The sequence below is a fragment of the Parasteatoda tepidariorum genome, chromosome 8 (genome assembly GCF_043381705.1).
Source record: "Parasteatoda tepidariorum isolate YZ-2023 chromosome 8, CAS_Ptep_4.0, whole genome shotgun sequence".
Lineage (NCBI taxonomy): Eukaryota > Metazoa > Arthropoda > Arachnida > Araneae > Theridiidae > Parasteatoda > Parasteatoda tepidariorum.
This window is the reverse complement of record NC_092211.1, coordinates 50555117-50699295: the sequence shown is the minus strand read 5'-3', so window position 1 is coordinate 50699295 and position 144179 is coordinate 50555117. Positions and strand designations below refer to the sequence as shown.

The following is a 144179-nucleotide window of genomic DNA, read 5'->3' as shown; positions in this document are numbered from 1 at the left end:
GTAATCTATTTGCAGAACGCAAATTAATTAATTATGGATTAAACGTACTTACACTTCTTGGCTCTAAACAAAACTACTTTAAAATCGGATTTGAAAGTAAAACTAGCTATATCAACAAAACCTTTATAAGCAACAAAAACCAATCAATATTATTAAACTTAATCAACATTATAATCAAAACGAATAAAATTCAAAGGAAAAAATACTCTTAAAATATCGTTAAAACGTAATTCATGTAAACTGCACGGAGAAAAAAAATCTAGTAGAATTACCCTATTGTATAGTAAAGACATTTCTGGCAACAACAAAAAATAAATAAAAAATTCTAATAATAAAGTCAAAGTATAAGGTCATATGGTAATGGTTTCTGTTCATTTGGTAACGGTTTACAGGAAATTCTGATTTTTCAAAATCATAGTTCTTATTACTACAAATTTAGTTTAAAACACAAAGTAAATTTAACAGAATGTATGGTTTTTACGCCGTATTCTAAGGTATCACAATAAAATCACCTAATTTTACCGCGAATACCAACTTTTATTACATATTATAAAATAACATATTATTATTAATTTTAGCAAAATTCTTCGGTAAAAATTATCCTTCTTTTTGCTGTTCCAATAGATCAAGAAACGCGGTAAATGTTACCATATTCCGATAGTTTTCACCATACTTTTATTTTCTGTGTAAATTGCATGCTTAGAACTGTCTCTTTAAACGGAACGTGAATACACTATCAGAATTTTGGAGGCGTGTTAAACAAATTTTTTATGGCTCAAATTCGCTGTAGCTTTTTATATGGTGCGAAGTTGAACAGTTTTATTTCTGAAACTTGAATATACGATACTCTATTTCAGTTTGATACATTTTAACACCTTAATTAAGTAAATTTGAACTGTATTATAGTGAAAAACTCAGTTTATTTGGTTTAACGTTGAAACTATTGAACGAGTGAACGTACTGGATTAAGTATTTCTCCATTACACGTTGGTACCCACCACTGAAATTTTTAAATATATCCACCATTGAATTGTTTAAATAAAATCTGTCCCAAAGGCTAAAAGTTCTCTTGAAAGAAAAATATATTTTACTTTGTAGTATGATTAAAAAATGTGCTAAAAATATTATTAGAAATTAAAGGAAATATTGTTTTTAGAATGCGTATTATATGTTTCAATTATTCAGTAATTCGATACCTGCAAGTGACGTCATCATAGGCATCTGTCGATTTAGAAGCCAATCAGGTTCGACTCGCTTGACGTCACTTACGGGTATCCAATTAAATTCGATTTAAATCTCATGGTTAGGCATGATCACCTCTTCTCGAGTTGCAAGTACAAAATTCCGTTTAAAAATAGTGTTGTTAGGTTTAAGAACTATTTAAGATTTGCCTTTAAACTTCATATTATAATGCTTATTTCTATAAAACTTTAGCTTTTTTTCTTGACATATTAATTTATAACTTCAAAGAAATTGCTCTTAAAGGACTCGCGTTCCAATTCGATTAATTTCCGATTAAGATTAAATTAATCATTATTTTGCTGTTTACTAAATCAAGTGATTTTTCATGCTTCTATCTCCTACGATTTAAGACTTTAATGCGATTTTTCTTTTAAGCTTTTGGGCAGCGAAACGTAACAGAATCATTGAAGCAGAAAATAACTTTGCTTCGCTGTCCAAGTTGTCAGCATTAAATAGTTGATTAACTGTACATTCACTGTAATTATCATCCGATTTTACTGGTATCGACCGCTTTTATGAAGTACTCATTTACTCTCTATCTTATTCTTATTATTAAAAAAAAATTTCATTTTAGTGCTTTTTCTCCCTATTGAACAAGAAAATAGATACGAAACACTGGAGAAATAAAGTAAAAATAATTTTTATTTCTAAATTTAGTAAACAGCTTTTTTTCTTCTTTTTTTTTGTCTTTTTGGAAGTAACTATCAATTTTTCAAATAACTCAACTCATATTGTTACTCATTAAACTCAAATAAAAGTTCCTCCAAGTCACCAATATCTATTAGTTAAATGTTTATTTACCATAAATATCTTCCAATTTTACTATTACCGATCACTTTTATGTAAACATTATTCATTTTATTTCTGGTTGTTATCATAAAAGAAACATTTCTCTTTTCAATACTTTTTTAGTATTTTAACACACAGAGAAAAAAATTTTGATAAAATTACAGTAACGTATGGTAATAACATTTTTGATAAAAATAAAACCATAATTCTGATTAATAAAATCAAAATATACGTATTTAAACCATTGATGTGGTAATGGTTTCCGTTCATATGGTAACGGTTTAATGGAAATTCTGGTTTTCAAAATTATAGTTCTTATTAACATAATAAACAAACGAAAAACTGAAAAGTAAATTTAACCGAAAAGATGGTCTTTATGCTGTTTTTAAGCTATCTATGAGGTACCAAATTTTATCACATATGCCAAATTGAATCACTAATTATAAGATCATATTTTGTTGTTAATTTTTCCAAAATCATTACCCATCACTTTTATGTAAACCCTATATATATATGTATACTTTTATGTATCATATCTATAGTATAAAATATTTTGTATTATTTTCTTATGCTTTTAAAAGCAAGAACTGTTAACTGTTGTTTTTTTTTGTATTAAATTAAATTTCTAAGCATATTTCACGCAATGAGATCATGATCTTTTTTTTTGAACGAATATTTTTTAACCAGAATAAATCGCAGTATTAAATGAAAGAAAGATATCCAGAAACCGCAAATAAATTAACTCCAGATCTATTAATTTTTTCTTTCCTTTTAATTCTTCACCTCAGAATTCATTAATGGCTTTCTTTCGTGCTTTCACATTAAAATGCTTTAATTTCAGTCGGTTCCACTTGATTAATCTTTCGGATGATTAAAACTCCTCCGTTCCGCACTATTGTAGGAAAGCTTTAATTAAATCAATTCTTCATTATCTTTCCCTATTCAAAGTCTTTAAAGATCTTTTATTTTCTTAAAACACTTAGCTTTTAATGATTTGAGACAAAATTAAGGAAAAAAAATGATATTCAATTTCGTTGTCACCTACGGAGGGTTTCTTTTCTTCAGTTTTAAATTTTTTTTGTCAAATTAAAAAAAAAAGAAAAAAAATTTTTTTTAGTATTTTGTTAATGTAACGGCGTTGATTAAGATTTAATTAATTTTTTTTCTCCTCTTTATTTTATTATAAAAAATATTTAATTGTAACCTTAGATTTAATGACCTAAACAATACAATTAAATTTACATGTTTTTGTACCAATTCACTTTCTTAAGCTGATTTAGATAATTTATATAGTGTTTTGAATCAGATAAAATGAATAGTGAGTTTCTTACACTTGATTCAGGTAAATAATTAAAGGAAATCGTATTACAGCTTTCTATATATACTAGGAGGCTCCGCCCCCTGCTCGCTGATACTCGCCAACCCCCGAGAATTGCTACGCAATCCTATGGGGTTCACGCCGTGAACCATGGCTCGCTGCACTCGCTCGCCAATGAACACAATGTTCTAGCACAAATACATAGTATATTATCATCAAAGACATAGCTTACCGTATCAAATCTGAAGCGGGATCTTCCATAAAAAATAATTTTACATCTATTGCAGGGTTTAATTGAATAAACTGATGAATCTGAAGATATGATGCAGCAAAAGAATTAATTTGCCTCAATAGATCATATAATTGTTCCATTACAGAGCGTAAACATCCAGTATTGTTTTCAATGCGTCTGTTGGTAGCTTCAGTTGAATCAAAAATATGCAGCTGCCCGTATCCAGCATTATTTTGATCATTGTTATACAAAGGTGACACCATATAATAAATTTGACCATGAATCCGAAAACAATACGGTCCATTTCCAGGAGGTGGCTTTATGTGTGCTCCAAATGATGCAAAAGCAAGAGCAGAATTATATTCCCGGATATGATTTCGATAATTTCGTGCCTCAATCGAATTATCACTTAATAATTTTTGCAGCAACTCGGGAATGTCCATTAGTGTAGGCGAATTCATTTTTCCATCGTGGCAGCATTTCGTATATTTGCCAGAAGAATTTCTTTCTTTGGCCCAGAAGTAAGCATTACAATAACTACATTGTTCCGTCATTGAGCCAATATTATACTCTTCAACATCTACTGTTACAGCTTGAAAAGTTATTATTACACTTGATCTTTGCAATCTACGTCTTCCATAATATTCCTCAACACTTTCTTGGGCTCTTCGAACACGTTTTCTTTCATTACGTTTAAAAGCCCTAGAAGCTTCACTAATATTCTGCATTTTAAAGCGTGAAAATTCAATGCATTCAATACAAGCACTTAGACCTTTTTTAGACGTTTAGGTAGATCCCAGTAGAAAAATATCAATTCAACAGCAGCCTTTTAAAGCATTCTCACTTCAATTAATTAATTAATAAATTAAATATTATCATGTTTTTAAGGCATGAATCTGAATTGAACAATCTGATAATGCTCACTCTGGTTATTGTTTCCGTTTTTAAAAGCGCTATATGTTGAGCCTTGTTTTGCATGTGACATTTTTAGCAACAATCATTGGTCGATTTTCTAACGTTGCCATTCGGGGAGTTGTAATGAGGCTTTTTTTTGGTGCCGTGTAAGAGAAATATATATATAGATAACGTTGCACCTACATAATATTGCTACTAAAGGTGGAGATAAATATTGATAATGGTATCAAAACTTTTAAAAAAAATATCATCCGAAATTAAATGTGATCTTTTAAAACTTTACATTAACAAGTAATTCGAATCATATTCTGTGATAGAATTTCTCCATAATATTGTTTAAATTAGTTCCCTTTGAAAAAAAGTACGTCTAATTTTAAAATACTGATTTTATGAAAACATACGCTGAGAAAAAACGTATGGTTAAAACGGCCGGAATATGGTAAAATTTACTGTGTTTCTTGCTCTTTGGGGATGACACAAAGCTCGCTGATTTTTATCGAAGCGCTTTGGTAATGATTTTGGTATATTTAACAATAAAATGTCATTTTATTATATGTTATGAAATTTGGTAAATAAGGCAAAATTTGGTAATTTTACCTTAGAGCATGGCATAAAAAATATTTATTCGGTTAAGTTTTGTATTTTTTATTAAGTAAGTGGTTATAAGTGTACTATAATTTTGAAAATCAAAATTTCCGGTAAATTGCTACAATAGAAGTGGAAAAATTACCATGTGAATTGTTTAAATATCGCGTATATTAGTTTTAGTAACGAGAATTATGCTAGCTTGTTTTTTTTACCAGAAACATCATTACCATACAGTAAGGTAATTTTACCACAATTTGTTTTCCCGTGCACAAAGATATTTTTTAAAATGCTCAAATGTATAAAACTGCAAATGGTGCATTTATTGAAGGTATTTTTGAAAAACTTGTTTTATAATGCATGGAAAAGTAAAATAAAAAATTGTTTACACAAAAAAATATTATTTTTTTCATTCTGCTAAAATTAATATTGCTTTACGAACGACATTATTATTACGAAATTGCTACGAAAATTATTACGAAATTGCTTTACTTAACGACCGTGTAGAATAAATTAATATCCTATTAACAGTTTAAAAATCTAGCTGAACATGTTTCAACTACTAATTATTTAATGGTATTTAAATTTTAAAAAAAAGAGAGATAAAATCGGAAAGTTTTCATTTTTTGCTCCGTTATAACGTTTCAGTGATTGTAGGATATAAATCTTCGTAGTGAAAATTCTTAAAAGTGTTTTAGACAGACACTTTAGTTTATTTTTGATAACTTATAACGCTTAATGTATTTTAAATATTTTTTATTTTAAATTAAAACTAATTGACCCGTCAATGATGTAAATTGAATATTTTTATTTATTTTGTTATTTTATTTTAAATTTCTTTATTTATCTTCTTTAACTATGATTAAAGTGCTGTTATTTTTTTTAATTACATTGTTTATTTTTTACAAAATTCTATTGCTCTTTAACTTTCCTCGAGAAAATTACTCCTAAATACATATACATATATATATATATATATATATATATATATACGAAAATTTGCTAGCTTAATAGATTAGTTGGAATGTTGGCCTTTGCTAATACCTTACATTGAGTAAATGTATATTCTTTTTTTCCAATAATTCTACATAAAAAATGTGGATTAATTTAGTTCAATCTGTAACTTAGTTATTGCTTTCTTCCCTAATTACAGCAATAATAGTTCACATATATTTGCNTATATATATATATTCCCAAAATGAAGTAAAATGAAATGAAAAATGCGTTAAAATTAGAATGACACTAATCTAACAGTTAACAAATATTGCTAAAAAGAAAAAAATATAATGCATGTGCTTTTAAGATTTATGGCAGAAAATTATTGGTAAAAATTGCAAATTAAAATTTAGTGGCATATTTATTGCGCATTGTACGTGTAAATCTTATCGAAACTCATTATCTTAATAAGATTATCAATTTAGTAAACGTATTTTTAAACCATTGTCACGTCTAAATCAATTAATGGACGTGCATTACTGGGTAAAGCACTAAATTTTCTTCAAAAAATTGGAGTCAACAAAATTGTACGCATTATAGTGTAAGGTAAAAACATAATCATTAATAATATAATATATTTTTTTAAAAAAATTGCGCGACTTATTTTTCTTCTCCGTGCATTTTTATGAATAAAAACCGAAATCCCTTTGTCGCTGTTCATATGGGGGTGGGACAACCGATAGCATTCCGTCTGTTGCATGTCAGTATCGTACAGGGGACGATACACTCAAATTGGTTCAGTGATTTATGTGTCCCAAAACTTTTACTTCCTTTCAGCTGTTAGTGTGCATTTTTAATGCCCCACCACAGACTTCATTTTAAAAAAAAAGAGAAAAAAACATATAGATGTATACAACGGAAATGGAATACGGTGATCAGTACTGTATTCTACTGTATAAAAAATTAACAAAAAAATGGATAGGAAGCGTGTACAAAAAAAGTACAATGGGGTAGGGAGTAAGTATTATAGAGAGGGATTGTTGAAAAAAACGAGAAAAAAAATCGAATATCGTTGGAGTGCTCAGTAACGCATTCGGCAGGCAAAGGGATTGTTAACCAGGGTTAAATGACAGTTCTACCTTATAATCCTCAAAAAAATTCCCCCTTCTAGTGAATTTTTTAAGTGAAATGAGTGAAACATTCTGCTGCTGCAGATGCCACTTTTTTTACAGAGCGCTTTTGTGATATTTATAAATAAAACTCATCCCGGCCTGGTTATTTTTTATTTATGTATTTTTCTACAGATAAACTGTTAATCGTAATTTAAATGGAAAATTTCAAAATAAAATTATTAATTTCATTAAAAAATATACTTTAAATAAATGTATTGAAAATAATAAATAATACTATAACAGCGAAAAGTAATAATTAATAATATTATGATAAAAAGTATGAATAAGAATATTATGATTAGAATAATAATTAATGATTCGATAAAAAATCCCAAGAAACTGAAACGGTAAGATATTACCTAATTAAAAACTTCATTCGCTTCATAAATACGTAAAAAGGAAATTAATAGTCAACAAGTTTCAAGCGCTTAAAAAACAGGCGCTCATTTTCATGACTTGCCAAACGTGAAAGAGAAGAAACAAAAGTGATTTGAAATGTAAAACGTAAAGTTGCTAACGAAAAATGGAAAAATAAAGATGAGAAATAAAACTAGAAAAACCGCAGTTGCCAAGAGAGAAAAAAGATGAAAAACAGAACCAGGAGGGACAAATCAGAGTAACATGCAATTTTCACAATGAATTCTCGTAATGAGCGCCTATTTTTTAAGCGCTTGAAACATGCCAACTGTTATTTCCCTCCTATGTATTTTTGAAACGAATGAAGCTTTTAATCAGGGAATAACTAATTAAATTATGATAGAAAGTATTAAATAATAATATTATGATAAATAGTATAAATAATAATACCTGATAAAATAATAATAATTTAACAGCAATAATGAAGAATATTAAAAATAATAAAAACAATAATAAACCTTGAAAAAAAAAATAACGGAAAAAAAAACGATACCAATAAGAAATAATAAAAAAATAATGAATAATACTAAATGATATACATTATTTTGTGAAAGCAATGGAATCAATATCTTTAATACTGAATTGATGGCAGTTATTGAATCAATAACATCGATATTGATTTTCTGGTAACAATATAATCAATTTCAACAGCATTGATTGAATGGAAATGATTAAATCAATGACATCGATATCAAAAAAGCAATCTTATAAGTATTGATTCGACGGAAGCAACCGACTCAATTTTATGCAGTGAACACATAAATACTTCTTGCAATAATTTCATGACAAAATTTGCAATATTTAATTTTACTTTTATTCATCGGAGTTTGTCCTTTTCGCCAAAGTTAAAATAATTGTTCTCGATAACGAAATTTTAATGGCGATTACATAACCTTTAGCTAAATATTGTCATTTGTTGTTAGTGTTTTCAGCCAGCATCATAAGAAAGAAGAATCTGATGGAAAGGAAAATTGTTTTATTTGATCGTCAAAAATTCTTTTTTTAAATATATGTCGTTTTGCTTTTGTCTACCATTTAGAAATTAGTTTCTAGAAAGTTAATTTTCAGGCATAGTTACAAATAAAAAAAATTTAAAAAATGAATTTAGATTTTAAACATGGGTTGATTAGTATAATTTTATCTCAAGCCTTATACTTTTTTGTAAAATAGAGATGATAAATTAAATTTACCTGTATTTGTTCCAGTCATATTTATTTATGGTTATTAAATCATATGAGTTATGATTTAACATTGCACAACCAGCTTCATAAAGATAACGAATATTTCGTAATTTTTAATGGTATTGCAAGTGATACTCATCGATTCTGAAGTTTCATTAACAAATATTTAATCATTTTAAGCTCAAATTTTTTTTTTCTGAAATTGTAAAAATTGAAAAAAAAATGATAAAAAAAATAACAATGGAAAATCTTAATTCGAAAAATAATTGGAAATAAACGCCACTTTTTCCTCTTTTTTTTAAAAAAAATGTGAAGTAGATTGAAGAACAACTGCAAATTAGTTATGTTATGAATACATTAAATTGGGTTAGTGGATTTTTTTTTCAATTGTTTCAAGAATTTGCTTTAAAAAAATAAAAACAACAATAAAAAAAATCTTAATTTCCTTGTAAACAAGAAAATTAGAGTTGCTTTTTTCTTCTCTTTCGAAAAGCTGAAATTTTTAATAGCAAATAGCTTATAAAGCTTTTTAAATACTAGTTTTATCTATCAAACATTAAAAAAAATTAAAAATAAAAAAAAATTGTGATAATAATCTAAAAGCTCATTAAAATAATTGCGTAAAAATTATTGACACAAATTACTTATTATCATGATCGTTTTACCATGCCATAACGTTATAATTCAGATCTGTAAAATCTTTGTTTAGTTGACGAAAATTATTAATCAAATAATAACACAGAAATTCATCTAATTAAAACAAGGATTCGAGAACTTATTCATGTAACTTAAATATTATTTTCCATCATTTCATTTATAATGGTTAATTTAATTTTTGCGAATGAGGATCTGTGTCTTTACAAACAAAGGGTGTTAACTGTTTAAATAGCTTTTATATCATTGTGTCTCTTTGTTATCCAACAAATAAGTATAAATTATTAAATATAGCTCACATAACTGTTATCATAAGTAAAACTCATCAAATGTTGTTTATTATTTACACAGCTTACATATTATCGTTATAATTTCATATTCCTTTGAATTCTCAATATGGTTTCTACTCCATCTTCCCAAAGCAATACATCAAATGTAACAGGGGTGTTTTGTTTGGCAGAAAAAAAAGGAACTTCTGTACAGGTAACCCTAGCATCTGAGCAGGTGGCGTTATAATAAAAATAATGTCTACAAAAAAAAGCCCTAGTAATGCGAGATCGTAGTATATCGCTTGCATTGCTTCCATGGGAAAGTCGGGCCTCTTTCTGTGTTGCGATGTTCCTCGGTTCTGCTTTTGCATAAAAAGGAGATTGTTTTCCTCTTAGAGGGTCAGTAAAATTTGTGCTTCTGCTGTCACGATCACGGTTTCGGTTTTCAATAGAATTGCTTCCTTCTTCTTCCTGCTCTTCCAAAATATTGATAGAAAACTTTTACTGGCGGGCAATGTAGTTGTTGTCTTTTTATTTTTATAATATATTCGCTACCGAATGTCGCTAAATTTCTCTTGTGATTTGCGGTTATTTGATGAAAGTTTTTTGTTTTCAATTTAATTATTCATAAATAGGAAATTAGTTTTTAAATTATCGAATGCAGTTCTATACATTTTGTACATACATTTTTGTTTTTGTCTGCACAACAAATATTTATCTCTTGTTCTTGTCTATAGAATTTTTATTTTATTTTGTTCTTGTCTACAGAGGATATTTGTCCCTTATTCTTGCCTGCAGATCATATTTATTATTTGTTCTTATATATTCTTCTATTTATCTATTTATATATATGCTTATATATATATTTGTTCTTGTATATTCTCTTATATATTTTTTTGTGAACAGATTTATTTTCTGTTCTATTTTGCAAAACTTATACGTTTGGAAAAGATTAAATATTCCTTTTAAAATCTTTAAATAATTTTTTTTCTTTTCTTATAAAAAAAATTTCTTTTTCCACTAAGGAATCTTTTTAACTTATTGAAATGAAATAAATGATATTTATGCTGGCTTTATTTTAAACAAACAGGGTACAAGACAAATACTGGCTTTCAGCTCGCCAAAATTTCCGGGACATTTGCTAAATATTTTGAAATTAGCTTACTGATGAGTTATGGTTTCAATTTCAAAAAAAGTTTTGTCTTACTGGCTCTCTTCTACCATTTTTTAAACAAATGATTTTTAACAAAATTTTTTATTTAGGAGTAGCATTCTTAAAAATTTTTAAAAATAGGATTTTTTTTATTTTAGTTAAATAATTTTTAAAATTAGAATTTAAGTTTTTATATCTACATACTAAAGCTAAGTATAAAGCAAGGGAAAAATATTTTTTAGATTAAAAAAATAGCAATAATTTTAATGACTCTTTACTTATTTTTGAGAGACTCATTCGAAATCTCGGATCGTAGGGCTAAGTCTTTTTGGCTTAAGTTATTACCATGTTCAGTAAGCAAATCATCCTTCTGTAAACAAATCATTCCAGTGTGGGACTTTATTATTCTCCAAAAATTTTCTTAAAACATTTTCTTCTTCATATTGACCACTTTTTGTAATGAATTTAACTTTCCGCTTTATATTAAAGACCATGGAGTGCATAAATACTATATTTTCCTTTTACTATGAACTTTTTTAGTAAAAAAGCATTGTTTTCTATTTTTAACATTTGTAAAAAATACCGTCTTATGTCTTTGCGTATTACAAAACGACACATGCCATTAATGTTCTAAATATCTACTCCATAAATGTTCTAAATATTCATAACATACAGATTTATGAATTTCAAAAGAAAAATCACGTAATACAAGTATAATTATAGTATAAGGAATGCAGAAGCACCGTTGTCAAAATAATAAATTAATAAGTAAAAGAAAGCAGCAATTGAACTTAGTTATATTTTAGTTGTTTTGATTAATAATTAAAAAACGAGTTTTTAAAATTAAAAAATTATCATGGGGCAATTCAATTCAGTTAAGTCATTCATCGAACTTCATACAGGGATTGTAATAATTTTTCAAAAGTATATTTCCTGATCTTATAGAAATCGCGCGTCTTCACGAATGATATAACTTCAGTTTCTCTGTTTCGTTCTCTATCTTTTCTTGCCGCTTTCTTCAAGATGGATCACGTTCTTACAATCCTATCCTTACTCAATATCTATTTCATCCCACGAAAGCTCTGGATTGCTTGGGGGTCATGTCCATATTGCTTTAACACATTGTAATATTTATCTGTGTAATCAAATGAAAATTAAGGATTTCTATTTGGAACAGATAAGAAAAACAGATTACAATCAATGCCTTGATATTATTACTAAACAATTCTTTCCGGAGTTGTCATAATTTGTCTTTCGATAATCTGATTTAGCACTTTCACGGAGCATTCCGCAATTTCGCTTTGCACTATAGAGAACAAATATTGTTCTAAAATAATGGCGTTGAACAGAATCAGCATATGTAAATGTGCAAGATGCTACGTGGTCTTAAAGTAAAATATTTCAATTTAAAATAACAGTTCAATAGCGAAGAATACAATCAAAGTCAAAAATACAATCTAAGATAATTCAATTTAAATCGATCGCTGGGTCACAATCTAAGTCAAAAATGCATCTAAGATAATTCAATAAAAGTCGTTCGCTGTGGAATGTAACTTAGCTTTATTCCAGCAATTTAATCGTCAGTAATAAAACTTTTGAAATTCATAAATAATCATGCTTATTTTTTTCTTTTGACTCTCGAAATAGATTTTGCAGTGCATATATTTTTTAATAATTGAAACAGGCAATTAATCAGAAAATAGTAGGCTCTTACAATCTACTTTGCAAACGCTCTTTCGGAATGTTTTTTTTTTCCATTCATAGTCGTTCCCTCATCTAAGCTGGCATAGTGACATCATCTCAGATGGATCCATATGGATCTAAGGTGGCTGTGTTCCAAACGGGAAGAGGACCATCTGGCACTGCCTTTCTAAATCCCTGGGGAACTAGAAGACCCCCTCTTTTACTCTCTGTCTAATCCACTGACTTCTAACACCACTCTCTCATTCGCTGGGTCAGGGCCGACGCCTCTTTTGTATCGCAACAGGTGTATTTAGATCTGTGGACCAAAAGGGTGGGGGCGATTATGCACCATCACCCTTCGCTAAATGGAATTTTCGAAAGTTTAAGTATTTGAACGGACAGGTTATATGGTGGATTTGGCATGGTGTCAAAATTATGACTTGTATCATTTTTGTCTAATTTAATACACCAGCCATATTTTTTCAGTTATATTTGGCATGTCAATCAATAGTTTTTCACTAATACAGTCAAACCCCGCTATAGTAAACACGGCTTATAGTGAACTCCCGGATATAGTGAACGAAATGCTTAGTCTTGTGCCATGCTATACACGTATAATGTTATTTTTAGTGGATATAGTGAACCAAAAAAATGAGGAAGTTGGATATAATGAACTTTTTTCTGTCTTCGACTGATTTCCCCCCCCCCCTTTTCTTTGTAATAATTTTGAAATTTCTACTTCAAAATAAATACATATACCGATTTTTAAAACCATCTATAGAAACTACTTTTATGTGCTCGAATGGCAGGTTAGACAGGTTTAGAAAGCGGAATAACAGAAATTCAGGAAAAATTATCTGAGAGTCGGGAAGTGTTTCCATATCTGATGTTGAGGATTGCGCACCAGCTAAAGATTACTAATTTTTATTTGTACGCAAGAAATAACACACATGAAAAATAACACATTTTTTGCTACTACATAATATTTTTCAGTCATTTATATGAATATAATGTAATAAAAGGGAGGAGTTTGGGAACCATTAGTGAAATTCCCTACGTAACGGATATAGTGAACTCCCAGTTATAGTGAACCGAAATTTCGATCCCTTGAAGGTTCACTATAGCGGGCTGTATTTGATTATTGACTGTACTTGATATAATATAGTGAACTTAACTTGGAATAACTACGTAATTCTCAAATGCAATGTTTTTGTAATAATTTAAAATTTTGAAAAATATTTGAGTTGGGTGGTAGATTTGGTGTAGCAAAATTAGGGAGATAGCAAATAATATTGATAAATAATAGCAAGAGAAAAAATTTACGGTTATGGTATAATTGTGAACGTGATTCTTTGTAACAACAGAATTAAAACATCTCATTTCAGGAAATGCCATCTTTACGAAAATAACATTTGCAGACTTACATGTGTTTAACTTTGGACTATAAATAAGTAAAATTTAAAAGTGTATAAAAATTAAATGAAAAAAAATGAGCATTTTTAATAATTTGCTTTTATAAATCATTAAGACTTACTTCAAAATTTATCAACTTTCATTAATTTAATTTCTTTTTAAAGAATAAAAACTGGCTTTTATGAGGGTAATACAGTATGTTTTATTCATAATAGGCAGTTTTTAATTCCTAAAGCAAACTATTGAACTCTTAAAAGTTTATAAAAATTGCAGTTAAGTGTAATCAACACAAGAGTTATTTAAAAAAAAAATAGTTCTTAATAGTACAGCTTGACTTTTTTTAAACTGACTTATATTTATTTAAAATATACAAATGGTACGTTCGTAATAATAAAATTGTCTTACACTAGTTTAAGCCATCTTCAACCTACAGGTATACTGCAAAATTTCTGAAACCAAATTATTATATATTATTATTAATTAATTATTGATTATTAATTAATTATTTATGGTACGATTATTTATTGTTAATGATAATCATTATAATAATAATCAAAATAATAACTATTAATAATAATTAAATTAATTACATTATCAATAATATTAGGAATTATTAATATAATTGATATTTATGATTATTAATAAATATTTAAAAAATTATGATAAATAAAAAATAAAAAAAAATATTTATCATAGTCGGTATACGGTTTAACCACGCCTTAAATGTGATATTATTTATTTATAAAAGGGAGAATTAAAAAAAAGGTTTTACATAAAAAAAACTTGTTAGAAACCCATAGGGCTATTTTCTTTACAGAACCTCTTTTATCAATATGCAACGATTGTGTTTTTTGTTTATATTTAGTAACTTATCTTGATTACCGAATTTATCGAATGAAAAAGAAATTTCTAAACCATTTTCCTGTTTAGTATTTGTTTACCAAACTTTCCTAGTATTTGTTCACCAAGCATTCCTTGTTGTATAATCATTTAACGACTGTTTACTGTGACTTGGTTTGAAACTCATAATTGGATTTATGAAAGTATTGAATAATTTGTATTTTGTTTTAGTCATTATGATGTTTAAAAACTATGAACTGTTTTAAATAGCAAAATTTTTTGCAACATACTGAACATAAATAAACAAATAAGATAATAAAAATTTGTAATTTCACTTTATTACTTTATTTAATCTTGCAATTGGATTATCTAAAATAGATTAGAAGTTAGATCAGGGGTCTGTCTAGGTTTTTCTGAGAGGTACCTATTTTGTGAAAATTTGGACATAATTTGTGAAAAATTAAAAATTATATTTAAAAATCAACACAAAAATATGGTAAAAATATGGATTTATCGCTTCTTAAGGGATACAAAAATAAAATTGTAAGAAAAAGTATTTTGTGAAACTACCGTTTTTCCTAAAATTGAATTTGTGAAACTACCGTTTTTCCTAAAGTTGAATTTGTGAAGGTACCGCTAAACGGTAGTAAATTCGGCCTGGACAGACCCCTGTAGATATTTATCTATTAATATTTTTTCCACAAAACTTTGTATTTTATAAGGTAAACACACCTTTTTAAATCAGCAATTAATTAATTTTCCCCATTTTATTTATAATTAATTCGTGCATAAATTTTTGCTCCATAAATATCTTTTAATAAATTTGGTAGATAAAATAAAACTAAATAACTGGTACTTTGTCATTTTTTTAATCATTAATTTACGCCCAAGCACTTTTTCCTCTGTTCTTAGAAATTTGACTGATAAACGAAAGTTGGAACGTCTGAGTAAATCAAATTCTTAATGCTGGTATATTCCCCCCATTTGATTCAATTGTGTAGATTGACTTGTTTTAAAATAGATTTAAAAAAAAAAAACCTAAATACTGCCTTTCCCTTTTTTTTTTTATTTATCCTAAAGTATTGAACTTGATCCAAAAACCATCTTACCCATTTTTTGACATACGGTAAATATATTACTCCAGAATCAGAACCCTTTAGAAGAATGTGGGAAAGAATGTTTTTTTGGCACTATCTTTACTGGAGTTATTGCCATGCTTTTCGGCAGGAATCGGACAGGAAAAGGAAACGAGTTGACGGGACGGATGAAAGGCTTAGATAATATCGAGCATTTTGGAAATAAGGACCCTCGCCTACAGAATTTGGAATGAGCCGTCACACCTGGTTGCTTCCCAGACGTTGACGGCACTGCCATTGTATTTGTTGCGCCGCCTGCCATTAACGGGATGGCCGACACTGAGTGATTTTAGAGCTCCCCCTCCCATAACCAGCACCCTTCAGTGCAGGAATATTCCGTGGGGTGGGGGGAACTGATCATCTGGGAATAAGAAATAAAGAAAACAGAATGATTGAAAATATGTGAGAGTGAATAGCAGGGAAAGCGTGACGCGTGATTTTTTGCGTCACTTTATTTTTTGATGAAGATACTGTTTTGGAGATATTGTGCTTTCTTGTAATATAATATCAGATTCTTTTTACGCTTATTCCTTATTCTAGAGGAAATGTTTATGGAGGAAGGTTGTGGTTTGGAGACAATTACATTTTCAACCATGGGCTAATAGATAGGTTGTGGTTCTTTTTTCTTTTTCTTTTTTTTTCTCACTGACTTTAGAATGTTGTAATTAGTTTTCACATTTATTCTAAGTGTGTTTCATATATCCTGCCTTGAAAATGGACTTCATAAAGCTGTTTTTCGAATGCTCTGTCTTCAAATGAAATAACGCGTTTTCGGGAATAAAATCATGTATTCATAACTGTTGTCTGTTTTCAACAGTTGTTTTGATTGTTGGGTCAGTTTTATCGTATCTCTAGTCAGCGCCCTCTGTAGTAATTCAAAAAATATCGTGAAATTTTAATAGGGAAAAAAGTCACAGTTTTGTGAAAATGAAAAGCGTTTGCGACATAATTTTTTAAGAGGATGCTACAGCATTGAAGAAATTTTCCTAAAACATGTACAATAAGGCATGCTGAAAAGTAAAAACGTTTGTTAGAAAAAGTAAATAAATCTGTTTTTAAAGTTGCTAAACATCCCACATTAGCATTGCATTTAGATATAGATGCTTAAAATGTGTGACACGTTATTTTATGCCAAAAAAATTAATTAAGGTGCAGTTTTGGTGTAATTTTACAGTAACATTTCTATAAAATTTCACTTTCAACTTGAACACTTTATGAACCAAAAATAATACAGAGAATGCAAAAGCCGTTTAAGTGCCTCGATAAATCTATAAATAAAAAACAACTCCTCACTTCATGAATGAAACAACTCAGAGAAAAAGAATAATCATGTGATACTCCCTCCCCTAGAGCCATTTTCAGGGCTTCCTATCATGAACTGTCATTTCGAAATGTGATTGTCTGCATTAATGCATCTCTATTTAGATTCTGGCCCACTCCCATGCTTAATGAATCCTCGAAAACTAAAACTATTCAATTAGGGCACCGGTAATTAGCTTCCGTTAATTTAAATTTTTGCTTTTTCTCTTTATGTTTCATTGAAATGAATTAATTCAATTTTGGAGAGGATTGTCATTTTTTATAACATCATTCCGTGAAGCATTTATGTTTTGAAAAGGGAAACACCAGACTGTTGGAGGTATAATTGCTTAATTCGTAGCTTGGAAAAATCAAGTTTTTATTTGCATGTATGAGTATGTTCACGTAGGTAGTTCACCTATGGAGAACTAGATTGGCGGTTACCAGTCGCCAACGGGTGACCATTATAAACATGTCCACCAAAATATTAATCCCTAGTCTCCAAAAGTGGCGATTATGTTAGAGTTCTAATGTAAAAGAATAAAATACACGCGATTTACGCAGGTTTCATCGCAAATTTACGTGACATTTCAATCATTTTTCCGGCAGTTTTTTTCTATGGATTTACACATGTTCTTAAAATCTCGATGCTTTTAATGAGATCGTATGACACGCGAATATCGAATCGTACCTTTCAGTAATCACATAGACACGAATCACGATTTTAAAAAAATTATAAATTGATAACCAGCATGTTATAAAACATAAATTAATATCTGTTTTAAGGAAGCCTTAAGATAAAAAAAAATAATGATTTAAAATTTAAAAAAAAAATCAGATTTATATTAAATAAATTGATTTTTTCCCACAGAACAAATCAACAATCCTGGTGCTATGCGAACGCTTATATAAAAGTGGCTATCGGAAATGCAAAAGTGGTTAGTTACCATTTTTTATGACTGGTAGACAGCTGCTACTATTCTCAATTGCTAGTCTAGAGCTCTACCGTTACCACTTAAGTGTTGGAAGCTTCATATTGATATGGTACGGAAGAAATAAGCTAAACCCTTGGTGTTGGATATTTGGCATTGATAAGGTATAAAACAGTTCTGATTTCCACAAATGCAGCAGTGTTGATGATTTCAATAAGGTAGGGAAGAGTTTAGTTCTGGTCTTCCACAAATACCGTATACTAATTGAGACTTGATATCGATAAGGTATCGAAGAGTTCAGCTGGATTTCCACGAAATGCGTTTTGACTTGATGTCGATAAGTTTTGGGAGAATTTAGCTGATGCCGTTTTCTTTTAAATATTTAAAACTTGATATCGATAAGGTATGAAAGAGCTTATTTCTTTGGATCTCCACAAATACCATACAGTGTTGAGGAATTGATATCAATTAGTATGAATGAATTAAGTTTGATTCTTGCAAATACCGTTGTGTTGAAGACTTGGTATTGATAAGGTATGATAGAGTTAAGCTGGATTTCCACAAATACCGCAATACTGGAGACTTGATATCTATAAGGTAGAGGAGAGTTTAGCTGTCTACTTTATCAATGCCACTTAAGTTTAGGAGATTTGTATTATGTTGCTCGAGTTAAGATTTGATGTTCAGTTGTCCACATGTGCTACTGTCCTTTAAATATTTGAGACTTGATATCGTTATGGTATGACAGAATTCAGCTTAGCTGTCTGAATAAACCATTCCCAACTTAAATTAAAACAATAACTTAAAAGGGTGTTAAAGGTGTTATTTTAACCATAACTTATAAAGGCGTTAAATTTAACTATGCTTCCATTCAAATTTTTATTGTGTTATAACGTTCAATCAACTTGTGACGATATTATCAGAAACTTGATTTAAATTTACGTATTTAGAAAAAAAAAATTACTTTTGCTCATTAAAACTTTTAAGGTTTTTCGAAGAAAAAAAATTTACTTAATTCTAATGCTGTTTTTTTTTTATCTGCTTATTAAATTTCTGAAATTTGTTAGAACTGGTTTAAAAACTAAAGCGCTCATAGTTATTATTTTTTTTTCTTCTTTTAAAGGAAAAAAAAAACTGAAGTTTGAAGCGATTAAAACCTAAAGCTTATTTTACTACTAATTACTCAACCGCTGATGTTTTCTCCCCATTTAGAAACTAACTGAAAGCGCCGTTTTTTAATAACTATTTTTGAAGATTTTAAAAGTTGTACAACCTGTTTTTATGCTTCTTTGATAGAAATGTAATTTAGTTGGTTTCAACCTCCCATATTATTTTCAAACACAGATTTAAATTAAAAACTTTTTTTCTGTTTCAAACTTCGCTCCATTGTTTTTCGTTCTTTTCCTTTGGAACATTACATTGTTTTTCTGTAAAACCTGATTTACCTTCATCGAAGTCATTTTAAAACATTCGTATTTTATTATTTATTTTATTATTTATTTTTTTCCATAAGTTTTTATTTTATTTTCGCAATACGAAGACATATAAGAAATATCGTTTTAAAGTTTTTGAAAATTTACTAATGATATAATTCTTAATTCATTATTGCTTCATTAACAAATTAATAATCATTGATAAATTAATCAATAAAACTTCATTAATAACCATTTTCTGTAAAACAACCTTTAGCTTCACTGAAACAATTCAATATCTTTCTGCTTATTACAAAATTTTGCTACAAGTTTTCTAATGTATTTACTTTTATATAAAGCTAGTTTTATTTCAATATTTCATCTATTTTTTAAATTTATTTTTATATAAGAAGACGCAGTACAATTTTTTTTATGAATTTATTAATGATATAATAGTTAATAAGTGCATTATTTTATTTTTATTTAATTATTTTTGCTTCAAATGGTAATATTTTTCGTCACTGTATTATAGTAATTGCATATAACTGTAATCCTTTTAAAGTCATTAATAGGTATTTCAAAATGATTTCTATACTCAAATTTATTTTCGTATGATTTTTTTAGAAATATTTAATATTGAATTATACTAAGTTTTCGTAAGATAATTTTGTCTGCTAATTTAATTTAAGAATTTCTGTTATTAAAACAATATATATATATATGTTAAAATTTTTATTTACACTTAATTTTTCTATATTACTACGATATATTATTACGAATAACCCATGTAGACTATCATTTGGTTGCACTAAAAGTTTATTGCTTTCATTTTGTACAAACATACGTTTGCACCATGTCTGTAGCTAGTATAAAGTGAAATTGTGCATTAATTTTAGCTTAAACATGCATTTAAATTGTTTTTATTTCTATTCTCTTTATTTGTCCCTTTTTAATAAATTTTTCCTATTTCAAAATTTAAAAATTGTCTAATTTATCTTTCATTGGCCGTGTCTTTAATGTTAAATGCATTTTATTTTAATTATTCCTCTAATTTTGGCATGAAACGTAATTTAAAATTATTTCTCATGTGTTACAATTTCATAATTTTAACTTTCAAGCATCCAAAAAAAAAAAAAATCCTAAGCTTACTGGATATTATTTCTATTATATTAAAGCTCTGTTCAAAAACCTATTTAAACTAAAAATTTTCATTTATATCGAATATTGGAGAAAAATAATTATAAACTGGCTGTAGATAATTTTCCTTGCGTTATCATCTTTCGTGTCACAGCGATGTAGTTGCTTCGGCGATGAAATGATATTACACGTATTATCTGAACAAGTAGTTGTGCAAGAGAACTTTATCAACACGGGAAAGATTTTTTACACAAACTTTGCTGAAACTTCGGACCAAAGCATGTAAAAGAAGTTGAAATAAAAAGGGGTGAGTAAACAAGCTCCTTATTTGCAGAGGTTTAATTTTCTTATTTGGAAAGATTACAGAGATTTGTTGGCAAAGTCTGCGCCCTACTTTCAAAATCAGCACCCAGGGCAAATATATTTTTTCACCCTCATTCATTTTGATTTAAACGAATTAATTGTATTGAGAGAAAAAATTTAGTTTGCAAAATTAAACATTTTTAACTTACAAAGCAAGCGCCCAGCTATGGAATTTTAAGGAAATATATAACTTTTTAAGTTTACGGCTACAAAGTGTTTATTTAGTTTAAGACGTCGTGTTTCTTCAAATTTTATGAGACAAGGTAAAAACAGTTGCTTGAAAACAGCTGTCGTGGTGTAAAATACATGCCATTTTTATGCTTGAAAAAATATTTTTTTTCCTCTTAACTATTTTTTTTTTCTAAAACTAAGACGTTTTGTTTGGTTTTGATCTTGCTAATTATATTTTATAACTGTTTGTAAAAAAAACATTTAAATTAAAAATGGAATAATTTGTTTGTTGAAAGATAGCAAAAATATTTAAAATTAGCGTAAAGATAAATTTTAATTCCCTAAAAAATAACTTTACACTTACACTGATAAAAAAGAAAATCTGGTTTAAGTATGGGAGCACCAAAAAACCCGGTAATTTTTTCCGAAGTGCTTTGGAGATCATTTCGGTAAAATTAACAATAAAATATGGTTTGATAATATGTGATAAAATTTCCTAAATTTGGTTAAATTTGGTAGTTTTAGCGTGATACTTTAGAGTATGGCATAAAAACCATTTATTAGGTTAAATTTACTTTTCAGTTTTGTATTTTTTACTAAATGTGTGATAAGAGCTATAATTTTGAAAATCAGAATTTCTGATAAACCGTTACTATAGAAACGGAAAAATTGCCAAATGAATGGTAAAAATACAGTATATTTTAGTTTTTATTACCAGCATTAATTAAAAAAAAAAAGAAGAAAAAAACAGATGTCATTATTATACAGTACGGTAATTTTACCAGAATTTTTTTGTCCGCGTAACTTGTTTAAAATTAGCCATCTATTTTAGTTTAAAATGTTATGTAACGCTGGCTTTCAAAAATTCATATTTAATTTGGATCCCTTTTGAAGCAATAATTACAAATAAACCATCATTTATGTCGTAATTCAATTTAAATAAAATTAATGGATTTTGTAAACTTAATTAGATATATATTATCAGATGTCAAAACATGGTTTATCACACGCTTACAAAATAGTTCTTTCGACTTTGCATGCTTTTTCAGAAGTACACACTTAGTAACAAGTCACGTGTTAGAATTGTTTTTTTTTTTTTTTTTTTTAATTATTTTTAGTTATTTCATGATTGGTCTCGAGCTTTTCTTTTTAATTTTGATATCTTTATAATTAAAAATATCTGCTAGGATATGAATTAACCATAAACAGCCGCAGCATTCTCATTATATATCTTTCACAATGATGTATAAGATGCATTGTACATTGTTGTGACCCAACTTTCCTTATTAAACATAGTGCCACTCTGAATATTATTTTTCTTATTTGATCTACAATAATAAATTAAAATATATCTTCTTTTATTAAAATAAAAATACATAATGATGTAAAAATGATAACTTATCTATTGGAGAAATTTGAAACTTGTTTTTAAAAAAAAACTATTGATGGGAAGAAATTCCTCTATTATATCGTTTACTAAAAAAGTGGCAAAGAAATTTCTGCTTTTTTGGTTTTAATAATAAACACATAAATTATCTATCTTTTCTTATTTTTCTCCTAAAGCTGTATGTTTTAGACAAGAAGCTTTATTTAATTTACTAATACAGTTCTTTTTTGAATATAACAGCTTATTATATCTGAAATAATACATTTTAAATCTAAAATAATGACTTTTATTTCTTTTAAAAACAACTAATATTTATACAATATCCTTAAACTTTGCTCAAAGAGATAGTATAAATATCTTCTTTTTTTTCTGTGTTTATCTGATTAAATTCGTATATGATTTATTCAACACCTCTCCCGATTTACGCTTGAAAAGTTTGTTTAAAAAGTTTGCTAGTTTTTGAATAAACGTTAATCAAAGTTTTTTAATGATGTAAACCTTATTGAATCATTATTTTGATTTTACTGTTTGTTTCATAAAGGATATCTAATTGTGAGGCAGACATAGGTATATATATTAGGTTTTAAACTCGACATGAATTAATTGTATCAGTGCATTTAATTTCATTACATAAAAGTACATTTTCTACGCTGTAAGAAATTCCTGATCAAATTGCAGTGTAAAGTACCGGCCCTTTGTATGCATCATCCGTAAAATCCATTTTTACCGAAAAATATTATATCGTAATTTTTATTCAATTAAAGTGATGCATTGATTTTACGTAAAGTGTAAGAATTCCGATTATTAGTGTAAAAATTACGATTTATTAGTTTTTTATTCCTTAACATGTTCCAGTAAGAATGAATTTTACTGTAAAAAGTACCGTATTTTTATTAATTACGGTATCAAAATCACAATATGGTAATTTTTATCGTATTTTGAAGCGGAATTTTTTATAGTGTATATGTTTCACTTGGAAAAAACTTTTGAACCTATCCTATATTTTCCAGAAAATTGATTACCACTTTAGTTAAAAAGAAATTAATCTCTTAATTATTTTTACGTATTAAAGCAAGTAAAAATTTTAGTTATAACTTAAGTGCTCCATAGAATGAATTTATATTCACATACCACACTCAATAAGTTGTTTAAAATCAAAATGGAATTTACTAATCTCTACTTAAGCAACCGCTCAGGAATGAACCAAAGTATCTACCAGACAACTAACTTGTTGGTTTAAATTTAAACTAATATTTTAAATCATACATTTCTTGCTTGTCGATGAAAATTGATTTTTGGAATGTTTATTTAGGAATTATATCATTATTTCAAATTGTTCTTTCTATATTGATCACAAATTTCAAATTGACACGGTGCCAATCACTTTCTGGTATTACTTAGATGAAGGATAAACAGAAGCCGAACTTAATAATAAAAATAATTTACTGACCATTATTCTAATCGATCATTGACGTGATTATTGATACATAAGATCTATTCTCAATACACTGGTATTCACAATATACTGGTAACTATTACTTGGAATTGTAAGTAGTATTTAATTTTAAAGCAATGCGTAAAAGGTGAAGCAAAAAATAGCTAATCAGGATGATTATCCTATTTTGTGTGGTTCTATCAAATAAATGATAAATGACTCAAAACAGCTCAAAAGGCCAGCCGTCATTTGGGGTGTAGGGCCGAGGTAGGTACAAGATGTTATCGCTGGTATTCTGCTATAACAATGTCGGTCAGATATTGTAATGCTGGCGCTGCCTCATATGTTGGTTGCATTCATTCATCTTATTTAGTGTTTCTGATTAAATCTGGCGATAAACCATACGGTTGGCGGATATATGATTACGCCATAAGTATACGACTTTATTTATTAATTATTTTTTTTTTAACTATGCATTTAAAAGGGCAAACTTTTTTTTCTATTAGTTTATGAGCTACTGTTGTTGTGAGGGTGTTGGCATTCGTTATTTTTATTTTTTACATTTATTTATCTGTGTAGCTCTTTCTTATTTGTTCTACAGAGACGTAGTGGTTTCATGAAAGTGGTTGCTGCTAACAGTTAAGGCAGTTGTGTTGGGGCACGTTGTTAAAGTGTAGGAAACACTGTAATATAAATTTATTTATCATTCATTACTTTTGTTTTCCGATTTTTCTTATAGGAATTGTTTAAAATGAGATTTAAAATCTTGCAAACCCCACAGAATCTGAAATTTCTCTAGAATAATTAGCTACCTAATTATAGTTACCTAGTTAATAGTTACCTACACTGTAAAAAATTTCGGATTAAACGGTAAAAAGTACCGGCACTCAAAATGCTGGTACTTTAAGTACTTTTTCCTTCATTGCCGATAATAATTACCGTAAAATTACTATCATTAAATGAATATTACTGTAAAAAACTACGATATAATATTTTACGGTAAAATGGATTTTAATGCCTGATGCACCCAAAATGTCGATACTTCATACAGTAATTTGATCCGGAATTTTTTGCAGTGTAAAATGTACCTGAATATGCCTTATTCTCTGAAGGTACTTTATTTCCTCTTAAAGCACTAATCTAGCTTTGCAGGGACTTAGGAGGTAGTGCTGTAGTGCGTTATGAATTACTCCAGGGCTACAGTTCTTTTTGAGGTATTCTTTTGTCTTATGAAGTATTCGGGTGCTTTCTTCCGTAATTAAGTATTCTAGTACAGCAGCTTTTCTGTGAGGTATTCCAGTGCTACAATCCCTTATAAGTTGTTCTGATTCTGCAATAGCGTAGGAAGCATTCCTGTGTTGCAATAAAACTCACAACTTTTATGCTTCTGTTGTGAGTTTTATGCTTTAATGTTGTGAGTTTCATGCTTACTCTTATGCTTTAATGCTTCTTTATGCTTCGTTCCGTAACATGTTCTGATAAAAATGTTTATGGGGAAAAGTTCTTACCGTATTTTTATTCAGAATTTTGCAGTGTACATTTTCTATTTAAAAGAAACTTTTGACCTATCTGATATTTTTTAGAAAATCGATTTCCACTTTAGTTAAAAAGAAGTTTATCTCTTAATTATTATTACGTATTAAATTAAGCAAAAATTTTAGTTTTGACTTAAGTGCTCCATAAAGTGAATTTGTATCCACATATCTCACGCAATAGGTTGTTTAAAATCGAAATAGAATCTACCGATCTTTGCTGCGAAACAACCGCTTAGGAACGAACCAAAGTGACAACTGATTTGGGGTAAATGATAAAAAAAAATTATTCTACGGTGAAAAGTACCGGCATCCCGAGTGGCGGCACTTTTTTTGCCGTAGTTTGAAACAGAATTTTTCGTTTAAGTTTAAGTCGACTTTCACAGGCTTCAGTGCAGTTGCGTTCTTGAGAATAATGAAAGAATTCCAAATGACTCACATTTGAAAAAAAAAAATTAAAAATATACCACTGATTCTTTTTAAATTGTAGTATCATATTGTGTTTTTTAAGAATATTTAAGATAATAAAGTTGAAGTTATTATGAGCTATAAAATTCCTAAAATACATCTATGTATAATTATAAAACTTCGATTGTAGCTTATTTAAATGAAATTTTTTATTTTTGCATAACTCTTATGCTGATACCTACATTTTATTCGTTTAATGCATCACCATTTGGGTCAAAATATTTGATACCCCTCTTTGGATACACTTATTATACGATACCCCAATATAGTGCAGTTTGTCAACTTATTCAGTTTGCTGATAATTTGAACTGCAACACAGTTCAATGTTCCGATATTACGGGTAAAAGTTAACTTTTTTTTTTAAGCAGTAAATGTAGTAAGAGATTTAAACGCATTTCTCTTTCAATTCCGACACCGCTTTGCTTTTTGGCAGTGGCACAGTGGCCCGATTTTTCCCACTGGAGGAGGCTGGGATGCTTCAGATCTTCTTTTTTCTTCTTCTTTCTTTCTTCTTTTTTTTAAGAAAGAAGCAGCTTTAACTCTTAAAATAACTTTTTTCAGAACAATCTCTATCTTGGGTGGTTTTTGAAAATTAGAGGAAAAAGCTACTGCAATTAACTTACATAAGACTATTAGCATGTAACAGAGGATAATGTTATGAATTAAAACTCTTTAAATTTATAATTCACTGCACTGAAGATATTAAAAAACAATTTGGTAAAAAAAAGTCTAATTATTACAACTCTTACTTTATGTTTGAGTATAATAAGGGCACAAATGTTAAGTAGAATAGATAACAGTAGAATAGTCTTATCTATTTAAAAAAAAAAGAAGATATAATAGTCTTCTAATCTTTGCAATTTGTAGTTCAAAAATGTCTTTTATTTATCCTATTTTATTTTAAAATACGATTTTTTAACGTTTTTAGACTTTTAATATGTAACAATGCTATCATTTTTATTACAAACATTGTTAAAAAAATGTCCGGATAAAATTCCGGTCAAAAGGGCCAGTTATCTTTTAACTGTCAACTCCATTTTTACCGGAATATATAACGGAACAAAATATCTGATTGACCGTAATTATTACATTAATAATTTAAAATCATTGAATCACTCTAATTAAATAAATTGCTGTAAAATTTGCGGTATAGTATTTTAAGGGGAAAAATGAATTTTATGGTAAAATACATTTTACGGATGATGTACCCCAAGTACCGGTACTTTATACCTTAACTTGATCCGGAATTTTTTTTTCAGTGTAGTAGTAATGCTCACAGGGTTGTGCCTGAAGTCTTAGCAGGACTTGGGTAAACATATTGTAATGGGTGTACACTTTGTATATTTCAAAATTCTTTGTTAATTCTAGGAAACACATTGAAATTCTGAATGAGAAAGTGATGCAAATTATATTGACAAATGTAAAATATTACAAACTCATAAATATGCAACACTTAAAACCTTAATAAAATATTTAATTAAATTATATTGCAGTTATATTTAAATTTAAAAAAATTAAATGACGAAGAGTACTTGCATGAACTCATGAATAAAACTAATTTTTGACGATACTAAATTTTAGCTGCACAGGGCGATAACCCGGTTATTTTCCTTGGTAATTTTTTTATTCGTGAAAAAATATTGTTATGGTAATAAAACATAGTATATATTAAAATCATTGATTTAGTAACTTTTCCGTTCATATAGTAACGGTTTACCAAAATTCTAGTTTTTAAATTTTTTATTACCAATAATTTAGTAAAAAATACAAAACTGAAAAGCATAATGGAAAAATTAATTAACCAATTACCTTAAAAGCCACATTTGTGAAGCATTTTTAGAAACGTTTCTGAAAAGTGGTGATATGTATTAAAGTATTTATATAATTCTTCTTTGAAATATGTAAGAAGACGGAGTTTTCTAATATTTGAACATTAATAAACAACTGCCTTAAAATGCCATATAGAATAAAATGTTTTAAGGAAAATATACTAATGACCCATTGTTAGAACTGTCTCTAAAAAAAGAATAGATTAACAAATTTGTTACACAAATCCAAATTTTTAACATTTTAAGACAATTTGTTCATAATGACAAATGGATAAAAAATGTCTAAACGAAAAATATGATACTTTTTAATAATATGTACATAAATGTAGTTTATCTTAAAATATAAATGTTTTCAACGTTGTAGAAAACTATTCTTTTTCTAAGGAATTATTAATTGCTTCTAAAAGCTTGAAAAGAATTTTTTTTAACTCGTTCTTCTTGGCCACTTGCCAAAGAAACAGGATTACACCGGGAATTTTATTATCAAAAGTAAAAATAAAAAGTTTTTATGAATCATCTGGAACTTAACAACCAAAACTAAACAATTAAGCGTTTCTTCCATATTAAATGTTTGATTCGATGTTTTTCTTAGTTCTCAAATACCCGTAAAAAAATACAAATATAATGTACATTTTTCTTTTTTATTTTCATATTTTTAAACTATAAATATGGTTATTATGCAATCAAGAATTGTTTCCTTGGGCTCTTATTTATTTATTTATTTATTTATTATTATTATTATTTATTTATTTTTGGAAAATATTTGTGTTTCTATTAGGTTGATATTTTCGTTTTACAAAATATTAATTAAAATCACACAGAAGAAAAAAATTTGGTAAAAATACCATGCTGTAGAGTAATAAATTAAATGAGTTATCGAAAAAGTCGCCTAAGTAAAGGTTAAAACAGATTTTTGTTTTAAAAAAAGCTCAGTAAAATCTACGCGGAGAAAAAATTTTACTCGTATATTACCGTACTGCTTTGTAGACATTTTTGGTAAAAAAATAAATAAATATATAAATAAATCAAAAATAAACTGAAATTAAAAAAATTCTGGTTAATAAAAACAAAATGTAAGGTATTCAAACCATTTTTTTGTTAACTTTTACATTCATATGGTAATAATTTAAAGTTCTGGTTTTATATAGTTTTACTCGTATATGTCAAATTATATAGTTCTTAACGTTTAGAGGAGAAAAAAAAAACGAAACTTAAAAATAAATTTTACCGAATTTGTTTATATATCATGCTCTAAGATATCTTGCTAAAATTACCAAATTTCACCACATTTACCAGATTTTATTACATACTTTAACCATGTTTTATAGTTAATTTTATCGGAATCGTTACCGAAGCGTTTCGTTAAAAATTACCAAGCTTTTTCGTGTTCGCCTAGAGCCAGAAACACGGTAAATTTCACCTTACTCTAGTAGTTTTGAGAATGCTTTTTTTCTCAGTGTTCATTTTGTATTATTTACATGTACATTAAAACAAGTGAACATGTTTTTCTTGATCCATGTTAGCATGTGCAATTTGGTGAGGTGGTTATAAGATACTGTGGTTCAACTCAATTCGAAATACAGCAATATCAACTTAGAAAAAAAATTCTAAATCTTTTCAATTCTATGATAATTATTCAATTCTATTTTAAATTATTTAAATATCAACAGAATCACGTGAAATTTATACAAATGTAGAATTTTTAAAGCAAGAAATATAAATAAATAAACTTTTCAGCTAAATTTGCGAGCAATGATACGAGACAGAATACAAACAGTTTCATATTCTTAATACGTCGCAAATTATTCAAAGAAGTGATTCATCACTATATCCATCACTGGATCACCGTGTCTATTCCATACTGTGGTTCGAAATACAGTAATATCATCTTAGGAAAAAAAAATCTAAATCTTGTCAATTCTATAATAATTATTCAATTCTATTTTGAATTATTTAAATATCAGCAGAATCACGTAAAATTTATACAAATGTAGAATTTTTAATTTTTAAAACAAGAAATATAATTAAATAAACTTTCCATCTAAATTTGCGAGCAATGACAAAACACGAGACAGAATACAAACAGTTTCGTATTCTTGATACGTTGCAAATTATTTAAAGAAGTGATTCATCACTATATCCATCACTGGATCACCGTGTCCATTCCATGCTGTGATTCGAGATACAGTAATATCAACTTAGAAAAAAAATTCGAAATCTTGTCAATTCTATAATAATTATTCAATTCTATTTTGAATTATTTAAATATCAGCAGAATCACGTAAAATTTATACAAATGCAGAATTTTTAATTTTTAAAACAAGAAAAATAATTAAACTTTTCACCTAAATTTGCGAGCAATGATTAGAATGCAAACAGTTTCATTTTCTTGGTACGTTGCAAGTTATTTAAAGAAGTGATTCATCACTATATCCATCACTGGATCACCGCGTCCATACTGTGGTTCGAAATACAGTAATATCAATTTAGAAAAAAAATTTTAAAATCTTTTCAATTCTATTTTAAATTATTTAAATATCAACAGAATCACGTAAAATTTATACAAATGTAGAATTTTTAAAACAAGAAATATAAATAAATAAACTTTTCAGTTAAATTTGCGAGCAATGACAAAACACGAGACAGAATACAAACAGTTTCATATTCTTGATACGTTGCAAATCATTTAAAGAAGTGATTCATCATTATATCCATCACTGGATTCACCGTGTCCATTCCAACATTTGTCGTTGCAGGCACGACATCCACATCATACTCTGCAGATCTTTGATGGCGTCCAGATGGAATGAGAAAAAAGGGTTAAGACCATCTGCCTTTTTCGGATGACAGCACTCATCTATTTAAATGAGTGTGTTTTCTATCTTAGCGGGGAGCCTGTCGCTTTCAAGTCCCACGGTAGTCGAATGACGGAATATTTAGTCTCTCAGTCGAAAACCTTGACGTCAATTAACAGAAAGGAATTGTTTATTTTCATCTGGAATTAGCTATTTAATGTCCAATATTTGTTACAGCTTTCTTATGTAACAGCTTTGAAATTTCTTGTGGCACTCGAAATAAAAATCAGCTCGAAGTTGAATAATAATAGTGTTAAAAATAGTCACAAATAGTACGATCCGATTTCTTGGCCAAATTGATAGAAGAAAACTACATTTAAACGATAGTATCGTACAATTTAAGCCAATTTTGTAAGACACGCTGTGACATATTTCATTTTATCCACTGACCACGTGTAGAATTCTTGTCCTCAGTGAGTTTTTAATTTTACGCAACTCAATATGCGTATTTAAAAAAAAAAAAAAAAAAAAAAAAAATGGACAGAACTCAAAATTCCCTTTGACACAGAATTTTTATTAAACATATTTTTTTTGGATAAATTTTGCATTATTTTCTATTAATTCAGGTCAAAATAATTGAAAAATATTTCAATATAGCATTTTAATAATTTATGGTTATGAAATACAGCATGAAACACCGATGTATTTTCTGCATCAAAGGTAAAATCTTCCAAACAATAGTTATTCTAATTTGCACGTATTTATAGTTATTTCGATCTAAGAGAAACTATTATTCACCACTAAAATTTCTTTAATCTATAAAATCAGTTTCTGATTAATTTTTGAATATAAATAAATAAATAAATAAAAATTCGAACTACTTTTTTTTTATTTTACATTTCAGTACAAATATAATTCTGATAATTTAATAGATATTTTTTTTTTTTGGTAATCACAAGGCTCTATTTTTATAATTAAAAAATATCAAAATATATTTTTCTTGCTTGTAATTAGAACGTAAGAGAAAAAATATACAAAAAAACAGCGATGTCCCATGTGCGTCAAAGGGTTAAAGAAATCGATAGCCGTCGATGCCATTTCTCCCTTAAAACTTTAAAAAAAGAAAAATACTATTGGGTCTAAATAAATTCATAATGGGACGTTGTCCATTTGCCTAAATCACTTAGTACATTAAAAAAAAAAAAAAAAAAATTAGTCTTTTTAAAAAGTATTAAAACTTAACAGTTCTTTTTACAAGATTGTCACGAGTTCTATAAATTTATAATCGAGGGATTAAATTGACGTTGTGCGAATTTAGATTTTTTTGTTAGTGTTTTGAAAAAGAAGCGAAGGCTTAAAAAGCAAAGAAGAGTAAGTATGAAATTCCTCGTTTAATTGTTAAATTTGGATTGGACATTAAAGAACCACATTTGTTGCTGTGTCCATTTTCTGAAATACGCATTTAGAGTTGTGTCCATTTTCTTAAACCCCATTTTAAACTGTATCCTTTTTCTTAAACACGTTTTTCGTTCTGCGTCCATTTTCTTAAACACGCATTTTGAACTGCGTCCTTTTTCTTGAACATTCATTTTGAACTATTTCCTTTTCTTAATCACGCATTTCGAGCTATGTCCATTTTCTGAAATACGCATTTGAGCTGTGTCCATTTTCTGAAACACGCATTTGAGCTGTGTCCATTTTCTGAAACACGCATTTCGAGCTATGTTCTGAATAAATACCTCACCGACGATAGTAAAACGAAGCACACAAAACCACGGGCCGTTATTTTAGTTAAGAACCATAGGAATTGTGGTTATCATATACACGTCAGAATTATAAAAATTCGTTTTATTTCTAAAATTTCAAAATTTTGTGTGGTTATTAGAAAAACCGCCCAATATTTAGATATAAAATCTATTAGTATTACATTTTTCGTGGTTTATATTATTGTCAAAATAACATAGTTCCAGTAATGAAGTGGCCTCACTCTGAAATCGGCGCTCCGTAAGGAGTTAAAAATTTATGTAAGATTATGTATAAAATACCTCTATAAGTGGACGCAACGGCGCAGATCAAGTTCTATTGCCATTATATTTTGATTGTTTCTTCCGATGTAATGTTAATACGTGCTGGTCCCTTATAAAAATTTAAAAAAAAAAAAAAAAAAAAAAAAACACGCAGCAAGTCACTTTATACTTACTCAAAAGTTTCCTTGTCATCTGAATTAGATTTATATACTATTAAATAGAATCTAAATGCCATGATTACATTCTACGAATAAAATGTTAAATAATATTTATTAGAAAATAAAATTAAATTTACTCATCGATTGGGTAAAAGAGGGGCACATGATGATTCTTTTCTTAAAAATTTAAAAAATTCGATCTTAGTTGTTTCCTTTTTTTTTTTTTTTTTTTTTTTTTTTTTTTTTTTTTTTTTTNGATTTTTTTATGTTCTTAAAAGTGATTTTAATTACATCTAATTTTCTTTGTTTTCAATCTTCATAAAAAAATTTTCTTTCCTTTCATTCTAAAAAACTTCATAAATCTTTACATCTAAAAGTACTTATGATTATATTTCAAAATAATAATTTACTTTTCTGGCGCAATTTACTACAGTTGTTCTAAAATTCGGTGAAAACGCCAATTACATTCTTAATCTTCTTTTTGGCTTCGAAAATTCCAGCAGCATTTAGAGTTATTTGAAGTGATTTTTTTTTTTTTTAAATTCGGAATATTTTTTTTTTCTATTCAATTATATTTTGAAAACTGCAGTAATCCCTTTGAAAAAACATTTCTGATTTCTGATAAGAGAGTTTTTTTTTTTTTTAGCATTACACATTCATTAGACGGTCTTATTAAAGATAATAGATAACTTTAAAAAACAATAAAAGAAATCTGCATAATTATTCATTATAAACTAAAAGTATGACACATTTCAGTTTTTTTTTCTTTAATGCTTCTGCAAAACTAAAAAAAAATTTTTTTTAATTACAATTCAATCTTCTTACGTACATTTAAACATTAATTAAATTCTAATTATAACTTGATATTTTTGTACGCATAACAAAATTCAAACTTTGTTCATGTGAATATTTAGATAAGAACAGTTTAAAATATTTTTTTTTAAAATTTGCTGTAAGTTTTAATTCGTTTTTTTAAACGATGTTGAAAACTGAAACAATGTGAAAACGAAATACTTTGTTTTCTTTTCTTTTGTTTCGAGTATTAACTTCTGCATAAAATAAAAAAAATATTATTATTTAATTATAATTTGCTAAAATGAAGCACCTTAAATGCTATACCTGTCATAAAATTATTTTTACGAATTTTTCAAATGGAGCAAATTACATGGTAAATTTGATGGAGAAATTCTGTGGATTAAGACTTTCTAGCACTGAACTGTTAAAAACAGGAGAACCGTTGCTAAGCACAGGTCAGGATGGTAGAGAATCCTCGAGAAGGTTAGGGTCCACCCTGTGTTGTCGAGTAAATGTTGATGATGATGAATATATTCCTGTTTGAAAAATTGAATTTTTAAAAATTTGTAAAAATTCACTTGATTTCTTACATTATCCCTACACAATAATAAAATTATAATGTAAATCTAAGACTTTCCAAAATTAACCATGTAGCTGTACATATCTATAAATATCATTTGTACATAACTATATATTTGTACATAACTTTACATAACTATATATTTGTACATAACTATAAATATCATATCTAATTGTCGTTTTTTTCTGTTTTTTAGATACTCAGTTTGCAAAGAAATTTTTAGAAAATATAAAAGGTAAGAATACTATAACAATATTTACAAATGCTTATTTTGTATCCTTGAGAAGCTCGGCCAACCTGACATGCAAATTCATATTTTTTTCTGTCCTTTTTTTTGTTTTAAGTAAAACTAGTGGGCTGCGCCCCCTGCTCGCTAAAGCTCGCCAACCCCCGAAAATTGCTACGCAATCCTATGAGCACGCTTCGCCCGCTACTAACTTAGGTACATTGCAAATGCACAAAATTCTAAGAATTCAAAACAATCATTCAAATCCATATAAAAACTTCTTTTTTTTTTTGAAAAAATTACCTCTTTTTAGTAAATACTAAGTCATTAAAATAAATTTGAATTCAAATAAATGACATGTAATTCGTTAAACCTATTAGAAATGTGCTATAGTATAATTCGTGATATAAATCAAAAATCGTCAAATAAATTCGTGAAAAAAAGCGCTTTCGGCAAAATACTAAAATAGAGATCTATCGACAAAGACTACTCACTTCTGCCTAGCTTAATAGTATGAGATTGCCGCAGCTGATGCTCTCTGGTTATTTCAGTTTCCGTTTTTAAAAGCGCTATATGTTGAGCCACCTCAGCTAGATTTGGCATGTGACAGTTTTAGCGGCAATCATTGGTCGATTCGCCGTGTAAGAGAAATAGTAACGTAAACAAAACAAAGCAAACGTTGCCACCGGTGGAAAAGAAATACAGCCAAAATTTGGGAGCCACGTAAGAGAATTATATATATTAGATATTAATCACTTATGCACTGAGCTTAAGGTTAAATTATCCTGCTTGACTTTTTTAGTAATACCTAAATTTATTTCAAACAAAAACTGTTATATCCGATTTTATTATATCCGTTTCAGCTGTTTATTTATTTATTTTTTTAATTTTGTATTTTTTTTCCTTTTGTACGTAGGAATTGAACAAAAACAACACCAAAAAAACTGTACTCTTTGATTTTTCATTGCATTATTCGATTAAAAAAAATTAAAAGAATCTTTGTAGAATTCTTACTTTTATTCATATGTAAATGTTACTGTGAATGACCGAAATTGCTAGTTGTTGTTGACTTCCACCGGTGAATGTTGGAAATCACATAATCGCTTTGGTATATGTCCGAAATATATACTAGGTCTAGTTAAGTGCCAGTGTCCGGTATACATTTGCCCGGTATGCCCTACAGAAATGTCTTTTTAATGCCAAGTGCTACTACCCAGTATGCATTTAACTGGTACTCCGAACACTAATGTTTCTCCTAATCTATTCTCAGCAGATATTAAAATATCGAATAAATAAAATGATATCAACGAATAAATTCGTATAAAATCGGATATAACAATTATTTCGGATATTCATCAAAGCAACTATGTGATTGTTGACATTCACCGGTGAAAGTCATGGTTATTCATGGTAACATAAACACATAACATTATCGTTGATAAACAGTAAACAAAAGCTTAACTGGTCTTATAATATTTAAAATTATAAAAATTTAATTTTTTTATTATTGTTTGATGCAGTTAACTTTTTCGTGTCGATTCAACTCATTATATGTTAAACGTTCTCTGTTTGGAGCAAAAATAAAGGGGTGTTATCTTTTTTTCTTGTTGACATTTTTAGTTATCATCTTATTAGTGTTGACACTATATTTTGACACGTATTTTGTGGCTAATGCATAGCCATTAAATTATTATTAATTAATTATTATTCCGAAATTAAAAGAAAACTTTTGAATTTTTTAAAACTTGTTTTTAATTAAATTATAATATTATACTTTACATACATGCGTACATAAGTATGGAATTAATTATTCTTGTGAAAATTTTGATATTTACTAATTCTTTAATACTTAAAAATGATATTCACGTAACATATCATGACTTTTAATGCTTTATCACAACTATTATTAGTATAAAATTGTTTTTTGGTGCTTTTCATTTGTAATTTTATTCAGCAAGCGCATACATTAAAATATAATTTACTTTCAGATGAAAAAGTAAAATTTTGTGAAAAAGTATAATTAAAATTAAATTTTTCAAGAAAATCAGTTTTTATATACTTAATTTGGTTAATTTCTGAAACTTCAATTTAATTCACTTAACTTATATTGATGTAATTATTATTTTCAAAGCATTTTGTTTGAATTGTTTAAAGTTATAGTTCTTAATCTGGCGATGTCTTAATCTTATAGTTCTTAATCTGGCGATCTAATGAATCATTTTGACAAGTTAATAGTTTTCTGATACGAATCGTACTCTGCTAAATTTAAATCTTAATATATTCAACACATATAAAGTATTACGAATCACGATTAAGTCTAGCGTTGTTATTATTTCAACATTTGGCGAATAAACACGTTTGGCGTCATTCTTTGCTAAAATTCTTTGGGGTTATTGATCTAAATAACGTTTTCCAAAACTTTTACGGATTGTTAAAAATTGAATCAAACTATTTAAAAAAACAAATTTATAATTTTCAGTTCATTATTTTAAAGATAATGAAATAAGTGTGCTATTACATATTAAACTACCATTCGTTCGTTAATTCATCAGTTTTAAATTATTTCTTAATTTCGAAAATTAGAGAATTTCTTTCCTCATATTTCAATATTTTTAAGGATCAGCAACGTTAAATTGGCCAGTAATTCCTACTTCTTCATTTTCAAATTTTGCATACGCGTAACTTATATCTACTAAAATAAGTTCTTGAAAGTTTCATATTATAAGATGTTGTAGCTATTAAAAAAAACAATAATTTTAATACAAAATGCACGGCCAAATTATAAAACTTTAAAAAAAATGCTTTAAATTTTAAATTAGCTTAGCTTTAAAAACTTGTGAAGTGAAGCTATTTTCTAAAAAGATAGAACTTCCTTCCAAAATATATATGCTTTTTTTTTTTTTTTTTTTTTTTTTTTTTTTTTTTTTTTTTTTTTTTTTTTANGCAAAATTAATTGAAACGACAAATAAACGAATTTGAATTTTTAAGAAAAGAAAAGTTTTATTAATGAATAATATTATTTAAGAACAAGAACACACAACAATATATTTTACAAACTAAAACAAATGTGCATTACTTCTTAGCACATATTTGTCATTGTTAGTAACCAGACTTAAATTTTTTTTAATATTACATTTTCGTTCACCTTTCTATTATTTGTAAACAAACTCCAGAATTGTTTAACGCCAGAGGGCGGGCTGCATGCTTTTATCGTGACGTAACTTGTGCGCAGCTGTCGTCTTGAGCGGCGCTCTCTTCGCTTTGATTTGGCTGAGACACTCTTCGAAGGTCGCCCAATCGGGTGAGTAACCCGTCGCCAAGGACATCCCAGTGTACCGGTAACGAAACCCGACGATCATCATCAGGCAAAACAAAACTATACCTTTTTGGTTATTCGTCGGGCCGTTTTGCGCTCGTCGATGGCCCGATTAAATATGATAAAAACTGAAGAGTGACTTACTCTAACGTGTTAGTAACTAATATTAGTGTGTCATTGTGCTATTGGATTATTATTAATATTATTGCGGACGGATATGTGATGGATTTCATTTAATTGGATATTTGTTTACATTTTGTGCTTTTCACTTTTGAGGATTGTTGTTGAGCTGTTTTCAAAGGATATCATAACTTATAATTGTGGAAATATTCGTATAGGTGAGTGGGCGTTTCCCTTTAACTAAAATAACAATAATTTTGATTTTACTAAAATTTAATTTGTGTTAATAATATGTTTGAAACTATTTTGAGCAGTTGTTGAAAACTTGTGTTTTTGATTTTTTATGAATATTTCAAGAAATTTTTTATAGCAAGACACTCTTATTTTTGCTATATACTTTATAAAAATAATAATTTATTTCGTGAGGAAATAATTTTTTTAGTCGAGCTGTTTGTTTTATTATTTGCTTCTATTGAATTTATAATAACCAATTTTTACTGGAATTGGTTACCTTATTAATTTAGTATAGTTATTACTTTGTTAATTAATATTGAACAAATTTTTCTTTTTAACCTAATAGCATATAAAAAAATTTTTTTTTTCGTTTTGAAATTTTTCTTTGCTTATATCTAATTAAGTAATAAAATAGCATCATGTTATTTTTGTGTAAATTAATAGCTCTGATAAATATTGCATTTTTTTTTTATAGATGATTCTGTATTATTATAAATTTAAATCTACGTAATAATAATTATTATTATTTTACTTTTCTCAGTAAATGAAAACAAAATAAAATTAAAATTTGTGCAGAGTATTTAGATTGCGAATATTTTCGAAATAAAATTATATCTATAAGCTTTGAATATTTATTACTTTTTATTTATTTATTTAGAGAAAAATTTGTATTAGTAAATGTTACTTACCCGTAGTCTAACACTATATGTATCAAATATATCTCTAAAAGTTATAATATTCAGTTTATGTTAAAAATTAGTAATTATGTGAATTATTCAAAAAGAATGCTAAAATTGACAGACGAAACCAAAAATTTTAATTAATATTGCGTATTTTTTCATATTAATTATTTAATTTAATCCGATCGGAATTGTTGAAAGAATAATAAAGATTTTATTTATTATGTTTTGAGTCTGTAATCGAATATTTGCTTATAAAACGATACTTTTTTAATATTTTAAGTTGGATAAAAAGTAGAGTTAGAAAATATTTTTCTTATTTAAAGTTAAAACTGATGTTTCTTACAACCAAATCCACCCCCACCCTCCTTTTCATGAACCAAATAAACGTTACCTGATATTATTAGCATTGATATAAATTCTTGAATGAACTTCCAAATTCTCAGTTATACATTTATTTAAAAAAAAAAAAAAATTATGCTGCTTGCTATCAGCGAAACAAAAGGAAATCAGTAAAATATGCTATAGTTTATAAATCAGTAAACATTCTCCAGATATTTATAATTGATATTTGTTTATCAATATTTTAAAGCTGACAAACGAAGTTAATCTTCATTCTTCCATTCTTTGATTCTGTTCCAAGAATTTTGTTTTCGAAACGAAGTTTTTTTTTTTTAATACATATGTACATACTTTACATGTTCTTAACTTCGTGGTCAGCTTTTCTAACGATCGTGTCTGTGATCTAGTTTATAATTTTACTGATTCACTCCACCCAGTTCTAAATTATAATTTTGAAGGGAAAAAAATACAGTCTATAATGTTATTCATTCGGTTTCAATTATGCGCCAAAAAAACAGCCCTATAATTTTTAGGATAAAGGAAAAACTGTGTAAATGTATAATATGCTGCAAGTTTTTCAGCGAAGTTTCTCTGAATTGGCAGTTCCATGAGCTACTTTTGCGAAAGAGTTGCAAGAAATTTCGTCTGCTTTTCATTGGATACCGCAGTCGCCTAGCAACGCATCACGTGGCCTAGAAACAAGAGCTATTTTTACGAGTTGGCTGCTTGCTACAAAACTATGAATAGGATTAAAGAGAAATGTGACATTTTGCTGGGGTGGGAGTTTTCTCTGACGTCACATTCCCTGTTATGAGATAATGAGCAACAGGTGATAGCTGAAATGAATATGTGCTAGGGAAATTTCAGACACTGTCTTACGCTTTTATTTTAGTCTTCTTTTTTTTTTAAAACACTAAAAGCCTTGCATTAACAGAACTATTAATGGAGCACTTTTTAACAGTTGAATTATTAATGAAGCACTTTCCTCACTTTTTGGTTGAATTTATCTAATGTACGATTAAACGTACATTATAGTTAGTGCATGTGCGTAAATTTGTTTTGAAATTTTATGAACTTTTTTCATAGTTTTATGAAAATCGTAATTTTTTTTAAATTTTATTTTATTAAAAAAACTTTGTTTTATTGATTTTATTTTAATTGAAGCGGAAGGGGAAAAAAACTAGTTGCGAAATTGAAGTTAGTACATACAATTAGTTAATTAACTTACTTTTGCAAAACGAGTTAGTACATACAATTTTTTCATAAGTGGCTATATATGAAGTCCCTTTATGAAAAAATCGTCTGTCTACCTTTTTGCTACTTTAGAGTTTATTTATTTTTTATAACTGTCGATGAACAGTCGACCCAATTTTACTGCTACTAATGTTCAACCTTGTAATTTTGAACCCAATCACGAAGACAAGGGAATGTCTGAATCAAGTATTATAAAAAATTTGCCTTCGTGGTGGACTTTTTGATGGAACGAACCTGCATTTGCGTTACATGGAGAGGAAAACCTCCCACGGTCAGCCTGACGACAAGGGCACTCTAACCTATGATCCGTTAACCACTGAGGTTATTTTACGTCAGCACGTGATCGGTGTGAGGTGAGTGCGAAATTAGAATCGACCAGTCATTGCTGGGATTCGAACCCGGTTAACCTCATTGGAAAGCGCACGATCTATCTCCTGAGACATTTAAGTGCGTTCTTAAGATTTTTCGAAATTTAACTTCAGATATATTACCACTGCTGTACTCACGATAAAGTACTTTTCATTTTATTAAATGTGGCAGATAAAGTTACAATTAATTTTTTGTATTTTCGTGTTTCAAGAGGAAACTAAAATGTATCAGTCGTGGAAATGTCTGCCGGCTCATTGCTAACTGCCGACGCCATTTGTTAGAGTAATTTCAGTGAGCCTTCGCATTGTGAAGTGGCGTGAGCTGGTATAAAGAGCCCGGATTTCCAATTAGCCTACGACGTATACAAGTAAATATTTATTAATGTATAACATTTTAACAACAAAATATATCTTTTAAATAATTTTTTGCTACAAAAAAGTCTTTTTTTTTTTTTTCACTTTTCAGCGCCATTTGGCTAGCATAAAGAATACTTGAATAATATTAAGGATTTCCCATTTCACTGAACTCAGCATCAGATTTGTAAAAGCCGGAAGAAGCCCGTTTGCCCCCTACCTTATGAAGGGTGCAGTGATCAAAAAGGGGTGGGGGGAAAATAAAATATACGTGGGATTTCCCTCTTGTAAGGTAACTATTTTGCCTTAAAAAGAAACTCGGCGGAAGTGAGAGGGGATGAGAAAACTAATTTCAATAACTGGAACAGTATGGCATTGTGGTGATTGTAAAATTGAAATCAGTAGGTTTCTCAAACAGATTTCTCTCTTTTTTAACTATTGTGAGTCTTTTTTTTTATTCGGAAGTGTTCAATAAATTGCCTAATGTCTATGCAAGTTTATTAATTTTAGATGCCTACTTTTTTTTCTAATTATTTATTATTTATAACTTAGTTTTTACCTTTAAGAAATGACATTTTTTTTCTTCACAATTTAAATTATGGAGGAAAATAAATTAATAAATTCGATCGCTATAATATTTCATTCAATGTAAGCAGGAGTCGGTTTAGAAGAAATTTGGGTCCGTTAACGGACCTTTCACAAAATATCTTTTCATAAAAACGGACCCTTCACAAAATGATTTTTCTTTTAATCGGACCCTTCACAAATTTGTTTATCTTCATTATTATTTTGTTAATCGAATAAACTCTTTCCAGGGCAGAAAACAAGAAAGATGGATGTAAACGAATTAAGTTTTGTCTTCAGCAGACGATTCTGCCATTATTCGTCCGAAATGAATATTTTGAGTTCAGCAGTATAGGCTAAATACCAAATATTTTCATGTTGCATCTCTAATTTAGAAGCAACAATTGCTGTTTATTTTTGAAAATTTAATTTTTTTAATTATAATTTTACAGTGCCGAGCATAATCTTGTATCTATTTACAATTTAAAAACTTTTTGAAAAAGTTTTTTGCAATATCTGGGCCCTATTTGCACAAATTCATAAAACGGACCCTGGTTGAAAGAATGTGAGTAATTTTTTTCACAATTTCACGACAAACGAACTTTTCACAAAATGTCTGGACAGAACCCTGATAACTCAGTTTTTATCTTTAAGAAATGACAATTTTTTTTCACAATTTAAATTACGGAGGAAAATAAATTAATAAATTCGATCGCTATAATATTTCATTCAATATAATTTTTACTAATATTGCGGTCTTAATTATGCTAGTAGCTCACTATATACTCTATTTTCGCAAAAGCCCTATATGAAGCTGGGTGGTTAAGGATCCACAATTTCGTGGCGAACTATTTGATGTGGGTTAATGTGATAATGCGCACCGTCAGCCTACCCAGACAAGGTGGTAATGAAGCTGGGTGGGTTTGCAAGCCATCGGGAAAAGAACCCCATTCCTTCACAATGACAACCAGTGTCTTATCCACTACGCCATCCCAAGCTCAGCTGATCACTAAAGATGTGCTAATAAATTTAGCCCTTGAATTTGTGATCCCGTGATTTGCATAAACACGAATTTCACACTAAGTAAGAATTATATTCATTATTCAGTAAGTAAAATGTAAGGGATATATCGTGAATACTAGATAACTCACTCAATACATGTGTCTATAGATTTCGTATGAGTAAATAAACTAATTTTAAACTTTATGTTATTTATTTATTAATTTAATTATCATTATAAAAATTCTTAAATTTTGAGGAAATTATCGTGGAGACTAGATAATTCAATATAGTATCGTGGAGACTAGATAGCCTGTAGATTTTGCAAGAATAAATTATATAATTTTTTCTCTGAAATGAGTTGCATAAATTATAATGTTCAATTATTAATTTAATTATCATAAATGTTCATAAAATTCAAGGGGCATATCATGAATACTAGATAACTCAATATGTGTGCTTGTAGATTTCGTATGCATATATTTTTCGTATATCTATTTTTTTTCTTTCAAATAATTTATACGAATTATATTTTTCTCTTACTAATTTTATTATCATTCTAAAATTTATTAAAATTTAAGGAAAATATCGTGGATACTAGATAATTCAATGTTTGTGCCTATAGATTTCGTACAACCAGTTTTACCCAGAATTTAACTGTATGTATAGTAAAAATGTTGATTATTATTTTTTAGAAAGTCAGAATATTTCGCTCTTCAACTTGGCCTGACGATTTGAGAATGTTACTTTGTACTAAATTTCAAAAGTATTTTAAGTGGTGAAAACGAAATTCTATTTGCCGTCTTCTCACTTGTTTCTCATTTACTATCTCGAAGAGGTAGTAGCGGTTTTTGACTCCCCTGCATTTGTTCCGAATGACGCAACCAGATTGCAAAAATCGCTTCTGGCGGATGTAGAACTTTGAATACAAGCCAGGAACTAAGTTTTTTAACATTTCTTCTTTAAAAAAAAATCTTTTTCTAGGAGACAGTGTATAGCTATTTTCAAACATTATTTTGTTCTCGAGTCGTTAATATGGCAATAAATTTCTTTCTTAACTTGATATCTATTCCAATAACTATATTTCAATTGAAGTGTAACATATAGTATAATTAATTTCATATAACTGTTATGTTTGAAGGAATTTGAGCAATAAGCTACTGTTTACAACTGCTCCAGCGAGCATTTTTGATGTGCCTTGCTTATCTAGTCAAAATTCCAGAAATTTCGAAAGTACCAACAAAGCAGAGAAGCAATTCGATGTAAAAATGATACTTTTGGCAGAAATGTGACTTACAATGTTGCTCAAAACATGTTTTTTATTTTTAATTATAGCATTAATTTAATTATTACTGAAGTACTTGCTTTTAAATACCAGTAATTCCAAAATTGTTAACCCTCTAACAATATTCGATTTCGACTTGCATCTTTTACCACCCAGCAACTTTTCTTACTTTATTGGATAGAGAAGTATAAGTTAGAAACATTATCTTGAATAGAAGCAGCTGGAAGTGAATGTAATATTTTAGTGGCATGCAGCAACGGTAAAGGACAGAAGCACTAATGTGTGAGTCCACATAACAGTGCGTTATGTTTCTCAGCTAAAGGTGATCACCCAGCCTTGGAAGGTTTGGTTGCTGTTCGAAGCTAATACAGAAGCTACAGAGAACGAAATTCTCTGAGGAGAAAGTGAGGGACATTTGGACGCGAGGTACTAACGTATGGAGATCTAGGGTGATGAATGGTTTATGTCCATGAAAGTTGATTCTGAGAAGGGGAAAAAAATGGACGGAAGCGCTTGGACAGGAACTGTTTTTCCATAGCTTTACTGTGTAATAAATAACTCTCGTAAAACCCCGATTTTCCACGTTATTGATTGGTCAAAACAAACCTCGAAATTCAACAAATGACTACATTTTTGTAAATGAATCGTCATCTTTTGGATTTTGAGGTTTGTTTGCTTTTTACATTTTATATCCGTCGTTGAACAGCCGACCCGATTTTTTGGGTTTACGGCTACTGATGTTCAACTCCGTAGCCTTGTAATTTTGAACCAATCCAGAAGACAAGGAAACCCTGGATAAGTACCCCCAGAGGTATTGATTTGTTATGGGAACATGGAGGACTTCGCGACTCGATAGATTTAACTTACATCAGTCACCATTTACTACACGGGGAGTCTTCGGCCGATGGGGATCGAACCCATGACCTCTTGGACATGGGCCTAGTGCCCTACCAACCAGGCTATCCCGGTCCCAGGTTTGTTTGCTTGTAAATAATGGACATAAACCATTCTTCATTAGATCTTCATATCTAATCATAAGCATGTATGTTCACGTGAAATATTATTTAGGGCAACAAGTGACTAAGACATGCATTAAAATTTTAGGACTTCTGCATTATGAAATTTTTCAGTAACACTTTGGGTGGGATGGAATCACGTGTAGCGTGACACCAGATACAAAAAATGCTGTCTTCTTTTCCTTAAGGGTATGAAAGGTAAAAATATATATATATATATTATTGTTGATACTTTATACACTTAAAAAATTCAAAATCTCTGTAATAAAAATAAAATAAACACAATAAAGCTAGATTAAAGAGATAGGTGCCACTTGCCTTCGCCCACTTCCGTCAACGCATGGAGTAATAAAACGTGATAATGCGCTGATAAAAAAGTAAAGTTTAGACTTTAAAAAGCGCAAACACACACACGACCATAAAGTTATATACATATATATATGTATTATAAAAAAAAGAATAAATTTAGGTTGTATCTTTCTTCAAGTATTGTCTCCAAATTCCAAACAATGTCGTTTTTTTTTCCTACATGATATGCGGTCAGACACCTTCCAGAGTGAATAACATGGGGAAAACGTTTTTATTCGCAGAAATAAAATTGTAGTGCGGCACCCGTGTTTTTATGTTCCCCTTTTCTTTTCATATATGAATAAGTGGGGAGCTGGGTGTGGGTGAGGGCATAAACGAAAGAGAAATGTCGTAAACCAACCAATGGTTTATTGTCACGTCTACATAAATAATGAATTATGTGGCGGAATTTATGAAAGTGCCGTCGTAAAACGGGATCGCCGATGGTGGCAGTTCTGTTCTTAATTCCATCCAACCCACCTCGGTTTGTTTGGCTTAGTCTTCAGCCCTTTATATTTTGGATATATACATAGTAGCAAAATATTTCTTATCCCAGCATCTGGTTAATACATTTATTATATTTTCAGAGTGAATGCGATTTCATATTTAGAATCTCATCCAATGTCTCACCCAATGAAAATCCAATGTATCAGAACAACATTTTAAGTTTCAGATGTTTCAAAATTAACTTTAAATAGTTGATTGTCTTCCGAGATATAGCAAAATCTTTCAAAATTGACTATGGATTGTTGATCATCTTGCAAGATACTTTTTTTTTCTCCTTTCCTCCAGACGTGGACACGTACCTAGGTTTGTAAAACCCTTACCCGTATAGCCCACGTCTGGCTACCAGTCCAGCTCGCCACAACATTTTGAACATAGTATCTTGCAAGATACTATGGTTCACGGTTAGAACGATCTGTTGAATCATAATATGGGTATCTTGCACCTTATTGTGGTGCAAATTTAAGAGGACGCCATCCCACGTGAGGAACTTTTCATCATAACTAAAACTTTTCATTTTATTTTCAAGATATTATTATTATTTAAGTTACAAAACAATTTTTTTCGTACTCTTTACGCTATTTGCGTTCCATTAATGCTAAAATGATTGTAAAGCATACCATTAAAAATGTAAATTTTATAGTTGTAAAATTTTTTTATTCAGCCCACTTACATAATTGAGATTCTAGAATTTTCTAAAAAATAATTACCTACATTAATTGTTATCAGTTTAATTGACTATGTTTTCCTTATACATTCACTAGACCCATTAAACTTGATTAATTTTAAATTAATCTGATATTGCTAATCTTCAAGGATATCTTCTATCTATCCACGGGCAAAAATATGTGACACGAGCAAAGGAGGAGTGGGACATCGGTCACTAAACCGACCATCCTTTGCGACAACCCTTACGGCTATTCTCCACTTGTTGACCTCTTTAAGTACTGCAGACGACTAAATTTGATTTTGAGTCTCCACGTGTCGCTTGTGTTCTTGGAATTTCCAAAAGTAATTTTCAATAAAACGATTTTTTAAAAAAATGTAGAAAATGCTCTTAAGAAATGATTAAAAACTCAATTAGTGGCTTTTAAGTGGTGTACTTCTGAACTTATCGGGTTATTTATGTACGTTGATACGTTACCGTTAAACATGTTCGTATTGAAAAGACCGTTATAAGCTGATGTTAGATAGCTCAAAAACGATTATATATAAGTGCTATCAGGTACTCACATATAATTATTACTTTTGTTTTGCCGAAACAGTTTTTTTAATCCAGTTTATCAAATAGTGGCTTAATTGCATCGTCCCATTTAGGACTGTAAAAGCCACATTTTGACCTTCAGGACTGATAATTTTTTTTACAGTTATAATTTGTTTTCTAATGAGAATCACATATCATGTTGCTCAAATTAACTTGATTCTATTTTTTTCATCTCCGCTAATTGCTCGAAATGGTATTAAATTGATTTGAATGCCTTCAAAACAGTTAAAACAGCGAAGCAGCAAAAAGTTTAGTTAAACACTTGCAAATACGGTGTCTTTATTTTTAATTTCTAGATTTTAGCTAAGATGAAAAATCACGTTATCTTTAAAATTTCGCTGCAACTTAAACATGATGCTAAGGAAATGATTAGGGTCTTCATCACATCAATTTTCAATTTGAAGGTTAATATAGTTAAATGTAACATCTTATTTCACAGAGAAAAAAATTTTGGTAAACTTACCGTACTGTTATGGCAATGGCATTCTTGCAGTGACAAAACCATAGTTCTGGTTAATAAAACCAAAATATGTGGTAGTTAAACCATTCATAAGGTAACAGTTTGCCGGAAAACCTGGTTTCTAAAATTATAGTTCTTATTACCACACATTTAGACAAAAATACAAAACTGAAAAATAATTATAACCAAATAAATAGTTTTCGTGCCATACTCTTCTAAGGTATCATGATAAAAATACTAAATTTTACATTTATTAAGTTTTATTACAAATTATAAAAGTACATTTTATTGTTAATTTTACCAAAATCATTACCAAAACGAATTTTATCAATAACAAGATTTAAAAAAGCATGATATTTTTAAAAATGATTAATATAACTGCATTTTAATTTAAATAGTGTTCACTTGCTAAGAAATTGTAATTTCCTATATTTGCTTTATAACTTTAAAAGTTTGCAATTGGTGTAACCTTTAATTTAGTTTAAAGTCATAATAAATTTGATATGAGTGACATATTACTTTTGCATAAATGTTTTTTTTTCCTTCTCGCTGATGATGGAAAAAAAAGTACCTTTTATTTTAATATATATAAATTAATATATAATATGATATATATCTAATATATATTAATATAGATCTCCTTTATTGAAAGTATTAATTTTGCCGGGGAAAGTTTAAGGCTGGTAATAATTATTAAAAATGAGATAATTTTTTTTATACGCGTTAATTTATTGTTAAGATATTAATAATTTATACTGTAGTGGATTAGTTAACATGTGAAGTGCAAATAATTTTCACAAAAAGTGACTATGATCCAAATTACTATGCAAACAATTGCCTTTTTTTTAATGATACTTGAAAAGAACGGCATTTTTATATATGTTTCATTGAACAAATAAAAGCTTTAGAAGCGTTTGAGTGACTGTGATACTATTTTTACCATTCTAATAATTTTTCAATCTTTATTTTATTTGTTTTCATTATGAGTAACCTTAGTTACATTGGAGTAATTATTTTTGTTCGGAACATTGGAAAAGTTTATAATTATTTCAAAGTTATCAAAATTATCAACAGTCAATTTTATCATAAGTTTTATAATCCAAATTAAAACGCAATTTTTTTAAATTTTATTTTTTGTCATTCATCAAAGAGAAAAGCCATGTAAATGTATGTTACGCTGAATTTGTGAATTTGTTTTTTTAGTGTTCTACTATGTATTTTTATGTTGAATGATATTAATTTTAATAGAGTCAGTTCTTTTTTCTGTAAATTTTTTTTTTTCATTACAATGGCAATTTATTTTTCAATTAATATAATCCGATTTAAAATGTGAACAATTATTAAACTTTTTATTTAATGAAAATCTAATTATGATTTGATAATTATGATATGCATATCCATTCTATCATTCGTTATGACAAATAATTTTTATAAAAAGTTTTGTAAATAATAGATGAAAATACATTGATGCTAATGTTTCTTGCGTGCGTCATATTTTTTAAATGTTAAAATAAATTAGTTATAAAGGAATGATTTCTTTTTTGTGCAATTTATTTGCCATATATTTTTATCGAAACCATTATGATTTAAACTGAAGTATAAGGTGATACTCCTTTTTTTTTTCTTTTTTAAGATTAAGTATAATGCTATGATATATGAATGACATATACTTGCATGAGTCCTATCATTCATCTAACAAATAAGCTTTTAAAAAAAGCGGTGTAAATGTTGGGCGGAAATTGAATGGCGTTTGTATCCGGAAATCGCCAACTGTTGGCAATTACTTTTTCTGATAAATTGCGATGGAGACTTTGCTAAAGAACAATGACATTTTCTCTGAAACATATTGAGAAAATAAACCTAGAATGAATCGAATGTGTTTCTTTACTAGGGTTTGAAAAAGTTTTCTTTCATTTCATGAATAAAACGTTTAATGGCGCGAAAATTGAAAGCCTCCTTTCGTAATAATTGCTAGTTAAAGATTTAGGCTTTATGTGAACTTTCTTTTATCTTTAGATGTTTAAATTAGTATATTATCATGGTATTTTTGTAAAATTGATTAAGTCGGAATTCGTTTGTTTTATCTTATAAAAACATTCCTTACACTGTTTAAAATATTGCTTTAAATTGAATGATAATATCGATAAATTTAGGAGCAAATTAAATAGATAGTTCCTAAACTTAGAATCTCTTGTGGCTGAAATACCTGTCTAACTTGTACTCCTAGACTGTAAGAAAGCAGTTCATGATTACATTTTAGTATCATTGCTTGGAAGCGAATTATACACACTTATAAAAAGTTAAAAAGTATGAAAAGTCAAAACTACCAGAATATGGTAAAATCTGCTGTGTTTCTGGTTCTATGAAAACATCAAATAGCTCAGTAATTTTTATTGATGCACTTTTGTAACGATAATGGTAAGATTAAAAATCAAATATAATATATATTATAATATGTTGTAAAATTTAGTAAATTTGATAAAACTTTATGATATTTTTTCATGATACTTTAGAACAGGATATAAAAATATTTTATTCGGGTAAATTTACTTTCCAGTTTTATTTATTTATTTTTTTACTAAATGTGTGATAGTGAAAATTGTATTTTTAGAAACATGAATTTCCGGTAAACCGTTACTACCTGAACGGTAAAATTACCAAATGAATGTTACTTGATTAAAAACTTCATTCGTTTCATAAATATACAAATTGGAAATACCAATCGACATGTTTCAAGCGCTCAAAAATAGGCGCCCATTTTCAAGACTTTCCAGACATGAATGAGAAAAAAAGTGATTTGAAATATAAAACGTATAGTTGCCAACGAAAAATGGAAAAATAAGGGTGAAAAACACCATGACCTGCTCTAGGATTGTCTAAACTCACTTTTTCTTTATTTTAAACTTTAAATTATGGAGGTGAAAAGTTTCTCCCGTGGTATAATTAATACTTACCTCTTAATTAATACTTTCAAAAGATCGAGGTGCATATTCATGTAAACGAAAAGTTTTTTTTATTGATTAATGAAAAACTTTTATTAATTAATAAAAAATTAATAAAACCAAAGATATTTCTCAATTTGATTTTTGCTTGCAATTTCATCATAAATTCATGTTCTGACAAGTATCGACAAGTGTGTAGCGTCATCTTAATTAACACTTTTAAATGATCGAGGTACATATTTCTATGAATGAAAAGTTTCTATTAAACATCAACAGCAAATAAACAAAGCCAAAAATTTCTCTCAATTGGTTTTTCTGCTTGCAATTTGATAATAAATTCATGTTCTGACAAGTCTCGACAAGTGTCAAAAGAAACGCATTCTTACGAATTGTTTGACTTGAGGTCAGTGGCTTTCCGTGAATGACGGATATTACAATTGTGATAGAAATGTTCGAAAGCTGTAAATTTTAACATAGTAAACGGTTTCTGAATAGATTCGTCGCTTCGTGGCGCTTTCTTGCTATAAGAAATGTTTTCATAACATTATGAGAATATTTCTAGAGGTAGAAAAGTACTGATTCATGTCACTGATGATCGGCACTGATTCATCGGCAGAAATTGACTAAAAATATACCTTGCTAAAAATTTATCTAGTATGAAAAAAAAATACTTTTAGGATTCATATTTTAAAAAAAGGAAATTGTTAATACATTCTTAGTTTATTGTGAATTAATTCAAAACTAGCAGATATGGTAAAATTTACCGTGTTTCTGGCTCTATGGGAATGTGAATTTTTAAGTTTCGTTATGGTTTTCGTTTATTGTATCCGATGCCTGCATTAGTTGCCTTATTGATATTAACATACAGAAATTTAATATTTATCCTCTTCGAAATGTGACGGAATTTTAGTTGGCCCTTATTTTTTTTTTTTTGAAAGTGATTAATAATTAATCAGAAATGTTTGAAATATTATTATTGCTTAACTAAATGCAAAGCAATTTGATAACCAAACGAAAAGAAATAGATGAAAACATACATTGAGAAAATAAGTATGGTCAAAACTACTCGAATATGGTAAAATTTACGTTGTTTCTGATTTAATAGAACGCCAAAATGCTCGTTAATTTTTAACCAAATGCTACGATAATGATTTTGGTAAAATCAACAATAAAATATAGTTTTATTATATGTGATAAAATTTAGTAAATATGGTAAAATTTGGTAATTTTATAATAATATCGTAGAGCATGGTATTAAAACTGTTTATTTGGTTAAATTTACTTTTCAGTTTTGTATTTTTTACTAAATGTGTGGCAATAAGAGCTATAATTTAGAAAACCAGAATTTCTTGTAAATCGTTATCATATGAAAGGAAATTTTTTCAATTGGATGGCTTAAATATCGTATATTTTTCGTTTGACTAACGAGAATTATGTTTTTATTTATTTATTTCTACCAGAAATGTTATTACTATACAGTACGGTAATTTTGCCAGAATTTGTTTTACCGTGTATTCATTTATCTATTACTGGCATTAATATTTTTTATAAACCACCGGGTTATGAAGCTAAATATTCAACCCATCTTCAAAATAGATTGTTATTTATTTTTATAATTCAAAACTTTTGTTTCTATCCTACAGGTTTTGACTTAACTCCTGCATCAAAAAAATATTAACCTGATAATTTTTAATTGACATTTATATTTTAACTAAAGGCTTACCTAATGGTTGTTATTGCTCATTAACTCCCTACGTTTCCATCTGAACCATTTTTATTTATCGACGATAAACTGATTATTTTATTAAAATTAAAAATTATTTTAGGACCCCAAAATATTTTATTGTAAAATCACAGATTTGATTTTGCAGGTTAATTATCCAATTTTATTAGTATAACATGTGAGGCTAATAATTTTGCTCGGTTACTTTTTCACCTTCATCTACAAATTTTTTATTTTATTATCATTATTATTTTTTGTTGCTTTATTTTGTTTACTGTGAAACTTGATACATATTTTCGCTAAATGTACTTTTTAGCTAGTGCGGAATAATAATTCCTAATGTTGAAGAATTATTTAAAATAGCCATTTTATATTCATTTATTTAATAGTATATGTTGATTAAACACAATTTTACATAACATTTATTATGCATGTAAATATGACTTATTTACATATTAATAATTTTAAAATGATATCATACATTTTTGCGTAATAAGGTAGTATCATACAATTACTTTATAACATTATAATGTAATAACACTTTAAGTTTAAAGTACTAATCAAAATGAAAGTAACTAATGTAACAGAGAATAATATTAAGAGGGATGATAAATAAACATTACAGTTATAAATATACATTTATAACTGTTCTAAAAAAAAATTGAAAATAAGTACTTCACGAGTCTTAATGTGTTTCATGGCATAGGAATGCTCTCTCTAACTTTATTCATCTTTTAAGCCTAGTGACAGATTTTAAATATTAATCTAATAATTACAATGTTGCCGTTTGTTACCCAAAATACCAATTATAAATACAATGCCATTTACAGACTTTTCAACTTGCAAAATACCAAGGTAAAAAATTTATCCATAATTGACTTTTGACTCTCGACTATAAACGGAAATTATAATAAAATTTTTCCCTCTTTAGACACGAGTTTTAACTCTTATCCATCATTTTCGTTCGGAAAAAAGTAGGCCAAGTGTTCTCTTGCTATACGTGTCTAGCTCTTCTTAGAAACCAAATAAGATCTGAAGCGGAGGAGGTCAGGGCTAGCAACTAAAAGAAATATTTTTTTTTTCTCTTGGAAAATATTCCCTAATTATGGTTCCTGTAATGCTGCTGCCCGATTGTTTTTTATTTATCTATTTTTTTAAAATTATGCTAATTATCCATTTTTATGTTACCGGCTGTTGACCCCATCAAAAGTGATCTTGAAAAGTTGAAGGATATTATCTTGTTACCCGCCCCATCTTGAAAGCGAATCTACAATGTATCTGGTTTTGAAGTTTGATAAAAAAAAAAAAAAAAGATAATTATTTCAAATTAAATGAGTTTTTTTACTTTTTTTTTTTATCAACTATTGGTTCATTTAAAAAGGTTCTTTTCATAGTTCGCCGGTTAGTTTTTAAATTCTGACTCAGCTCAAATTGCGTGTTTAAGAAAAAGGACACAGCTGAATTGTCGATATCACAAGACGAATTTCTTTGCNAATTATTTCAAATTAAATGAGTTTTTTTACTTTTTTTATCAACTATTGGTTCATTTAAAAAGGTTCTTTTCATAGTTCGCCGGTTAGTTTTTAAATTCTGACTCAGCTCAAATTGCGTGTTTAAGAAAAAGGACACAGCTGAATTGTCGATATCACAAGACGAATTTCTTTGCATTCATTAGTTTATTCTTTGGAAAAAGAACAATACTCATAAAAAAAGTTTGAAGAACGGAATCGAATGTTATGCCCATTTTAAATAGTTATGCCAATTTTCTTAAACACGTATTTTGAGCTTAGTCTATTTCCGAAAACGAACATTTCGATTTATGTCCAGTTTCGTGAACATGAATTTCGAGTTGTGTCCATTTTCGTAAACAAATATTTTGAGCTGCGTGCAGATTTAATTACTCATAGACGATTTGTTTTAATTTTACTATTATTTACTTTTAAACTATAGTCTCTTTGTCTTATGTGCGTCTAATTATAGGGCTAATCTAAGACATTTTTTTTTCTCAAAAGATTGTAGGCAGAAAGAACTTGAGAAAAAATATTAAATGCAATTTTTTTTATTTCACTCTCGTTTTACTTTGTATTTCACACTGATCCGCTAGAATTCTCCCCTAAATTGACTATGGTAAACGCTCTTTTGAATAATGATTTAGGGTGAAAAGGGAAAAATCTTGTTGTATCCTGTGCATGTCTGCATATATATCAGGGGTCTGTCCAGACATTTTGTGAAAGGTCCGGTTTTTGTGAAATTGTGAAAAAATTACTCACATTCTTTCAACCAGGTTTTATGAACTTGTGCAAATAGGGTCCGGTTATTGCAAAAAACTTTTTCAAGGAGTTTTTAAATTGTAAAGACATACAAGATTATGCTCAACACTGTAAAATTATAATTAAAAAAATTAAATTTTAAAAAATAAACAACAATTGCTGCTTCTAAATTAGAGATGCAACATACAAATATTTGGTATTTAGCCTATACTGCTGAACGCAGAATATTCATTTCGGACGAATAATGGAAGAATCGTCTGCCGAAGACAAAACTTAATTCGTTTACATCCATCTTTCTTGTTTTCTGCCCTGGAAAGGGTTTATTCGATTAACAAAATAATAATGAAGATAAACAAATTTGTGAAGGGTCCGATTAAAAGAAAAATCATTTTGTGAAGGGTCCGTTTTTAAGTTAAAATATTTTGTGAAGGGTCCGTTTTTATGAAAAGATATTTTGTGAAGGGTCCGTTAACGGACCCAAATTTCGTCTAAACAGACCCCTGTATATATACACACTTTTTTTCGGGAACATATTTATTCCTATTTATCCTAACTTAATAAAATTTCAACTTACCTCTCATATATATATCTACAACATATATTTATCTACAAAAAACATACATCGAGTTCCTATTATGGATCGAGTTTCAAACGGAAATTCTTATTTATATTTCAACTATCTCCTTATTGACTAATGTGATAAAAGTTGGTACACATGGACTTGTTGGAGAACAGTTAATAACGTCGATTCCGTGATAGTTGTTTTCACCCCAGAGCACCTGTGTTTGCTAGACTCAAACATTTCATCCCCAGAGCCAAGATTCCTCAACCGGAAAAGAAAAGAACGCCGGTCTCTTGTGTTCCTTCTTTTTTTTTTCTAGAATGCTTCCTTTTACGACAACTTTCGAACCGGTTCTGTTTTCTTCACAATTTGGTTTCTGTAAACTCAAGATGGGGAGGAGGGTCTTTGGAAAGGATTGGAGCAACAAATCGTGACTGCTTGGAACCTTAAAAAAAATAAAAAATGGCGTGTCGGAAGGATTTCAAAGCGAAAAAAAAATTCCGCTATATGTTCGTAAATGGTAATGGAATGACTGCGACGAAAACATAACCTATCACTATTCAAGCGTAAAATTTACTTTTTTTCCCTTCCATTCTATTCCATTTTTGTTTTAGATAATTTTTATGGCAAAAGATTGGTCGATTTCGTAGATAAATAAAAAAAAAATTTTTTTTTTTTATTATTATTTTTTTTGTTTTGTTGTAGTACCTATATTTTTTTTTCTGTTTCACATAATTCTGTGAAAACAATTGCCTAAATGGCCTAAACTAACTTTTAAAGCTAAATAATTTTTAGGTCCAAAATAGCTTTTGTAACAAAATAACTTTAACTACAAAAATAGATATTTTGAATCCAGCTCTATTTTATGTCATCGAAAGCCTTCATCATTATTTATTGTTTAAATTAAAACTGCGTTTTTATTTTATAAAAAAAAAGGTATTTATGTTTCGTTTATTATTGAAAAAAATTATTTAATTTCATTGTTCGATATTTATTACACTAAAGCTTTTAACATATATGGATGTTTTTTCCACAACTTGGAAATATTTTATTTTGTCCATATCTGCACTTACGAAACTTTCCGCACGTAACAACTTGTATTTCATATCAATAATGATTTAAAACTGATATTTCTAAGCCATTTTCGTGATTATTGAGCAGTCTTAATTCGTAATCAGCTTCCAATTTTTATAAATAATTTCACTGTCAGAAATAAAACTCGCATTTTTGACAATTTAGCTATAGTTGAGCTGTGTTTCGTTATCTTTGAGAATCACTAAATCACCTGGTTTTTTGACGAAACATGAATTTCAATTATTTGTCGATTTACACTGTGTTTCCGCTCAGAATGTTCTTGCGAGCTCTCTGTGGTCATTCCAGACCCATTTTATGGAACGGTCTTATTTTTGTGATATTGTGAATAAACCACTCTTGATTTTGTGTAAATAAAGTCTTGTTTTTATCGTGATTTAGGAAAAAAATTTACTCATAATTTTTTTAATCTAAAACTACCGTAAACTGGTTTTTATTTTTTCCCCCAAAAGCCTGTTGAATGCGTAAAAATAAGGCCCTGTTTTTGCGTTAAAAAATTTAAAGCTGTTGTAGTTTTAAATAGTGAGTTAAAGGCTTTATCGTCTTCATTTTCAAAAGAATAGTTTTGTGAGTTGTCAACTCGATATTTAAATTGAAAATTACTGTCATGTGTTCGTTTTTTAAGCGTTCTATTGTGTGACATATTTTACTATTGTATCAACATTTTATATTTTTTTCGATAACACCTAAATTAATTCTTATGTCGTATTCGTTTAGATGAATATGATATCGTGGATGAATATGAATAATTATCGAATTGGAAAGGTTAAAAATCTTCAAAATTTTAGACGACTTGCATATGTTTCGATTTAACTTATCGTTGACAATATTCAACGATCGTAAAACCATCAAATCAACCTTTAATATCACCGGCAGCAGTTGTTTAGTAAAGTATCTGTTTTATCATGCCACCTACCAATTAAGTGACCATCAAGTCCGTCAGTCTTGCATTAAAGTGTAAATTCAAACTGTACGTACTCTCCACTTTCTTACACTTGTTTACAGGTTTTACAAAAACATCAAGCATCGATTGGCAGCCATTGTTTCAACATTGTGCTATTTGTTTGACAACACCTTCAAATAAATCCTTTTGTGTTAAGGATGATTCTAAAATTCGTGGGTGAATATGAATAATTACCTAATTGGAAGGGTTAAAGAACCTTTCATTTCAGTCGACACACATATGTTTCCTTTTTAAGTTATCAACGTTGACGAAATAATATACCGCCACAATTGCAACGATATGTATTTACCATTCTTTGATGCAGCAGCTTGGTAAGGGCAAAGTATCCGTTTATAATGCCAACTACCAATTAAATGACAATCAAAGCCTCCAGTCCTGTAATAAAGTGTAAACTCAAACCTGTCCGTAGACTGCGTCATTTTCCATTGCTAAGAATTCGATCAGCCGGAACCAATGTTTCGAAACATTCAGCCCACGTGACAGTCATTGAGATTCATTATTGCGTAAGATTTGAATTGTATTCATGGGGACATGGTAGCATTCAAAAGCACTCCACCCGACCGCTTTGCGGAGAAACATTTGTGACAAATGTTAGTGTTTATGCCAGATTTTTGCGCATATTTTTTTGTGTGCATAAGTCTCTTTTTTGTAGATTATAATAATTTTAATAAGTTTAGTTTAATTGAAAATCAGCGCAAACAGTATGCATTTCTTAGGCATAATAACTATGGCAACCAATTTTCGCCTACAAATTCCCACTGTCCCATTTTAAGGACAGTTCTAAAAATGCAATGTAAGCTTGCAGAAGTTTATTTTTCGGCATAATTTAATATGGATTATTTTTAAGTATTTTTTCGAATTTTTTTATGTGTTTTATTTTTAAGTATTCGGTTGTTTGTGCAATCTTTTTTATTTTAAAATCTCACTCAATTTTTTTTTATCGCAATGTCCAAAAAAAAAAAAAAAAAANAAAAAAAAAAAAATACGCCTTAATAATTTTCTATTTATATCGAGATAATTCGTAAATTCATTCCTACGAAGACTTTTTACTATGGAATCTTTCATAATTCCATGGATTCTTCCATAATTCTTAATAATTCTTTTCAAATTAAATAAAATGTTTTCAGTTGGTGTATTTTTTAATACCCTTCTATTTAATTTCGCTACATTTTATATTAACATACAAAATATTAATTGAAAAATTTTCACTTAGGCATCGAAAGGTTAATGTTTTGCAAAGGTATGTGAGCGGTGGTCGTTTTATGCAACAGATTATATAATCTTTCGTCGATCAACCATTCGAAGCGTTTCCATAACATTTCTGAAATCAACTGAAGTCAGACTTCGAAAGAATTGGCGGGGAATTTCCTGTTATGTCCAAGTTCTATCACCATTTTTCTCATAATAGAATTTGATCGCTTAAATGAAACAAAGAAAGAGACCAATGTGGAAAAATGCTTTCGAATATTTAGAATCGACAAAACTTCAACAAATTGAAAGAAAAAAAAGGGAAAAAACATAGGTTTTTAATGCATTAGTGAAATAACTCCATGATTACATAATTTTTTTTAAGAATGAGATTGAAATTTAAGGATTAAAATTCCAAAATGCTCTCCAACACTAGTACCACGAGAACACAATGTATCGCGAAAAATACAAATAAAATTTCCTTAGAAAAAAAAATAAAAATAAACATAAGAAACAAGAAAGGAAAAGAATCAGAGGCCCGTAATCTTGATGTAAAAAAGCTCCTGCTGGCTTGCTTTAAAAAACGGACAAGGCAAAAGATTCATGGAATTAAAGGCTTATGGGCAAAACGGACACGCTCCGCAGACTGCAAACAACTCAACAAAGAAAACGGTCGTCATCTTGGGAATGCATCAGAGAGAGAAAAAATAGAGAATTTGGTATTCTCAATGTTAGCCAATAACAGTCAAAATGCACTTAGTTCTCCAAACAGTTACGTTATGATATTCTCTTCATAAAAGGGCGCCATAGATCGCTGAAAAGATGTGAAAAATTGCCTAGAGGATATAAAGGAAAGTTTTAATGACTCTCAATTCTTGATTTTTGAATTTTATTGCGCTGGTACCTTTCTTGATTGACAGTAGAATTTTTATAGCTGAAGCCATAAAATTTTCATTCCAGTTTCGAGTCTTTTTCGTAAGGTGAAATTTTAAGAAAAGTATATACATAAAAGAAATCGATATTTTTTCAACTTAAGATGCGATGACGTTGTTGAATTTTCATAGAGATATTTTCTTCCCATCAATATTTTCCTTAGTATTGTTTCCAAATGCTTCTCAAGATCAAAAGGTTTCTACAAACCTAATCAAAAATAATGTTGCAGTTAATTTTCACGGCGCGATGGTTGTGATGATCAACAGATTTTTCTGAGATTCTAGCAGAGGTGGCCAAATTGTAGCTCATACGCCAAACCAACGCCTCCTATTGCTGAAAGCCTCCTCACGGTTTTTTATAGGTAGTCCGATCAGACCACTATGAAGGTAAACCAGTTTACAAAAGAGCCATTTAATGGAAAATCTGTTAAAAATTAGAAAGTGGTAGCAAATATATGTCTAAAAATTTGTTTAATTTATGAATATGATTGGTTTGTCTTATTTACTTGCCAACCACTATAGATTCAATTCTCAAATATATATGATAAATGCCTCTCATGTGCTATTAAAATAGAATTTGGATTCATGCGCACAACTGGTTCATTTTTTAAATAATCTGCGCAGACTATTTATAAAATTCCGTGTGGAGGCTTTCTGATGAAGGAGGTGATGGCGAAACGCGACGCATTTGTTCATTACGATTGGCATTTCAGTCAGTTTTGATATTTCGGAAAGAATTTTTTCTCATTCAGTTTTTGTTGACTAAATATTATATTTTACTTCTACAGCAGTAGTTAACCATAACTTTGCCGATCGAGGACACGAGATATTATGCAGTACACAAAAGGCTAAATAATTTAACTTAAAATTGTTAAAAATGATTTGAGAGATTATGTTTTCAGTAGTTGACAGAATGTTATCTAACTTTTTTTTCCGAAAGAAAAGTGTATTTTTCTGTTGTATTGCTACTTAATTTTGAATCTATCATTTCTGAATCAATTACCGTTTTTTCCTTTTACCGTCTAATAATCGTTTTTCGTGGGTGGTCAGCGAATGTGACACTGATGAATCAGCCCCGTGTATCGTTTCTGGTTGCTTGAAATTGTCATTTTTCACTATTATTCTCCTGTTCCATTTTCCCGTTGACAGCTGCGTAATATCAGATAGGCTCTCTCTCTTTTTTAAAGGAAAAGAAAAATCTTACTAAGTATTTTGAAAGATTGTCTGCCTTCCCCCCCCCCCTTCAGAGGCCATTTATCTTGATCGATTGGCCAATTTTCGGTGAAACATTATTCCTGATATGCCTGCTCGTGGTAGAAATATCACTGGAAAGAAACCGAATAAGAAATTCGATTTGGAATCGTAATAGGAAATTGTATTACTTTCTGCTGCTATACAGTGTTGAGATACAATTTGAGAATGGTGATGCTATCTTTTCAAACCGAAGCTTCAAAGCTTTTCAAACCGTCGCTTTTATTTGTATGTATTTTTTCTTCACCGGATTTATTCCGAAATCTATATAATTTATTATAAGCGCAGATTTTTTTATTCATTTATACTATTTTAAAAGTCTTCTGCTTGGTGTCTTATTAAAAAATAAAGTCCAAATAATTTTCTTTTTTTTATTATATTGCTATTGCCTACTAAATCCATATAACTTTCTTAGTTCTAACAATTTATGTAGCAGTAATATGGCAGTAAAAAAAATTATTTGGACAAATTTTTTAATGGGACACCACCAAGCAGAAGACTTTTAAAAGATTATAAATGAATTTAAAAAAATCAGGTTTTGTAATTAATTATATCGTTTATAATAATAAATTCGAAAGCAATGTAATTTATTATAAGCGCTGATTTTTTAAAATTTATTTATAATCTTTAAAAACTCTTCTTCTTGGTGTCATATTAAAAGAAAAATTCATATAATTTTCTTTTTTAATATTGCTATATTAATACTGCATAAATTGCTAGAATAAAGAAAATTGATGGAAAATATTAGTTTTTTCCCATCAAAATAAGTACAATTCTTTTCTGCATATTTTAAAATTTTAATACTTAAAGCCTGATTGAAAGGGTGTTGAGCCCATATCCAAGGGGTCATGAGTTCGACCCCCGCCTGCCGAAAATTCCCCGTGTAGTAAATGGTGACTGGTGCACGTTAAACCTGTCGGTTTACAAAGTCCTCCATGTTCTTATAACAAATCATATCTCTGGAGGTGCTGAATTGGAGATAGATCGTTTACTTGTTCAGGTAGTAATTACGATGAATGAATGGGTCCGCCCTATAAACGGGCTGTGACAGGTGTGTGTGTGGCTGAAGTCACATTCTTAGCCATAGATGGCACCACTAAAAAAAAAGGAACGCACTGTCTGCCTTAAATTTGCTTATTTTCACCTAACAGGCTTGCTGGCATTGTCAAGTGGCATTGCAAAAATACATAATTTCTAGCCCCGTATGATTTTTATTACCTTGAGTACGAATTAAGGAAAGTATTTTCCTTTTTCGGGTTTCGTGTAGCGTTGTATCCACTTTCAGTTCTTGCATCGTTAAATTATTCGATGTTGACCATTTAATCCCCATAATTAAAAAAAGTAAATCAACCCTTTCCTGAAGATTGTTTGCTTCCAAAATGTTTAATACTAAAGAATATTTTTGTATTACTGTCTGAAGTGATTTTCTAACCACTCATGACTGAAGATATGACCTTTATATTTTTCGCTAAACAATGAAATAAAAATAAAAAATAAAGGGTCGTCATTCGAAAATTCGCTCCTCATCTTTCTGTATGAGTTTATTTGAATAAAATACCTCGTTGAAGTTACGAATCACGGGTTGACGATTTATGAAAGCTGCTGTTGACCGCGTTTTTTGGTGTCGTTGGTCGTGTCGCCAAACCTTCCCTTCTGTCATCTCGCACCAGTGATCGAGTCCTATTGTTTTCCATGGACTGCAAGGGCATTTATCGCATTTTTATTCCATTTTTCATTTCACTTCGTGTACAAACATGCCGCTCGAAAGTGATTATTTAACTTTAGAGAATAGGGCCTTCCGCTCCATTTTCGGAAACCTGAACATAGACTAACTTTATTGAGTTTGTTTTTGTAGGATTCAACAATAATTTTTTTAACAGCGAACTCATTTAGCTTGTTTTATTTATACAAAATTATTAGTTAACCTTTATAAAGGGCTCCGTTTGGCAAAGGTGATTGAGTTCGCGAAATATTATGTGTTCAATAATTACTTAGAACATATAATATAATTTTTCCAATTTTATATAATCGTGATTGTAATTAATAGGCTTTTAGCTTTGAGATTGAATGTTTATTTTTTTTTTCTTTGATCATGTTCCGTACTGAAAAATATATGTCAACATTGCATGCAAATACAAGATATGAGCTTCATTGGATAAATGTGGATAGTTTTAATGACTAGACTCGCCAAGAGTCGCCAAATGTTGATTTTGATTTTCTTTCTATTTCTGTAAAAGTAAATGGTTTGTTAAAGGAAAAAAAAGGCATATTATATATAGGTACATACTAGTAAAACAAATACTATGTACAAAAATGAATTACGGGTAAAGATACAGTAAGTAAAAAATTAGTTGAAGTTAGTTTTACGGTTATTTAGCTCGATTCTGATTCCCACGACAACGATTTCTACACCTCTCAGACGGCGCATGCGCTAAGGGTCAACTGCCGAATCCGATATTATTGGGCTAGCTCCTCTAAACCAAATATGCGTTTCATTTGGAGCTCGTTTAATTTTTTAGGGAAGGAATTATTCGGGAATATAATAAAAATATGCCCATCCCTTTAATTTGCTTCTAAAATACAAATACAAGAAAATCAGAGCAATTCTGTCGATTGCAGCATAATCAATGTGGAGCAGCGAAGCGGTGACTTTGTAAAGGAGGAAAACAATGTGAATCTGCGAAGAGGGGATTTCATGTAGGCGAGCGTCAGCGCGTCGCTGCTGGCGGCTAGTCAACCTTGTAAATATAGCATGCGAATTCAAAGTCTGAGCTTTATCGGATATAAAAAAATTTGAATTTTAAATTTCCAAATACGAAGTTTCCTTTTAATTTCTATAAAAAATAAACGGTTTGTTTAAAAAAATAAAAATTAGAACAGTTATTAAGAAAGGGTAAAATTTGCTGCATAACTCTGAGTACTTATAAAGCACTATTATTATTATTAATAATAACTAGTGATTAGATTAATAACTAGTAATTACTTTTTCTTCTTGTATATTTTCTTTTCCCTGAATGTCTTAGAAATACTTGATACGTTTTACATTGTAATTTCAGCCCACGTTCATTTTTGTCTCCATGGTTACTAAAACCCTTTTAGTTTTGACGTCTATCTTAAAATTGTACTAATTTTAATAAAAATACCTCGTAATAGGCATGCGTCAATAGATGTAATTCACAATTATATTTGCTGCCTCTTTGTATTTTGGGTTTGAGGTTTTAATAAATCCAATTTTATTTGTCAGCGTTCGTATTTACGATTAAAAATCTTCACAGCCCGCTGTTGGCTCATTAAATTCTATGCATCACCCGATGTATTAATAAACTATATTTTACGTAAGTGAACCTGCATGAGGTAAAAGAGGTTACATTCTTATTTTTTTTAAAATTTTTATATTTATCATGCGAAATGTTGACTAAGCAACAAAAAATATATTAATTGTAGTAACTAAGTAATTGGCAGTTTAGTTTTCTTAATTATTTTATTGCAAAAAAAAGAATGTACATTATTGAAAAATTCCGGATAAAATTACAGTAAAAAGTAGCAGCATTCAAGGTGCAGGTACCTTTCATTGTAAAATCAATTTTTACCGGAACATGTTACTGAACAAAAAATCTGATATATCGTAATTTTTCCAGTAATAATTACCGTAAACTCACTAAATCACTCTAATTAAATGAATATTACTGTGAAAATTACGATATAATATTTTAAGGTAAAATTGGAATTTACGGATGACGCTCTCAAATTGCCGGTACTTTATACCGTTATTTGAGCCGGAATTTTCACAGTGTACTAAAAGGATGGAAATAGTTTAGTTTTATGTCTTCCTGTTTTTTAAGAATATTTAATTTTCAAATATAGAGAAAAAGTGAACATTATTCTATTTTTATAATTTAACATTTATCATAATTTAAATTAAAAAGAAAGAAATGTTATAAAATTAAAGACCGAGGAGCATGTTAGAAATATCATTGTTGCTCCAATTTCCATCTCAAAAAGAGGCCTTTTGGTACGTCATAACTTGTTACAATATTGCTCCAGTTTAATCTATAGTCTATCTATGGAAAGAACTCCATTGCCATTCGTCTGGAATAATAGCGGTGACCATGGTTACGAGGATTAACTATTTCATGTAGGGATGTTGGGTCAATATTTTAGATAGGGTTTGGTTCGGGTCAACGAGAGAAATGCAGTCAGGGGAGAAAGAAGCTCCCCCCCTCTTTGATATGCACTATTTCTTGTTTTCGTTGCAGCAAACTGCCTTAGACTTAGTGGCGAGGGGAGTTTTTTCTAAGGACAAGCTATAACTGTGCTCCAAGCTTAACCTAACTAACTACACTTAACCCAACTAGCTTAACTTGACTCACTTCTCCAGTTAACTATTCCAAATTAAACATTTTTTTAAAAAAATAAATCCAAATTTATTTCAAGCATTTTTGTGCCCAAGAAGCACTTCTAATTTTAAAAACAGCAAATTTGTAGTCATGGTTTTATTTCTATCATTGCTAAATTCATATGTATTGAAAGAAAAAAAAAGAAGAAAAAAAAAACTTCTTCCAAGTCTATAATTTTAAGTAGAATAAACGATATTTTTGTATATTGCTGCTAAAATGTAAACCTCTTGCCTCAAAATCAATAGAAATTGCTTTTTCTTGTCGTTTCTGAATTTGTTTCTAATAACATTATTGAAATATTTTTGGACTAATTTGTATCTGATGTTTCTCAGTGGCACTAATTAAAAATTTCATGATATCAGAATTAAAATTTTTGATTTACCAAAAAAAAAAAAAAAAAAAAAAAAAAAAAAAAAAAAAAAAAAAAAAAAAAAAAAAAAANAAAAAAAAAAAAAAAAAATAGAAGAAGAAGAAGAAGAAATGATAGCTTCGAATTATCGTAGTTTTCCGGATGTCTGTCAATACTGATTCGTAGACAAAAAAAGAAAGGCAAGCGATAGGCATCTTAGCTACGAAATCCATAAGTAATCCATTTCGTCTAGGAGGGTGGGTAAAAACTCACGTGAATGCGAAAGAAATTCCCACGAAAATGATCAAACGATATTTGCTGAGGAGAGATCTTAGTCAGATAAAAAAAAAAAAAGCAGTAGAACTCAGAAGATGATTTACGTTCGTTAAATAAAATAAACTCGTCTCACATTCACGTGATCTTTATTATTATTATTATTTTTTTAATACTCCTTGGGAGAAAGCTAGTTCACTTAAAAATGTAGTAATAAATAATATAATTTTATGTAGTGAAATAATAAAAACGGAAATGATTTACTTACATTGACAAAAAAAAAAGAAAAAGAAAACTAGTTTCACGTTTATGGTCTTAAAATAATATTATTTTTAAAAAAAATAGTTTATTAGCAACGAAATTCATTTAAATAAAACAACAACTTAAACTTTAAAATTTAATTTAAAAAAAAACTAGCTACACATTTACGGACTTGAAATAATATTATTATTAAAAATCTAACTTAAAAAAAGCGAAATTCATTTAAATAAATAAAATAAAAACTTAAACAATGTAATTTAAAAATACGTTTTGTCATGTAGTAATAAAAATAGCAGATAGTTGAGAAGGATTCACCAACTTTAAGTAAAACAAACTAAACTTATATTATATTATATATTTCTTATATTATATTATATATTTCTTATATTATATTACAAAATTTCTTATATTACTTGAATTACTTTATTTTGCATATATAAAAAATCAACATTGGTCCAAATATCTCCCCAATAGTAAAAAATAAGAACAACAAAGTTTTAAAAAGAATTTACATTATTTAATTGAAATAAGTTCCGCATTTACGTTTTAAAAGTAATATTAAGAGCTGAAGAATAAAATAAAATAATAAAACAAGAAAAACTCAGAAAAGTATTTAGATACTTTAAATAATGTAAACTAGTGTCATATCTCTCTATATAATAAAATTACAGTTGCCTTACATTGTAGTCAGACTGTTTTATCACGTGATCAATAAATTTAACTAAATAGTCTGGCACCGTTTTCCATTGTTGTCGGTGTGTTTTTATTGGCCGGAAAATTACATGGTAAAATCCACTTTTACCTCATTGACTTTCTTATTTTTTGTTTGTCATCAGCATAAAATTAATAAAAGTCATTAAGTTATTGTTTTCCTATAAAATAATTTTTATCCCTTATTATTTTTTAAATTTAAAGCATTTACTAGTAATATTTATTTTTCTTATTCTACTATTAGATTTTTGATTTTGATTCTTTTTTCTAAATTAAGAGTTTAAAATTAAGATAGTTGTAATTCCATGATTTTACCTTATTACGCTACATTTTAGTATGAACTTATTACCCGTTATGCAATTGTTATTTTTTTTGGTGCAAGTTACTCTAATATACTGGTATAAATTACAGTGAAAGATATTCGTTAAATGAATAGAGAATTTAACACGTGCGCCAATTGTGTAATCAGACTGTTTGTTTAGCGAAAATATTAAGTTTTGTATTTTTTTACTAAATGTGTGGTAATAAGAACTGCAATTTTGAGAACCAGACTTTCCGGTAAACCGTTACTGTATGAACGGAAAAAATTTCCGAATGAATGGTTTAAATAATGTATATTTTGGTTTTATTACCTTAAATATGTTTTTTTTTTGCCAGAAATGTCTACGATGCTGTACGGTAATTTACTAGTATTTTTCCTTCGTGTAGATTTTACTTAGGTGACTTTTTCTATAACTAAGTGAAATTATTTTCTGAAAATAGTGATGAAATTATTTTTTTGACATTATTGTTTAATAGTCTGAAGAAGTTCTTTTCCTTTTATCACCAAAAGTACTAAAAACAGAAATAATTTTTAGACTCTGTAATGCAATTTTAAAAGTCTGAAATAAACCGGTTTTCAACCTAATACAGAAAGAAAAAAAAAGGAAAACATAAGACGAAGAAACAGTTATTTTCTGTATGTCAGAAATAATTAATTATATAATAGTTAGATGAATGTTTTCAACTTATATATTCTAACTAAAACTAAAGTAGCTGTATCATTAATAAAATAGTGTTGCATTGCACATTTATTATAATACTAATAACATGGCTAATTATTATTATGGCCAAAAATAAATCACTTTTGGCTCTGTTGAAAAAAGAAATTGTCCGGACGTGATGAAATGTATTAGCTGTATAGAGAATTTAGTAATGCATAATGAGGTATGGAAGGGATAGTTTAAAGCGAGTATAAAAATAAAACAGCAATCATAAAAACTTTTAACGAACAAAAACAGGTTTCTGGCAATTTATCCTGTCCCACTGCTTATTAATATAGATTTTTGTCTGGTTGTTTCATTTTGTAAGAGTTAAATACATTATCTTAACTAGAGTGTCAGAAATACAGTCAGTATAATATCTTGAAATACCTTGTATACATTTTTTTTTATTTGAATTATTAAAAAATTCCTTATACTCCAAAAAGTATAACAAGAGGCTTACAGATGTACGTGGACAAAGTGCAATTGTAAATTAAAAATAACAGAACAAAAAAGCATAAGTTGTAAGCAAAATTGTGTAAAATATTTAGGTTTTCATTTAACAAACAAGGCTAAAACAGGTGGCCAAGAAATACCTGAGTGTCACAGTTCCTTTTTTAAGCTTTCTCTTTGACTTGAATATAAATTAAAATAAAATATAATGACACTTTCAACATCCTGACCACAAGAAAAAAAATTATAATTCACTAAATTAAACATAAATTAAAGTAGCTGTTAAAATTTCCATGCCCTGTAAGAATCTGTGTTAATTTAATGTCAGTAAAAAATTTCATACACTTTCCTACATAGTTGGAAAATTTTTTTAATCCACATAGCTTATGGTGAAGCTAAGGATTCAGTTTTCCTGTCCAAAACAGTTTTTTCAGTATTTCCAGCGTGACAGCGGGGCTGACATCGGAAGACCAATATCAATGCATGTCGCGTCTTTGGCCAACTGGTCAGTTCTATCATTGCCAAGATCACCACTATGGCCCCGAACATAAGAAAAATGGACTTCAGCAATACAATTTAGAGCGTACGTACAGCGTATTAACGGGAAAACTTTGTTAAAAAGGAAAAAGTCATTCAAAAATGGAAAATAATAGTCACTCATAAATCTATGTGGTTTGCTTTAAATTAAGTATAAGTATATTTAACGTGATCTAATACTAGAACAAAATTCAAATTAAGAATTGTTCTAGAGTTTGCGGGACAAATTAGGAAAAAAAATGAAGAATAAGAAGGAAACAACTGGTATAAATATTAGATTGAATATTTTTTTTTTCTTTGCCCATTTGTTCTTGGGACGGTTTTTTTTTCTTCTAATCCATACAAATCTTAAGAGTAAAGATTGGATTTAAACTTACAATTACAATTGTTTAAAATTCTATACGATTTTTATGTATAATATTGTTGATAAGTATTATATTCTGATTTGATCTAATTGAATATTTGCTTATAAATCTGATTTAATATCTTTACTCTGATATGCATGATTTTATAATTTCGCTCAATAGAATAAGCTAGTAGTAAAATTAATGTAAGAATTAGTGGTTTAATTTATTTATTTTTTAAAGCCTCCTTTAATATTAGGCCTTTTCGACTATTATTAAATAAAATAATAAATATTTACTGAAAGCTATTTTTTGCATGGAATTAATTTTCTTTGGATAAATGAATTGTATAATTGTGTGCAAAAATTTTTTGATTAGCTTAAAAAGTTCTCGAGATATGGCGAAATACAGAAAAAGTTAAATTAATATTAAGGGGACCGAACTTTGGATCGCTCTCCTGACCAAACTATTAGGACCCTGTTTTCTAGATTGCGGCTACTCTCTACATTTTGGGAGTCAGAAATCCGAAAAAGAGAGGGTTTATTCAGAGAAAGCATGTTTGTGTGTCTGATTTCATGTCTTAAAATATCGTGTGTACTAATTAATTACTATATTTGAAGTCACTCTCTCGAACCATTAAGATAGAGTCCTAGATTCTGAATATCCGATGATTGGAATAAAAATTATCCAGGAAGGTCTATTTATTTATATTTTTTACGTACTGTACATAATTTACTGTACTTGAAGTATTGTTACTGGATATAAAAACGGAATTCATTGATTGAATTCATTCGCTGGAAAAACTAAATTATTTCATCCTTCGCCTCTTCTTCAAAAAGGGTTGAAATAGATAGTTCTCTAAGAAAATATATAAGCTGTATATCAGCAAAATTTTGATTTAAAATCGATGCTTTAATTTTGAAGTATATCACCTTATTCAAGTTTCGTTTTGACCAAAAATCAAAATCTTGTAAACTAAAAACTGGATTTATTTACTCTGTGCATTAAGGGAAATCTTTTGAGAACACGAAATGCATAAAATATGTTATTCTCTTAAAACTGTCTACCGGCAGTATTTTCATTGAAAATCGATGCTTTAAATCATTTTGGTATTTATTCTTAAATACAAATTACTTTCAGACTAAAAATCAGAATCTTGTAAAATTTGTGACTAAAAACTGGATTTATTTATACCATGTATAATTAAAGAAAAGGTTTTGAGTATGAAATTCTTAAAATATATAATTGTCTTAAAGTTGTCTATCAGCAGAATTTTGATTGACAATCAATGCTTTAATAATTTTCGAATTTTTGTTTAATACAAATTACTCTCAGACCTAAAATCAAATTCTTGTAAAATATATAACTTGAAGTTCGAGTTGTTTGTTATATTTTATTATTTATCTAATTCAATACAATAAAGTAATGTCGTTTGTAATTACTAGCGTTTATAATTCTTTGTTCAATTCAAAATTAAATAAATAATTTAGTCTTGAAACTAGAATCACTTGGTTTTGATTTGAATTTTAAACTTTTTAAATGAAGTATTATGTTATTTAAATGTTTTTTCCCCCTTAATTTATAAATGCATAAAGTGCGCAATAAGTTTTATGAGTAACAACTATTTTTTAACTACCTAGAGGTAATGATTTCAAGCCAAAGAAAAACAAATAAATCTGGTCTGGTACTCTGGAATAGCTATGCAAATAGTAAGTCGTTTTTAATTATTCTTCCATTTATAATTATTGTTCTCGAAATAAATTGTGTTTATTATGGCTAAATATTTGAAAATTAGGATTTTCATGTATTTTTTTTATTTAATGATTAGTTTTTATTGCTATTAAATTTATCAACAATTGTTTTGTTGATTTGATTACATTATTGAGCTCTTTTATTGCTTTTAGAAAAAAATTATTACATCGAGTTCTGAATGAGGTTATTTAAATTGCTTATGAAAACATACAAAAGAACTATTTACAATTTTTTTTTCCAAACTGATTATTTATTTCTAGAAAAAGTTATAAATAAAGTATAAAATTACATGAATATTTTTAATTTGTAAATGTATTAGATTATTTTGAAAACTTCTAAATTTGAAAGAAACTAATTAACCTTTTACAAGTTATTATTTTGAAATTCGGTAAAGCATTTTTAAACGGCATTAGTTATAACCACTGATATCCGTTCAAAATACTAAAAAATAATAAAAAGAGAGATTCAGAATGCTCAGTTCGTAATTCAATTTCACCTTATTTATTATTTTCCTTATCAATTATTTATTATTGCTAATAAATAAATACATAAATAAAATAAAATAATAAATAAATAAATAAAAATTTAAAATATTAGTATTTTTTTGTAAATTTAATATTAGTTATGTCGATTATTAAATTTTTTAAGAACGCTAGGGAATAATGATAATAACGAAAGGTAATGTTAATTTTTTATTTGAAATTTTTCCCCTCATTTTTAATTTATCTGGTAATTTTTAGTTATAACAACTGAAATTCTTTCAAAATCTTGAGAAATAATAATAAAAGTGAATGGAGCTTCAGAATACTCAATTCGTAATTCAATTTCACCTTATTTATTATTTTCCTTATCAATTATTAATTATTACAAATGAATAAATAATTAAAATAAATAAAAATAAAAATAATAAAAATTAAATAAATAAATGAAATAATTAAAAGAAATTAAAAGAGAAAAGTAAATAATAATAAAAAAATTTTTTTTTTTTAATTTTTTGTAAATTGAATATTAGTTATGTCGATTATTAAATTCTTTAAGAAGGCTACGGAATAATGATAATAACTAAGTACAATAATAATACAATGTTACTTCAGAATACTCATTTCTTAATGCAATTTCATTTAGTTGAGTACTTGCTCGATTTTTGGCAATATTCTATTTGATCGCTCTTAAGCTATCAATGATTAATTTATAGAGACCAATCATTCGATTCTAAATGATAAACTGATGACCTATTGCTCGTCAATTACGACATCGCTATCAAACTATCAATAGTATCGTATATTTCATGAGAATAATTTTTATCTATCAAAAATTAAAGTAAAAAAAAAAAAAATAAACATGTTTACATGGATTGTAACTTTTAAAGACAAAATTTATGCTGCTCTTTTTAAATAACCCTTAGCTCTCCATTTCATTAATCATTATTGAGTTTATTTATTTATTTAAATATTCCTAACAAAACTTGAATTTATATAGCATCATTAGTATCGTTTACCTATGCCTCAGAATTGTATTAGTTGCCTTATTAATATTAGCGTGTCCAAATTTAATAATTTTTTACGAAAACTGACGAAATTTTAGGTAACCTTTATTTTACATAAGAAAATTTATATAAATTAATGAGAAATGTTTGAAATCTTATTAATATTTTAATAAATACAACGCAATTTGATAACCAAACGAAAAGAAATTGTTGGGAAAATATACTGTGAATAAAAAAGTATTGTCAAAACTACCACAATATGGTAAAGCTTACCGTGTTTCTGGATCTCTGGGGACACTAAAAAGCTCCGTAAATATTACCGAAGTGATTTGATAAAATTAACAATAAAATATGGATTAATGATGTGTGATAAAATTTGGTAATTTTATTATGATAACTTAGAGCATAGCATTAAAACAATTTTTTCCGTTTTAGTTTTTTTACTAAATGTGTGGTAATAAGAACCATAATTTTTAATACCAGAATTTTCAGTAAACCGTGACGGAAAAAGTACCGAATGAATAGTTCAAATACCGTATATTTCGGTTTTATTAACCACATTTTTTTAAACCAAAAATGTCATTACCATACAGTACGGTAATTTTACTAGAATTTTTTTCTCCGTATTTATCTTTCAGGATTAAAGATAAAATTTCTCTCCATGTTTTTTTTATTTCATAGTTATATGAACAGTCATTTGAAATAATGTCAAGTTTCAAATTCGTTTCTAATATATTGCATTTGTACGGTAATAAATACGTAATTTTGCTAGAATTTTTTCTCCGTACGTCCGTATTTATCTTTGAGGAGTAAAGATAAAACTTTTTTCTATGTTTTTTATTGCATTGCAATGTAAACAGTCATTTGAAATGATGTCAAGTTCCAAATTATGGTTCCAGTATATTACATTTGTTGTAAGAGTTTCGTCGTAAAACTTTCTCAAATTTTTAATATTTTACTATATTTTTTCATACAACAATGTGTTCAAGTTCATATTTCAACAATGATTAATGATTTGTGGAAAAATATTTTCACCACAATAGTATATTAATGAATTTATGCGTCATTAATCATTATGCTTTGTTTTTAAAATTATATGAGTTTTTGACTTTCTATTATTTTTCTGTAGAGTATTTTTAAAAAGAATAAAAATCCATTAATAACTATCAATAGCTGGAACAGAAATAACTGCTGCTAATTGACTTTGCATAAATCGTATTTTCAGTGTTCTTATGTCACGCAATTGGTTTTATTTAAAACGTAAAAATTATGGTCAATGGTAAATGTGTTCACTAAGTAGAACTCAATTAATTAATTTCAATTAAATTGTATTCAATTAATTTTACGTTATGTTTTATTTATTTTGAGTGGTATTGAAATAATTTCGAAGAATATAATTTTTATTGAATTAATAAAATTTTTAAAACCAAATTTTTATCTGTATAATTTTACAATTTTGAATTATTAAAAATGAAATTTTAATGAATGTAGTTTTAAACTCAATTTATATTGTTAAAAATATTTTACAAAAATAATTTTCAATCTATTTAACTAATTTTGAACTAGTTGAATCAAAACTACTAGTTTTTAATCAAGTTAGTTAATTTTGAATTTATAAATTGAGCTTTAACTATTAGGAGTATGTTTCAGTATTACATAAATTAGAAAGCTGTAAATTCTGTTAAAATGAAACATTGACATATTGTTATGATATATTTTTTTTTGTATCTATATAAAAGAGCTGAAACATATGTTTGATTAGACAAATGATGAAAACAACAAAATTATATGTTATTTTTGTTGTTTTTCTATTTTTTAATTTTCTTTTTTTTTATCATTTTGACCATTATTTTGAAATATAGCCTACAAATCTGCTTAAAAAATGAATTTTCTCAACTGAAAGAATAACTTCTGTCTTAGAAATCAGAACGCCTTGAATTATGAACATTTATTGTTTCCCAATACAAATTGGACGTTTAAAATAAAAGACCTCATTTAAACTTTTCGTTGCCCAGCAATAATTCTCAGCCTCGTCTTATAAAGTCTCGTTATACTTAATTTGTCAACTAGGAAGTCGTAACCGTAGCTAAAGTGTTATAGTTATTCTTATGACCACACCCTGAATTGCGATTATTTCGTTTAGCTTTTATCATTCTAAGCGCTCAGTAACACAACATTAATAAGCATTGTGCTAACATGCGTGTCTCGAAATATTGGGTTTATGCTAATTTTGTATGCTGCTTATATAGCGATTCGGCAATATCCGTAATTATTTTTCTAGATTTAATTTATAAATTCAATGCTGTGTCATTTTTGTTGTTCACTTAAGGTTCTCTGTGGAATGTATTTACCATCATGTCTATTGTAATTCTTTTAATAGAGATGGAAAAAAAAACCTTTTTTTGGAAACTAACTAAACAGTTCTTTGCTTGACTTAATGTCTATTTGAGTAAATATTTATAAAAATAGATCTTGCATAAAATAGTTATTCAAAATGTAAATGGTTTGGTCATTTATAAAAATAGATCTTGTATAAAATAGTTATACAAAATGTAAATGGTTTGGTCATGTTTCTACATAAACCTGAGAAATTTAAAGCAAAACAAGTATTTGATTGGAACCCTCAGGGCAATAGAAAAAGAGGAAGACCTAAAAATTCTTGGCTCAGGACGATTTTAAACAAATTGAAAACAATGGGTAAAACGTGAAGAGAGGTAAAATAACTAGCCACAAATGAAGAATAGATTGAAAGCTATGATAGAAGCCCTATGGTCCAATTTGGAGTGAAGAGGAATATGTATGTATAAAACAGTTAATAAATTATTGGCTCGTTTTTTTTGTTGTCTATTAACGTGAAGTGTTTGTATCTGGTCTCCCACAAATGACAAACGATTTAGAAAATCAATTTAAAAAAAGGAAAAAGGTTGAAATGTACGTTTTGCTGCCTGCTGCTTAAGAAACTAAAGGGTTTTGGTCTCAACAATTTTCATAATCTCTCTCTTAGTTTGTCACCAGATGATGCTTCTGATTGAGGTAAAATATAAAACAATGAATTTAATATAAGCACCATTTACAGCGCAGCGTTGAGCAATTTGTGAACTAAAGTGATAGATACCCGTACAAACATTTAAGTTAGAATGGTCTGATTTGCAGCTAGAAATTTTTTTTTCTCCAGCCTACTGTACTGTAAAAATTTGGGATTCAATTACTGTAAAAACTACTGGTACCCCGTGTGCCGCATTCGTAAAATTCCTTCTTACTATAAAGATTTTATACCGTAACTTTTATAATATTTATTTAACTACAGCGAATCAGTGATTTTACAGTCTTATTTATTTACAGTGATTCAGTGATTTTACAGTAAATATTGTTTTAAGAATAACGATATAACAGTTTTTTGCTCCGTATTTTACGCTAAAAATAGTTTTTTACGGTAAAAATTCCTGCACTCAGGATGCCAGTATTTTTTTACCGGGATTCGATTTGGAATTTTTTTACAGTGTGTGCAGCTATTTTACGAATTTTGAAGCTTTGCGAAAATGAAAGCCTTGTTTCTTCAGCTGAAGTATATTTTTGTCTTCATCTGTTTTTCTTTTATTGACATTTCTAATTAATTTTATTTATTTAACTTATTAGTTTTTATAAATTTATTAATTAAATTAACACAATCAATCAGTTATTAAATTTTTGGTTTAAAAAAATCAAATATATATTTTTTAATTTAAGAAAACCAATATATATGGTTTAAACTATTCATTTTGTAATTCTTTTGTTCATATGGTTACAGTTCATTGGAAAATTTTGGTTTTCAAAATTATAACTCTTATAACCACACGTTTATTAAAAACTACAATACTGTAAAATAAATGTAACCAAATAAATGGTTTTTATCGAGTAATCGGTTTTATCTCTATATAGTCATGCACTAAGGTATCATGATAAAATTACAAAATTTTACCACTTTTACCTAATTTTATCACGTATTATGAAACCAAATTAATTGATTTTTGTAAAACCCTTGATTTTACAAAAGTCCTTACCGATGCGCTTAAATAAAAATAACCGAGCTTTTTGGTGGTACATAGAGCCAAGAAACACTGTATTGATTTTTTTTTTCGGAAAATTTCAGAAAATAAGTTGATTTACAACTTCATTTTCCGTTTTAAGATTTGATTTATTAATTTTTTTAATCACTCTCTAGTTTTTTTTTTCTTTCTGTAGATACTTTTTTAAAAATTTAAACAAATGCGTATAAGAAGGAAGTAATTTAAGAATATTGGCTATAAATTGCTTTCTAGGCATAAAAATTGATAATATATCAAAATTTGCTTTTGAATTTAAAATGTATGCAACAAAAAAAGTTGTTTTTATTATCCAGGCTCAATGACCGTATAGTATTCATTGAGTTCGGTTATTCTTTCCCATTACTAAACATTTGCTAGAATCTATTCATTCTTCGTTTTTGAAAAATATTTTCTTTTTTTGTTCTTAATTTATATACGTTATTTATTGCAGCTAATATGCTATGGCTGGCTAATATGCTATCACTGGCTTGTATTGAGTTTATTATGAATTGAAAATCTAAACTATTGCTATTTTTTATGTTTATTATTTGGGGAAAATAGTTATTTTGGCGATAAATATTATGCTGTATAAAAGATATAAAATTTTCTTTTTCTTGAGAGAAAAATGGGTCAATGGAATACATGTTGTTATATACTGATGGAATAAATAATTTTGCTGTTTAAGGCTTAGAAAATAAATTCTGATTCTTTATTGTGATTGTTATAAAACTATGGATCTTTGGACCAGTATTGTATGAGCTAAAATTACTTTTATAAGGATTATATATTTTATGTTTTCCGTTGGTCTATTTTTGTTTTAAATTATGTTGTAATTATAGTTTAGGTTCTGGTTTTATAATGTATTTGCTTTGGAGATTTACTTTGTAATTTTAAAAATTACGGCATCATTGATTAAGGGGTATTGAACGCTTACCGTGACAAACAAAACGTAAAACGTTTTCAACAATTTATAAGTAATTGTAATTTTCATTTATTTTACTAAAAGCAATGAAATCTCTCATTTCTTTGCTGTGAATAAAAAGTAAACCTTCGGAATTTGTTGTGTTTTTTTCGACGTTTTTTTAAATTCTGTTTAATAAAATTTATTCCAGAGAAGTAAAAATTTACAAATTTATTAATTTTAGTGTATATTTAAATTACAGTGCTAGTAATTCATTATTCATTTAGAATTTTTTTCTTTAAATTATGTTAGTCTAATTTACTATTATATCTACAACTTACAAAAAAAATCTTATTTTGTACCTTTCTGTGTATACAGGAATGTTAAGTAAATAAACACTGAATGGCTTTTTATGTTATGTTTTTATGTTATATTTTATGTTATATTGTTATTTTTATGCCATACTCTAAAGTACCTGAATAATAAAATCTTTAAATCTTGTCAAATTATATTATGGTGGAAAATTTTCAAACATATAGCATAAAAAACTTATTAACTTCAATTACAGAAATTACTAAAATATTTTTCTAAATTCCGAAGAAAAAAAATTTTAGATTTTGCTTTTTTTAAATTCTATTATAAATTCGATTTAATACTGTGATGCATTATTTCCTTTGACCTCTGAAAACAATACGTTAGATCAAGATTTTTTTATTTTGTGGAAATCTACGCGGTGGAAAAAATTCTGGTAAAATTACCAATTTCATTTCTGGAAAGAAAAAAAAACATTACTTTTGATATTGAAAACAAAAACATACGGTATTTAAACCATTCATTTGGTAATGGTTTATTGGAAAATTCGGTTTTCAAAATTATATTTCTTATTACGCACGCTTAGTAAAAAATACATAGTTGAAAAGTGATTTTAACCTGATAAATGGTTTTTATGCCACGCTCTAAAGTATCATGATAAAATTCTCAAATTTTACCACATTTACCAAATTTTCTCACATAAAAATTACCAAGTTTTTTGGTGTTCCTATAAAGCCAAAAACACGGTAAATTTAACCATATTCTGGTTGTTTTAACCATATTTTTTTCTCAGTATACTAACAGGAATTTTAGATTTCGCTATTTATACACAAGCGTAATAGGCAAATCCCATAATATTAAGTATACTTAAAACTATACACAAGAAGTTATGTATTTAAAAGTTATGTAGAATAACAAGCTTTATATATTTGTAACAAATATTCATTTATAATGAATAAAACTAACGGAAAATTCAAATTAAAGTAAAAAAGATTGGCTAAATGTGAAGTCATTAAAATTTTGCAGCACTATCTCAATTATTTTTCATACATACATTCGTATTTTGCGTATATTTTTAATTTCGTCTACTGTCTTTTTTTCTTCTTACTTGATGACTGGATTGTTTCTTTATATTTATAGAGAATGTCGAATAAAAAAACAGTCTATGACGTCAAAAATTTCAAAAATCTATTATAATTAATCTAAAAGGCATTTATTGTGCAGCACACCCCTGGGGCAACCTAAATCGTTCTTGTACTTATTTCTACTCTCAATTGAGAATATTTAGTTTTTTTTTTATTTTCCTCCTCAGACAAACATCATCATTATAATAATTAAATTTATATCTGAAACAATTTCTTTCCTTATTTAGCATAGACCCAAGTCTTAATAAGCCAAGTCATCAAAAGACGATATGATATTTTTGAAATTTCCGAATACTTATCTAAATTACCAGAAGAAACTCAATTTATCCCCAGGTAAACCCGCTCCCCTAATATCGGGCCTCAGCCTCTTCGAATTACCGGTTCCGGGAACTTAATCATACATATATGCCTTGCAAATCATCATATGTGGTAAGAAAAATGAAACCAACTCATTTCCACCCACAATTTCTGGCCACATGTGTTCCGCCTCTTTTTTTCTTTACATAGAAATTTTTCTTCCTACTTTCGATATCACTTGTTAAGACTCTTGCCTAGACACCTGCTGACTAGGTCTATAGACCCGGGAGGCATAGACTTTTCAAAAAAAAAAAATGATTTTTTTTTTTTTTTAACGCTGTATGTGTATTTTTATTTTGCAATATACTTTTTTTTTTATTCTGCTGATTATGGAATCTCTTTGATTGTGTCAAGTGGTTGACGAAGGCTCTCTTGACGGGTGTGGTCATTTCCACCGGTGCTAATGCCTGCCGCCCTCTCTCTTAGCACTTCCTTCATCTTATCTTGAATGAATTTTTTTTTATATATTTTTTTTATTGTATTAATTATCGTCGGAGAAAATATTAGACACACTCAGTTCACCAGAGTGTACACTGAACACCGCCCGTACTATGTATTTTTAGAATTTTTTATCAAAAATAAAGTCATTAAAGGCTGGCTACATTTTATGTGTCTTGAAATGATTAAAAAGAAAAAAATACTAAAAGTGTTACCAGAATATTAAAAATCATTCTTAAAAAAATAATTATAAAATCTGAATAAAATGACAAATTTTTTTATTTATTTATGTATAGATAATTTTATTTGTTTTTTTGTAAATAATTATTTTCTTGAAATTTCAGAGATACATAATCCACTACTGATATACGGAGTGTGCTCTGAACACCGCTCTTACTATGTGGTTTTAGAATTCTTTATCAAAAATAAAGTCATTAAAGGCTGCATTTTAGGTGTCTCGAAATGATAAAAAAAATTACGAAAAATGTCGCGAAAACCTTAGAAATTATTATTAAAAAAAATAAATAAAAAGAAACATATGTATAAGTGATTCAATATGTTTTAAAATACAGATAATAAATTTGTTGTTTAGGGTATGTATTTTCTGTACATAAATTTTTTTAAATTAAGATACTTGTTTGACACGCGCATAAAAATTGTGAAATAACAATCAAGTGCAAAATTAAGTTCATCTACCTACAATTTTCTTAAACCCATCGCAGGCAGATGAACTCTTCTTATACACTGTTCACTTCCCGTTGTCGGAAATGAAAATACCACTAGAAATTTACCCACCTGTTTTGCGTCAATTTTAGATGCACATTTGTCTAAAATTATCTATCATAGGTAAAATATGCGTTACTAATAAAACGATTCGGGAATTAGTTCGATTGTAATGGCGTGTAGATAGCAGGATTTGATAATTTTTTTTTTTTTTTTTTAAGTTTTGGCCTTCCAAGCTTATGGCCATATGATTTACTTTTAAAAGTCTGTTTGATTGCAAATTTCATTAGTTTTTACATTTAAACTGCTATTTATTTTTGCGCCTCTTAATAATCGACTTTTTGAAGTAAATTTTTATGATTTTAAGTTCTTGCTTTTTTTAAATAAGCAAAAAGGTTTATATTTAACATTTTGCATTTTAACTCAAAATCGTGGAACTTTTTATTTTTTAAAAAAATGCAGTGCTTTGCATTATGAGTAGGGAGTGTTTGTAAAAATATTCGTAAGAATTATGCCGTATTGAAAACCTGAAAATTTGAATTTTCATTTAGTTGCCAATGGCCGGTATACTCTAAAACTTAGTAGCCACTTTTTCCTCACACCTAATGAGTTGGTGACCGAAATCGATAGGCCCTTAATAGCCACTTTATGCAAACTTTTTTTTTTGTTGCTTGTATTAAATTATCCAAGCCGGAAAAAAAATGTATTGTTTAAAAAATATTCACATTAAAAATATTCGTATCACAGTGAATTATTTTAAAAATAATTCGCATTAGAAATAATCTAAGGTTAATTCAATAAAAATAATAAATGTGGGACAAAATTTAATTAAACATTCTTACTTTAAGGAACTTTTTTATTTAAAAATATTTTGGGAGGCAAATTACATTTTAATGTGTACATAGTTATAATTTTAATGTGTGTGTACATTTTAACTATTTGAATTGCTAAAGAACCATAAGAATCTTGCTACCACAAACTGATGAAATCGGAAGGATCAAAATTTTGAATGGAGATATTAGATATTTTAATGAAAATTCTGTTCTTCCGTCTTTCTGCGTTGATGTATTTTTATTATTAAACAATTTTCAGAAAAAGAAAAAAAAAGGGAAAAATGGCCGGTGGTTTATTTAAGTCGCCACTTTTTTTGTTGACTTGTCATGTGACGAGTGATTGTTTTCTGGTCTATTCAAGCTAATGAATCGTGGATTCATCAGTAGTATAATTTTAATGAATTTTAACGAAAACTCTGTTGAACATTTTAATGAGAATACTGTTTTCCTGAGTTTTTTTTTGTTGCATTGATGTATTTTTATTACTAAACAATCTTCAATTAAAAAAAATGATAAGAAGCAGTGACCGGTTACTTATTTAATTTAAGTCACCACTTTTTCTTGTTGACTTGCCGTCTATCGTATATGCATTTAGCACAATTATTCTTATTATTTTCTTTATTTTGGCTTATTAAGTCTCAATTGTCAACAGGTAAAATTCAGTAATGACATGATCTATATTCGGCATAGGATATTTTTTTATAATTTGTTTTTAGACTTCAGAGCTCTAACAATAAAGTAACAGAGAAAAATCTAAATTTATTTATCTTTACAAAATAATTGAGTTTGTCTCCTTTTATTCCTGATTAATTTTATTGATATAAAAATAATATTGATGTTAAGAAAATATACATTTATTAGATAACCATCTCTAAGGAAATGAATGTTTATGTTCTAATTCTAACGCTTGATTGGAACTACTGATTATGACAATTACCTTTACAGTTCCGTTATTTAATATCAAATAAGGTAAAATTACATTTCTAAAAAACAATGATTTTTTATAATTTAAACTAATTTAACTAAAGATAACATTACTTGATAAAAACAATTTTATCTGCGAAATGTGGGTTATTTCAAGAAAAGTTTTTGAGTGTCAATGTATTTTAAAATTATTTCTTAAAATAATTGTTGAATTTCAGAAGGATTATTGTTTTTCACTGATATAGAAATATTTCAAATAAGCAACTTTCTCGTTTCGCGTACATGTACGCTACAGTTTATAAAATCTTCTAAAAGAAGTTACTTGTGTAATAGCATACTTGCCAACTTATATCGCTTTCAAGAATGATATTTTTAAAGTGGCAGTAAATCAGAAATGGATTCAAAATTTTTAGGAGAAATATTTTCATATTTTGTCAAAACTTAACCCACAAATATATTAATCGGCAACTATGTTATAGCAATAAGCGAAGTTTTTTAACATGTTCATTTGTTATTTCCTTACAATTTTTTCGGGTGCATTTTAACGATATTAAAAATGGATATACATAAGTAATGCATATTTTTATTTATTGCTTCCTAATTATAACGTGGTGCTAAGTCCCGTAGTGGACTGATCATAAAGATACGGTTCCCAGTAGAACACTGAAGTCCAGCATCACTGGCAGCGCTCAGTGAGCGAGTGGGTGACCATTTTGATCAGCCTGGGTAGTAACCGAGGGTGCAAAGTATCGGCCCTCGTTAAAATCTTCTCGACCTCCCGCGCAGGTTATCAGGCTACCAAAGCGGGGAAGCCATGTCTTCGGATCATCGTCAGGGATATTTTTCAGGCCGTCGCCAATAGCCCATTGTGTAGCCCTAGACACAACGTACGCATTATACTCATACTATTTGTCGCGTTATATTAGTAGTATTCGTTCTACTATAATATGGTTCTTTTCATGGTATGCTGTGTTTTTTATTTATTATTTTTCAAATAACGTAATAGCTTTCTTTCTGTCGCAATAAAAAATGGGATGTTTTCGTCGTACTTTTATTATTACTTCATATCATATATTCCATTATAGCATATCTTTACTCTAGAGTTTCATTATTTGTTTTGATTGTTTTTTGTACTTTTGAATATTTCTCACATGTTTGTTTCATACTTCTGCAATAAAACTTGTTATAGTGCTGTTATATATAACAGTAACATTGTAGTATTTTCATTATTACTTCCTATTTTTCATGTATTCTTCGATAGTTTATTTTTTATAGAGTTTCCTGTGTNCATTTTAATGAGAATACTGTTTTCCTGAGTTTTTTTTTGTTGCATTGATGTATTTTTATTACTAAACAATCTTCAATTAAAAAAAATGATAAGAAGCAGTGACCGGTTACTTATTTAATTTAAGTCACCACTTTTTCTTGTTGACTTGCCGTCTATCGTATATGCATTTAGCACAATTATTCTTATTATTTTCTTTATTTTGGCTTATTAAGTCTCAATTGTCAACAGGTAAAATTCAGTAATCACATGATCTATATTCGGCATAAGATATTTTTTTAAAATTTGTTTTTAGACTTGAGAGCTCTAACAATAAAGTAACAGAGAAAAATCTAAATTTATTTATCTTTACAAAATAATTGAGTTTGTCTCCTTTTATTCCTGATTAATTTTATTGATATAAAAATAATATTGATGTTAAGAAAATATACATTTATTAGATAACCATCTCTAAGGAAATGAATGTTTATGTTCTAATTCTAACGCTTGATTGGAACTACTGATTATGACAATTACCTTTACAGTTCCGTTATTTAATATCAAATAAGGTAAAATTACATTTCTAAAAAACAATGATTTTTTATAATTTAAACTAATTTAACTAAAGATAACATTACTTGATAAAAACAATTTTATCTGCGAAATGTGGGTTATTTCAAGAAAAGATTTTGAGTGTCAATGTATTTTAAAATTATTTCTTAAAATAATTTTTGAATTTCCGAAGGATTATTGTTTTTCACTGATATAGAAAAATTTCAAACAAGCAACTTTCTCGTTTCGCGTACATGTGTTGCGTACATGTATTAAAAACAAAGCTACAATGTTTTTAAGTATTTCATACAGTTTCGTTTGGAAAGTTCATTTATTTAGAGAGTCAAAGAAAAGTTCGAGAACTAAAATGAAACAAATAAATAAGTAAATAAAAAATTATGATAGAAGTACATAGAAACCATAATTTTCTCTTTTTATTTTATTTTATTTATTTAATTATTTTTTTATTATTTTTTTTACAGTTTATAAAATCTTCTAAAAGAAGTTACTTGTGTAATAGCATACTTGCCAACTAATATCACTTCAAAAGTGATATATATTTTTATATTTTGTCAAAACTTAACCCACAAATATGTTAACCGGCAACTATACTAGAGCAAATGAACGAAGTTTTTTCACATGTTCATTTATTATTTCCTTACAATTTTTTCGGGTACATTTTAACGATATTAAAAATGGATATACATAAGCAATGCATATTTTTATTTATTGCGTCCTAATTATAGCGTGGTGTTGAGTCCCGCAGTGGACTGATCATAAAGACACGGTTCCCAGTAGAACACTGAAGTCCAGCATCACTGGCAGCGGCCAGTGAGTGAGTGGGTGACCACTTTGATCTGCCTGGGTAGTAACCGAGGGTGCAAAGTATCGGCCCTCGTTAAAATGTTCTCGTTAAAATGCACAGGTCGTCAGGCTACCAAAGCGGGGAAGCCATGTCTTCGGATCATCGTCAGGAATGTTTCTCAGGCCGTCGCCAATAGCCCATTGTGCAGCTCTAGACACAGCGTACGCATGATAATCATACTATTTGTCACGTTATATTAGTAGTAATAGCACTACTATAACATTGTGCTTTTCATGGTATGCTGTGTTTTTTATTTATTATTTTTTTCAACTATTGTAATAGCTTTCTTTCTGCCGCAATAAAAAATGGGATGTTTTCGGAGTACTTTTATTATTACTTCATATATTCCATTATAGCATATCTTTACTCCAGAGTTTCATTATTTGTTTTGATTGTTTTTTGTACTTTTGAATATTTTCCACATGCTTGTTTCATACTTCTGCAATAAAACTTGTTATATTGCTGTGATATATAACAGTAACATTGTAGTATTTTCATTATTACTTCCTGTTTTTCATGTATTGTTCGATTGTTTATTTTTTATAGAGTTTACTGTGTGTTTTAACATTTTTTCCATATTGTTGTTCGTTTCTTTTTGCGGAAATAAAACTTAATGTGACGTTGCTTACATAGGCAATGTAGCTCAGCTATTTTATTTCTTTTAGGACTTTTTCCTTGCCAAAGTTGATGGGATGTACCCTTTAAAAATTTGTCAGAGAATTCCCAAATTATTATTTGAACAGAATAAATTTCCACTTCTCAAACAAAACATTAAAATTATCCTTGTAGTATAAAAATTTATTTTCCTTTATACTTCACATTCTTACCGCTTCCTATTTCCATGTATTGTTTTTTTTCCTTCTATATTTAAAAAGAAAAAGAAATATTTAGTTGTTTTACTATTAAAATTCGTAAATCATAACGAAATGTTCAAAAATATTTCCACTTTCAAAACTGGAATTTAAATTAAACATTACACAATGTATACTACTGTAATTCGCTTCTTACTCTTATGTCAAAAATTTAAAAAAAAAAGAAGTTTTTTTTCATTCAACTTTTTTTAATTTCGCAAATAAGTAAGAAATGTTCCATTTTCAAAACACGAATTTAAATTAAACATCGTCGAAAGAATTTAATCTTGTTTTACCTCTTACACCTTTTGATATGGTCTACAATTTAAAAAGGAAAATATTCTCTTTTTTTCTTCTCATTCATACCTTTGCAATTCCGTCACCCCAAAGAAATGGCTGTCAAATCCACATCAGAGAAGATCCGAACTCTCTCTCCGCGTTTTAATAACAGTGATGATAGCCAACTAGAATGTCAAATTTTCGAAGTGGGTGTGAACAAGATGGTGATGTAGTTCCGTCAGTTTATTGCACAATATCTCGGAACCATCAATCCCCCCCCTTACTATTTTTTGGATATGTTAATCACGATTTGACATGTCTCCATCTCGTCAGAAATGTTATAATTTTTTTTTAAAAATTTGTATAATTTCGTTTTTATTTTGTTTCTAAACAGTACGGTAACCGGACATATACCGCGTATGCCATACCTGCTAATTTTGCTTTGAGGAACTTGCCCGCTTCCGCGTTTACAGGTGGAATTTTTACCACTTTGAGTTTTGTATCCTCCCGCTGGCTTTGGGTCAATGTCGGATTTTTTTATTTTTTCTTCTTCCTTTTACCCAAAGGGATATTCGGTTAAAATGAGTAAAATGTGGTTATCTTGAAAGTTTTTATCTTTCTCTTCATGCCAGTTCAGATTCAATTTCATATTTTCTCTCTGGGTGACTATAAACTTGTTTTTTCGTTTCTCAAAAAATAAAAATAAAACAATAAATAGGAGCGTAATAATTCGCTACGTCCGACTATGTGTCACATTTTACTGGCAGACTAAAGCTATAACTTGTATCCCGTTTTAGCCTCGTTTTTCTTATTACGTCATAAAGGTTAGTTTTTAATTGTTTATTCATTTATTTATTTGTTTGTGAAATAACTTTAATTTAAGCGTTAATGATTAATTCAGACTCAGTTTAATCTTAGTGAATATAAACTGAATTTTATGTTGCAAAAAAAAAAAAAAAAAAAAAAAAAAAAAAAAAAAAAAAAAAAAAAAAAAAAAAAAAANAAAAAAAAAAAAAAAAAAGAAGAAGAAATAATAACTACTGTTATATATAAATTGGGAAAATGTAATATTTTGCTACGTGCGATTATGTGGCTGATTGAAATTATAAACTTGCATCTCGTTTTTGCTTTATATTTTTATAACATTCCAATGACGGCCAGACATATTTATTTTATGCCCTAACTTTAGTTTGATTCAACTTTGATTGTATATTGCCTATTCTTTTATGATCAATACCGACACAGCAGTACTATCAAGTATTTTTCTTTCTGTATAAGCTCTCTTTCACGTCTTTCGTAAAATAAAATAAAAATAATTAAATTAATGAAGAAAAGAAATAATTATAGTCATGTAATATATTTTGCCTATATGATGCACTGGACAAACTGACTTAAATTTATAATTTGATTTCGTGTTAGTTTGTCATACATACGTTTTACAAAATTGTATGAGTATATCTATATATTATATCTGTATATTACTTATATATATACTATAAAATTGTATCTTTAAGTCCTTTTGATTGAAATAAATTTTTTTCATTAAGATTTCAAACATGGAAAAAAATTATATAAGCTAGTGAGAATGTGAAAACCTGCATATATCAAGTTAAGAATTTCTGAATCAAATGTTAGATTCTAGGCGGTATTATATCATCGAAAAATGCTATGACATAAATGTAATATACCGGTGTTGGAGCTATCTAAAACTTTGTCGCACTCCATAATTTTCACAGAATTAGCAAAGAATTATTGGAGATAATAAATTCCATTTAGGCGTTATGGATTAGCCGCCATAATATCAGGACATGTTTATTATTTATCGGCATTTTTTTTATTTTATTTTAAAATTGCGCTTGTGCATATCTTATAAATAATTATTGAAATTTACCTTTTGATTTCTCTTTTAAAAACCTTTTTTTTTCTTCACCTTTTTGTGAAATTTACTTATCTAAGATGAATCATATGAATCAAAAAATTAAGATGATACTGTATTGAAAGGACTTTTCTTAATTCATACTTTAGTTTAAATTATCGAAGAATAATTTATGTAACAATTCATATTGAAGACCACGAAACACAATCTTAAAAGAAATATGATTATATATTTTTTTTATCTTCCACAACCTAATAAGCTATCTTTAATATTTTATTTTACAACCGGTCTTGACCCGATTCTGAGTTTGCAACTATCAATGTTCAACTCTTTTTTTTTTTAACTCAATCCAGAAGACGAGAACACTTCTGGATCAAATAATGGGATAAACTAGTCTACGTGGTAGACTTTTTGACAAAACTAACTCGCATTTGCGTTACATGGAGTGAAAAACCACGAAAACGTCTCACGGTTAGCAGCACTGTAGTCAGAGCGAGCCGGGAGAAAGATTCATACCAACCAGATACCCCTGGGATTTGAACCTGCTTCGCCTCACTGGGAGGCAAGCGCTCTTTTATCTGAGCTACCGCGACTCAGCTATCTCTAATAGTCAAGAATCGTTTTCTTCTTCTTTTTTTTCTTCAAATTACGCCAAAAAATGCTTGTTACTTTTAACTCACTTAGACACTTTAAACAAGGAGTTACATCTGCAAATATAAATAAAACTAAAAAGTCGAAAGCGGAAGAAAAATTAAATTGTTCTATCGTTATAATAAAAACGATAACGATACTAGTAAAAAAAAAATAGGACATCTTTATAGAGATGAGATAACAACAACAAAAGAAATCGAAATAAAAGGATGGATAAGAAATGTTTTCTTTAAAAATAACAATAAACGCTATTATTTCTCAGAGAAGAAATTATTAATGTAATGAAACTTAATATTTATTCTTAATCTTTAAAATAAGCGAGAATCGATAAGCAGCGTAAAAAAAAGGACAGAAAAAAACTATGGCACAGCAGAGAATGAAAGAAACGGAAACAGCAACATGAAGCAACGGAAACGGTTGGATGAATTAACTGCCCACTTCTATTTTAATAACCCTCCTACATTAATGTGACAAATTAACGAACAGAAACTGTGGATAGTTTTTTTTTCTCGTTCTCTTATGAATCGTTTTAAATGATAAATCCATCGCGAATCAACTTACATCAGCAAATAGAATGACGATTTATGATTTTGTAAATGTGACGTGTGTTGCACGTGTATTAAGAGAATAGTGTTACTATAAATTTTGAGTTTTACTACTTTCTGGAGTGTGTGTGGGCAATTAGCCAGAAACCTGTTTAAACGTTGCGCTTATTGTTTATTTAATTAGTTACTGATTTGTAGCTTTTTGTCAGATCAATGTACGATATGTATCAAGTACTTAACGTAAACATATTTTATACTGCATTTTTTTTCTATTGATCAAAACAAAAAGCACAAGTTAATGTTACCATAACAAATGTTATTAGTCGAATCAACTGACATCGCAAAAGGTACAAAGGTAACGAAGATTTGTGATTGCTTACAAATAAGTGATATTTTTGCATTAAGAGAGTAGTAGGTTTTAATTTTTGCTACTTTACAGAGCGGGCAATCAGCCAAACATCAATTAAAACATTTCGCTTATTACTTTTTTACCTTTACCTTTTATATTTACCTTTTATATTTTGAAGTCAATGTTAGCTCGAGGAATCAGGTTGCTTCATCAAGTATTAAATTTTATTTAATAACCGGCATGGAACAGCCGAACCAATCCTGAAATTACGACAATCAATGTTCAACTCTGTAGCCGGGTGCAGAATTCGTATCAATCAAAACCACCGATGGGATTCGAACTTATGCTCTCCTTATTGTGAGGCAAATACTTTATCCCTTGCGCCACCGTGGCCCATTTAAAAGTAAACACATTTTATACTACATTTTTTTTCCATCAAAACATTTTTAATAAGCACATTACCAAAAAGAATCCCCTGACCATCGGGCTAACCGTGGCCAGGTTTTCTTTTCATTATTACGTAAATGCAGTCGAGTGCCATCAAGAAGTCCTCTACTAAGGAGAGTTAGTTTTAATGCTTGATCTCGGAGTTCTTTGGGGTTGGACTCAAAATTACAAGACTGGTAGCTTCGGATTAAACCATTTAAGAATACAATTGCGAAAATGCAACATTTTGTTTTGAACTTATCTGATATTTTCTTGTGTTGGCTACCTTTTATATATTAAAATTATAATACATCGGATTCATCTAATTTCAGATCAAAATATATGCATATATTTACATTAATAATATGAATCTTTTGTTTCACCAACATAATTATGAAGAACGAAATAATTGAGTTACTATACTTTATCCTTATGGAAAAGTCCTTACATTTAATTGTCATAATTTGGCTATTATTCCTTTCATATGGTAGCGGTTTACCGGAAAATCTGGCTTTCAAAATTATAGTTCTTATTATCACACATTTAGTAGCAAATACAAAACTATTAAGTGAATTTGACCCAAAAAATGGTTTTTATACCTCAGGGTAACTCCCCAAATTAAAACCATATTATATTGTTTATTTTACCTAAATCATTACCTAAGTGATTCAGTAAAAATTAACGAGCTTTTTGATGTTCTCCATAGAGCGAGAAACGCGAGATAAATTTTACCATATTCTGGTACTTTAACCATACTTTTTTCTCAGTGTACCTACAGTTAGCTTTAAGGCACTTTTCTAGAACAAGTGTAGTCTATCAGCCAGAAACTCATTTTATCGTTTCGTTTATTATTTTTTTATTATTTATTAACTTGAAATCCTGTGCCATAATTAAGTAAGCACATTTTAAACTGCATTTTCTCCCTTAGTTCAAACCATTCCACAAAATTCAGCTACAAATAATACCGACGCTTAGATTCTGAATGAAAACAACTAATCACATCGAAACATAGTGATGACTTAAAACATAATGTTATACATTAATAGCAAATATTTACTTAATATTTACAAAAAATATAATAATGCTACGTTGAATTGGTACTAACGCTCAATATTGCGAATTTTAAATTTTGTTGTGTTTAAATAATGTTACTTCATCAAAAGTCTATAAATCAGAAAGACTTAAGGTAGTTATAGTGATAAGTCACATCCCAAACAAGGCGACATTTTTGCATCGAATTATTTCTTAGGTTGGTACTTCCATGTTTCTGGAATTTCCACCGCCGAATAATAGTCAAAAGTCTATAAATCAGAAAAACTTTAGATAGTTATAGTGATAAGTCACATCTCAATTAAGGTGACATTTTTCCATCGAATTATTTCTTAGGTTGGTACCTACATGTTTCTGGAATTTTCGCCACCGAATAATAGTCAAAAGTCTATAAATCAGAAAAACTTTAGGTAGTTATAGTGATTAGTCACATCTCAATTAGGGTGACATTTTTGCATCGAATTATTTCTTAGGTTGGTACTTACATGTTTCTGGAATTTCCACCGCCGAATAATAGTCAAAGTCTATAAATCAGAAAAACTTTAGGTAGTTATAGTGATAAGTCACATCTCAATTAAGGTGACATTTTTGCGTCGAATTATATCTTAGGTTGGCTCTTCAAATGTCTCTGGAATTTCCACCACCGAATAATAGTCGGGAACGTCATGTTACCTATATGAAAATCGTGATTTCTTTTAAATAACAAACTGTTTTTCTAAATAATTTTGATTATTATAACTTATTATATTACCTGTAGACCATCATATAATTAATAACTAAATAAAATATCTCACCAACCGATGTGTGACATTAAAGATCTAATATCTCCAGACGAGATTGATTTGAATAAAATATTCTATAAGAATGTATACATATGTTCAATGAGTTCATTAAACCATTTGGGAAGAGAGTAGGAGGCCCAAGTTATCAGGCTACGTGTCAAAAGTCACGTTTTTACTCATATTGAAATGAAAGATTCGACAGCTGTTCTTCTTTCCGATAACTTTTTCTTTTTCTCTAAGACATGCATGAGTTCTGCGGTTTTGAGACTAAGGCTGTTTTCTAAAAAATTGTTGTGTCTTCTTTAATAAAATTTCTAATTTTCACTGCTTGACTGTTTTTTAATTATTTATTTTTTTTAAAATTAATTATTCTGCAAACGGAAAGGAAATAATTTATAATAAGTATCGTGTAATTAACTCACATAGCTTAACTATTAATAAAGCTAAGGAGTGTTTATAATCCTTAGGAAGTTTGAAGTAATGTGTATTGTTTTGATCGTTATTATTATTACTGGTATAACTTATCTTATAATCATATATCGTGTAATTTATCTTTATAATTATTACTCGTATATATTAACTATTAGCCATAAATTATATACTCGTATAAGTTAACAAATTCTCTTAAAATTAACAAATATTACTCGTAAGCCAAGGAATAATCTATAATGCACTTTGTAATTAATCTTTTATTGTTATTACTACTCGTATAACTTAACTATCAATTAAGCTAATAATTTATAATGTACACTGTGTTGTTAATCTTTATTATTATTTCTCGTATAAATCAACTATTAGTAAATCCAATTATTAATTTATATACCATATAATTAATATTTATTACTTAGTAGTTTGCTATATCTCCAATGATTATATCTTAATGTTTATATCATGCTTATAATAAAATATAGCTACTAATTGAGTTAGAAAAATGAAACCTACGCAAAAAGTTGTGTGAAAATAGTTTTATATAACTTCATGAAATTGTTTGACTTCCCTGTTTCTACGTTGTCAGGAATAACTTGCTGAACATTATTTTTTTTTTCCTCCACAAAATTCAAACTAAAAATAATAAAAAAAATCTGTTTACTAAAAAGTAGTTAAAAGTAATATTAGTTAAAACTGGCAGTAGTGGTGGTAAAAGTAGTTGAGAAACTGGAGTAGTTAGTAAAGTAGTTTTGGGAGTTTTACCCTCCTATTTCAATTCAATATGCTTATTAATTTTTAATAATTATTTTGTTTAATAATTAATTAATTTATTTATTAATTTATTATTAATTTTAGTTAGTAAATGCTTATGCTGACAAGAACCCTATTCATCGGGATAATTTTATATTCTCGCGAATTGTGAACTGTACTTGTTTAAATAATATGTGTACTTCCTTTCATGGTATTGTTTTCTGTTTCAGAAATCAATACACATTGTATAATTTTTAAAATGCCAACAAAGTTATTATTTTATCAAAAATGTTTTAGGAATTACGATTTTTGATGTTTGAATTTTTGATTTATTGAATAATTTTGTATCTTCCTATGCGCTCATGATATTACTGTTAAATGAAATGAAATTTTCTTTCTAACTGTTTTTCCCAAAAAACGCTAATGCTCAAAACATTTCGGAATTTCTTTTCAACATCAGACCCAGAAACGGTGTTACCTAAAGAAGAGTTACCCAACTTTTAAAATGCCAACACAATCATTAGTTCATCTAAAATGTTTTAGGATGTTCGAATTTTCGATTTATTGAATAATTTTGTATCTTCCTATGCGTTCATGATATTACTGTTAAATTAACTTGAATTTTCTTTCTAATTGTTTCCCCAAAAAACGTTTATTCTCAAAACATTTCGGAATTTCTTTTCGACATCAGACCCAGAAACGGTGTTACCTAAAGAAGAGAGCCTTTTTTTTACGTGTATAATATGAGGGGCCCCCATCCTTTCTTTCACTGAGGGGCGTGGGGGGAGAGGGGGCAATGGAGCATTATGGCTGCTTGCATGGGAAAGCGTCCACCCCTTCTCGTACAACAGCTGTCTTGGCAAGAGAAGTATCAAGATTTCTTTTTATGCAAGGGACGGAAATGATGGAGCAGCTGTAATCGCTTCTCGATGAAGATAGGTTCTATGCGTCGACTGAGAAGAATGATTTTCTCTCATACACGCACCGCACCTGGAGTAGACCAGAGAAATCGTGGTTTTGTGAGGGTTTCGATTTATAAAACCACGCCAACCTCTTCAAATTTTGAAATAATATAAAAGAATATTCGTTAAGATTATGTGAAATTTATAAGACAAACGCGATTTTTTTTTAAAAATACATATTTGCTTTTGAAAATTCATATTGTCATGAAGAACGGAAATGTAAATACGTTGTAACCTTAATATTTGATTACAAATTTCATTCGCTTGAAAAATATACAAATTGGAAATAACAGGAAATTCCAGGAATAGGAGTAACTAATTGGAATTTCCAATTTGTAAATTTTTTTAAATGAATGAAGTTTTTAATCGAATATCATACCGCTTTAATTTCTAGGAATTATTTATTTAATGTTGCAACCTTATTTCATAGAAAGATCTTGGCACACTTTTTCTAAAGATAATGTTTTTGTGAAATTTTCCTATGCTTTAACCTTTTTTAAACTAGACAATATATTTTAAATGAAGAAAAAGAATACATCAAAAAAAAAACCCGATTTAATCGATAGTTGATTATCATAATATTATTTTNAAAAAAAAAAATGATTTAATAGATAGTTGATTATCATAATATTATTTTAATTTTTAATTTTCATGTTTTTATCAGAATAAAGCATCTTAAGATATTTTTAGGGTCACAGAAATTTATATTTATTATTGCTCTTGAAAATTTATATTGTCAAAATGAAGAAAAATGTCATGATTTATTTTATGAAAAGAGCTTGAGGCAATGTAGTGATAAGGCACACTTTTTCCTAAGGTGGTGTTTTCATAGAATTTTCCTGTGCTTTAAACCTTTCTTAAAGTGGACACATCTTTTATAAGATGAGAAAGTAAAAGAAAAACACGATTTAATAGATGGTCGTTTATCATAATATTATTCTAATTTTTAAATTTTAAATTCATGCTTTTTACCGGAATGAAGCACAGTAAGATATTTTTTAGGTCACTAGTATTCTACAATGGTGGTTCCCAAATGGTGTTCCGCGGAGCTCTAAGGTTCCGTGGAGACGTCACAGGGGTTCCGAGAGTTAAAATTTATTAAACTAGTAATGATTTTTCAAACCTGTAATTATATTTTTATTTAAACATAATTTATTTATTTGAACCATAATTTATTTGATATTTTGGTTATTTTTATAAAATTATTTAAATAAAACGCCAGTAAAAAGATATAGCAAAATTTATAAAAATTTGCAATAATATTTCTCGAACTTTTCAATTCAAAATGAAATGACCTAATTCAAGAATAAAGAACGAACTCTGATGAATATTATCAACGTTTATAAAAAATCTTCAAAAAAACTATAATTCAACTTATTTTATTCATTTTCAAGAAATATTTTGTACCAAAAACAAATTTAAAATTAGACTGGACTAGGCCTGCAAAATTTGGTATAAAACATGTTATTTTAAGAGTTTTATTGATAATACGATTATTGAATTTAAAAAAATTTCTTTCTCGGATTTTTTTTAATATTTTATTTTATAACCGTCGTTGAACAACCGAACAAATTTGTTTTAAAATAACATTTTTAGTCTTTTTTTTGTGGAAATGTACACGTTTAAAAACGTAATATACGTAATAAACGTAACAGCGGGTAGCATAAATATTGCAACGAATTTTTAGGGGAGTTAGGGCAAAACATCAAAATTAAAATTGCATAGGGTACCCATGACCGGAAATGTCTCTAATATGATCTGTTCGAAAACTCACGAAGAAACAGTTCATTATTGGGAAGCAGCGCCCCTAACGGCGTATGATGACATTTTCTGGCATGGGTGCCTATGAAATTTTAATTTTGATGTTTTGCCCTAACTCCTTTAGAAGTTCGTTGTAACCTTTATGTGACCCCTGTTATATATAACGTTTTTAAGCTTGTACATTTCGCCAAAGACTAAAATTGTCATTAAAAAAAAACCCATCAAAACTGTAGTTTTGAGAGAGGAAATTTAAAAATTTCATGAAGAAATATGTGTTCCCCTGTGTGATTTGTAGGGTAAACCAACCAGTGAAGGAACACTACCCAGTGAAGGAACATTTCATATATATTGATTAAAAATAAGAATTTGAAAGTTTTTCTTTTGATTGATTGGTAACAATAGCTTACTGCCAAACAATAGGAAGTCATCTAGTAATGTTTTGGATTTCCTGGTCAAATAGACTTTTCTGGGAAATTTTTTGAATTTGTTATTATCTCCGCAACACCTTGTTTCTTTGAAAAAATTATAAGGTGAGTGTTTGTATTTATATGTTTGAAGTGGAATTAATTTCATGTAATAGTTTTAATTTTCTCACTGTGGAAAAGAGAATTCAAAATATAGTTATTGAAGTTACGTTTTATTTTTTTTAAGCATCAAAGCATAATAAAGTACTGAGATAAGAGGATGTTTATTCACTGGATCACCAAACGATGAAAAACCAGTTAAGGAGCAAGTGTTCCTTTACAGGTTTTTTTTTTAAGTTAATGAAGGTAAAAGATAAACTTTAATTTTCTTGTACCTTTAGTGATGTTCCGCATCAAAAGTATGTTAAAAATACGNAATTTTGAAATAATATTAAAGAATATTCGTTAAGAATATGTGAAATTTATAAGACAAAAACGATTTTTTTTTTTAAAATACATATTTGCTTTTGAAAATTCATATTGTCATGAAGAATGGAAATGTAAAAACGTTGTAACCTTAATATTTGATTACAAATTTCATTCTCTTGAAAAATATACAAATTGGAAATAACAGGAAATTCCAGGAATAGGAATAGCTAATTGGAATTTCCAATTTGTAATTTTTTTTAAATGAATGAAGTTTTTAATCGAATATCATACCGCTTTAATTTCTTGGAATTATTTATTTAATGTTGCAACCTTATTTCATAGAAAGATCTTGGCACACTTTTTCTAAAGATAATGTTTTTGTGGAATTTTCTTGTGCTTTAACCTTTTGTAAACTAGACAATATATTTTAAATGAAGAAAAAGAATACATAAAAAAAAAAACCCGATTTAATCGATAGTTGATTATCATAATATTATTTTAATTTTAATATTCATGTGTTTTATTATCGGAATAAAGTATCTTAAGATATTTTTAGGGTCACAGAAATTTATAAGACAAATGCATATTTGCTTTTGAAAATTTATATTGTCATAAAGGAGAAAAATGTCATGATTTATCTTATGAAAAGAGCTTGAGGTAATGTAGTGATAAGGCACACTTTTTCCTAAGGTGGTGTTTTCATAGAATTTTCCTGTGCTTTAAATCTTTCTTAAAGTGGACACATCTTTTATATGATGAAAAAGTAAAAGAAAAACACGATTTAATAGATGGTTGTATATCATAATATTATTCTAGTTTTTAAATTCATGTTTTTTACCAGAATGAAGCACACTAAGATATTTTTTGGGTCACAAGTATTCTACAGTGGTGATTCCCAAATGGTGTTCCACGGAGCTCTAAGGTTCCGTGGAAAGGTCACAGGGGTTCCGAGACTGAAAATATATTAAACTAGTAATGGTTTTTCAGACCGGTAATTATATTTTTATTTAAACAATATTATGGTTATTACAAATAAATTATGGTTAAACAATTAACCATAATTTATTTGATATTTTGGTTATTTTTATAAAATTATTTAAATGAAACGCCAGTAAAAAGATGTGGCAAAATTTATAAAAATTTGCATTAATCTTTCTCGAACTTTTCAATTCAAAATGAAATGACCTAATTCAAGAATAAAGAACAAACTCTAATGAATATTATCAACGTTTATAAGAAATCTTCAAAAAACTGTACTTCAGCTTATTTTATTCACTTTCAGGAAATATTTTGTACCAGAAACAAATTTAAAATTAGACTGGACTAGGCCTGCGAAATCTGGTATAAAACATGTTATTTTAAGAATTTTATTGATAATACGATTATTGAATTAAAAAAATGTCTTTTTCGGATTTTTTTATATTTTATTTTATAACCGACGTTGAACAATCAAACAAATTTGTTTTAAAATAACATTTTAAGTCCTTTTTTTTGTGGAAATGTACACGTTTAAAAACGTAATATATAACAGGGGGTCGCATAAATATTGCAACGAACTTCTAGGGGAGTTAGGGCAAAACATCAAAATTAAAATTGCATAGGGTACCCATGACCGGAAATGTTTCTAATATGATCTGTTCGAAAAATCAATAAGAAACAGTTCATTCTTGGGAAGCGCCCCTAACGGCGTATGATGACATTTCCTGGCATGGGTGCCTATGAAATTTTAATTTTGATGTTTTGCCCTAACTCCCCTAGAAGCTCGTTGCAACATTTATGTGACTCCTGTTATATACAACGTTTTTAAGCTTGTACATTTCACCAAAGACTAAAATTGTCATTAAAAAAACCCAACAAAACTGTAGTTTTGAGAGAGGAAATTTAAAAATCTCATGAAAAAATATTTGTTCCCCAGTGTAATTTGTATGATATTTGTTTTAATTTCGAATGTTACTTTCTTGTTACCACGCCTTGTATACATTAATGCTTGCGAAATAACTTTGTTACCTCCTACTTAAATATCCGCTTAGATATTCTTCGATGGGCTCTCACTAGCAGAAACTGATAGCCATAGGAATTTCATTCTATATCCTTATTCGCGGTTATCGAACATCCCGTTAGAAAGCACTCTGTTACCTGGTAACCCATATTCCAGGTTACATTCTCTCATCGTCTTCCTGTGATGTTTTTTGCCTCTCAACAATCCCCCAGGCCATTCTCGTCTTCTTCGTGGACGATTAATAATTCCTAGGCATCTTTTTTTTTTTACCCCTTTCGTGCTCTTATCCTTTCCCCTTTCCATACCTCTTTTATTATTATTTTTTTTTGAAAAAAATATATATTATGGTCTCCGTCTTTCTGTTTCGTATTATCTCCCTCCCCTTTTTCGACAACGGAGGAGGGAGATTTCTTTTATCGTCTGAAGACGAACGGGTTACGGCTGTGGAAAAAAAGGGGGGGGACATTAAAAAAAAACTGGTTCCTAAGACAAGTTTAGTATCACGGTCGTATTATGCATTCTCTACCTTGCTTATTCATTGGTTTAATTCTTTGTATATTTTTTTACATGGAAAAGTACTTGTTAAAAGGAACCTATGAAAAAACTATAACCAATCTTTAAAAATAGGCTAGCTTTTTGTCTGTCCGATATAGCGATAGTGGCTTTCTATTATTTTTTTTTTCCTCTCATTTTTTAGTCATTACAAGATGGATCTCTTTTTAAAAACGAAAGAAAAATTTTAGATGTGAAGCTTTGGGTTTCGTATTCCCACTAAATCACTGAAAAACTTTGAAACCGGTTTTCGTTTTGTTTTAGTAAGTTTGATTGGAAAAAAAACTATCACGGCAGCTCAAAAAAAAAAAAAAAAAAAAAAAAAAAAAAAAAAAAAAAAAAAAAAAAAAANACGTTATTTGTTTATATATTTATTTACACTTCAGATTTTAAGTAAAATTTTTTTGCACCATTTTTTAAAGATTGTTATTACTATTTAATATCTGTTTTCCTAATCTATCTAAAAGTTTGAACATAAAACTTTCAGCTATACTTCTATTTAAATTAACTCATAAAAGTCATAGTTGCTATTTTCGATAATCTCTCTCTCTATATATTTCTTTCATGTGGCACCATAAACTCGTGCATTTCTCTATCTATTGTCAACACTAGATATTATTCATATTTTTTTGTTGTTTTCTTAAGTAATAATTTAAGTAGTGCTAAGAAATTAGTTATACTTTAAGTATTTATTTAGACTTATTTTGTTAGGTTGCCTTAAGAAATAATTTAAGTAATGTTGAATTATGTAATGTAATGTTGAATTATGCATTATGTATTTATTTATTATAATTTTATATTTTCATAGAAATAAAAACTTAGTAACGAAGTTATTTTTATTTGTGTGATTTCATGGCTGCCGGGTAGATTTTAAATTATTTCTAAAATTCAATGTTCAAAGAACATTGACAATATCATGGACATCTCTTGAAANTAAACATAAAACTTTCAGCTATACTTCTATTTAAATTAACTTATAAAAGTCATAGTTGTTATTTTCGATAATCTCTCTCTATATATATTTCTTTCATGTGGCACCATAAACTCGGGCATTTCTCTATCTATTGGCAACACTAGATATTATTCATATTTTTTGTTGTTTTCTTAAGTAATAATTTAAGTAGCGCTAAGAAATTAGTTATACTTTAAGTATTTATTTAGACTTATTTTGTTAGGTTGCCTTAAGAAATAATTTAAGTAATGTTGAATTATGTAATGTAATGTTGAATTATGCATTATGTATTTATTTATTATAATTTTATATTTTCATAGAAATAAAACTTAGTAATGAAGTTATTTTTATTTGTGTGATTTCATGGCTGCCGGGTAGATTTTAAATTATTTCTAAAATTCAATGTTCAAAGAACATTGACAATATCATGGACATCTCTTGAAAATAGTTAAAACTGAAATCAAACGACAACTATCGGGCAACAGCTAGACGGTGGAAAAATGTGGTTAATATATTGCTTAAAACTAATTAAGGTGTTAGGATTGCAGGAGGGAGTTGAGGAATTAAAAGTTTCAGAATTCGTTTATTCCTTGTTGTTTTGTGAGAAGCCGAGAGAGCTGGATTAAGATCATTAGTTTTTTAGTGCTGAACGTGAGAGCTGTATTAAGTTCACGGTCGTGGTCGCTTCTGTGTTGCCATTAGCAGTCGAGTGTATAAATGCCGACTTTGTGTGTGATCGAGACTGAGTAGAAACAACGTGATGAGGACAATGTTGTAGTCACAAATGGCTAGTCAGCTGTTCAATGTGGACCATCTGTTAAATCTAATGTTCAAATCTAAATGGGCGTGTCTGTCGTGATAGGCGTGTTTCCGGGTCACCAATGTGGAGCGTTTGTTATCGACAATGTCAGCCTTAATCTATGAAATGGTACCCTGACTTAGAATCTAGTTAACATGTCTTATATACTAGTGAATTGGAATTGAATAGTTGTAGTGGTAGCCACGCCAAGCCTCTCAAAAACATTTCAGATATACTCCTAGGTGTACTCTATAAGACTAAGAATCTGTCTGCCGAATTCAATACCCAAAAAATCTTACATCAAATGAGCACTTTGCGGACCTGCTTTTATTTTAACCAGAGACAGCGCGCTACCATTAAAGGCTAATCTTCCAATGAGGTGAACCGGGGTTCGATCCCGGCAATGTCTGGTCGATACGAATTCCGCATTCACCTTGCGCCGACCACAGTGCTGACGTGAAATATCCTCAGTGGTAGACGGATCATGGGTTAGAGTCCCTTTGCCGCCAGGCTAACCGTGGGAGGTTCTCGTGGTCTTCCTCTCCATGAAACGCAAATGCGGGTTAGTCCCATCAAAAAGTCCTCCACGAAGGCAAATATCTCCCAATACTTGATCCAGGAGTTCCGTTGTCTTTTGAATTGGGTTGAAAATTACAAGGCTACGGTGTTGAACATTAATAATCGTAAACCCAAAATTGGGTCTGCTGTTCAATGATGACGGTTATTAAAAAAAAAAAAAAAAAAAAAAAAAAAAAAAAAAAAAAAAAAAAAAAAAAAANAAAAAAAAAAAAAAAAAAAAAATCTAATTTTGTCTCAAATTTTAAAAAAAGATAAGATTGTAACCGAATCAGCCAGATCACCAGACTTCAACTTTATAGGCAAAGTTGGCAACTTTATAGGAAAATTTTTCTTTTACATCATAAAAGTTTAGTTAAGTTGAAACCACTTTTATATAAACTGTTGATATCTATGCATGCATCTAATCATGTATATAAAATTTTTATATTATTCATCAGACTGCTATAACACAGAGATAAGACACTCGAAAATGGTGCAAGTAAACATTTTACTGACTTCATTACTGCTAAAAAATGGTCATTTTAATCCACAGATTTTAACCCAATTGAACTTCCATTTAATCCATCTTAGAGGCATTGGTTTGTGCTAAACTTCATAAGAATTAGGCTTCCTTAAAAAATTCTCGTGTAGGGAGTGGGGCAAAATGCTAGACGATAAGTAACGAACTTCATTAGAATTTATTTATTTACTATTATTATTATTATTATTTTTTGATGTTTTCTTTTGACACGTTTACAGCTTTTCATTAAGAGTATAAGTAGTCACTCTAATAATTTTTCCAAATAAAGTATTAACATTTTTATGTTTTTTAAAATTTAGTTGTTTTATTTTAATAAGTATTTAAGTTAAAATGTATGTCTGTTCAAGTTATTTTTTGTCAACCTGTATACATAAATTTCATAATTTTGGAATTATACAATAAATGATCAAATCATAATAAATAAATAAAAATTAAAATACCCCTAAAACCAATGTTAACAAAGTGCAAGCCTACTCTAAAAACAGTAAAACTATAAAAGTATATGTATATTGGTCCTCAAATTATGCGCAGCACCTGAAACATTCTATTTATCATTGAAATAACCTGGTGGTTACATTCAGTTTCAGAAATATTTTATCATATTTTTACAATATTTACATCTAACTCATTGGTAGATGAAAACTGTTTAAAAGTAGCAGGGACAAAATTAAACCAGAAGATTTTCCACAAGGTTCAGGTCTGAGCTTTACTTTGGCCTAATTAATCAGTAACTTTTTCTTTTTTAAACTATTCCTGTGGGGATTTAGATGTATGGTCAGAAGCATTATCCTGCTGAAAGATACAATTAGTACCATTTAATAAGAGCCCAAACAGTATCAGATGGTCATAAAGCATCGTATTGTTCCGAGTTCTTTGTAAATTGCACAATCAATAACAATTAAGGGGCTTGCAAACCATTACACATTAACCTCCCATCCTTTGACTGAAGCATTACTTCGATACTTTTCTTAAGTCATACAATAAAGTTTGCAACCAACACGATAACATGCCATGCAACCATAGATCACGATATTCCAGAATATTATATTTTTCTCTTAATTCATCGATACAGATAGCCTTCTTTCTCTATTATGTTTAAATAACTTTTGTATTTTTTTAATTTTCCTAATTTTTGTATTAAGTGTTTGATTTTACTTTTCAAAACCGCGTTATGTAGAGTTTTATTTATTTATTTCCTTGCTGAAACGCGTCCATAATTAATTGTCCTTGGTATTGTTGTTGTCGTCCGCTATTAAGGCAGAGGGGGTGTGATTTTTCTTGTTTTCCAGTAGCGCCATCTATTGCCAAGAATTCAACTTCTGACACACCCATACGTCACACTCGTTTATAGGGCCAGCCCAATCATGCATCCACAGATCGTAATTTTGACCTGAACCAGAGAACGATCAATCTCCAATTCAGAACCCCAGAGGTATTGAATTGTTATGGGAACGTGGAGGACTTTGTGACCTGGCAAATTTAACGCGCACCAGTCACCATTTTACTACGGCCATCTGGATTCGAACTCCCGTTCTCACAAATGTTTGTCCAGCACCCTTCCAACCAGGCTATCCCAGCATGTCCTTAGTATTCAGAATCCTTTTTCGCATAGGTTATTTTATTTTGTTCGAATCAATTTTTTTAATTAATGCGTTGTAAGAATTACTTCCGAATTTTTTTTTTACCCAACTATTTCTCTTTTATATTTATCGGCACCTTTAATGTTATAATAGCGCTCACGCTTTTTAGTAATTCTGATGTGATGTAAAACATAGTAATGTTTACAGGTAGTTTTATAATTTTTCGATATTCACCTTATTCAATTTTAGAAATTATTTTGAATTTAATGGTAATGATATTTTGAAAACATTCTTTCAGCATTTGAAACTTTATACTTTACTCTAAGTTTCTGTGTATTCACCTTTTTTTTTTACGATAAATTTTAAATTATTTAATGGAGTTGAAATATCGGTAATCGAGTTATCTTCTAGAAATCCGTTTTTCAATCAAAATTCATTCTGTAAATTCAGTCATTAATGCAATAGTAATTTGTTAAGTGTTACTCGCAGAGACTATTTATTAAGTAAAATTCTTTTCCTTGACGCTTCTAATTTTATACGCTTAAAATTACGCAGATTTCAGTAGGCAAAAAAATTTAATATTTATAGATTCGCAGGTACTATACGGGTATCGTTTTGTACAGATTTAATAATAATTAACACTTTATAAATTAATTAAACAAAATATCCAAATCAATTGAAGAAAATATCAGCTATAAATGAGACTTCATCGGTAAATGATTCTTTCAAATGAAGTGTAAGCTGACTACAGTATCATAAGAAACTCTGCATGTTCTCTTTTTGAAGCTTTTATTGATATAAGAGAGATGCCGGAGAAAGCTGGGGAAAAAAATCTTTTTTTCTTCCTCTTATAAAAAATTTCTTATTAAAAAAAAAAAGATTTGAATTCTAATAAAGCACTTACTTTTACGAAATTTGATTTAGAACCGTTATTTTTCATACATTTTAAAATGACCACAAGTGTTAGATTACTTTTTTCAAATTTCTGAATAAAATGTCACCATTAACGGCTGAATTTTTAGAGCCCCTTGTCTTCAGTCATTACTGTTTTATATTAATGAGATAGGTAAGCTTAAATAAGAATATATTAATAACAATTAAGTTGATATACAAAAATAAGAAATGCCTCGATATGATTTGAAATTTTAAAGTGAAAATTAGTGATTGTGTGATTACTAATAAATTTTTTATTTTATTTTTATCTTTAATATTCACGCGTAATTATTAATAAATATAAAAGTATATTGTTGATAATATCTTTATACTTCAACGTTTTATTTTCACGAATCGACCATTTCTGCTAAGAATTTTTGGGGTGAAAACACTAAGTAATGCGCACAACTTCGAGTAATAACGTAACAGACAAGTTCAACGGCCTTGTGTCAAGTTTAGTACTACTAAATTTTAAACATTTTAACAAATTTGCTGTTACAATGTTTACTACCAATTTATTTGTAATAAATGTTCAGAAAATATGATAGTTTCTGCTAACCTAATTATTTTTATAAAAAAAATTAAAAATTTCGAACTCTAGATATCGAGATCAGTAGAACTTATAAATTTTGAATACTTTTCGAGAAAAAAATGCGCAGGAGAAAAGTGACATCGCAACGTTCGGCCAGTCACCTCTCTGCCTCTGCCGCACCAAGCTAGCTCACAGAGCACCTGTAAGGAAACCACGTGATCGCCGCTACCGCAAGGAACGATGTGTCGTTCCTCGCGCAGACGCAGTCGGAATTCACCTCTTGGATGGTTTCAGTTCAGTCTTGTTTCTGTATCGTCAAAATTTCGTGTGCTATTTCGCAATAAAATTATTTCCTAAGTTTATAAACTGTGCTCTATTGAAATATAAACTCAAAAACACTTTGGATTAATACACTCTGAAAATGCAGGACTACACTAGCCCGGATGTTGGGTGAATGTTTTGTTTTTTTCTACATCGTCCCTCGTCAGCGACGATTCAATCGCGGTGTGTTTGTGTTTAGTCCCAGAATGGGTCGGAACCGCTGCGCTGAATCGGTGCTTTGAAATGATGTTTTCGAGGAGTGCTGGGCCTATTTTAGGTGAGAAATTGAAATCGCTTTATCTAATAGTGTTATTAAAGCCTACCATGATACAAAGTGCTGATAAACTTAGTTAGTTTTATTGGAAATAATTAATATGATTTTTTAGTGTAGTGGTATCGTCGACGTACATGTAGATCTCGCGCCAATGGCACGTCCCCATCCGTGACGTCGACATTTCTCGGGTCATTCTCTGCGGCTAGAATGAAATGAATTTACGTGAAAAAAATAAGTTTTTGCTAAGTTTTAGCATTCATAAATTAGATTCAATTTCTTTGTGAAATACTTATCTGAACACAAAAATCAGATATTTAATTGTTACATTTTGTTTCGTTAGAAATGTGATTTGTTATGGAATGTTTATGTTGTGATTTGTCCTGTAAATATAATTAGATTTGTTTGCTTAGTATTTATGTTACGCAATTTATTATTTTATAGTTAAAATTACATTATTTAAAAAAACTGACGTATCGAATTAATTGATAAATTCGCCAAACAAGCCAAGGTAATTTGCAACTTGTATTAATATTCCTCAACTTCCTTTTTTTATCATTGAGTTTATTTTGCTTTAATGACAAGATCACGTGATTAATTTCGAATGCATTTTATTTAAATGTCTGCTATTTGCTTCACAACGAAAAATATTACATCAACAGCAATATAACTTCTCAACTCTATTTTTGCTAATAGTTTAGTAAACAATTCGATTAATTAATTAATCATTTTTTACAGAGCTCTAAGCTGACGCGGAGAGCTCGTCGCACTTTTCTACAATATAAAATTAAATATTCAATCGAATTACATAAATCAATTTTCATCTGATTGTATTTATAACTTTGTATATAAAAAATAAAGCTTTTCATTTACAACAAATTGTAATGTTCACTATTATTCCTTACTCGTTTTTAAACACATTTCCCTTTGCAATTATGCAATGGAATGTAAAAATTATGATCCTTATCTTTTATGATAATGTTTGCAATGAGAGCCTTAATCAGCACTAACTATGAATGGTATCTAAAGATAGCTTATTTCTCATTAGTTTTGCAAAAATGTTGCAACCTGTAAGTTAGACTTAATTTTTTTCTTCCTGTAATTTGTTTTTCCTTTAAACCTTTTTCACATAAAGAACTGACCTTTCTGCAGGGGCATAGCTAAAGTTTACAGTGCTAGGGACAAATCTGTCTCATAATATCAGGGTCTTTTTTAAATTGTTTTTACCTATAAACAGAACTGTCAGGTATGATTTTGTGCTTTAAAACTAATAAGCAATTAATGCTTCAAAGATATATTTAAGGCAGTTTATAATTTATTTTAGATATATTTAAATGACAGATATAAGCAAGGAATTATAATACTTATTTAAAAAATGCTTAAAGATTATTTTATGAAAATTATACAAATATCACACTTTTAAAATTACGCTTTACTTATGAAATAAGCTTCCCTTAGATTCTAAATGTAGATTCTAAGTATTTAATAGTATTTTATATATTTTAATCTAGCAAACCAGTGGATCAATTTATATGGATTTTTCTCAGCTTGTTGTAAAGGAAAACCCATACCATTCTTGCATGTATAAGCTTCATAAAAAACTTTTTTTGGAATTTTAAACCTGACAGCAAAAAATCTAAGTTCATTTGTTAAATTCTCTGTCCAGAAGCAAGATTTGCCGCAAAAAAGTTATAAGGGTATTTTTATTCACTTACAATATTGACAATAAAAGAGAGTTTCAGAAAAATAATAGTATATCAAATAGGAAATTTCATTTATTATACATTTTATTTCTAAATTCATTGTTTAATTATGTTTGGCTTTAGTGTATTTATAAACATGAATTTGGTACCCAGTGCCATGTGTCCATTCTAACTATGTCATTCCCTTTCTGACTGCTCAACCTTTTTAATCGCTTTAGTGTTTTAAAGAATTGTAGAATGCATGCAACTTAAACTTAAGTGATATTAACAGATGCAGGTTTTTGACTAAGATGATGTTTAACAGGCGAAGTGTGTTATAAGAAGAGTCCTATTAAAATACTGTACTAGTAAACTTTTTCCTAATGTTCAACAAAAATAAATAAATAAAAAATTTGTGTGTGAAAAAAAGGTGATAGGTATTATCACTTCCTCCGAATTTTGAAGCTTAATTGTTATAGTTCAGATTGTGTAGATAAAAGGCTGTGTGTTACATCTCTTTGTTTTAACAGTTAATAAACTTTTTGTAATTCTTATGTTTTATGAACTTATCATTTGTATTGCTTTCATTTTCCTCGATTAAAGTAGTTAGTGTCAGAGTTGGCATCATTTTAACCACTTAAATTTTTTTATTTTTTAAATATCGATTTAAATCCACTTTTAAGGTTTCATCTAATCGAATAATGATAGGGGATGTATATAAACTACATTTGACGATAAAATAGGTACATTTTTTAGAGCTGTAATTATTAAATGTCAAAAAAAGTTTTAAGAAATCTGATTTAAATCAAAAAAAGTTATTCTTAAAATTAAAAAAAAAATCTGATTTTATCTAATTATTTTTTAAAAAAATTATGATTTTGCAAACTTTGCTTAGTATGAATGAATGTATTATGTTATTGATCCTATTGTGTTAAAAATTCTTGTGAAAAAATATTTCTTTAAAAATAATTTTTCCATGGTGTAAAACAAAAACTTAATAATAATAGTTTGATTGATATGTTTTTTTAACACCATAATCTCAATTTTATATTTTGCAATGTGCATACCAATATTACGTTTTAAGATATATTTAATATTAAAATGTTGGTAATTAAATCTGATATTTGTTAAATAGAATGCAAATAGATTTTAAGTGGTGAACCCATCAATTTATTTTTATGTTAACTGAGCATTATTATACATTTTATTATTTTAATATCAGTTTTGGGATCAGCAGTTAAAGAATTGAATGACTTAAGGGCCCTAAAGTGGAAATTGTTTGCATTTGTTTATTTTTGCAAACCTAGAGATGGGATGAATAATTTAAAAAGGATATGTTAAGAAATGTATCTAGTCAACTTCAAATCACCCTTCATTTTAGTTTTTGAAACGCCATTGTAAGTTTTAAAAATAAATTATGAAATTAAAAAAACCTCTAATGACGGAAATCTTGCATAGCATTTTTATTTGACCCATTTTTGGCCGAAGGTGCTTAGATGCACCATTTCTCTTGATATATATTTTTCTTGTTAACACTGTGTCGTTTATTTTTCACTTATTTTATTTTTCTACTATTAAGGGTTCAGAAGATGTCTGTAAAATATTAATAATTAATAGTTCAATTCTAGTAAACTCTTCCTGTTAAGAAAGTTTTTTGAACTTGAAACAGTTACTGACAAATTCGACTTTTTGAAAATATTCCATTTGAGAAAAATCATATATTTTTATGAAGGATTAAAGTTTCAAGTACTGTAAATAAAATAAAAATAAAACATATGTCTTAAACTAGTGTTCAACTGAAAGATTTTTATATTGATTTGGCCAATGATGCAATGTACACAGCATTTTATTTCTTAAGTAAAATTTTTTTCCTACCCCGAACTTCTTTTTTTATTGTATTAGTGAATTAATGAATATGATTTAAGTATATTTTGATGAAAATAATACATTTTATGAAAACTCTTATCGTTGGCCTAAAATGGGTTAAAGTGGTGTGTCTTGGGTTTTACGGTCCAGGGTAAACTTAAATATATGCACTGCATTTACATATAGTTTTGAATGAAATAAATTAATAAAGGAAGGTAAACAAATTACAATTCTGTAACTCTGATACAACGAAAAACATATTATAACTTTAAAATAAACGTATAAAAATTATTATTTAGAATATTATTAACTGTCTAGTTATTAATTATCAGTTTGTTATGTCCTGAGTGAGTTCTCATTTCATATCCCTTAATCACAGCCCTGCTTATTTATTTGGTGAGGGTGGAAAAAACCTATTTACCACAATATCAGTTGTATCTATTGCCACAATTAAGTGAGCATCACTAGTGACAGTAATAGCTTTCTTTTTATTTATAAATACAAATTTTTTGTCATATTTTTAGAAATTTCACGCTTTAATTAATACATATTTTTTATTCTATCAACAGGCCCAGCCAATGAAGTTTTATTTAGGTATTTTGACTTGAAATGAATATATCGCCCAATGTTAATTTGGAAAGGATTGAAGAGGCTGACCTCAAACTACAATTTCAACTGTAAGTATATATCCAAAAAAATTAGTGATATAATTTCGATAAAATCTAAGCCTTTATTAAGACTAGATATTATCTTAATGTGTACCTATAATAATATGATAATTTTGTAGTACACAATATCAGTAGTGCCTATAATATATAATAATTGTGATAATATAATATTATTAATAATATTACTTTATATTATATACCCAATAAGTACCTATAATTTCTGGCAAGTTTTCTAACTCTTTAGTGGAATATGTATGGCGAATGAAAGTCTTATGCTAATTATTCTGTTATTGTTTACTTAATAAAATATGAGAATGCTGTGTATGTCAGTTGAGGTTTTCCTGATATAAATTTTTCCTGGTTGACTGTTTTACAATTTCTCAATTTTCACATCCTGTACTAACTCAAATTTTAAAAAGTTCAGTGCACAGAATTTAAAGGTTAACACCCAGAATAATTTTTGAACTTTAAATATATGTTAATTAGTTAGTGTAGACATTATTTTAAATTACAAAAAATTAATTTTAAAAACTTACTTTCTCAAAATCAGGGTTGGCAAGTTTTTGACACATGACGGTTTTTACCGGTTTATACCATGGTTTTTACCGTCATGTCAAAAACCCCTCTGTCAAAAATGTCAAAAACCCATAGTTTTGAGAAAACTGCATTTTAATTTAAGTTTAACTGCTTATGATTTAAAATTAATTCATTTTTGGGCAATAAAATTAGAAAAAAAGTTGCTAAAAGATATTTAAGAACAGATTTTTGCATTTTCCCAACATGATTATATCAAATCATACTNTAAGACTAGATATTATCTTAATATGTACCTATAATAATATGATAATCAGGGGTCTGTCCACGTTGAATTTACTACCGTTTAGCGGTACCTTCACAAATTCAGTTTTTATTCAAATTCAAATTAATCACAAATTTGGTAGTTTCACAAATTCAACTTTAGGAAAAACGGTAGTTTTACAAAGTACTTTTTCTTAAAATTTTATTTTTGTATCCTTAAGAAACGATAAATCTATATTTTTACTATGTTTTTGTGTTGATTTTTTAATATCATTTTTAATTTTTCACATATTGTGTCTAAATTTTCACAAAATAGGTACCTCTCAGAAAAACCTAGACAGACCCCTGATAATATTGTAGTACACAATATCAGTACAGTAGTACCTATAATATAGAATAATTGTGATAATATAATATTATTAATAATATTACTTTATATTTTGTACCCAATAGGTACCTATAATTTCTGGCAGGTTTTCTAACTCTTTAGTGGAATATGTATGGCAAATGAAAGTCTTATGAACTAATTATTCTGTTATTGTTTACTTAATAAAATCTGAGAATGCTGTGTATGTCATTTGAGGTTTTCCTGATATAAATTTTTCCTGGTTGACTGTTTTACCATTTCTCAGTTTTCACATCCTGTACTAACTCAAATTTTAAAAAGTTCAGTGCACAGAATTTAAAGGTTAACACCCAGAATAATTTTTGAACTTCAATATATGTTAATTAGTTAGTGTAGACATTATTTTAAATTACAAAAAATTAATTTAAAAAACTTGCTTTCTCAAAATAAACATACCTATTTTTTGGACAGACTTATATTCTTGTCTTTAAAATTTAAGGTATATCTGCAACCAGGAATCTTTTATGATTTGTAAATAATATTGTAATTTATTTTATTTTCTTATGATAAATAACCTTTTCAGCTGTGACAACTTATCAATTGCAAGAGTTAATGTTAAATTATTTAAGAAATTTTTTAACTCACCAAACTAAACTCATATCAGAAAAAAATTTGACTATTGCCAAGCAAAAAATTCCTCAAATGATTAATGTTTTGATGTCGTATCTATTCTTAATCAGAATAAATTAAACCTTTATAATAAATTACTATCTTTTCAGCAACAAGTGCCTTAATGAAAAACGCCGTAGGGAGTCTGCCAATGACTACCTAGAAGAGCTAGCAGGCTTCTTTTCTGCTAGCGCATCTGACATGTGCTCCCTCTCCATCAACAGCAGTAATAAGTGTGCCATATTACAGGAAACAGTCAGCCAACTCCGTCAAATTAAATTAGGTATGTTCCTTTTTATTAATGAGACTGATAAATTTTAGCATACAACCATTACCTGAAAGCAGTATTTTTTCTCTGGGCTCCTATTTTTCCCAGTAAACAATGTAAATTGTTTTTTATGTTAGTAATGCTCTCACGTAAAATTTTCTTTGCAAAGCATTTATTTCTCTAAATAAAATAATATAATCTAGAATTTTTTACATTTTTTTTAAACATAGGGTTAATGTCTCTCATAGGGTTAAAAAAATTTTTTTCTTATGGAAGAAACAGGTCTTGCTCTAACATTTGCATATCTATTCACATATTTATAACTCTACACATTTATTTTTTATGTACTAATGATAATTTCTCATATAAATATTTAAAAACATAAATTCATTGTTAATATCTCCAATAATTTCATGTTGTTCATTGCAATTTTTAACGTGGTATTTTTTATTTAAAAAATGAATGTAAAAACTCAACTTTATTTTTAATAAATGCAAACAGCTATATATACCTTTGTACACAATTTTAAATGTTTTGCTTTTTTTGCCTCATTGGAGTTCTTGATTTAGAGATTCAACTGCTTTTCAGATTTAGTTGATATAATTTCGATTTCAAAATGAGCATAACTAATACAGCACTGAAGGACATTCAAGAACACTTGAAGACACAGTGCAAGATTCAAATCATTTCTGACAAAATTTATTATAATATGTCTGTTTTTACCTGCAAGTGACTTTTTTTAATGGTTTTTGTATTTTTTCCCTTGTTCCATAATGCTTTTTGAAATGTTTTCACTGAAAAATATATAAATTTTTAATGTATTTTCGTTTCAGAAGAGTGCGGTTCAAGTGATGACCTTCAAAAAAGTGAAGTATCTTCTAGCAATCCTAATATTTTCGGCACTGATCTTTTAGCTCCAGTGTATCAGTCAATGCTACATGTAAGAATTCATTTTTGAAGATGTCATTATTTTTTCATGGCTTTTATGTTTAAAAAGTCTTGAATATATTATAATAATAACAATATAACTGATAAAATACTTGTATATGTGTACTGCTGATTTGTTGATGTATATGTAAAATAATATTGTGTAGTGATTCTGTTCATACACTATAGCATGTTAAATTCTCCAATAATAAGTTATGATATATTCTTTAGCAAGGAACGTACATAATTCTCTATCCCGAATAGAAAGAAGAAAAAAACGCTTGCAAATTACTAGCTAAACTTTATGTGTATACATATAAAATTATTTCTTTTACCTATTGGCAAAGTGGGTGTGGTATTGGGTTTGATGGCGTGCACAACTTATTTGGACGTCATCACACTTTTCAACTGTGTTCAAGAGTAATAGTAAACAATGTGCATGCGTTGCTATGGCGACCGCTGCAGTTTTTCTTTCTATTTTCACTAGCAGGCATTTTTAATGTATTTAGATAAAAATTTTAAAGTATTTTTATATTCTTTTTACTATTAACTTTTAATTACTGGCTTGACAGTGATTTCAATATAAATATGAAAAAGGAAAATTATTTTGTGACTTCTTGAAACACGTACATAGGCAGGATTTGAACACCTATCCAACGACAAACATCAATTGAGACAGTTTTTGCAACCCATGATTTGAAATGTGGCATTTAAACGGAGTCAAGCCAGTAAGAATAAAGCATTTGACCAATGGGTAACCAGTGATCCTAATAAGGCAATCGCAACTCTTTCCTTTTTTCTTTTTTTATAACTGAAGCAGGCAAAAATATTTCTAAGTATCAAATTACATTGTTGCATTTCCTTGGTTCAGATCAGTCCTAATTAAAATACCTAAGGACCAGTAGTTTCCAAAAACTAGCAGAATTGCTCAATACTAATACCCGCTTTTTGTAAAGTAATATATCAGACATATACTGGGAAACTGATTTTTTCTTCTTTAAATAAAACTAAATTATGATATCAGACAATATATATACAGTACACTCTCGATTATCCGTGCTCATTCCGGAGACACACAAAAAATATAAAGAGAAACATTTTCAAGATTCAAAAAATTTGATTCATGAAGTTATAACACTACCAAATTTTTGGAAGCAATATTTGTAATTGGATTGCAGTATATGGAATATCAGCAGCATGGTCAAAGGTAAAATCGTCCACGTTATCACGATCTTGAAGAAAGATCATACCGCTTGATGAACAATCCTCTTCAGATGTTCAAGAAAAATATAACAGTATTCTCGAACAAGCCAAAAGAAATCTANACTAACAACATACATTTCCAGAATAATTTAGAATTAGGTAAATGATAGCGATGCCAACTTGCTCCATTTAGTGGGAATACCTTTTATATATATATATACTTGCTTTAATAATAATGGCCTACCATTGCGTTTAAGTAATTCAAATATTCATATTACATGTTATTTTATTCAGATTAGTTTATGGTGAGTCTTAAAGTAGTGATGAAATAAAACAAAATTATGCATGTCTTAAATTTTAATTCTACTACTTTATGAATTCTTTAGGCTAAAATTAAACAGATTGCTCCCATACATTAGCTTTAAAGTATTTCAAATTTAGGTATTAATTAAAGATTTAAGCATAAGTAACATTAAACTATAGTACAAGATAATCATTGAAATATATTATTATTGAATTAAATTTATTCCTAAGTTTTATGGCTAAAGTACAAACTAAATCATAAGTTATTAAAATGTGTGATTCACTAATATAATGTAGAAACAGAAATACATAAGGTAATATGCAGAAAAAATGAATTAACTATTTTGAAAATAACTAAGCACTTTCTTTAATCAGCTTTACTTAATTAGTTTATTAAAGTGGAGTTTTCTATCGTGGAATCATATTTAAAACAAAACCCTTATTAAAATTATGTTTATTATTTTGTCAATCTTATTAAAGAGCAGAAATTGCCATTGGTCGTGACGATTGGTGCCACATTTCTTTCATACTATTGTTCTTTTTTTTCTTCTTCTTTCCATTTTTGTTATTTATCAGTTTCTAAAGTTATCAGTTTATTTCATTTTCTTGTTCTCTTTTTCCTCTGTTCTTATTCCACTCTGGTAGGTTGGCACAAATTTAATTTTAGTTTTTAATATTCTATGGATAAATCTGTATTCTATAAGGTTTCGACTTGATAATTTGCATACTATATAGAATTATATACTAATGGAATTATATACAGTTAAGCTATTTTTTTCGTATTCTTTGCAAATTTTTTTTCCAGTTCACTAATTTTGTTTAATTTATAGGAAAATTTGATTGACAAGAGTATTTATAATATTATTCACGTTGGAGATCACGCTCGCTTTAGTAGCAACTTGTTGCCTATGTCTATAGGTAAGAATAATGATTTTCTTTTCTTTATTTTACTATGCAAAAATAATTTTACTGTAAATTTAACTAACAGATGTCTTTAATGGTTAATTTTTATTTGTCTTTTCTTTATCTACTGTCATTATTTTTGTTCAATTAATCATATACTAATTTATTGTTATGAAGCTTAAATTAATAATAAGGAGTTATTTTTATTAATGTATGTGTAACTATGTTGTTGTGATGTCCCAAATTAAATTTTTATCTAAAATTTTAAATCACAGGATCACTTGAAAATTTTTAGAAGTCAGAAGGTTTAACAATACCATTTAAGCCAATATATTTAAGCAATTTTCTTAAAAAAGCAGGGTTCCCACTGGGCTGGGAGAACAGGGAAAACCTATAATTGTCCGGGAATTTACAATTTTTTTACAAAAACCTGGAATATTCCTATATCAAAGCTGGAAAATAACTAGTCTTAAAATTGTCAGTAACAGTAATCAGTTATTTAGATTCAAGTTAAATAATTCTTACATCTATTACAATTATTTCTTGTAAAAATTTCACGTTTTAGTTAAACTGAAATGTTTCCATCCTTATTTAATAATATTTTTTTACACAAAAAATCTAATATTTCACATAACAAATAAAAGAATCAAAGTTTTCTGGTGAAAATATGGTCTCAATTTTCATTAGAATTTACCTGGTATACCTAGAAAAGTCAGGGAAATTTTTTTTGCAAATTGAGTGGGAACCCTGAAAAGATTAATATTTAATATCAGGACTTGCAATGTACCTCAATTTCGAATTTCTTTTTGAGATTTATATTTGTGTAATTCTTTCATTTCTCTTTATTTCAAGATAAAAATTTATCAAAATCATGTTTTATTATTGTCCTAACATTTCTATTGTAACTAGAAGGCAAAGTTTGTAAATTACTTACAATAAGATTGTAATATTACAGGTAACGGTTTCGGTTGGTCTGAACCAAATGAATCGGTCAGTAAAAGCCGATCTTTCAACTGTCGCTTTTTGATTAAACCTCCTGAGGATCAGGAGGAGACTATGGAAGAAAAGCAAACTCGGGTTTCACAGTATGAAAATATGCAGATTTCAGCAGTACTTTTACCTTACTCTGGAGAAAAGACAGAGACAGATGACTTGGAAGCAGGTATACATTTGTTTTAAATCCTGTTTTTAAATTTCATTCATGTAACAACTTCATTATATTTTCAAAAAATTTAATTCTTAATCGCTGTCTAATTACTGCAACTCTGATATTTCTGTCATATTTTTCAGAATTTGACTACTTGAATTTTAGTTAATTTTATTCTATATATATATGTGTGTGTATGTGTATTGTACTGATTCCAATCTAGACTAACTTATATGTTGCAATAATAATAACTAATTTATTATTATTGCAACAACATTTTATAAAACGATGAGAAATTATTATTTGTATGTCTGTAAATTTTCAAAATTATGTTCTGTAGGCAATGTGCTTACTTTCTTCATTACCCCCTAAGAAGAAAATATAGTTTTCCTTAGCCTGGTGCATCGAAGTGGCCTTTTTTTCTTTTATGTCTTTACCTTTAATTTTTGTATAGAGCATATTTTTTCTAGTAGGGTTTAACAAATCTAGATGAAAATGTTATAGGATTTATAAAATTAATGTCATTATATGCATGGTTAAGCATAAAAAATATTTTAGTATTAATAAAGAATACAAATGAGAAATACAAATTATTATTTCTTTTGTCAGTTATTCAAAACCTCTAACAATTTCATCAAGTAAACACCAATAATAATGTTTAATTAAATCAAGAAAATTTTTCAAAATTTTTTTCTTTCTATTTCATGATTAATATATTTTTTTCTCTCCATTTTCTAATTAAATTTGCGAATTTAACTTTTTTATTGATTTTATTTCTTGAGTTATTTAATTTAATTTTTTTTCTTTAGATATTCAAAATCGTTTAGTTTGTGTTGCTAGGAGATTACCACCAAACGAAAAAAGCAATCTTCCCGCAACCGAACAGTTTCTCACCCGTCTTGATCTTAGGGGAAAGATAATATCCATTGATACAAGGTAAATATCATTGTTAAATGATTTATTTTGTTCCTTTATTCTTTAGTGTTTCCCTTCCTTAAAGTTAAAATTTTTTTTTTCAGTGGTGTTTCTGCAACCTACAGTCAATATTTAAACAAAGATCTTGTTGGGTGTAGTATTCAAGAACTCTGTCATCCGGATGATTTTCAGAAACTTGGTCAACATTTGAAAGAAAGTACGTTACTACACATAATTGCATTATTAGTCTTTTTTTTCTTCTTTCATCTCTTCCCTAATTAAGCTCGCTATCAATTTTGAGAAGAACTTTTTAAACTAGACGTAATTAAATCTATTGACTAACTAAATTTCACTGAATATTTTATGTTTCTTACAAATTAATTTTTAAAGTTTTTGCTTAAATTTGTATGTTGAGTATATTTTATTACTCAATAAATGTGTTTTCTAATCATTATTTTTGTTGCACAATTTTTTTATTTTAAGGCGATGCAACTGAATTTTGGTGTGCAGCCTAATAAAATTTGTATTAGGCTGCACACAAATCTAATTAAATCAGTTTTGTTTTAGAGAGTTTTGTGCAGTTTAACTTATTTTATGTAGTCTAGTATATTTCCTTTAGCATAATTATAAGTTTGTCTAATAGTGTAAGTCTAATAGTAATAGTGTCTAATAGTTTTCAGATTTAAAATTAGAAAGTAGTCTGTCAGAATTTGAAAATAATCAAATGATATTTCTCATAGAAATGATTAGAGGACTCTTAAAATTATATATATCTATTATCCAAAGAAGATTTTTCCTTAGTTTTTCGTATCAAGGACTTGCAGTCCTTTTAAAATTAAATATATCTATTATGGTTTATCTTTAGTTTTTCATATCAAGTACAGAAAACATTACAATTTATACAAATATTGGTGCAATTTTTACAGCCCTCCAGCAAGGCAGCAACACCAGTGGCATCTATAGACTTCGACTAGCTCACGAAAAATTTGTTTTTGTTCAAACAAAAAGCAAGCGTGTGAATTTCAACCACATGGCTAGCAGTGAACAAGAAATTATAATAGCTACACATACAATTTTAAGGTATTCAAAATAATAGTTGTTTTAATATTCTTACAATGTATTTATCATTATTAATATATTTTTTTAAAATAAATTTGTCCATTTCTATATTTGTTTTAACCAACCAACTAATTTGTAAATAATTTCTAATTATGTAATTGTGTACTGGACTAATGCAATTACTTGACAATCTTAATAATAAGTTAATTCCAGTTTTTTTTAACATAATTTTTAGCATATTCAACAAATAACTTAAATTTATTCATGAAAAATTTAAATGAATAATTTTTTCTTCTTCTTTTTATGTATTGTATAACTAAATATATCTATTACCATATAATAATGTAAATAGTTTTTTATAGTATTAAAAATAATTTTTTTTTATGAATTTTTTAAAATAATAAATTACCTGGACTTTTTTGCATTTTGTTTTCTATATTTAGGTTTGTACTAAATCTAAATATATATTTTTCGTACCTGTAGGAAATACATTCCATGAATTATAAAACTATGTTCCCGTTATTTTTAGATTAAAGTTTGATGTTCTTATTATTTTTAAAAACAAAAACTAAAGTTTTCATTAGGAATGTTTTGATTTTATTTTAAAATATTGTCTATTAGAACATCATGTTTTAATTTAGCTGGCAAATACCTATTTGTAATGTTTATAAGTTGATTCCCAGGTTTTTATTTTTAAAAAGCAAACAAGCAATTGAGGTAAAATTACTGTAATTCCTTTTTAAAACATCTCTAAACTTGTTTCTAATAAAGAATAAAATGTTGAATTTAGAAAACATAACCAAGGACAAAAAGTAAAGTAAAAGAACCTTATTTGAACCTCTTTACGAGTAATGTTTGTCCAAGTGCATTGAGGTCGCAGAGAAATTTCTATTTATGAGGATAGTGCTGCAGATGCACTTAAAAAATTTTGCTAGATTAAGAATTACTTATTTGTGTAAGGATACGCAACACAATATCATATTTAAAAGGAAAAAAAAAACATTGGAATAGTCTCATTTAAAACTTTGTTTTGCATTGTAATACTTCTTTTTTCAGTTACAGTAATTATAAGATTTAATGCTTTGATCTAGTTACAAAATTTGCATAAGATTTTCTTAGTCACAAAAATATTGAATTCCTAGAGTTCCTAATTTTTGACTTTTGGTATCATTCTTTTATAAACAAAAAACTAGTTTTTAAATAACACTCTTTTGATTTGATTAAAATATGTGTGTTTTCAACATCAGAAATTGAATGTTTACATTGTATGGTAATATACTTTAATGTTAAAAAAGAATGAAGATTATTTTAAAAAAAAATACTTTGGATAACTTATATTTAAAAACTTTTTTCATTGTGTTAATAACATTTCTTTTTAATTACAATATGTTCCAAACTTTTATGTTCTTATCCTAATTATTATTCTTTGTTTTAAAGGGATAGTGATCATTGCTTAGAAAATGCAGTAGCACCCCTAAGAAATAATCCTTCTCCTGTTAGTGCTCCTTCATTAGGTAGCACTATGAATGGAAACTCTTATTCATTTTCCTCAATGAGTCCTCAAGATTTTAATTTTAATGACATTGGGATGGAATTTTTACCATCCTCTAGCTGGGATTTAGGAGCTGGAGATGCACAGGATTTGGATGTTCCAAGTTTACCCAATACCCTCGGTGCTCCTTCCACTCCCGTGAGCAACAGTAGCAGCATCAGCTCTGGTGCTCAGCAACAACGGACTCAACACCCCTCTGGCAGTGCCTTCAGTCCAGAGCTTGTCTCCGGTCGGGGATCCCCAGCGATGCAGTCACCAGCTCAGCTGAGCACAACAGGAAGTCCAGCCCCTGGCCGAGTGACTCCTTTTTCGAATAACTTTGCCTACAGTCCTGTGTCATCACAAACTCTTAGTAGGACTTCCTCGCCAGCCCCAAACCTCATAAAACGGGAAGAGCAGCATTCTGCTGCGAGCAGTAATGCTGAACTCTCAAACCTTAGCCCCATAGGTGGCTTGATTAGTGATAGTCAAAACTGTAACAATGCTACTCAAAAACTTCGCAACCTCCTCACTCATGGTATGGAGGAGGCTGATTCCTCTGTTCCTAAAAACATTTCCTCCGATAAAATGGAGGAAGTGGTTAACACTGAAAATGGATTTCCATCCAGAAATCAAACGGATGGTATGACTTTGCATAATGAAAATATTATACTACGCGAACTTCTCAACCAAGAAGATGAGGATATTGTAGATGAAGCCGCTAAAAATTCCTCTTGTGATTCTAATTTAAATATTTCTCCCGAACTGGGTTCAAATGATCCTCTGCAAAAAAGGACTATGAATAACAACAACATGTTGAGAAAGGTAAGTAACATGGGTGTTGCTTACCTTAAATAGATAATAATTCAACTAGATAATATTAATAATTTCAGAAAATTATGTGTTATTTGATATTTTAATATTGACAGAAAGTCATAATAATACTAAGCTATATTTAAAATGGGGTTGTAAACAAACTTAAAAATTGATCAATCATTTCACATAGAGTTCGGAATCTTGTTATTTTAATACATTATTATCCATGTGGTATGTTTGGCAGCATGCAAAATTCAAAAAGTGGAGGAATTCACGAATTTTTTAACTGCTCAATGTTAGTAATTTTGTTTTCAATTTTTTATTGCTTAATTATTTTTTTTTTAAAAGAGAATGTTCACTAAAAAAATTGAATTCAAAATTATATTTCTCAATAAAATAATTATTTACTTTTACTCTGTGTGCATCACAAGTTTTTTACTTGTTAGAATTTATTTTACATTAAAATTTTGTATTATGTGATATCATAAGAAAAAAGCATTACTTTTTATTAATAATTATATTTATTTTGATAGATCTGTTTTTTGATTTTTTTTAAAAAAAAAAAGGAATATTTTTGAAATAAAAGTTTGAGTTTTTCTTTTTTTAATTTTTTTTAATGCATTTCATTTTTTCCAAGTTTGAAGGATTTAGAAGAATAAGAAGGCTTTAGTGCTTAGAACACTAATGTTTATATGAAAATTAATCATTTGCTGTCAATATGTCTAAGCACGCTTGCTTGCAACACTGCATTACTTAAATTACTGTGCTAGTGGCTCTTTGCTCAAAAAGGTTGTGCAGCCCTATGTTAAAATCTGAATTATGTAACATTGCAGTTTATATGTTAGAATCTTTTTTTCTTTGTCTAATTTTTCATTCAAATTTTCTACCAAGGATCCAGTGCTTAGAACAGTAATGTATTTATAAAAATTAAAGCATTGTTTCATTGCTACATTAGTAAAACATGTTTAAAAAACCTTTTTTTGTTAAGATCTGATTTGTAAAATATTTTTACAAAAAAACAAGTGTTAGTTGCATTTGGCTGATATAAATTAAGAGAATAAATTTAATTGAAACCTGTTCTAGTTAAATCTAGTTTAACCATAAAGGGTAGAAAAAGAAAGAAACTGAAAAAATTTTTCTACTACCAAAATTTAAAAAAAAATAAAAGGTTACAGCATATATAAATTTTTTAAATGTACAGTGTCACTTGTTTATATCTAAAATAATTCTTGAATATTAAAAAGTGAAATATTTGTTATTCAGGCAAGATCAACTATTGTGAACTTGCTAGGTTTTTAAAACCTCAAAATGTTTACAGCAAGTACCATAAAAACATAAAGTAATTGATCCTCAACACTTTTACTAGAAAAAATTTGAATGCTGTGAAGTAAAGTCTCCAACTATTTAAATTATCAAATAGAGTTAAACCCGCTAATGATGAATGTGGAGGTGCTGCAATATTTGCTTGTTTTAACTGAGTGCTTTGGAAAAATTGGATTCCTGAAAAAATTGAAAAAGTTCAAGCATATTTACTAAATTTTAATTAAAATAATTAGTTTATTTAGTTTTCTATTCAATATTAAACGGGTTATTTAATTGTCGTATTATGTTTTTCTTGTATTATTGTTTTTGGACAATTCTCATCGCCTGAAAAAAATTATCACCCGCACCTTTGCTCTTTGAAAAAGTTCACATGTTTGCTGAATTTATGATGCAATACAAACTTGAAGTTGTCTTCAAAACTGTTGAATGAATTGTTTCAAGAAGGGTTTAGCTAAGCTGGAGCGGTGAAAGTTTGTAGAAATTTTGTGAATCACAAAAACATTGCTCACTAACACCAGGGTTATTCGCTATACTCCAACAAACATAAAATTGTATCGACAAGTATTTTAAGTTTGTTTGTTAAATCAGGGCTCATTGTAAACAAATTTGACTGTATTAACTAAATTTCTACTCAAAGGTATTTGCAAAGATTATTTTTTTGTTCAGGATTAAATATTATTCCTAATTATTGGAAGAAAGTTCCAACCGGCAACTGTCTGATTTTTGTGAAACAAATTAACAAGTACTGTGAAACAAATTTATTGTATTACACAATAGCCAAAAAATACATCTTTAAAAGGACTTTACTCCACAGGTTCTACTTATTTTAGTTGAATTCACTGAAATATAATTGAACTTTCGAATTACTTCTTGGATAATTTAAAAATAAATGAAAGCTTGATAACTAATAGATATTACCTATACCTATGTAAAAGTTACATTAGATCCCACAAAAGAGCTAATAAGCTATTAGTATTTAGCAATTGATATTAGTATGTTAAATTAACATATAGCGCCAAAAATAAATAATTTTAGTAATAGCAACTAATTGATAACTGACTGATAGCCAAGTAGCTGACTGACATTTCTTATTGTCCTTTTTATACTTAGGCAAATTTAGAAGTAAATTCAAATTCTATTAATTTTGGAATTAAATATAGTAAACAGAGAATGTGAATTTGAAGAAGTTTTCTCCCGAGCATTTTGGGCTAAGTACATAAAACTGATGCAACTGACTGTGATTTTAAACAAAACACTATGAGGATATTTTTTTTCATGTAATGAAACTCTATGAAAACTTATATAAGGGGTATGACAAAATATGCTGGTCATTTTTTTAAAATAGAAATTGTTTTTTTAATTAATTACTGCACACTAAATTATCAAATAAAATATCTAAAAGGTGTAATGCATTATTATAGATTTTATTTAAAATAAAACAATTAATAATTTATTGAACTCAGTACACTATTGAAATTGACAGTTCAAATTTTAGATAAAAAAATGACATTTAAATTTAAAATTATAATTATTTTCTTTTATTGATTGCCACGCAAACATTTTTATTTTTACTATTCATCAATCAAAATTTTTAATATTATACAATTTTCCTTTAAATTTTATTACTGGTAATTCATATTATACATATCTCACATTTTGACTTTTGAGTTGTAACTTTATTTTTTCACTTGAGTAGTTCTTTATAATGCAGAAAAAAAAAGTATTTATTTAATTATTAGTTAATTTCTTTGCATCCAGCAAGTATTTTAATCAGTACAACTGTATGAATACTTTTTTTTCTTTTCCTTAATTTTTTTGGTTGTAGATAGCTTATTTAACATTGCCCTTATCCCTGGTAGTAGAAATCTTACAGCACACTAAAAGAATTGCTGATTATCAGCATTACCAAATAATTATTCATCTAAGGATTTTCAAAAAAAAAAATGAGATTACTCCTTCATAAAATTTTCTTGTTCGTTCGAAAATTAAAACTTATTTATGCAGATTTTGCTAAACACATGTTAATTTTGAAATTATAACTTTTGTAAGACTGTAGGATTACTGACAAATTTGAACTTGTGAAAAATCATACTGCATATTTTTTAAAATTTTTTTTTAATGTAAATCAGTAAAATCTATTAATAATTCTCAACTTTTGCATATTTTTTATAATACCCAATAATACAGCATGGGTAAAACCTTAAAAATTCAAAAAATTGGAAATTAAAACTCCTTATAAAATTTGGGGTTTCTCCATATTGTGCCATTTCACAATAAGTATCAAAAGCTTTGGCCTTAGATGATTAAAAAAAACAAAACATTTATGAATATTTCAACAAATTCACAAGAGCTACAAAAATAGCATATCATTTACTAATAAGCATTATTTCATATAAATACACAGCCTTTAAAAAACCAGCTTTAATGTGTTAAGGAACCAATTTGTAATCAATGAAAATCTATCTTCCTGTCTAAAGCTAGAATCAATGAAAATCTTACTTTGACAAAAGAAAATGATAAACTAACAAATATTCCACAATCAACACAAACGAAGCACAAATGCATGAAAATAAATTTGCTAATAAATTATACAAGTAATATTTACAATGAAGGACACCTTTATGATATTAAGGTAAACTAATAAACATTGAATGATTAACAATAAGAGAAACACTATTGTCGAGCAACATTTAATACTTATCAATTACTGTAGAAAAACATTTTTTGATACATAGACTGACTAAAAAATTTTGCTTAACACTAATTTTAAGCACAGCAATAGCTATATCTCAGATGTATAATAATAATAAATTAGCAGATGAATTATCCATGTGATATTTACTCTGAAATACGCAATTGTGGTACACATGTGAACTTATTAATAGGCTATGAACAACACTTAAGGCAAACAGAGTTTAGCAGTTATCGAAACCTATGTCCATAACAATAAATATGCTAATAAATTATGCATTAGTAACACAATCATATTTATTTTACAATAATAGGAAAGTTCAAAAATCAATGCAAAACAATTTGGTACCCAATAGTAAGACAAAATCAATCTGAATATAGTAGCCTATATATGTTTTAAATGCATATAAACAGTCAAAATACATGTGCATTATCATATTAAACAAAATGATTGAAGTTTTATTGTTTGTGATATTTTATTGTATTTTATGTCTGTTGCTGATTATTTTTTTTTATTTTAGAGCATACTTCCCAAGGAATTTAATTTTGATGTATAGAATTTGACCTATTTTATTATTTATCAAAGTCTATATCTTATAAAATAAAGCTCCCAAAGAATTAATTTTAATATATAGAATTTGCCCAATTTTATTATTTATCAAAGTCTATATCTTATAATAAAATTATCTGGTAATAAATTTTACCCATTTTTTAAAATTGCATTTACCTACAAAGTATTTCATTTTACTAGCTTCTTAACAATGGTGAGGATAAAAGCTTTAAGAAAAATCAAGATGTACTAATTCAACAACTTCTGAAGACAGAAGGAAAAGTGGGTGAAATTTATTATACATTATAATTATTATTATTTAAATGTGTTTATGGGGGCTTAATGAATACTTAATTGAATAAAAATTAAAAATAGAGTTACAAAGGAAAATCAATTTGAAGCTCAGGATGTAAATGTGGATTGTTTTAACTTAAATGATTTATATATTTTTTAAATGATTCATCAATACCAAATCCAAAAGTAATTTATTTTATTCATTTATAGAAACAAATCATTTGAATCAGTGTTAGAATAATAAATTCAATGAGAAAATCTTATCATTAGTATAAAGTGCATTACTTTTCTGTAAATGAAAATATCTATCTCATTTTATCAAAAGCTATTTACAAGTATGAAAAGCTTATAAAATGTTTATAAATAACTTAACACAAATAACTGCTTTGATCAAAAGATTTTTATATAATAAAATTCTGCAGTACTAATGTAAGATGAACATTAATTTTTTTCTTTAAGGAAAGTCATAATTAAAAATTTTATCTCTTAGTAAACTTCACCATAGTTTTGCCATTTAATTGGATAAATTTAGCATTTTTAAAGTAGCTCACAATTTTTTAGGTTTCAGCCTATACCACTTTAGGCTATTTAGAAAAACTATGTATATCTTTTTGCTCAGTTTTACTGCAATATATATTTTTTTAGTTGAGAGTTTTTTTAGTTTGCCTGAGTTAGACTAGATATTTCAGTGTCTAAATTTTGATTATGATAACAAATATCATTCTTAATGTTAATAATAGCATTCTTATTGTTATTAAATTTTTTAAAAAAATATCCTCTTTAACATGATTAATAACTTAAATATTTATGATCTAAATAATATCCTGTCTCTAATTAAACTAATATTTTAAAATTGTGTGTAGCCTTTCAATATATTTTATCACTAAACTTGACCCTTATTTATGTGCAAAGGCTGTGCATAATAACTTAGCAGAACTCTAAATCATCCCTATAATATAAGAAAAGGTATATTTAATTTGTTTTGTTGAACTACATTTTTCTTAATTAAATTATTTACCAATTATTTTGAATAATTTTTCTTCAGTTTCTATACTTTTAACATGTATATTAAAATTTCATTGTCTGTGTCAACTTTTAAATTGTTAATTATTAACTTTTTTTTAACAATTTAATTCTTTTGTTACATGCAGTATTTACATTATTGAAAAAGATCTCAAATTACTGTAAGCAAGGGCTATTGTAATGTTTTTAGTTTATCTTTCTCAAATTAAGGGTTTATCTCTGTTCTTGATTTATTATATAAACTAATGAAAAATAAATGTCAATTTGCCAGGTTGCCATCAGCATGTTTCTATATAACTCTGATTAGTTGGATTATAACAGAGCTCTAAGCTCAGTTCCTCTTTTTTAAAGAGTTGAGTTGTGTAAAAAAATAAAAGTTTTATTCTAAGTGTTTGGCATCAGGCTAAAAATCAGTTTTCAGTTTGAATAGAGTAGTTTTCTATTTGATATCTATCCATTATTTAATATTATGGATAGCTTAATTAATTTTATTAAACATCATAGCTATTTCAAAAAGGTAATTGTTTTTCCTGAATTAGCTTTTTTTTTGTTATTTTAAATCTTGTTTTTTCTATGCTTAATATCTTTACACTAAATTGAAAAAATTATGTTTTCCTAAACAACTTGTATATAAATTTAAATCCCTAATTAAAAAACCTGCATATTTAATTCATGTAAACTAAGCATGTATTATTATTTAAATAACAAAATTAATTATATTTATACTTCTAATTTAGGTTTATGTTTACATTTTATTAAAAAAATTTATATTTATATTGTTTTGAAATAGCCTTCTTATAAAAGAAAAAGAAGTGTGTCTAAATTTAAAATTTCCAACTGGAGTAAATAATTAATTAAAATGATAAGCTAATAAGAGCTTAATATCTGCCCAGCAAAATTCAAAGCATTCCCTAAAAAATTGGGAATGTTAGTATTAATTGCTAATTTTATTTGCACTTTATTGAGTGATATAAAAATATTAGTTTTAATTACTAACTTTCAGTTTTTTATTATGAACTTTCAGTTTTATTTAACTAAAGGGTTTCTTTAAAATTATGTGGACAATAATTCAAGGAATTTTTTTTAAATGTACGCCATTTTGAAAGTTTATTTTTTGTTAAATAGGTAAATTATGCAAGTTTTCATAATTTTTCCATGCAACTGCTATACTAGTTAAACTTTTATGAAGGTCTATGTTAAATTCTTAGTTAAGAAAGAATTTTGTTTCCTTATGAATAGTAATATATATTATAATTTCTTTTTTGTAGGTATCTGGAGATCTTAATTTAAGACTCGATGTCAAGACAGGGTGTCCATCACCACGATTAGGAGCTGACTCTAACATGAAAAGGAAGTCCCCCGATACACCCATCGATGAATCTGCTGCCAAACGACCAGTCCCTCAAAATCCTCATGTACGTTGTTTTTATTTATATAATTTTTCTAATGGGGCGGGATGAATTTTCATTGAATTGTAATTATTCTACCATTTTAATAGCTTATCTTTTCTTTTCAAATTTTGTGCAAGTTTTTTTTTTATATGTTATTTTTGTATTCTCTAAANTTGCCAGGTTGCCATCAGCATGTTTCTATATAACTCTGATTGGTTGGATTATAACAGAGCTGTAAGCTCAGTTAATCTTTTGTAAAGAGTTGAGTTGTATAAAAAATAAAAGTATTATCCTGAGTGTTTGGCATCAGGCTAAAAATCAGTTTTCAGTTTGAATAGAGTAGTTTTCAATTTGATATCTATCTATTATTTAATATTATGGATAGCTTAATTAATTTTATTAAACATCATAGCTATTTCAAAAAGGTAATTGTTTTTCCTGAGTTAGCTTTTTTTTGTTGTTTTAAATCTTGTTTTTTTTTATGCTTAATATCTTTATACTAAATTGAAAAAATTATGTTTTCCTAAACAACTTGAATCTAACTTTAAATACCTTATTAAAAACCTACATATTTAATTCATGTAAACTAAGCATGTATTATTATTTAAATAGCAAAATTAATTATATTTATGTTTCTAATTTAGGTCTATGTTTACATATTATTAAAAAAAGATATATTTATATTGTTTTGAAATAGCTTTTTTTTTAAAAGAAAAAGAAGTGTGTCTAAATTTTAATTTCCAACTGGAGTAAATAATTAATTAAAATAATAAATTCAAAGCATTCCCTAAATAAAAAATTTGGAATGTTAGCATATTTACTAATTTTATTTGCACTTTTATTGAGTGATATAAAAACAATTAGTTTTATTTACCAACTTTCAGTTTTTTATTACTAACTTTCAGTTTTATGTAACTAAACAGGGTTTCTTTAAAATTATGTGAGCAAAAATTCAAGAAATTTTTTTTAAATATACGCCATTTTGAAAGTTTATGTTTTGTTAAATAAGTAAATTATGCAAGTGATCATCATTTTCCCTTCCCACTGCTATACTAGTTAAACTTTTATGAAGGTCAATGTGAAATTCTTAGTTAAAAGAAAATTCTATTTTCTTCTGAATAGAAATGTATATTATACTTTCTTTTTTGTAGGTATCTGGAGATCTTAATTTAAGACTTGATGTCAAGACAGGGTGTCCATCACCACGATTAGGAGCTGACTCTAACATGAAAAGGAAGTCCCCCGATACACCCATCGATGAATCTGCTGCCAAACGACCAGTCCCTCAAAATCCTCATGTACGTTGTTTTTATTTATATAATTTTTCTAATGGGGCGGGATGAATTTTCATTGAATTGTAATTATTCTACCATTTTAATAGCTTATCTTTTCTTTTCAAATTTTGTGCAAGTTTTTTTTTTATATGTTATTTTTGTATTCTCTAAATTGTGTTAGGTTCTTTTTTGTTCTTCTTTATTGGTGACTATTAGTTGTTTGAATGTTTTCCATTTGGTAATGTAACCTGTTGAGTGAAGTTAGAAAATTTTCAATAGTTTTTTATTAATTTCTGCAATATTGCTACTGTGGTTAAGAAGAAGTTTAAAAAAGTGATGCAGTTGCAAGTTTTAAAAAAAAAGTGATACATCTTAGTTTGAGTATTGACAGTGTTTTTTATCTTTAAAATATACTGTTAATTGCTGCTTTTGGTGATTTTTTGACAGAATTTAGGAATAATAAAAAGTTGAAATAGTGAGTTTCTTTAAAAAATGAATGAAGTTATTAAGTTTTAAAAAGTGTTTGGGATAAAATTTTTCAAGCTAATGTACAAATTATTTTGGTCACTTTTTTCCAAATTGATCACTTTTTTATTGTCTTATTGATATGACATTTTCTTGAACGGAACCCTGTTCTGAAAAACCAACTTTCTTACCTCAGAATCACATTGCTACAGATAGGCAGTTCCTGGCATTTATTTAAGATGCATTAAATGTTTTTGTTAGTTTTTATAGTGTTATTATCAATAAAATATGGAGAATTTTTAAAAATTAATAAAAAAATATAAGAAATTGTTAGGTATACTATAAATTATTATTTGAAAATCATTAGCTTTAGTTAGAAAAGTGTTGAAAACCTCATTAAATTCCAGTCTTTTTTTTTCTATTTATGTTTCAAGTTTGTAAAAACAAAGAAAATAAATAAACAGTAATCCTTTTTTCTTCCCTTAGTCAAATAAAAAGTGTGTTATAATAATTCATTTCCTTATTGAACCTATTTTTCTCTTAAACACTATTTTTTTAATGGCAAAAATAATATGAAAGTAAAAATGTAATACTATATTGTATAAAACTTTCAAAACTATATTGTATAAAACTTTCAAAGTTGGTCAAAGGTGATTCAATACAATAAATGTAAAAAAAAAAATCAATCATTGAAATTACTTGAAAGCATCAAAAAATAATAACTCGAATACACAATACAAAATCTGTCTGCCGTAACACCTTGTTTAAAATTTATAATTTGGAATCCTTGAGAAAATAAATAGTTAATAGCTGTCTATAAAGCAACTAATAAACGACATAGGTTCACAATGAAACATGTCAAAAAGTTATCTGCGAATATGCGACTCATTCAAGTGTACATGGAAATCCATAGAAGTAACTGTTGTGAAAGTATATTAAAGAAGCACATAGATTTACAATGAAATCAGCATAAAACTGAGCATGTCAAAAGGAGATTGCTTAAAATGATTAAATGTGTGATTCAAAATTTTGTATCATAATTATTTCAAAAATCAGAGAGCTACATAGATTTTGGATTTAATTTTATTTCTGAAAAATAATTACAAACATTTTTTCTCCTTAACAATCAATCTTTGCCCAAGGTTCAGAATTTCAAAATTTTAATGCAGATTTTTTCAGATATGGCTGACTGAAATTTTGCATAAGTTGTGTCTCTTTGACCAATAAACATATAAATTGTAAGAGTTTAATGCCTTAGAATTACATTGTTCATTACATAGTTATTATTTATTTCTTTATTTTCTTATTTCCTTTTATTTATTTTAAAAATATTATATTTTATTATCTGCACAAATATTGAATTTTAATCATGCGTGTATTCAAAGAAATTTCAACTCTGGAAAAGAAAAGACTAGAAAGAGATCAAATATTATTACTAGCTACCATTTAAAAAAAAATTTTGGGGGGAGCCGTAGTCTGGAATTTAGTCTATGATAAATTATGAAGAAGCTTCACTTAGTTTATTTTTTGGAGTATCTGTTAGTTCATGACCTTTATTTTCCCTTCTTTTATAGGCTCGTCTGGCTGGACAGAATCCCATGCTGGCTTCAATGCTGGCACAAACACCTCGTACAGCACCATCTGTACCAACTAGCATTGCTAATGCAATTGTGTCACAACTACCACAAGAAAGACTGCCAAAGAATCTTGAAAAGAAACTGGTCCACACTCCTTATACAGGAACTTCAAGTGATACAACCCCAAATAACCAATATAGTTTCAGTCAAGTACAAATTGGCTCTCGTAGTCTGTTGTCTACTTCATTGCAGCAAGAGGTTGTTACAGCCGATTCACGTGGCCATGTTACCTTAGCACCGCAAACTTCAAACTCTGGTTTTTCGCAGTTGCAAAATTTCAATTCGCAAAATATAAACCTACAGATAGGTGGCTACGGCAGCCAGTTTCCCACAACTTCCCAGCAACAGTCTAATATCCAAACAGCCAACATGATCTTAAACACCATAGCTGAAGCTAGTAAAGACTCTAAAACAATAATTAATTCAAATGATCCAGATTTATCCGATATTCTTGATCAGGTAAGTGAAAATTTTATTTTTTATTCGCTAATTACACTGGGGAACAAATTTTTTGTTGCATTTATACAACTACTTGATTTTGCCTGATTCAAATGTAGGAATTTCAAATCTAAAATTAGTTTTGCTCCTAAAGCTACAGATTTTTTCTTAATTTGACATTTTTGATCTATTTTTTGTCTAAATGTACAAGTTTAACAACATTATATATAACAAGAAATAGCGTAAATGTTGTAGTGAACTTCTGGGACAGTTAAGGCACATCATCGGGGTTATAATATAGAAGTCCGTAGTGGCCCCTGTGACAGAATTTTTTCGGGCTTTCTGCGACATACCTCTCTAATACTAATATCTTTCTGCAAGATACTTAAAAATAACAAATATGCATGTTACTAATCTAAAGTGACAGAAGCGTTAACTTCAAAATAATAAATAACAAAAATCAGATCAAATAAAATAATTTTAATTGAATATGAAATATTTTTTTTAAATTTTAATATTATAGACCATCTTCTCGCATTTTGTAGGAAGATAACACACTAATTATTTCCTTTTCACATTTTGTAATTCATCATGACATTTAAAAAAAATCAAACAAAAATCTTAATATCTGTGGCAGTAACTACCGAAAAAAAGATCGACGGTGAAATCACGCAAATCGGACTCTTCAAAAGGGGGTTACTAAATGCGTTATTTAATTTCGAGATTCAGTTGTAATAAATAATATGTTAAAAATATTGGATTTTAAAAGCTATGTGGAAATCAGTAGTAATAACTGCATGAAGAAATAGAGATATGATTTCTACAGAAACAAAAACCACATCTTTTACTTCATTATTTTTCATTATTCTCAAATAAGAACAGACAAATCAGAAGCATTTTTTCCCCCGCTCCGATGCACGAGAAAGGCGTCTTCTTAATTTAATTCTGAAGAAAAGATAAAATATTTCAAATATTTTTTCAAAAAAGAAAAGCAAAATTCCCAAAGGAAAAATCTTTCTGAAAGAACTCTATTATGTTCTGCGACAATGTCGCCGTGATTCTGCCACAGGGCTAGTGGCATATAACGACATTTATAGCATGTGTTCCTAGACAATTTTAATCCTAATGATGTACCTTAACTCTCCTAAAAGTTTGTTTTAACATTTATGTGACTCCCTGTTACATGTAACATTTTTAAACTTGTACATTTTGACAAAAAATAGACTAAAAATGTCATTGAAAAACAAACAAACTGGGATAGGAAAATTTCTTAGATCTGTTAAAAAATCTCTTGCATCAGAAAACACACACGAAAAAAATTGTTCTCTAGTGTTATTTTTGATTTTGTAACAGAAATATGCATATTTTTAAGTGAAAACAAATGAAAATAGGCATTTTATTTCATTTCTGGAGATATACCAATATTCTGTATTAATCTCCAAGTATATAATTAATTCTATTGTAATTGCTTTCTCATAACACAAAGAAGAAATTAAACAAAAATTAATGCTTTTTTTTAAATAATAAATATGACTATCAGTCTTAATTATTACTATGTTTGAATACTATACTTTGTTTGAATTTGCAAGCAAGTTACTTAAATTATTGCTGAAACTTGTGCACTATTTATTTCTTATGTCAAAAATTGATGCACATTCACCATTAGAAGTCTAGTTTTTCAGACAAGAATTATTTTATTATTTGAAGTAGAGTGGAAACTTAAAAGTAAGAAAAAGTTGAAAACTTTTTCTATTATGTGTCGTCATTACACTCACTTATTATTATAACTTATTTAGAAGAAAATTTTATCTTATAGGTTTGGAGCTTAGAACAAGAGATGAATTACGAGACCACTACTGACGAACTGGACTTGTATAAATTCCTGGATGACCCACCTCAAAATATTCCCACAGCTAGTCCTAAACCAGTTCAAGATGTTCAGGAAAAATTAGCCATTGATGCCATACAGAAACAGCTAATGAGTATGAGTTATGAAGGCCACAACCCAAGGAACAATAACATTCGGTTCCAGCAACCTATGGGATTGACTCCCCAGCAACAGCAACCTTCTGTGGTGAGCACTTTTGCTCAGATCAACCAGTTCCAGACTGCCCCTCCTGCATATACAATGTCTAATGCTAGGACACGTGCACCAGGTTTACATACAGTACAAAACAATTCCCTAAATGTTATGCCATCGCAGCAAATGCAACAAATTCAGATGAATAATCAAAGGCAGACACTGTTGCAGTACAGTGGATTGAATTCTGTTAATGACCTAAATTCTCCAGTATGTATAACATGATTATTTTATGCTATTTCTTTTAATAAATAATGTATTCTCTCTGTTGGTTTTTAAATGTCGCCTAGAAGAGATTTTTCTAAACATATTTTTTTTAAATATTTGTTATTTATTTACTCCAACTTACTATAATTTTCTAAAAAGTTTAAATTTTCACTATTGTTATTCATTCTGGTTAAGATGAATTTTATGCTTACTACTCAAAATGGTAATGATATTTCATTGTCTAATATTTCATATATTCTTTTAAAAACAATTACTTTTTTGTTGTTGTAATGTTGCCGTTAAAAGAAATAAAATTCAGTGTAACAATAAAAATAATTTATAAAAGTTTTTTTTTATCCTACTGATGGATATTTTGTTAATAAAAAAAATAAGACAAAAGTGTTGCTTTTCAACAAAGACAAATATTTTAATTATTTTTGTAATAAATAATACCTTGCTTCTAAAAGTCTTCAATTAATATCTTCTAAAAAGCAACAATTGCATTTTAAGTCTTTCTTATTTTCAATGTTTTCTGTAATTTAATAATTTAGATATATATCTTTTTAGTATCAAGGTAGAGATGCATATTTTGTTAAAACAAACAGCTATGTTATGAATTAATCATTAATTGTGGCCATAAATAAAGATATCTGTGTTACTATTTTTAATTTATTTTTTTGGCCAAAGCCTTTAGTTAATGATATTGTTTCATTTTGCAAGATGTTTATTTTTTGTGTGTTTATTTCCTTTTAGACTTAGTGTTTTTGAGTTGTTTAGTCTAGAAAACAATAGTATATTAAACAGCATGTGATTCTCCCCTAATTTGCATATTTCCGTGCATTAATACTTTATATTTTGCTAATTAAATTTTAGATTCGAGTTTCGTTAATCTAAAATTTAAATTTCGTTACTTAGGCAAAATTTTGTTAACGAGACATTTATTCCGCCCTTACCAGCACACCCTTTTTTTTTTCTTCCTAAATTCTCATTCATGCTCAAAAACTACTTTTAAATGCAGATTTGTTAGAGAAAAACGCAACTCGGTTCCACAGTAACTTCAGTTGGAATTAATGAACTACTGATAAATCTAGGTAATAATTAGTAATAACTTTTTGACATACTCAATTTGCACTAAATCCATGCGGTGTTTTGATCAGTTTATTTTTATTTTGGCAGTTATTGCTGTTGATTTTTTCAGGAGTTTTTATAATCCTAATATTATGGTAAAGGAAATTTGAATCGCGTATTGGAGTATTCACTGTATTAGGCCGTATACCATCTCTTCAAGTTTATCTTATGTATAACTTTCTTGTGACGATCCATAGTATATGCTAGTTAATGCCAGTCATTTTTTTACATAACTGTGACTTATTCATTATTTTCAATATTTCCTATCAAAAATAATTTGTTCAACTAATATTTGTTTTTTACTACACAGATGAGGCAACAACTTGCACAGAAACAAAAACTTTACCTTCAACAACAACAGAAGAGGCTCATGCTACAGCAACAAAAGCAACAGATGGCCCTCAGTAACCGACAAAGCATGGCAGATAATATTCCCAATATTCAGTCCCCTGCATCAGCCCCATTTACGGACAACATTAGTGATTTAATTAACAATACAGTTGCTCCAAACGTTACCCTTCAGGTATTTTTACTTTCATATATTGTTTTTACAATAACAACTTTAAAAAATTCAACGTTTTTTTTTCTCTTCCCATAACGCTTGGTTAAGTTAATTCGTAAAATTTTTTAGGCTTTACTTTTTACCTTATATAGAAATTTCTTTAAAATATATTTCAGCTTAAAACACTCAAAATTTTTTATTATGCTTTGTGTTTATAAATGCAGCAATCTTGATAAATAATAAGTACCTAATCATCTTCTGGTTTAGTTAAAAGTAGTTTAAAAGTAGATAAAAATTTTGATATATAATTTGTTAAGGTAAAATTGCTATTTATTACTTCTCTAATAATATTTGTATCACCCTTGCTTCATCTTATGATTTAAAAAAAATAAAATATTAACACTCATTTTTGTTTAAAGCTTTGAAGAAATTACTGTTATTTTGTTTTGTATTAAATTTTGTTTTACTTTTTATTTATTTATTTGATAATGCATTTTACTAGAAATCAACCAAAGAATTTAATTCGGTCACTTGAAATCGCATAGTCTTAAGTACTTTACTAAGTTAAAACTAGGTACTTAGGCACTTAACTAACTTAAAACACAATATCTCCCTAGCTTTAACTAAGTTAAAGCTACATAGGTAGTAACTAACTTGAAACACCTATAGTCTAACCTAGGCTATTAACAACTTTATATAAGTTAAAGCTATTTAAATACTTAACTAAGTTGAAGTGTCTGAACTATTCGTAGCTTTAACTACAAAGCTATTAAGGCACTAAACTAAGTTAAAATACGTAGGCTTAACTTAAGCTATCCTTAGCTTTAACTAAGTTAAAGCTGTATAGGTACTTTACTAGCTTAAAACTCCTCAGTTATCCGTAGCAATAATTTTTCATTTTTTACTAATACAATTTTAATTTTTTTTATTTTATTAATTTTTTTTCTTTTTTGTGTGCAGAGATCTGCAAGTATGCCAGAACCTCAACTTTCTCCCAGATATACTAGTGTGCAACAAATTTCCAATTCCATTGCACCTCCTGCAAGTCCATCCCAGCTATCTCCAGGTCAACGCCAGCAGCCACCATTTCCTCCTCTGTCACAGACTAGTTACAATAATTATCCACAATCTCGGTTGTCCCCTCATGTGCAACCACAAGGTGCTCCAAATCAAGCTTGGGTGCAGAGAGCGTCACAAAATCCAGCAAATCTACAACAACAAAACCCTATGTTGAATGCACAGCTTTCTCAGGTGTGGTTTAATTATTAATATATAGTAGAAATTGTCCAATTTTATTTGTTCTAGCGTAACAAAAATGAAAACTATATCTTGTAGTTAATTATTTTTCTTAACTTATTTTTAATCCATCATTATCCATGCAATAAATACAAAAAAATAAGGTGTTTCACTAATTTTGAATTAAATCCCCTACTACTTAAATGAAAAACGAAAAATTCACCATTTTATTATTACATTAATTTTGAATTAGCATTCACGTTTTCATATACCCTATTATATCAGAAACTTAAAATTACCAGAATGTTTTATTGTAAGAACAAAAGCCATTAAAAGCAAAAGATGAGTGGAAAAATATTTTTTTTCTTTTTTATAATACAGTTGAAAAATTTGCTACCAAAAAACATGACTTAATTTTGAAATGTTTAACATAAAAGTATTTTTAAGGACTGTAACTTATGAATTAAATGCTGTAGAAGCCTTTTTTTACTCCAACACATTCTTTCTTATAGCAGTTACTTAAAATATTTGTTTTGATAGAGAAAAATAAGCAAAGAACTGAAATAGATATATGTTTTTAAAATGATAAACTATAAAAATCAAACTATGCACTCTTATATCACACTTATCATTTTTCAATACACTTATGATTAAGAAAAATATTTTCACTATAAAAACTGTTAATATTTATCAGAGAGCTGGATCTTTTTAAGAAACAAGATTTAACTAAAATTTAAATCCCATTAATTTCAAGCAAAGAGGTTAAATTCAAATTAATAGTTAAATCCGAACATGCTATTTAAAATAACAAAAAGTGTTTACATGTCATATTTAATTTTTCTCAAATATAAAATTTTTGAAGCAATAACAGTAGTATATTGTAAGGATTTATATTTGTATTTAAATTAAAAATGTGTTTCTTATTTGGTAGCAGCAACAAGCTTTTGCTAATTCAACAAGATTCACGAATCAGCAACAGCAGCAGCAACCTCGTCAACTTCACATGCACTCCATGCCTAGTCCTGGTTCTAGGAATTCTCCTTATTCCAATCCTCCTGATTCACCATTCCATCCACCTTCACCTGGAGTGGCACTTTATCAACAACAAGCCCCACCCTTAGCTCAGCAACCTTCCCAGCCACCTCAACAGAGACTTCAAAGAGCAGTTTCCATTCCAAGTAAGCATCTTTTATTAACTCTTCTTCAATTAGTTTAGTGGTATGCTTATGCCATTAAAAGCCCAGTCAATAAAAAAAGCTTATTTTCTCACTTTGATTATAGAAATATAGAAAATTTTTATTATAGAAATTCATTATTATTATTTTATTATTTTACAGATCGAGTCAATTCTCCTCGCAGCCTGCCGGCAGGTTTTTCGGGAGGTGATCCTATTCTTTCTCCTCAGCCTTCACCTGGAAATTATAATCCTCCTGTGTCTAATTATAATGCTGCAATGTCTGTATCTTCTGCTTCCAATTACAGTTTGGATAACTTCTCTTACGATCAGCAGGTTTATCCTCAAACTATGATGGACAGGTTAGTTGTTAACCTTTTCTTCTTTTGAAGACCAGTCTGATTTTAATTTTAAATGTAGTTGAAATATTGAATACTTTTAAACTTCTCACACTCAATGTTAAATGAGGTTTTGTTGCTCACAGTATTCAATTTTTGTCACAATAAAAATGATTGTGTTTTTTAGTGTTAATACCTAAAGAATGGTCTAGAATTTTGTTGAAAGTTACCTGGAGTAAAAAAATTTTATTTCTGAAATTAAATATAAACCTTATATAAGCAATGACTTCATGTAAATTAGCTGAATAAGTTTTAAGAACTTTAAAAAAAAAAATTATTGAATTGAAAAGAAATAATTTGAAATAAATAACTGATCTTAAATTGAAGATACTTTATTTTGACATTAATTTCAATTATATTTTTAATAAATTCAAAGCATGTTTTTTATTGCTTTCAGAAATCGTAATAATAACAGATCTGAATATGTCCGCCAAGAATTGAGGGCTAAAGTTGGAGCTCGAAATCAACAGCACCAGGTAAAGGAAAATTATGATTGTAAATTAATAGTTTGTTTATATTTCATATTATATATATATGTATATTTACATTTATGGTTTTTTTCTGTAGGTTCACCAACAATTAGTACAACAAATGCCTCAACAACAAGGATCTCAGTCAACAAATCAGTCCCTTAGTCAAGCTGATTTTGATGCTCTTGGATTTTCCCTTGACCTTGGTAGGTGCTTTTATTTTCGTTTAACTTTTGATTTACTTTTTTTTTCTCAATCTATATGAAATAACAGATAAGGGAGAATTGTTCCTGTCATATCTATAAGAAGTAATATGATTTATAAAAACATTATCTTTGACTCCACTTCTATGTTTCTCTATCACTTCCTTTCACTTCTCTCAGTTAAAAACAGATTTATATTGTGTAATTAACTTTGTTATCCTGGCTTTACAAATGTAATTGTGAATATTAAATAAAACAAAATAGGAAATCTTATGTATTTTTTATAACATTATATTCCTATATTATAATTCTAATTTTTTCAGATGGGCAACCAACCTCACCTGCTCTTTATTCCCAATCTCTTCTTAATGCTGGAGGAGTAAATGAAAGTCAACCTCAAACTGGTAGTCCTAGGGTTAGTACAATATTGCTGTGTCATTCTTTTATTATAACATCGATAATAATTAACTTGTATTTACAAAGCATTTTTTTTTTAATGAATGCTAACTTTTCTAAATTTATGTACTTTATTTTTGTGCCAATTTCAATTTTCAGATTTATTTTTTCCACTCTAAATAAACGATAGATTTAAGGAGACAAAATTAAAATTGTTCCCTTTCAAATTTTAAACTTCTACAATATCTAAGAAATAAATTTTATTATCTATAACAAAAACTTAAAAAATGTAATATTAAGTCTTAAAGGATAACTTCGTTAAAAATAAGTTTTTTAGATGAAAATGCATGTGACGTTTATTGCTTGCTAGAAATTTTGATACTTAGTGTTATATAAGAGATTGTGAAATAATTTAATGTCTGTAAATTTTCTGCTACCTAATGTTGTAGTAAATTGAGTAGTAATATGAGATGAATTTATCGCTCAGTTTATAGTCTTTATTAAATTAGATGATTTAAAATTACAGGAATTAAAATGTCAAATGCAATTTTAAATACAGTCGGACTTCTATATAACAAACTTCCATTTTGCGAATTTCTCTATTTTGCGAATTTTTTCGGGAAACCAAGAACATTTTGAAAATTTCTTCGTAAAATAACTTCAAATTCGAGAGGGGAATCTTCTATTTAGTGAACTTTTCTTTGAGATCCACTTTCCCTATTTTCCAAAATTTTTCAGAACATTTTAAACTTGTTAACACATTTTATGGAGAAAATAACCTCAAATTGAATTTTGAAGGAACTTTTTAAAGAAAGCAGTAAAATCACTTTCTCTTTTTGTTTGCGTTTCAAATGATAATATTAACGGCAATAATGACATAAACGACAATATTAACGGATTTTATCAGTAGTAATTAAACTTAACAACGCATGATGTAATGTATGTTTAAAATTAATGATAATAAATGCAGCTATAATTTTTTGCATAAATTTAGCTTTTTTTTAGTTAAAAATGTATATAGCATGATTGTGTAACACTGGATAATGTTTTGCTCTATTCTTGCTTTCCATGCAGAATTCTTTTATGATTAAGATTTATAAAATGAATAGTAGATACTACTTTACAATATTAAGGTGTATCCATTACTATTTTAATATTATGTCTAGTGTTTATGAATTTGAAACCTGTTTTGTGTCGTTTAAGTATTTCAAAAGATGATTTTCTATTTAACGAATTTTCCATGTAACGAACTTATTATCGAGATTTATTGACTTCGTTAAATATAGGTCGGACTGTATATTTATATTTTATATTATCATAATTTTTTATTTATGTATTAATTTTCTATTTATTTTCTCATAGTTTTTTTTTTAAATTCAAAATGCAATTTTATAACTCCAGACGTTTTACTTTTACAGTTTCAACTTGATGAACAGAGGCCATCTGAGCCCAAAAAATCACTGCTACAACAATTGCTGTCAGAGCCTCCTTGAACCGTTTTCCACTCTCCTGAGTTTCATTAACTAATCCAGGAGAGAATGTTTCTTTTTTTTTATTTTCTTTAATTTAATTCTACGACTTGTTTATAAACTGTAAAATATCCTGCTGTGCTTCAACTCATGGCAGTTTTGCAAACTTATTTTTTGCCCTGAGCAAAAACTATAGTGAAAAAGAAAAAAAATCTTTTTTGAGTTTTTTTTCTTTCTTTCTTTTCAGAGCTAAGCACTAATTTTCCTTAAAAACTTTTTAATCTATTAAAGGAACTTTAAAAAGGAAATCCTGCTTTGTACTAACTGAAACTACTTGTAAATATGAAAGGGAAAAAAGCTGTATAAGTTGTAATATGCACCTTTGTAAACTTCAGAAGAATTTCTTTTCTCAGATCATTCACGACATATTTTTCTTTATTTATCTGTGTGACATAATCTGACTTCAAAACATGTCACCTTCGAGTGAATGTTAAAAGTCCCTCAAAATCATCTGTTTACAAGCTATTTTGTGCTAATGGACTTGCCTAGATTTGTACAGCAAATTAAAATGTGTTTGTATGCATGTATTTAAATGTAAATATATATATATAAATATATATACACATATATAAATATAGAATTATTGTATTTCATAGTTCATTATGAACCTGGCTTGTTCGAAACAAAGATGCATATTTGTATGTATGATTTGTTTTAGTGTGATTTTGACCTGAGTTCAGAATGAGACGAAAGAATTTTATTGAAAGCGAAATATATTGTGATCTAGTTTATATCTGTCGTTTTGTATAAAAAAAAATTGCGAAAAAAGTGTTTTAGCAAAAAATTTATTTTAAAAGAAATGTAGTTAATGCATAGAATGTTACCCATATTAACATACAAACAACTAATAAAGTTATACCAAATTTTGCTTATATAGAGTTGTTAAATAAGAAATTTTTTTAACATATTTTTGTATCAAAATAGTTTCCTTTGGGCTTACCTATTATTGCTGTGATTTTTTTTTTAAAAATATGAATTGTTCTGTGACAAAATGTATTTAATTGAAATCGGTATTAGCCTTACATTCCATTGTATATTTGGTTCGAAAATTCTATAGAAACATGGAACTAAAATAACACATGAGGATTGAGCTATTATTTTAATTATTAATTCCATATAATTTATTGAATGTACAAAATGCAACGTGTAACCTATATGAAATATGATCTACAGGTAAAGTAAACATTATTTGATTTTTATGTACTTTTAAAACAGCACACTGCTTCCAGTTAAAAACAATTTATAATTATTTGAAGTAAGCAATTCCAGATAATTAAAAGTGGGTTTGCAAAATATACCATATTGTTAAAATATTCTATATTATTGGTAAACCATATTCATAGCTGCCAACTCTACTGAATTTTCAAGTAGACTACTGGATTTTGCCAGTTTCTCCTGGTCTATTGGTTTTTGTACATTTTAGAAAATTCCCTAAAATTTAGTATGTTTCCCTAAATTTGAGTAAGCTTGCTTGAATAGTTAAATAAGTATTACTAATGCTTAATGAAGTGAGCCTCATTTATAAAAATCAGTTTAAAACTTTCTTTTGTTCTATAATGTTCAGATTACTTTTATTCAGAACTTTCGAATTAATTAAAAAATCTTTTAACTATCTTTGATGAATTAAATGTCTATTACTATTCATAATTATGAGTAAACATACATAACATTTGAAGTTCATTTATTGTCAATCATAGCAGGAAAATATTGCAGTCTTTTTATTTTGATGACCATAAAATTCCCTATGTTTAAAATATTTATTACATTATGAAACAATTCTTATGAAATTTATATAATTTTGTAAAATCTCCTGAATTTTTTTCTTATCCAAGTTGGCAGCTATGCATATTGTCAAAAGTTGATATACATCTGTAATTTAAAAGTGTATACCAACTTTTAGTAACTTGAGCCTGAGCTAGAAACATATATTTTCATTTAATTTCCTAATTAGCATTGGTTTTTAGGATAGTTTAAAGTAAGTTGTTATTGATATTAAAAATAATTTTAAATTAGCTAATCTAAAATAAATTTTTCAAAAATATGGATTAATTTTTGAACAAATTTCAGTTTTAACCTGTTACACACGAACCAAAATTAATTCAGTTTTCGTTAACTCTCTCATAACTCCTTCTATGATATTATTAATTTTCATTATATGGAATTACCTTAAAAAAACTTTTTTATAGAATTATTAATTTTTATTCTATCAAAACTATTGTATAGATAACACCAAACCTGTACACAATTCTATTTATAATTTCATATTATATCAGTTCCATGGCTCTTGGATTTAATTGTTAGAAAATAATTTATAACCTTAATATTGGTAATCTAAATGTTCCTAATATTAAAAATAAAACCTACAACATTTTGAGTTTTCTTCATTGCACTATTTTAATTTAAAAAATTCTTAATTGTAACTAGTGGGGAAAATAGCAATTTTAATACAACTAGCTAAAATATTTTAAAATGTTTAACTAGATTAAACAGGCTGTTCTAATAGTCTAATGCCTTGAATGATATCTAATGGTGCAGAAAATAACTTTCTTACTGCAAACTATTTATAAAGTTTGTATCTTGAATTTATAGTAGTTAAAAATTGTTGCTTGCTAGTTTAAACTCACCATATTTTGGGATAATTGTTGCATTTTTGTTTATAAATTTTTTTTTCATAATATTCACTGAGCAAAATTACTTTCAGGAAAACTTTTTGCATTATTTTTGAAGAATTTTATTAGTTTTTTTTTATTTTAGAAATGATTTTATTTTCTAGGAATTATATATTTACGCTCATGAACGTAATCCTAATTAATATTATTTGAGGTTACATAATTATGACAATTACTTTAATCTTGTTACTGTAGCTTTCATTTAAGCTTTATTAGTGAAGATAAAAACCTATGATTTTTCCCAAAGAAAATGGCAGATAAAAATTACTTAATTATTACTTCATGTGCTGTGATGATTTTATACATCTGAATGAATTATATATTGCTGAAATTAGATTATATTTTATTTTGTAGGTGTTTGAATTCGGTTTTGTTGAAAAAATTTCATATTTATTTTTTAGTGTGATATCGAATTTATTTTTTCTGGTCATAACTTCAAATAAAGTGATATGACAAAAAAAGAAGAAAAAAAACAAATGATTATTTAATACTGTGTTATTATTAATCTACATACCAAATGAATAAGAATTCTTCAGATCAAGCTGAGTTGCAAATATTTGTCGATTATTTTTGTATGGGGTAATTTTTTTTATTTCTTATAGAGTGAGATAAGAATTATTTAATTCTTAGAAAGCAAAAATAATACTTTTATGTTTAATCATACTTAAAATACAAAAAAAAATCTTATTTATAAATATAATACCTAACATTTTATGTGAAACTGTGTTATCTGATTCTTTTAATTTTAACGCTGATAATTAAAAACACTTGTGTCAATGGTAACTAGATTGGTGAAATTTAAGTTAAGTCAACATTTTAGCTTTTATTTTGCTGTGTAGTATTTCTTTCAAAGGGCATTCTATAAATTTTTGCTCACATATTTTATTTGTACCATGTATTTTGCGAACCACATTTTGATTTCCCATTTACATTTTAAACTTA

The 144179-nt window shown here is 28.1% G+C and overlaps 1 protein-coding gene across 1 annotated transcript; it reads left to right on the top strand.

The window, feature by feature from the left end:
* The first annotated feature begins 37758 nt into the window (after positions 1–37758).
* On the top strand, positions 37759–140889 carry LOC107446121 (nuclear receptor coactivator 2). Its single transcript, XM_071183896.1, has 24 exons — positions 37759–38135; positions 70501–70569; positions 109176–109283; positions 111198–111370; positions 112189–112310; positions 114619–114706; positions 115647–115853; positions 116648–116774; positions 116858–116970; positions 117680–117833; positions 119250–120168; positions 124925–125005; positions 127309–127455; positions 128583–128729; positions 130745–131266; positions 133062–133535; positions 134971–135183; positions 136123–136413; positions 137330–137576; positions 137736–137934; positions 138368–138446; positions 138538–138646; positions 138967–139058; positions 140458–140889. The coding sequence occupies exons 3-24, from the start codon at positions 109216–109218 to the stop codon at positions 140530–140532; spliced, it is 4647 nt and encodes a 1548-aa protein (XP_071039997.1). The 5' UTR covers positions 37759–38135; positions 70501–70569; positions 109176–109215; the 3' UTR covers positions 140533–140889.
* The last annotated feature ends 3290 nt before the right edge of the window (positions 140890–144179 follow it).

Coding starts and splice junctions, on each gene's coding strand:
- LOC107446121 (XM_071183896.1), top strand. CDS start 109,216: ATGAATATATCGCCCAATGTTAATTTGGAAAGGATTGAAGAGGCTGAC. Junction 128,730..130,744: donor CAGTCCCTCAAAATCCTCAT/GTACGTTGTTTT, acceptor CTTCTTTTATAG/GCTCGTCTGGCTGGACAGAA. Junction 138,447..138,537: donor CTCGAAATCAACAGCACCAG/GTAAAGGAAAAT, acceptor TTTTTTCTGTAG/GTTCACCAACAATTAGTACA.